This window comes from Dipodomys spectabilis, unplaced genomic scaffold (assembly GCF_019054845.1).
Source record: "Dipodomys spectabilis isolate Male_0828 unplaced genomic scaffold, ASM1905484v1 ptg000019l, whole genome shotgun sequence".
Lineage (NCBI taxonomy): Eukaryota > Metazoa > Chordata > Mammalia > Rodentia > Heteromyidae > Dipodomys > Dipodomys spectabilis.
The window spans coordinates 20,546,668-20,690,846 of NW_024870696.1; the positions used below are offsets into that span (position 1 = coordinate 20,546,668).

Sequence of the window (144,179 nt, forward strand, 5' to 3'; positions counted from 1 at the left end):
GACCCTATGTTAGGACACCAGTATCAACAGATCTGTAAAGCTTGCCTGTGTACATCCCTAGAAAAGAAGTTCCCATCTATACATGTGATTCACACTTGCATAGCTACATATACTTCCATGACATAAAACCTTTAGGACCAAAATAGGTCTTAAATATTTAATCTGAAGAGTAAAGGTGTGTTACCAATGGTAACACATTAATTATTTTTAAAAACATAACCCTAAATTTGTTTTTATTGACAATCTTAAGTTTACAGTGAACTTTTACTATTCACATGGATTGTAAATAGCATTGTGATACCCTTATTCAACTTTTCTTTGTGTGTGACCAGTCCCGGGGCTTGGACTCAAGATCTCGGTGTTGTCAAAGATGGCACACTATCGCTTGAGCAACAGCTTCACTTCTGTCTTTTGTTTATGTTGTTGTTTCTTTGCTAGTTAATTGGAGATAAGAGTCTCACAAACTTTCCTGTCTGGGCTGGTTTCAAAATGGGATCCATAGATCTTAGCCTCTTGAGTAGCTAGGATTACAGGCATGAGTCACTGGTACCCTGATACTCTTCTTCAACTTTTAAAGTATTTTTTTTTTGTAAAACCTTCCAATCATTGACTACTATTGTGGCTGACAACGATCAAGGGGATAACATATTCATAAAGTTGTTTGCATTTTTCCCAGCATGCATTGCTTGTGATAATGGATTACCTTGAGACAAGTCATACTGTTCTATTATGCAATGCTATGGTTGGTTTTTCTAAAATTGGTAAATTTAAGTTCCACAAATACAATGCCAAACATAGTAGATGCTATTAACATTACGCCACAAGACGGGCACTAATGTGAAGTGGTATAAATAATGATGGAATTTTCTATCTCATCCTATTATTCAAGTAAGCATATGTAATCATCTGGGCAAGTTCTGGGCAAAAACATAACAGCATGGCTCACGCTTTTATATGACTGGCTCTCGCAAGGTAATCCTCAAACTCATTCAGTGCTTTTACCATGATAGGAGATAAGGGAGAAATTATATCCAAATATCAGGAAGTTTTTCCTTCCTTCTAAATATAACATAGAGTTTTTACAATGTCCAAGGTGTGACGTGTTCTTACAACTGAGAAGCCCCAAGTGGAGTCTGACAGAGTGGCCTTGAACACCAGGCATCACAATCGCTGGAGTTCACATCCGCTCTGTTTCTGTTCAAGTGATCGCAACTTTTCTTTTTTCTTTGTGGAATGAGAAGAGAAATAGGATGGAGAAACTCAGATTTACCATGGAGCACTGAAGAGATGATCCTTAAAAACGAAGGGTTGCAGGCACTAGTAGCTCACGCCTGTAATCCTAACTACTCAGAAGGCTGAGATCTGAGGATCAAAGGTCAAAGCCAGCCCAGGTTGAAAAGGCCACAAGACTTTACCTCCAATTAATCAGGAAAAATGCTAGATTAGAGACGTGGCTCAAGTGGTAGACTACATGAAGTAGTGAATTCAACCCCTGGTACCAGGATTAAAAGAGAAAGGAGAGGAAAATGTCTCTCTTTTCAGCTCACTGAACGTAGTCATTAACTATTAGAATAACTTGTAAAGTGAATTCCAGGCACTTCTGCATTTCCTTGATTAACTTGGCAGTTCTTAAAAATTAAGTGCCACAGGTGTGCTTATTGTATTGTCCACCTGTTTAGACAAGCCACTATCACAGGGACAGGTGTGTGACATGAAATATCTGGTTATGCCAGTTCAAAAGCTGGCAGGGACCATGCTCTTTGGATACTGTCTATAGATAAGTATGTAGTATATAATTATTAGCTGACTCAGAAAGAATGTCCTTCAGGGTTTTTTCTTAATTATTATCTTTAAGTAATGCTATAAAGGACTTGGATTTTTAGAAGATTGAAGAGTACTGTTTTCTCTTAGGAAGCTGTCTCTTCATTCTGCCATTCTGCTTGCTCAAGTAGATCAAAGAAAGAGAAACTGGCTTTTTTACACTACCTTGGCATTCTTACGAGATAAATACGTTGAATTGAAAGATGTTATTACATAAGTGTACGCAGGATCAGTGTTATGGTGGCTTATCTAGAACAGTATGGATTTCAGCTCACTGCAGAATTATTAACAATGCCCTCATCTGCTAACAAGTGTCCCGGATTTGATGGCCAAGTATGTATGTGATCATCACAGTGCAGGTCTCTAGCGAGATCAGTCTGTAGTGCTCAGCACTCATCATGCCCTGGGCTCGACCAAGACTCAGGGAAACCACATGGAAAGGAGCTGCATTTTGGAATATTCAGAATCCTTTCTCATTCACTCAAAAACCATTCACTTGTGGTTATTGTACTATTTTAGTAATGGCCAACTTTAATAGGTTCAAATTATGTATTTTCATTTCCTTCCAAAAGAAAAACCGCATTGCATTTTTATCAAGCAGAAGCTTAATGGCAATAATACAAGAAACAATGAACACATAATAGTTTTTCATGAACAATCCAAACACTACAAAACATAGAATATACAACTTAATGAAAACACAAATTAATGACAAAGGGGGATACATGTCATATTAGCAATGCAAAAGACCAGCTTAAGCATAGTTTCTCTACATCAACAATTAATAAAAAGGAAAGTGCCCTTTTCCATAAAATGCACAAAAATACTTTGGAAATGTCTAGGGAAACATTAATCAAACCTTCCTGCTAATTCTATATTACAGCATGTATGAAGCATCTTCTTATGCTTAAACTTTACAACTGTTACCAGTCATTACACATTAATTGGATCTAGTCTTTCAAAAATAAAATGCTTTTACCTGTCTATTTCTGAAACAATCACTGATATGTGATGACCTCCACGGAGCTGCTGTGTATGACGGAGGTGATGAGCAGAACAACGTCACGGGTCTGAATTGGGCCAAGGGTCAAACAGGGAAACACAAGCCTGTGCCTGGCACAGTTATGTGTTGATTTTTGCAATGCTTTACTATTCCTAAAACAATTCTAATCGTACATTTTCTCATCCTAAGATAACTAAAGTTTTTCATCTTTAAGTTTGCTGACCACGGCTAGTGTTTATTCAGAGTTCCTCCAGTCCTGCCACTGACGGAAGACTTTCCCTGAACGATCTTTGTAAATTCAGAGCCCAACTTGGACAAAACAACAACAACTAAGCAATAAGGACTCAATATTATATGCCTCGTCTCTTCACCATGTTTAATGATTCCCATTTTTTAACTAAGTGAGTTTAGGGAAAACTACACAGTCCTAGGTATAGCTCCACGATGCAAATGAGAAAAGGTATTCAAACGGTCCACGCAGGGATCCAGCCAGTGTCTTCAAAGGCGTTATGCAAGTTCATCTTTTTAGCCAACATCTTCCAAAAAGTCATGCTTCATGGTGCAGCGCTAAAACTACTAGCAAGAGGAAATCATGATGATGTATCTTTCCTTCCGCCCTCCCAGAGATCACCTACACGGAGCGGCAGCCTTGGCTGTGAGCTTTCCGGGTCGCACCCGGCAATTGCCTACCAAGCTGATTAACATTCATGAAAGGCGGCAAACTTGAACAGGGAGAAGAACTGGACTGCAGTTCTGGGAAGAGTTCTTGGGTCACCCAGTGGTCCTTTGGCGTCATTCACTGCTGCTGCTGCTGCTGCTGCTGCTGCTGCCGCCACCATCCTCTCTCTTAGGAGAGGATGAACTGCCCCGGGCTGGCAGCAGGTCATAGTGGCAAGGGATGCGACTGTTCTTTGGCAGGTCGTATGGATCCTGGGTAAGGTGTCCATTATTGCTGAATATTCCTTGGACGACACTCACGGTAGGTTCTGGGAGAACCAGGGACATGTTAATATATCAGGAAGGAAAAAGATGGTCAAAAAAGATGGTACTCCTTGCAACTAGCAAACACATAATATATATCTTCATAAAGAATATACGGAAAAATAGTATTTTCCAAATACGATTGAGCCTGGTGTTGGTGGCCCACCCCTGTAATGCTGGGCACTGAGATTGAACGGCTCACAGTAGAGGCTATCCCAGGCAGAAAAGTCCGTGAGATCCCCTCTTCCTCCCACAGGAGCTGGGCATGGTGGCATGTGCTTGTCATCCTAGTTACAATGGAAGCCTAAAATAGGCAGACTGTGATCCAGCATGTAAATGCCCACCTGGACAAGTGGGACAACCCTATTTCAAAAATAATCAGCACAGAAAAAGGCTCAGCTGGGGTGTGGCACCTGCCTCTCCACCCAGAAGCCCTGAGTGCAGTCCTCACTACCACCGATATGTACATGGTACGTTCACAGTTATGAAAACAGTGGGTATTATAGTGTTGGACCAACTGATACATACACAAATAGTATTCTGAATGAAAGGATGACCACAAAGCTGGGGACCGGTGGCTCATGCCTGTAATCCTAACTACTCAGGAGGCTGAGATCTGAGGATTGAAGTTTGAAGCCAATCCAGACAGGAAAGTCTGTGAGACTCTTATCTCCAATAAACTAGTCAGAAAAGGCCAGAAGTGGTACTGTGGTTCAAGTAGTAGAGTGCTAGCTGTGAGCAAAAGAAACTCAAGGACTGGACTCAGGCTCTGAGTTCAAACCCCAAGACCAGGGAGAGAGAGAAAAAAAAAAGATGACCACATGGTAGGTATGAAGAAATCAAGGGAATAGGTGGAAATACAAAACATGAATCATTGTCTCAAAAATCCCTTGAGAATAATTTAGTTTAAATCCCTGATTCAGAGTTCAGAAGACTTTAAAGTGTAACTCAATTCATGTACATAGTACCGAGGCTGTCATTCTGCAGTGAGTTCTCATTCTCCTGTGATGGGCTTACCAGACAATTTAAAGGGAACTAGTTGCAAATTTAAAATAAAGAAATTAATGCCACCACAGTTTCCACATTAAAAATCTGTCTTAATTCCTTAAAAGTAAATGGTTTCATTATTTTCCATTATATGTCCTGAAGCAAATTATTGGCGTTAAATTGTCCACTTCATTTTTAGAGTTAAAAATCATAAGTACTATGAGAGAATCAGAGAGAGAGGAAACAGAATGACAGAGAAAGTAAAATATAGTCCAACTATCTAGCCAATTGCAAATGTGGTATGTTTTATCTTTTCCCAAAAGGAATTCACAAAGAGCATTCCAAATAACTATGATTTTAAATCAAATTCTTACTAATATGTAGCAGATTCACATTTGAGAATATTTTTGATTTATTAGACAATTTAAATGTTCCTATTCTACTGAAAGCACCATATTAATATAACATCCAACTAGGAAAGGAATTACCTGCATAGTCCACTGAAACCATTTTTTTTTGAGACAATGACTCATGTTTTGTATTTCCACATATTCCCTTGATTTCTTCATTCCTAACATGTGGTCATCCTTTTTTTTTTTTTTTTTTTTGGTTGGTGGTGGGGCTTGAACTCTGGGCCTAGGCTCTGTCCTTGAGCTCTTCAGCTCAAGGCAAGTGTTCTACCACTTGAGCCACAGCACCACTTCCAGTTTTCTGGTGGTTAATTGGAAATAAGAGTCTCACAGACTTTCCTGCCCAGGCTGGCTTTGAACTGCAATCCTCAAATCTCAGTCTTCTGAGTAACTAAGATTACAGGCATGAGCCACCTGCAGCCCCTCCCCCCCTTTTTTTTTAAACCAGTCCTGGGGCTTGAACTCAGCCTGGGCACTGTCCTTGATCTTTTACTCAAGGTTAGCGCTAACACGTGACCCAGAGCACCACTTCTCTTCTGGCCTTTCCTGCGTAGTTTATTGGAGATAAGAGTCTCATGGACTTTCCTGCCCAGGCTGGCTTCCAACTGTGCTCCCTCTTTAGATTTCAGCCTCCTGAGTAGCTAGGCTTACAGGAGTGAGCCACTGGTGCCTGGCACACCATTTGTTTTGGCTAACTTGATACGTGAGCTAATATGATACACATTTACTGTGGTTACAAAATAAAAGGTGGATGAACAGGTAGAAGATTTAGCCGATGGACTTTAAATTGGCTAAATGGTATTTTTCCCGAGAAATAAATTTCACATTGATTAATGTGATTCCTGTGAACACAGTTTGCATGTAAAATACCAGCCATTTAAAATGGTGTGGAAGCCAATCACGTGTGCCCAGTGCTACGACTGTGAGCACTCACCGATTTCATAAACATTCTTGTTGGCTGAGGTTGCATTATTGATCTCGGCATAGGGGGAATCTCTCCGCGCTGGCGACTTCATTTCCACGTAGCCACACTCGGAGGTTTTAGGAAGTAGCACTGGCGGGTCTTTGATGGTGGCGTATGGGTTTTCAGAACTGCTTAGGGAGCAGTTACTTGAATTATATTCAGAATTCTTTCCCAGATCTGTGAGGGAAGATGGGAGGAAAACACAAATGCTGTTTCTTGAGCGTTGTTTTTTGGTGTTGGCAAGTTGTCTTTTTCTTTATAGCTAGCTCCCTATACTTCAATCTGTTGAAACCAGTGGTACATATTTTCTGCTTCTTTTGGAGAGAAAATGCTATAAAATTACTCACAGATTACACTTACACCCATAAAGTCATTTTACCTCCACTTTAAGAGACGTCCCAATGAATACCATGGGCTGATTTGATTCTAATGCTCATATTCAAGTACAGTTAATCCCATTCTGTTTTCCAAATACAAAATGTCCTAGTGGAAGCTTTTGACTTTACAAAGGTTTCAATCTAGAAACCAGCAGTTGATGACCTTGAGATACAAGATGGTTTATACTGTGCTGTAAGATCTTACTCTATGCTTCCATATTAGGGAACCTACATCCAAACATGTCCAGAAGAGCAGCCCTTAGTAAACACATCATCATGCTGAGATCTTCTTATTTTCCTGGCTATTTTATATTTTATGTATTCCTCTCCCTATAACCCTTATTTCTTTTAAAGACAATATGAGTATTTCCACTGCAAACAAACTTTTTTTTTTAACCAAAACTTTTGTTCTAAAAAGATCTGCCTATGGTCACTCTCTTGATGTCAAACAGGTTTGTGTGTCATAGCAATTTACCATGTTGACAGTTTTAAATTATCTTTACACTGTGCTTTTGCTTTGTTTAGAAAAATAAGCCTGTGAGATAATTCTTAAAATTGTGATTCTGATATAAACATTTCATTCTCAACTATATACCCTACCTTTTAAGGATTTTCCCATGTAGCTTCTGTCAAGTCCAAAAGCACCTGTAATGAAGAAAGAAAAACAAAATCACCCTGTGAGAAGAGAAAGGAGGAGAAAACCCACCTAAAGTTCCAGGATCATGGTGGGTGACAATCTTGATCGTGGTGGGTGACAATCTTCCCACTATAACATTCATCAAAGGGGCTAACCAGCTACTGACCCCACTACCATAAACATGTGTAACACACACACACACACACACACACACACACACACACACACACACACACACACATATGATCATCACTTGCTCTTTCATAAGAGCTCCAGGAAAGGCTGATAAACTCAGGCACACCTAGGGAGTGTTAAATCCATGTATATGACTCAAAGTTGCAGAGGAGGAAAGCCATAGCCAAGGCTAGAACTGAGAATTGACCTACAAGGGCAGCTCTTAGGAGGCCCTGATGGTTTTTCCCACTAACTGGGATATTACCATCTCCACAGTAAGAATGTTTTCTGAAAACTGGAAACATCAAATACTCATTGTTGGGTAACATGCTACAGGCCAGTCCTAGATCTTGACTGTTGGTATGCAGTTTTTATCTTAACAATTTGATATTTCTAGATGTGGGGACATTGGGGTCTGAGCCTGCCTAGTGGCTGCATCGTAGCTTTCTTGTTTTAGAAGATCTGACCTTCAAAGGGGAAGGGCTGGCCAAAGGAAAATTACTCCTGCTCACACTAGGAAACATGAAGTATGCTGTCACGGAACACACGCAACCATTTGCTTAAACCAATGAATTCACAGGTATCAAAAAGAAAAGACTTCAGTCACAGATGCATGTATCCACAATGTTACTAAGAAGACCAGAGACCCTTCCTTACTTAGTCCATGTTACACCACCTGGTGTTGGTGCATTGTTAGCATTAAACTAGAATCAGGAATTCTATTGGGTCTCATCGCTTTTTAGTCATGCTGTTTCTGCCGTGCTGTTCAGCACTCTAAGCATCTCTCAAATGGGGGATACAAAACCTGTCTTCCGCCATCCAAGGTGGTTGTCATCGTTTAGGGAAGTATGGCTCAGGTAAAAGCTTTGTGAATCTCAAAGCACCAAATCAATGAATGGAGTTTTAATTTCTGTGGCAATTAAAGGGGCACACACTCAAGAAACAGCCCATTTGAAAGTCATTCAAGGGACCTTTGATGAAAAGGAATGTCATATTCTTTTCTAGGTCGATCAGCACCTAGTTAAAAGTCAGGAGTAATAATGACTTGTTATGAACAGTCCAAGTAAGTATGTGAGAATATTGAAGAAGTAATAGCCACCCCAATGATATACTTCTTCAAGTGATTGTTAAACTCGGGTTCAGATGCTGATGGCCCACTGGGAACACTGAATAAAGAGAAAGAGAAGGAAGAAGGCATGTCTAATACCAGCCATGGTGGAACAGAAAAGGGGAATATTATTTTCTCCTTGAGTGTATTGTCTTGGTCTGGGTTACTAGCAATCGAGCCTAGCTCCAAGTTGATGGAGGAGGCATAATGTTATATAAGGACGCAGGATAAAAGGGTTTGTAGCAAAGAAAGAGAAATTTTACCAAAGAGAAATTTAGTCTTTGCTCTCAGCTCCTGAGACATGATCCCTAACTCCCTGGAAATTCTGCCCACAGAAGTGTTGCTTGACTTGGATCTGAGGCAGAAGCTGTGGGAGATGGCGGACTCAATGATTTCGATGGTGGGTTGGGTCATATTCTGTCATCTTGTCCTCCAGTCATGCACCTGCGCCACCAATCCTGCCCAGACGATAGGCCCTAAACCTGGACACCATTTCTCTAACTGGCCTCCTGAGATGATGACCTAGCAGAGTAATTTTGTAACTTTAGAGTGAAGAGAGGAGCTAGAACGCAGCACTGCCGGGCAGAGAGCTGCTGGTCTAGCAATCCCTGCCGCACACACACGACTCAGAAAGCATTTGTTGCACAAATCAAGCATGCCCCATGGAGGTGCTAGGCAGAATCCCATCCTCTGGGCTTTTGGTGCCTATTCCCAGTAGGCCTCTGGGTTCATGCAGGGCACCGGCTGGCACCGGCCTCACACACCGAGCTCATTGAGGTAGCCGCCCTGCTTCCAGTCCGCAGGCAGCGTCCCGGCACAGTCCACCACGGGGCCTCTCTTCCCAGGGTTCACGCTTTTAAGATTCACAAACAGCTGGTTGTTCTTTGCCTAGGAGAAACAGAAACGGTAGACATGTTAAAAAGGCAGCACTGTGTGCCACGGTGCACTACCTGTCTGGTGAAAAGCAAGTCCGGGGCCATTGGAGAAACACACTCTCCAAAGCACTAAGCCAGCCTGGAGGTGAGAGGCCATGACTCCTGGAGGCAGAGAACCTGCCTTCTGCACGCCAGCCCTGTCTCCACACCGAAGCTCTGCCTTTCACACCCTCATACAAAAGAGTGCCTCTCTTGGGTCTCTGCACATGGAATTTCGAATCGGACACTGGATGAATTCTGGATCTAAGGTTTCCCATTAAAATATGCATGATATTGCCCGTGTCTCTAGAATCTGCGGTCTTCCTGACACACAAACTTCCCTGAATCTGCCTGAGGACAAGGGGAATGATGAATCTCCGGAGTGAGAAATGCTATTTAACCACTCAGCACTGTAATCAAAGTCTAGCTGCATTAATTTAATGACAAATGGATTAAATTAATTAGCTCATTTTTTTCTAGATTAAGTTCATGGAGAAGTGAAGAGTGATGAGACTTACAATGGAACTGGAAGCATTATTTGGGTACAATGGGAAGAGCGTGAGGTGTGTGGGTCCAGAGAATTGTGGGAAGAATTGAAGGGTACAGCTGGAGTTTCCAGCCTTCCTCGACTTGGCTTCCTCATCTGTAAAATGGGGTAGTAGTCACACCAGCAGGCGTGACATTGCTGCGAAGATGGAGCAAGTTCCTCTTGCAAGGTGACTAGGAATGCTTGGTGTGCAGTATTCACTTGTTACTATTTGGCCACTTGGGGCTTTGAAAAAGTAGCAGTTTTATATGATTCAACCCACACAAATGTCACTAAAGTAAAAGGACTAGGAAAGGGTACTGGAAAGGGTACTAGAAGAAAGCTAATCTGGAAAGACAAACTTGATGGTTTTATTCAGGATTGAGTCTGCTGTATGTCTTTAAGTTTTTTTTTAATTACTATCCAAGCCCCACAACTGGCAATAAAGTCAAAATTAAAAATGAATGTCACAATAGTTTATTTTACAATCTTAAGTTAAATTAGAAATATTTTTGGTGTGAGTGTGGTAGTATACTACTGTAATCCTAAATCCTTGAGAAGCAGAGATACGAAGGGCCACAGTTAGAGGCTAGCCCCAGGATCTGTTCAGGAAGACCTCATCTCAGTCTATATGCTGAGTGTGCTGGTGTGGACCTGTAACCCGGGCTTTGTGAAAAGTATAGATAGGAGGATCACTGTCCAAGGCCAAGTCCCTCAAGTCAAAAAAAAAAAGAAGAAGACCCTATCTGAAAAGTAAATATAAGCAAAAAAGCTGGGCGCATGGCTCACACGGTAGAACACAAGCAAGTATGAGACACTTCCCTCCAAATAAAAAGGTCAGGAGCACTTTCCCAAGGAGGTGTCATGGAAGCAACACCGACGGTGGATAGATATGGAGCCTGGCCTCTCGTGGCAGCTGCCTCACTCACCAGCTAGGAAGAGTCTGGGAGTCACCAGGGGTCCCCATTTCTGAGGATGTGGTTAGTGCACTGGAGGCGCTGAGACACGTCCAGAGGACCGCTAGCAGAATCGTGCGGACCACGCATGTGAATTACCTAGGGCAGTCTTCATTATGCTAGTTCCCCCCCCAGCCCCTCTCACCTTGGCGATGGTGAGCGTCTCCCTGTTGTTGAAGTGAGGGGAGGCGGCACGCTGGGTGAGCGTGTGGTAGCTGGGGTTGGTGAAGTAGTGGCTGTTACCATTCCCACCGCTGCCGTGTGGCAAGGTTTCTGCAAGAAGAAAAGGAGACAGGTCAGACACGGGCTGCTGCAAATCCACACAGCAGGAGGGAATCGAAAGCAGCAGTCAATACGGTATTTGGACTGCTTTCCTATGTCTCAGCCCCTCAGACTGTACTGCTGGCTCACGCCTGCATTTAGCTATTCAGGAAACAGATCTGAGAACTGTAGCTCAAAGTCACACGGAGCAGAAAAGTCTGTAAAATGCTTATCTCCAATTAACTGGCAAAAAACCCAGACGTGGTAGAGCATTAGCCTTGAGCAAAAACCAAAGGCAAGGAACAGCAAACAGGCGCTGAGTTCAAGCCCCAGTTTCACTCACATATGCACACACACACACACACACACACACACACACACACACACACACACACACAGAGTGCAGCCCATTCAGCAATGCTCCTGGAGATCGCAGCTAGGGCTGCCTGCCTGTCTTCTTGTCAAGTATGAACATATCTACAGACAACTGTGCTCAGCTTTGGGGCTTGTAAGAGCTCAGTGGCCTTATTAGAAGCTATTTCTGCTGTAACAGTCTCTTTTCCTTTTTTAAACAAAATATCTGGTTTCTCGACACAATTCTGTACTGAACATACATACCTATCAGCTGCTTGACGTATTTCCTGAGGATTATAGCATTGATAAACATGTAACTGAAATCCTCAAGCAACTGCTCTAAATTAATAAATATTTTAGGTTTTCAGGCCAAGCACAGTGGCTCAAGCCTGTAATCCTAGTCAGTTGGGAGGCAGAGATGGATCGTGGTTCAAGGCCTGCTTGGATGTTACAGTTCAAGAGACTCCATTTGAACCAATGACTGGACACAGTGATGGATGCCTGCCATTCCTGCAATACAGGGAGGCACGAGGCTCATAGTCCAACCCAGCCCAGTATGGGCATCAAGCAAAGCCTGCCTTGGCAATAACCAGTGAAAAGGGGACTGGTGGTATGACTCAATTGGTAGAGGACCTGCTAAAGCGTACACCTTCTAGTTAAGTGGTGACTCCATCTGATGGCTAAATGCGTCACAAAATTACTTTGCTTCTATGGGGACTTGTGACAGATTCTAAAGAGGTTTCTCACAGTCTTGGTTATGGCTCATACCACCACCAACAAAAACAACAACATTTCCTATAGCAGTTGCTTCACCAGTTACCGAGTTGTGTGAATGCTGGGAGAGGTGGGAAGATACCATAGGAAACATCCAGGAGCAGAGGCAGGAGACCTGCCCCACCTACCCGATCCTCTCCAAGACCTTGGTAAACTCATGGTCCTTGATCCTTCTCTATCCTCTCATCCACGACAGAAGCTGGGACTTGGTGCGTAGTAAAGCCTACCTGCTTTACATCTAAAGCAAGCCCAATTTTAAAAGCCTTAGAGAAAAATAAAATGACAGAGGAAGGCCAGGTGTGGTAGCTTCATTCTGGAATCCCAGCCACTTGAGAGGTAGTAGATCTCTGTTCAAAGACATTGCGGGCTAAAAGTGTGAAGTCTATATACAATATAACTTAACTAAAACCAAGAAGGCTTCGGGGCGGGGCTCATGTGGTAGTGACTATGAGGCCTTGAGTTCAAAACCCAGGATTTCCAAGGCAAAAGATAATGACTTGAAACCCATGGTCTCAAAGAACCAGCATGGAGAGGCCTGGCTTTCCAGGGTCTGTGACCCCTTCCACTCCCAGTCTTACCTGCCATACTGTAATCCGCATTGATGACCCTCATGGCCGGGGTGTAGCTCACGGCTGGCATGCTCGAGTCCTTTCCTTTCTGCTTCTGTCTATAAATAACGAACAAGGCCAGGAGGAAGATGACCACGAGGACGAGGATGATGATGCCCGCGATGGCCCCAATCTGGTAGGAGTCGGCAGGGAGGGCAGTACTGGTGCGGCTCAAGCTGTTCAGGTTCCCCACGATAATAACTCCGGCTGGAAAAGCAGGGAAGGAAGGAGCACCGAGTAGGGATGAGGGCGCATGGATAAACGGTTTATCTTTATTCCCCAAATCCTCCCACAGTGCCAACGCCTGGGGGTTTTCAGCTCATGAAATGTTCATTCGGAAACTTTTGGGAAAGAGAAACATGTTCTTCTTCATTTTCAGCCAGCAGCCTGGGAGTTCTTGAAGAAGGGCCGAGGTAGAGTCAGAAAGACCAGTTCAAAGAATCTTTGAACGCAAAGATTCAGAAGCCAGGTTCGGGAGCTGTTCCTATATTTCAAATTTAAACAATTTTAGATCATGACTTACCTAATTCCTCTTTTGGCTTCGTTTTCAAGTACCGAGCTTAGGCAGGAGTAAGACCTAGATGCCCAACTGGCTAAGTTAACCTCATATTTATCCTTAATATTGCTAAGAATGATTTTTTTTCCCAAGCGAGTGAGCACTAATTCCATTATAAATCAAGCCCAAGGACTAAATCCAATAAGGCTTTTATCTCAGGAGATATTGTTCTGGGAAATTATATTTTCTGAGACAGAAGTATTTCCCTAAATTGTACCTGATAATAGCATCCTTTAGCCTTCCTCACGGTGGTGGTTAATCCTTTTTTCTCTGTGGTACTAGGGTTTGAACTCAGAGTCTGGGCCTTTAGCTTTTTTACTCAAGGCTGGTGCTCTACCATGTGAGCCATACTTCCACTTCCAGCTTTGTGCCATTTAACTGGAGATCAGGGGCTTTTCTGCCAGGATAGCTAAGAACCTAAATTCTCAAATCTCAGCAATAGCTACTAGCATGGTGGTTCATCTTAATCATCAACCTGATTGGACTAAGAGACACCAGGAAAATTATTAAGCATGCCCTGGAGGTGTCTGTGGGGGGCATTTCCTTGCCTGTTAGGTCTTGAGAACTGTGACCAAATGCATGGACTAAGACCTGATGTATTGTTCATAATACCCTGGCATTGAGGGACAGTAGGGAAAGGCAGGATGTGGAGCAAGCTTGGAGGAAGCAGGGTCACTAGCGTATGCCCTGAAGGGGATATATCTTGTCCTGAACCGTTCCTGTCCTTCCGTCTCTCTGCTTCTGGCCGCCATGATGTTTTACCCAGGCACATGGGGCCAAACCATCATGGAATGCACTCTCTAAAAGCACGAGTTAAAATAAATCTTCTGTCCTTTAAGTTGTTTCTGTCAGGTCAGAACAATGAAAAAGGAACTGAAAGAGTCATTAAAGTCAACATGCAGCTCTATCGGCTGCTTCCTTATGATCCATCAAGCGAGGAAGGAAAAGAGAATTATGAACTGAGAACGGAGAAATGGGGCATCTGAAAAATGATCCAGATCTCCCGAACTTTCCCTTCAGTGCTGAGGCTGCAGTTTCATGATCCGTGCGTGAGTAAGGAGAATGGCTTCACACATAGCTGCTTTCGCATCAGATGCATGGTCTTACTATTTCATGAATCTGAACCATAGGAGGATACCTTCTTATGAAACACTGATCTGGAAGCCTGAGGATGGCGAGTTCAAGACCAGTCTTTGCTACAGGGTGAAACCCTGACTCAAAAATTACAAAACATAAAACAGGCTGACACAAGAATCTGCCTTGGAACTAGAGCAGGAGGCTGTGAGCTTGCAATGTATTTGTAATGATGACTAGATTATGGGTAGAGCACCTATCTGATGGTGAGTTCAATTAAATATAAAACATGCAGAAGTATGCAGAAGTCACTTTGTGAGAGAAATCAAACATTGCACATACACACTCTTATGTGGTCTGCAGTTTAGGATGAGCCTACCTACAAACTGCAAATGTTCTAAAGTCTAAATGTTCTAAAGGGGAATCTGGGGCCCAGTACTACTTTCTGAAGGGCCTATTCACCCCAGAGTCAGAATTCCCCAACTGAGACTATGTATATGACAAATATTTCTAGGTGATTATGTGAATCCTGCTTTAAACCATGGGCACACGTTTCTTAAAAAGTCATGTGATGCTGTGACTCAAATGGCAGAGCTCCAGCCTTGAGAGAAAAAGCAAAGTGACAGGTCCTGAGTTTAAGCCTCAATACTGACACAAACAGAACAAGAAGCACACAAGTTCTTAAAAAGTACAACGCATGGCTTTCGTACAACTCCTTGTCAATCTTTGTATCTCAGGTATTTGCCCATGAGAAATGAAAGCACAGACCAAACAAAGATTGATGCACTATTGCTCATAACAGCTTTCACAGTAATTACACCAAACTGGAAACAATGCAATGTCTACCAATAGGTTTGTGAGGCAACCAACTATGGTATATCTATTCAATGGAATACCATACAGCAACAAAAAGCTATTGATACATAAAACAACATGGTTGAGCTGGGCGTCGGTGGCTCACGCTTGTAATCCTAGTTACTCAGGAGGCTGAGATCTGAGGATGGAGGTTCAAAGCCAGCCTGGGCAGCAAAGTCTATGAGACTCTTATCTCCAATTAACCACTAGAAAACTGGAAGTAGTGCTGTGGCTCAAGAGGTAGAGTGCTAGCCTTGAGCTGAAGAGCTGAGGGACAGCGCCCAGGCCCAGAGTTCAAGCCCCACGACCAGAAGAAACAAAACAAAAAAATGGTTCAATTTATAACTATTTATGTTGAATAAACAAAATGAGACCTAAAAGGAATACAGTATGATTCCATTTAAATAAAATTCTGTCAAATGCAAATTAATCTGGAGTGGTAGAAAGCAAATCAGTTACTGTCAGGGGCCTAAACAGTAGTAGGGGCAGGAAGGGGCCTGAGGAAGACTTACATAGATGATGGCAGTAGATTGTGGCAGTAACTTCATGAATATGGATTCATGGTTGATTTTTAAAATCAAATTGTTTAACTAAAGTATATTGTATACTAACTATACCTCAGAAAAGCTGAAAATACCACTGGCCCCATAGAAAGCTCATGAGTTTAAGAACAAGAGAAACTTGGCATCAAAGGCTGTGACTGCCTATGGTGACCTTAAAGAAACCATTCAACTTCTCTAAGTCTTAGTTTCTTTATCTACATGAAATGAACACCCAGTTCTACCAGTTACGTGCAGAGTTGTAATGAGGGCTACTCCAGGCACGGGCTGTGAGTTACTTCCCGTGCACTGGAGCCCTCTCGGGAGGAGGCAGTGGTGGTTATATACCACGCTCCCTACCTTGATCACAGCGCGCCCCCTTCCAGCCAGGGCTGCAATAACAGGTCCCGGTGATGTGGTCACAGGTGGAATTGTTCAGACAGTCACATATCTGGCGGCAGCCATAGCCGTAAGTCCCAGCAGGGCACTCTGGGGAAGGAGATAAGGTCAACTTAGCGCCAGCCCTTGGGGAATCTGCCTTCTTCCGTGTACCCCTGAGCCTTTGGAGTGAGCCTTTCAGGAAATTCCTGTGCAGACAGACGCAGAGCCCAGGGAATCGCAGAGCTGGACAGCAATTTCCAAGTCATGACATGACTACGTCCAGTGTAGAGACTTGAGCCGCTCAACATCCTGGCTTTGATAGGGAACGGGTGATGCTTGTACGGTGTGTGGAATTCCCATGAACGAACAGGTTGTCACAAAGATGAATTTGAGGTGATTCCTTCGGGCAAAATTGGGGGCTGAAAGAAACTAGACTGACAAATATAACCTAGAGCTGCTTCCCTGAGAACATGGAGATTTTTCTGAAGGCTCAGGTGCCTCTCTAGCGGCATATCCTCTCTCAGATTAGCTAGGAGGAATCGAAGAGGGGGAGAGCAAATTGTGTTTATTCTCTAGGTGACCACTGTATTTACCACAGAATGATTCAAACTCTGGATTCACAGGATTCAGTCTTGGAGACTAAAATGGTAGGGTTCTCATGTAGTGTAATAAGAGCTGGGCATAAATTTTGAAGAACACAGCATAATTGTGTGAAATCTGACCATCTCCACGACAAAAGACTTGTGTTCTTCGTAAAGTGAGCAGCAGGGGGCACTGTGCTGTTATTATCAGAGTTCTCTGCAAAAACAGGCCTCTGTTTACAGTGAGCACTAGAAGTCTTCCAAGATACAAGGACATTTTAATCTGATGTCCAGAGTAATCACGGAAGCACTTAAAAAGGTTTTTATTTAATGAGACCTGAACAAGTTGCTTGGCATGCAAGTGAAAGCTCAGAGTCCATTATGGCTTCTGGGCCCATGTGTAACCAGGTATACACAGACACACAATACTTACACACACAGAAGGAAGGCAGTGTGTGTGACTGTGTGACTCTGTGTCTGTTGTTGACTGAATGAAACAGCAAGGTAAAACTCCCATCCCTGTCTGAAGCTGGTTCCTGGATCTCCTGCTGTATTTTCTAAAGATCTGCTAGAACTTGGCACAAAACACCGAGAGCTCCATGCCATTGGACTGGGCTTAAGGGGAAGGAAGCTTTATTGCCAAAGTCCTGCTCTGATCAACCCCTTTCCCAGTCACATCACTCCCGCAGCCATGCCATGTTGGGGACATTGTCCGTAAGTCTACCCTCTGGGGAGTGGAGAGCCGTGTTTCACTGTCTTCACTAGGAGGGCTTTAGGATAAGAGAGCGTGCCCCTCATAGTTCTCGGTACTTGCGTGTTCATCCTGAATTCTGGATGAATGTCATCCAGGAAACGAACGGTACACTCACTTGCACGCTTAGTTTAAGGCTAATGTTCTTACTACCTTGCAAGCAGATGTATGGTTTATGAGGCAGAAATGGAAAAACCAGATGGGTTGTTCCAGTCGATCATAGTCTCCCTGAGTCAGATTAATTCTTCTTTTTATTTGATGTTGTCTTGAATCTTAAGACTTAAATGATTGGCTGTTAGATGAAAGACTGTAAAAGTTGTGAAAAGAAGCAACATTTGCCTAGAATGTTCCCACTTGGGCTACCTGGGCTGGCCTTGGGTCCCTAGCCCTCCTCCCTGTCTCATGCCCTGCCTCTGATTGGAGGCCACGTCCACTCCGGTCACAAACACAGAGTGACGGCTGCTTTTAAGGTTCTGAGCACCTATGCTCCAAAAAGGAAGAGAGATAGAAAGAGCCACAGTGATTCTAATGGAAAACCTGCATTCCATCTTTGTTCTTGGAGTCACCCCTCTTCCCTCCAAAGGGCCGAGGAGTTACTCAGAGGAAACACCTGGAAGAAAGCCAGTTTATGAGGGTCCCAGGGAGGCAGATCTCTGGGAGAGGAAGTCAACCAGGGTGGTAAGTACCTAACCATCTGCTTCACAACTTAAAAGCAGTGATCCTTCTGCCTTCATAACTCAGGGGCGTAAGGAAAGTGAAGTCAGGCGGGTACTCACTCTGCTCACAGTGCCGTCCCATGAACCCCGTGCGGCAGGTGCACTGCCCGGAAATGTGGTCGCAGTCGGCTCCGTTTTGACACTGGCAAATCAAAGCACAGTCCTTGCCATAAAACCCCAGAGGACATCCTGCAGGGGAAGGGAGGACGGAGGAATCAGAGACAGAGCTCCTGCCTCCGGCATACTTGTGTTTAAAGTTAAAGGAAGCTGAGTTAATTGTGCATATCTCAGCCTGGCGTGGGGCCTCGCAGGAGCCCCCAGTAGAGCCTTGCAGGGAAGTATAACCCACACACAGGAGGCAGGAGACAGATCCCAGTTCATGTAACCATCACTGGTTCCCTTGGAGGCTAAGCTAGTGTCTTCCCATTAAGCCTTCCTTAAAGCCTGTGCACTGTGGGATTATTCCTTCCATTCATCATTCCAATTACTAGGCTTCTGGACTCAAGTTCCCTAGACTGAAACGATTAAAATTATCTGTATGCTTTCAAATCTTGGTTCTATAGCTACCCGTCTCCTCCCTCCCACCCCACTCCACCCCCAACCCCTTTACAGAAAGTTCCAGTGTTTTTCAAGGGTTATTCTTTTGACTGTATTTCCTGGTCAGTATTAAATAAGAATTAACTAACGTTGGACCCATCTTCCTGCCTCAGTCCATTGCCATATTTTAAGAGTATTTGTTACTATTCATAACTATAACGTATGCCTTCCTGTTTTATCTCCTTTATCACGTGGAAGCAAGAGAAGCAAAAAATAATTCCCAGTGATGCTTAGCTGTGATCCTCTGCCCATGATGTTAAAAGCTTCCTGAAGAAAAATTGGTTTGAAGCTAGATCGGATGAATCACGCCTCTAACTCCTAGCTACTCAGGAGGTTGAAATTTGAGGATCTGGGTTCAAAGCCAGCCAGAGCAGAAAAGTCTGTGAGATTCTTATCTCTAATGAACCCGAAAAAAGCTGGAAGTGGAGGTATGACTTAACTGGTAAAGTGTCAGCCTCGACTGGAAAAAGCTGAGTTCAAGCCCTCGTACCAGCAAAAAAGAAAAGAAAATGATCGTATGAGACTCAAACGGGCAGAAATACAGATCCTTAAGTTCCCCTCAACCAGACAACAGGTTGGGGGAGGCCCAGAGCTGCGTGTTTATCACCTGTGGGTGATCATGAACCTCACTAAGCGTGAGAAACATGGAACTCCATCTACTCCCAAGGGCACACAGCAAGTATGAACTCTACAAGGAATGTCCATCACGTATCCTAGCCTTTGTGCAGTTAGAATAAATGAAAGGCAAATGGATCCATGTAATTACCATCTAGTTAAAGGAGAAAAGAGAAGTTGCACAACAGCCTGTACAATTATGCTCCACCTAGGTGTCCTGAAGTGATCTAAAGACGGAGTGCATGGAGCCCCGTAGCTCTTTGCTATTTTGAGAAATGTAGATGTTTTGAGGCCATGGGGTAGATGAAATATTCCCTTCCAGCAACCCTGGTGAGCTCAGACCACACAGGCAAGATGAGGTTCTAGCTTCCCAAGCTGCAGAAGGCTCCTTGCTTACTCTGAGTACAGTAGAGTCCAGTCCAGCCAGGAGTGCATTTACATTCCCCATCGTAGGCGCTGCAGAAGGCTCCGTTGTGGCAGTTACAGGTGTGGATACAGTTCGGGCCCCAGTGAGCTGGTGGACAGGCTGAAACCACAGCAGGTATGGACAGGTGTGTGTTAGAGTCCAGTCAGCACTGAGCAGAGGGGCCCAACCACCCGAATGGGGCTCTTTGCAGGTGAGGACTTGGCGGTGTACATCAGGACTCAGAAAGCACAATAAATCCTCCGTCCAGGGCAGAGAGCCTGAATGTGCAGGGAAACCCACCAGGTGGAGTTGACTGCGAAGGGACCGTTACATATAGACTTCAGTGAGTCAGATGACCAAGCCACCTCTCAAGGTTGTAGATTCCGTGTGTTTAAGTTACGTGTGTTACATACACGTTCTACCCCTATGCTGTGCTGCCATTGCTCTTGGCACAGAGGAGGCAGCAGAGGACAAACCACCTCCCGATCACTGGAAATTTAGGAGAGTAGAAAATTTAGGGGAGCTAACCAAAGAAGCAATGGTGGCAAGAGGTATGGAAAAAGAAAGCGGGGTAAGGAAGACAGCACGATGGGGTAACTTTTAAGCATGTCCTCTCTGAAGAAGGCACCTTTGAGCAGAGATAAACGGGAAGCTGAATGCTGACAGCTCACTCCTGTCATCCTAACTACTCAAGGCTGAGAGAGGAGAGCAAGGTTCGAAGAATGCCAAGGCAGGAAAGTTCAGGAGACTCTTAATTCCAAAACTGGAAGTGGAGCTATGGCTCACGTGGTAGAACATCAGCCTTGAGCCAAAAGGCTAAGCAAGAGTGCAAGGCCCTGAGTTCAAGCCCCGTTCCCCACACACAACCAGAGGGAGCAAGGATTTGACTTAGGTGCCTTAGGCCATGTCGTTTGTGGCTTTGATTTCCAATCAACTGTAGCTCACAATTGTTGCCGCAGGCTTATTATCCTGCTCCCATCAGATTTAGTTGACTCACGGAAACTAGTAAGTGGAAGCAGCAGAGACAATCAAATGAAATCATGTGGCGTCTTTGCCAAACTGAAGCGCAATAAGAGAGTCAGATATGATTCTGTGGAATTAAAATGGGAGACTGTGGGGTAAAGTCATTTGATTTGCAAGAGGTACTTTTTATTCCTAGTAATACTTCAGAAATCAACAATTGATTTTTTTTCCTTTTGACAGTACTGAGCTTAGAACTCAAAGCTGTGGGCTTATAATCAGGTCCTCTTCCACTTGAGCCATGTCTCTAGCCTTATTTTTTAAGAACATGTTTACTTAAAAGGAGAACTATGTATAATTTCTATATGATTATTCCATAGAAAAGATGAAGCAATAATGATAATAAATGAATCTGAAGTAGTTTTAAGAATGAAAGAAGGATCTCTCATAAATGTGCTTTTTTTTTTTTTACCCAAGAGCAAGAGAAAAAAAAGTAACGCTTGACATTTGAGGTGTAGAAAGACCCTCATTTAACAGATGAGGAAATTTTGGTTCAGTGAAAGCTAAACAGTGACTCTTGTCACACAGATTCATAGAAAGAGAAATATTTGTTGTTGTTGTTGTTTTCCTATAAGAACAACTTCACTCTTAAGGGTACAGCAAGACTCAGAGAGAGGCCTGGGGAATTGTGACTTAGTGGTAGAGTATCTGCCTATGAAGTGCTAGGCCCTGGTTCAAATGACAGTACTTCCAAAATACAAACAAAACGTAACAACAGAAACAAGATCTAGGGTGAAAATGACTGACCTGCTCAGCCTATCTGTGGCCACACGTGGACCTCTTTACCAAATCAACCTGCTCATATACTTACCATGTATTTGTCAAACATGTATGCCCATAATGTATTGTTCTATGGTAAACCACTTTGCATTATTAGTCTTTAGACTTATATCAGTTATGATTAGAGAATGGAAATGAAGATCACTCCGATTTTATATTCCCAAGTGGTATATGAAGAGACAGTCTTCAAGAATTCGTGTTGTCAAAGACCTCTGCCTCTTTAAACACACGCTTTAATTTCTCACAGTCTCTGTTTCACTGAGGAGAGTGCCACGGAGCCCAGAAGGGAACCAGTGAAATTAGTGATCCCATTAGAGACAAAACAAATAAAAAGCAAAATAAATCAGCTTCCACAGCAGCGCTGATAGGAACAAGCAGATCATTGTCCCCATTCAGAGTGGTGTTCCTGTTTCCGTCCTTCTAGCACATTCCTCCTCAAACAGGGACAAGAACAACTTCCAAAATGAGGCGTATCTTTTTGCTCCTCTTTATGCTGATACTGGAGCTTGAACTCAGAGCCTGGGCACTGCCCTTTAGATTTTTTTTTTTTTTTTTGCTCAAGGCTGACACTCTATCACTTGAGCCAAAGCTCATTTCTGCCTTTTGCTGGTTAATTGTAGATAAGAGTTTCACAGACCTTTCTGCCCAGACAGGTTTTTAGTCTTAATCCTCAGATCTGTCTCCAGAGTAGTTAAGATTACAGGTGTAACCAACAGCACTTGGCAGAAAAATATTAAATTCAGAGAGAAACTGAAAAAATAGATATTTCTCATTGGTTAATACCTAAAGATGGACTTTAACTAGAGTACGCATTAAATAACAAATGGTCCATCATGTAAAATTAGTACATATTCATTTTCTGATTTGTCTTACGTGTGTGATACAATCAGTACAAACTGAGTATGTGCTAGAAAACTTACCATGAGTAAAACTAGATTAGTCCCATAAGTACCTTGGTCAAAAGTTGAATACTTTTAGAAGCTTCTTTCAAAGTATGAGCCATGGCTTACAGTCAACACCATCAACCAAATGGTGGCCTGGGTAATCTGAGTGTTGTCATGGTGACATGGGACCCTTATCTGAATGCAGTGGAGACAGGGAGCAGGAGGGAGCCAAGGGAGCCAGGGTGGCGCTTCACTTAGACAAGTCTGCGCAGGAGCTCAGCAGGTGCCTACGCTCACTTTCTCATTCCACCTCTCCATAGAAACACAAGGTAGGGACAGACTTCCTCCTCCTCTCCCTCCTCCTTCTCTCCCCTCTCCTCCCCGTCTCTTTTTCTACTTTCCCCCTTTCCTCCACCTTTCTCTCTCTTTCCCTCCTTCTTTTCACCTACATAGAGTCTTATTGGCCTCAAAGTGGCAATCTTCTTGACACTGCCTCTGGAGTATGAGCGTTAAAGACTGATGCCACCTTGCTCCCTGCCCCTGTCCTTCTCCCTCTTTTCCTTCTTTTCTTCCTTCCTTCTTTTTCCCTGCTTCTCTCCCTCCCACTCTTTTTTCCTTCCTTTCTTCTATTTTTTCAATACTGAGGATCAAATCCAGACTCTTGCACATGCTAGGCAAGCACTTTAGTACCAAGATGCATCTTCTATCCATCCATCTATCTATCTATCTATCTATCTATCTATCTATCTATCTATCTATCTATCTATCTATCTATCTATCTAGGTGTCTGGCTGGCTGGTTGGCTCTCTGTCTGCCCTTTTTTTTTTGTCTTTAAGAAACACACTTCTCTCTGAACACCTGTAATCCTAGCTACTCAGGAGGCTGAGATCTAAGGGTCATAGTTTGAAGCCAGCCTGGGCAGGAAAGTCTGCAGACTTTCATCTCCAATTCACCACCAAAAAATCCAGAAGTAGAGCTCTGGCTCAAGTAGTAAAGCATTAGCTTTGAGCCAAAATCTCAGAACAGTGCCCAGGCCCTGAGTTCAAGCTTCAGGACTGGCACAAAAAGAACAGAAAAGAAAAAAGACACATTTTTAAATATGCTTATTTTTGCTTTAAATCAGTGAATGGTGGCTTATTGAAAGTAAATGAGCAGAAATGGTTATTCCCAAGCTATCTTTGTGATGTAGAGATAGAACTTTAATGGAAAGACAGGATTTTAAAAACTAGAACACATCTGATCATTGGTCATGTGTTATGTGCACACTCATACTTCAGAAAAATGAACAAGAACTGGTGAACCATTGCTCTCCACGGGCACTCACGCTGTGAGCAGTCGCTGCCGATCCAACCCGGGTAGCACTGACAGGATCTGTCAATGGGGTTACAAGTGCCATTGTTGGTGCAGGTACAAATTCCTGCACAGTTTTTTCCAAATCTGCCGCTGGGACACACTGTGAATAAAATAGAGGTCAGATACTCACAACCCAATTCACAGAATCTTAGGACAGGAAATGACTTTAAGGGTCACCAGCCCAGCTGCTCAGTGGCCAGGGGCCATACTCGACAGCAACCCACCCTCTCCCAATCCGGAATGGGCTCATTTTTTTACAAACACACAGAGCCAAAGACCTCATTAGCACATCCCAAACCAAGAGACAACACGTTTCTAGAAATCTGACTTCAGGACTTCCCACTCAGGGAGTCCAAACTCCTTCTTCACATTGATTTTTCATGGGAGGCTGCTTCCAATTAAGGCTGAAGAGGATAACAGCGCAGACAATAAATAGCTTTCGCTGGCACGGGACACCAGCATATTTCAGAGCTCACGCAGCCTACCAGAAGCCATGAAACGTTGTGTCCTTTGGGATGTCTGAGAACAGAGATCGTGGCACTTCCTGCTCACCGCCTCTCCTTCCAAGAGGCTTGGGAGTCTTACCTTCATTGCAGAGGGCCCCTGTGAAGCCGGGCAGACAGTCACACAGGCCCGTGATGTGGTGGCATGGGCCGCTGCTGTGAACACACTGCGGGCACGTCTGGCTACAGCGATGTCCGTAAAACCCAGGGGAGCAAACTGAAAATAGAGTAGAAGCTCTCAGTTATCTTCCTGAGATGTACGCAGTACCTATTCCACACCAGCACCTTGCGAACGCTTCGGAAGAGAAAGAAAACTTCAACCACAACCACAACAACGAAATCAAAGCTAGAGAATTGTCCAAGTATAAAACACAACCCTAGGAAGAAAGGCAATCTTTAACAAGAACATAAAGCCGCTAAACTCAGAAACCCTCCAAGGCAAGTGAATGTCTTAATCCTTGATTTTCCTACTTCATTAGCTTAAGGTTGGGACACTAGCGGGCTCAATGAATTTTGTTGAATGGACCAAGAAATGAAGAGAATAAAATTCTGAAGGGGTGAAGAAAATAAAACTCTTAAAATTCCAACCTATTTGTTGACCCTTTATAACTTAAGAATCATTATTGGTAATATCATGATCTTTAGCCAAAACAGAAGATGTTTCTTCAACAAACAGTATAATGTCATGATTGTGATTAGAAATTGAGAAAGCAAGCTGCTAAATATTTATGTGCTTTCTATGACTTTATTAGAGTTCAAGTGTAGAACAGCCACATAGAGCTCTTCATGGAAAAGGAAAATTAAAAAAAATAGAATAGTGTGTGATAATACTAATAGGGTATTTCCTAAGGGAAATTAAAAAAATTAGAATAAATATGTGATAATAGTGATTGTCTTTCCTAGTAACCACTACTAAAATATTTGAGGAGTGTTACAGACCATTTCCTTACTCCAAGGTGACATTGACCCATATCCCCTGTCCCCATTTGTAACTCTGCAATTCTGTTCACCCACAGCACCGACTTTAGGACTGCTAGCAGAATGTATGATTTGCCTCAAGGTTTGGCTGATGTTGACTTCTGGTAATAGAACTAAAGCCCATGCCAAATTGCTGAATAAAATATTTACAGGTCAATGGATTTCTGGAACACTCTTTGCACACTCTGAGGAAGAATCAAGAGTATCTTAACGATCATGCCAATAGAGCAATGAAACCATTAGTGGGAAGAAATGGTTCAGTCCCCATCTGTTAGCTTAGTCCTGGAGGTTGAAAAGAATAAAGGCCTGAGGAAATGCTATTGAAGGCAATTCTGCAAAGAACAAATAATCTATTACACTGCCTCTGCCCTTGGCTGCAACAGTACATCACTATCAACGAGGGTGTGATGCGAGCGCCCTTATGCATACAGAGCCCATTCTGCATATAGAGCCCAAAGAAGGAAAGACTGAAACCATTCACTTGCGAGACACTTACTTCTCTGGCACGTGGTCCCTCGAAACCCTGGAGCGCATTCACAGATGCCATCGTCGGGGGAGCACGAAGCCCCGTTTTTACAGTAGCAGGGCAGAGAGCAGTTGGGACCCCAGCGCCCCTCAGCACACACGCTGTCACAGTGCACACCTGAAACAAGGTACGCAGGTTGAGAGAGCAGCAGATCGGGACTCCTGTGGATGCCAAATAAAAGATGAGGACCAAAGCACCCTGGGGCCTGACAACCGTGAGCAGGGACGGCAGGATGTTTGGAATCTACTTGTCTTCTATACAACATGCCCATGAAAATAATACCTGCAACTATTTTCTATGCAGTCCAGAAGAGGACATGCCATTGCTATGTGGAGTGGTATTCTTGAGCAGGAGGGAGCAATGGGGAAGCCTAAGGATTCTATCAAAGGCAAACTTTATCAAACATACTGTTGATTTCCTTCCGTCTTCCATTCTTTGTTTTCACAAAGAAATAAAGTCCACAACGATAAGGCACATTCCAAGTGATTAGATTGTTTTAGGTGAAGAGAACTCTACTTTAGAGCAAACAGATGAGTACAATCTTAGGATATTTTGATAACACAAGAAAGATAAATGCACCACCAAATTCATTCTTGTTTTTTCTTTTCGGTGCCAGTCTTAGGGCTTGAACTCAGGGGCTGGGCACTGTCCTTAAGATTTGTTGTTGTTTTTTTATTAATTTCTCAAGGCTAGTCCTCTACCACTTGAGCTAGAAGGTCTACTTCTGGCTTTTTGGTGACTAATTGGATATAGGAATGTCACAGACTTTCCTGTCTAGGCTGGCTTCAGACTGTGATCCTTAGATCTTAGCCTCCTGAATAGCTAGGATTACAGGTGTGAGCCACCTGTCTTGAATTGGGCAGCTATGGGTAGATTATATTATAGCCACCATTCTGTATGTGCTGTTGTCTAAGTCATTGATTATGAGCAAAGTGTATGTCTATATTTAACTTTGATTTTGGAACTAAACAAACTTCAGAGTCAGTTATGAATGGACAGCCAGATGCCTAAAGGAAACATTAAGAAACACCACTAACCTTACAAAAATCTATATAAAATCCAGACTTCATCTGAGGCACAGGGAGTATTCAAAATACAACAGAGACCTCTTTTTTCTAAGTCAGAATTCTTCACAAATGCTCCTCATGTGGCAAGACAATGAGTTATAATTAGGGGTGGCCTGGGCCCAAATGAAAACATGGAAAGAACAAGCCCTCCCCCTCCCCCTTCCCAGAACATTATCAGCTGCCAGGACTACCAAGCAGGGAGGACCATTTGTGGAGAAAAGTCATTGTGATCTGAACTCTTCCCCCAGAAGCACCCTGTGTTATCACAAAGATGGTACTAATTGGCACACAGAAATTTCTGCTGAATAAATCCTTCTCCTGTGGCTCCTGCCCTGTGTTCTTTCCTCTGAATGTAGGCTGTTAATAGGAGAATGAAAGTGCCAGGGTCTCATTGTGTCCGGCTTGAGTCAACAATAGGCCTTTACCACAGCTCAGACTGCTGTCTGAAGAAAAGATACTAGGTCTGTTTATAAACTTGATTGGGATTCAAATGTCCTCCCTGGAGCAAAATATGACATTTGGGTACACTGTAAGTTTTTTCTTATGTTTTCAAATATTCTATTATTTTTAAGTAGTTGTACAAAGGGGTCTCAATTCAAGATGTCCACTTTTGAATAAAATGAATTGTGTTCAAGACAATGCATAAGCCAGGCACCAGTGGCTCACACCTGTAATCCTAGCTATTCACAAGGCTGAGATCTGAAGATCGAGGTTGAAAGCCAACCCTGGCAGGTAAGTCCATGAGACACTTATCTCCCGTTAACCACCAGAAAACTGGAAGTGGCGCTGTGGCTCAAGTAGTAGAGCGCTAGCCTTGAGCTGAAGAGCTGAAGGACAGCACCCAGGCCCAGGGTTCAAGACCCATGACTGACCCCTCCCCCTCAAAAAAAACAAATGCCTTCCCTCAAGCTATCAGGTTACCAGGTTCCATGTTCACTTGTGTACCTTAAAGGTCCTGATTCACTTTCCTCATTCACTTGTACTACCCTCTCCTCTTAACCACCTCTCTCTGAGGATACATGCACCAGCTTCTTGGTGTATATTTTGTTAAATAAGTAGAAGCTACACTCTGGAATCCTCCCCTGCAGATACCATACTTTAGTTAATTTTTTTTGTATTAATTTTTTGTATATGGCCCCGTATATGTTTACATATCAGTTATATTCATCATGTTACCTTACTTTTCAGAATGGTTTTGGAAAGCTGGGATGGAATTGCAAGTTCTACCCTCTCCATGTAGCCACGGAATAACAAGTGATCTTTTTAACCAGACAACTGTACTGGCACATTTGCCAAACAAGCTAAGAAGGAATCGGCTTCAGAATGAAGCTGTCAACTTGGTTTTGTGACTGGCAAAGTAATGATCAGCACAGGTAACCTTCCACAGACTTCATTCTCTAATCAAATTCCGGTTCCTAACCGACTGGCAGCCAGGGCTGCTGTGGCTGTGGCTGAGACGGAGCTACCTGCTTCAGGGAGGTGCAGATGTCCCTGGGCACTTTGTCATTCTGTTGACTCTCAGGGACAGGTCTGAGAAGTGGAAGTTAAGCAGTTAGTCATGAATTTTTATGGTTTTGTGTGGGGGGGGGGGAGATGGGGCTTGAGAGGTCGTTTAGTTTGTCAGATACTTGCCAAACCACTACTTCACATTATACATAAATTTAGTCAAGATGGAATGAAGTACACTTCAGGTCAAAAATAAATGTTGCTTTTATCCATTCTAGGTTATTACAATTTATGCATTGCTTAGCATGCTTTTGATCACAGCCTGTTAAGAAAAATGACCACAGGTCAGATTTGCAAGGTAAATAAAGTGATCCTTTATTTTGTATCTGATTCCTCATCCTTTAAGAGACACACCCAGCTGGTTAGCATGACGATCAGTCAAAATCAACTTTATCAAGGCAACTGTCATATAAGTTCCACGAGGCCTATGAAATAGCAAGGAGATGAGTTTTACGATAGCCGAGTTCACAGATTTACCCATGTCTGCCCTTCCAAAAACCCACTGAGAATTCTACGGGTCACCTGTCAACCTCTGCCTCCAATCACGTAGTTCAGCAGAATCAAGCTTACTTTTAAATAACATTTTGTGAAAAATAACCTTTCTATTGAATGTTACCAACCTCCTCTTTAAAATTCAAGCCCAGTTCTTTTATTTTATCATCAGTGAAAGTGAGTTATCTCTTTGCATATATCGATGCCTAATCATCAATCAGAGATACGTCCAAGGAAAAGTGGGAGATTTCCTTCTTTTGGCTGGCCCCTTCTTTCTCTCTTAACCCCCCCCCCGGTCCCCAGACCCTCTGTGCCGCCCCCCTCAGCTTTCCTTCCATCTTAAGTTAGGGAAGGGCAAGACAAATCTATGATTGCTGAGGTCTACTTTGTTTGGAGGTTACCGATATTTTTACAGAGTGTATTTTAAAAGCCTAAGAAATAAATGTGTAATTGTGTGATTTTGAGACCGCGAGGCCGTGGAGAGAGTCCTGAGCGCGTGCTTCCTCCATATGAGGCTGCCACAGTCACCTCGCTGTAATGACAACTCTGCGGCCGAGCATACTGACCACCTGTGCGCCAGCTTAGAGCGCTCTCCCTCTCTCCATCTTTCTCTCAATTATTTCTATTGATCTCATCTCATTCTTTGCCAGCTTTGCTAGAGTTCAGCCAGACACCTTTTCATTTTTATATTTCTCAAAGAGCAGAAAGAAGAAAGAAAGAAAGGAAGAAAGAAAGAAAGGAAGGAAGGAAGGAAGGAAGGAAGGAAGGAAGGAAGGAAGGAAGGAAGGAAGAAGTAAGTCTATAAGTATTCAAGAAATACAGCTAAATTGAGTGTTCCAAGAAAGAAAATGCAGGGTATCAAAGACCCCAGCCTTCAACTCTGTCTTGGGATCATGATCAGGGCAGGAGGTGACCTGGGGCAGAGGGAAGGTGACCCCCCACCTGAACGAACAGGGGGTGCAAGGTCGAGCCCCAAGGCGTCCGTGGCCATCCTTCAGGGGCTGCAAGTGTTTGGTGCAGATAAAACTCAGGGCTGAGCACAAGCCGTGGAGGCCATGGGCAGCCAGCAGTGTGGCTGGTGATGGACAGCCCAGAAGGGACAGCGTGGAGTTCAGACCTCTCCCTGGTGTTAAAAGGAAACAGGTAAAGAATCCTGAAGAAGGGGCTTGACTCAGTTCGTGTGTTGTAGGAGGACAGAGATACATGAAGATCAGAGCCTAGAAGAAAGGAGTAAATCAAATGGATGTTTAGACTGCAGAGGCAAGCAATGATAAAAAATAATAATAATAACAGGACACTGAACTAAACTGATGATGGTCGTGATGCAGAGAAGATGAATAGAAGAAATGGCAGGGGAAGAATCTCCCATGCCCCTTGCCCCAGCCAAGCCCAAGTAATTAATTCTGGCAGAAGAGATGATAGAGATAGAGATATAGACAGAGGTAAAGATACAGGTAGAGGGGAAGAGAGAGGGAGAGGGAGATAGAGATGGGGATAAGGATGGAGGAAGAGGGAGGAAGGGAAGGAGGAAAAGAGGAAGAGGCTGGTTATGTTCCCATAGTGGGTATGTACCAGATATATTTGGTAAATGGCTCAATCAACACAGTTCTACATCAATAATGTTCTTCTCTGACGTCTTCGTGAACACTTGGAAGACCAACCTATATGAGGCGTGACCCTTCCAAGCAGAAGTAGAAATGTCTGCCTTCTTTCTGTTTGAGAAGACAGACTATAGGGTCAGTGTTTTTTTTCAGGTTAGCCCAGATTATAGAACACTAGAAGAATTATAAGATGGCCTAAATAACTTTCTTTGGAGTGTTTACTAATAAAAGGTTTAAAACCAGTTCCTGGAGGAGGTAACTTCCTAAAATATTTGGGGGAAGGGGGAGGGTGGATGGGAATGAGGCGGCTTTAGATCTGAGGCAATCTCTGATTCAGTGGAAACATTAATTTTTTTTCCCTGATAAATGTTCTAATGCTGATAAGGAGATCTGCGAGGGTTTCTGCCAGGACAGAGGACAAAGAGCTCTTTGATAGGCTTCACAAGTTGCTAGGCAATGGCTGAATGATCGTGATGAACTTCAGCTAAGCAGCTCTAAAGAAATGTCCATGCATTTAATGCCTGCTGCATTATGCCAAAGGACTCCATGTGTGCTCGGCATTCACTGGGCATGGGTAACTGCATGAACACAGTAAGTACGTCATCCAGTGTCACTATTTCCCCCTCTCAAAGACACAGCCCTCCCCCACCCCCAATCCTTGTCTTGCTTAATCGTTTTGATTCCTGTGCCACTAACTCTCGCCATGTTTGGAGTGTTAAACAGGAAAAAAGGAAATGAATTTGACTCAATGTCTTGATCTTCCATAACAAGCTATTAAATATATATTAGAACCAAGAAAGATTTGCTAATACTAATTGGGCTTGCTGGTTCTAGGAGGGAAGCATTAACTAGACGTGTCCTGTTTTTCTGGCCCATTGATCAATGGAGAGAAGGCCTAATATAGTGGAGCATAGGAAAGTTAGTCATGGTGAATCTATGTCCATCGATATCTTTGCAGTAGAATGTGAACTCTGCAGAATAAAGTGGCTGGTACCATATTTTATCTTTATATACCCAGCACCTTGGCTATGTGGTGACATAGGACTTAGAGATCTTCAACATATGGGTGTTAAATCAAACCTTTCCATCCTCATGCTATGGATTTTCAAGAATCTGCTACCGTACAGGTAAACCCAGTTGAGATGTGTCTACCAGTCATATTTATGAGGGATACTTCAGCAAGTTCTAAGACAAACGTGCTGGAAAGCTCCACCTGCCTTAACCCAGATCCGAATGGAAAAGCAGACAGAGTGGAAGATCTGAGGGCTTTGGTCTTTTGGTGGCCTTTTGAATTTTTATCATTTTTTAATGAGCACCTCTCTGCACTAACTCCAGACACTTGAGCCTTTGCTCTAATCTAACATCCCTGCAAATCCCCACACATAGATACCTACAGACACTCCCCCGCCCCTCAGCACCCAAAGGGGTCCGAGAGTGAGTTCTTAGAACTTGTAGTAGTTGGGAGCCTGCGTGTTAATTAAGCTTATAAAACTGAATAGGTCTGACTCAGCTTTGCCCTTCTGTCTCAGTACAAGGGAAGGTGGATCTTCCCTTACTGTGACAACCAAGGTGTCAACTGCCTTCCACGAGAGCCTTGGAGCAGATCGGTCCCCAGAGAGGCAGTTCGCTGGTCATTCTGGTCCCAGTTGGTGGCTGGGGAAAGCTGGACAGGACTGTCCTTGCAGGGAAGGCTGGGCCTGCTCAGCAATCCTGCTTCTCCTTCCTGGAATGAGTGCACACGCTGGAGTCTTCTTACCAATTTGCTACAGGGCTCTCCTTCTTCCATGATCCCATTCCTGGCTGGGCACTTCTATTCTCCACCCCCCTTCTCACCATTACACTACACTTGGAGTCTCTTTCCCAAGTGGTCTAGAGGGCAGTATTAGTCTCTTTTCCACCAGTTTAATTCTCTCTTCTTTAAAAAAAAATTTCCAGTACTAATGCATGCTTGAGCTCTCTCTTCTCATTTGCCACTGGTATAAAGCTACTGCCAAAGAGATGCTGTCCAGTGACACGTGCAGCCACCTGAGCCACAGAGAGGACAGGAAGTAGCATTGCTCACCTCTCTAGGCTTATGTTAATGATTTGACCCCAAAAATAGCTCCAAAATGAAAAGCAAAGCTTTCTTTACCTTTATTTATGAAGGTCCTAACAAGGAACCTATTCATAATAAATATACTGATTTAAAAAAATGATGAGTCGACCCAGGATCGACAATGAATAGTATCTTGTGTGAATAATACACAGAACTTGCTCTTTCCTTTTAGAAAAAAAACATTATAGAGACTCTTGGAAGTTTCTTTTCCTCTATACATGTTTGCTTTTACCAAGTAGGTTTGTGAACGTGGGGACAACTTCATAGCAGGCTTAGAGGTGAACAGGTGCTAACATGCTAAGAGTTTACACAGAAGACCCAGAGAAATGAAGTCTTTGGCCTAGGAACTGGCTTAGGAGCAGTAAAAGCCACAGTGAAACAGTGGGTGACAAGAGGCAGAAGAACCTCAAGGCAGCAAAGCTTCTTCCCTCTTGGAGAAGCAGACCAGTCGCAGATGGACAGAGGATTACGGCAAATCCACCCCATTCCCTCGGGAGCATGATAGGTCTAAGGCCAGATGGGATCATTTGTCTTACCCCATGACCCAGACTGTGGAATGCAAGCGCACATTTTCCATCTGGCTTCAGGCCAAATCATCTCTTGCTTTTCTCATTCACCGACTGGTTCTAAATAATCAAAGCTGGTAGACATTTGGGCAGTGACTGGCATAGTCAAGATCACTTCCCACCTTCTAGGTATTCATAAGGCAGGAGAAGACTGGCTAGAGTATGGCTCAGATGATGTAGACTGCCTATAAGGAAGGTTATGTATTTGCTGCAAGGTGAATGTAGAACTGTGTTCATTGATAAATTAGTACTGGTCAGTCTGAGAAATTCAAGAAGCCTGGTGCAGTCTAAAAATCTGGCTTACTCCCTGGTGTGATTCAGTTTTAACAGTTAGTAATCGGACTCTAGAGACAAAAAGAACGAGTGAAATTCCACACTGTAAAGTCAAAGTTTGTCAAATCAAGAAGGAACTATGGAGTCAGATGCTCTTGTGTCAGTGGGCAACTCCGATGGACGGAAAATGGGATCTGTTGTTTCAGCCTGCTCTGTTCCCAAGGCAGCTCTCAATCTAGAAACAAATACATGACAGCCCATCTCAGACTTATCCCACCTCCTTAGCCACGGGGAATTGCAAAGCAAAAAGGCAGATATGTTGACAGGGACAAGAAGAACTAGAGCCCTCATACATTGCTGGTGGGAATCCAGCGTGACCTTGCAAGAACAACCATATTTTTGCTCATAATTTACAGATTCTGAAGACAGAACTAAATGCCCAAGCAAGCCTGTACATCATGGGTGAGAAATCCTAAAGCCACATAAATAAGGAAGAATTCCCAACCTGGGTGAGAAACACGGTGAAATTCTATCTTTGTCGTTACACAAACATGTTTGTAAGAAAGGTAAAGTTTTAAAACTTGTACATCCAAGAAAGAATACTGAATACTTGGAATATTCACCATATAAACACTAGAGTTTAATATTTTTGCCTCACCCACTAGAGTCATGTCCTTAGGGTGTATTTCAATCCCCTCCCCCCCCTTCCCCCCCTCCCCCGCCCCATCCCACCAAATGCTCAATATATACCAAGCAGTCCTGCAGAGTTCATTGTAGCAGGTCCTATCTTACTGGCTTGCGTTCTGGCAATTACAGCTTCGTTAAAAACCTAGCGATTCCATTTCATGGGGACACGTGTCTGTTCACTGGAGCGCTTGCTGCCCTTTCTCTTTGACTGAAATGTCGACTGGTACAGATTTTTCTCAAGGAGCAAGGACCAACCCTTACGCTCTTGACTTCCCTCGGCTCTCACCTGACCACCCGGGGAGGCAGCGGCAGTGGCCCGTGGTGGGGTGGCAGCCATCTGCGTGGCTGCAGTCGCAGCGTTCGGCACAGTTCAGCCCATACGTGCCATCCTGCAAGGAAGATGGGGTCAGAGACCGCGCTGAGAGCCTGGGAAACCCCAGGACGGCAGACAAAAGGACCAACGCCAACCCTCCCCCCCCCCCCCACCGGAAAGCATGCACTAAAACCACCTCTCTTCATGCCTTATGTAGTCCACGACACGAGGGTTTGAAAACTCTAGTTTATGCCTCACATAATGGTTGGGACATATGAACGATGAAACCTATTTTGCCACTAGGTTGATTTGTATAAGTGTGATGCATAGAAATCCACCTTGTAGTTAAAGAAACCTGACCTAGTCATAAACTACAACTGATAAAAATATTTTCTTTGATTCCTACTGACTTTTTTTTTTATGACAGTGCAGTCTACCCTTAGGCAGGAAGGGAGGACTCTGTCTTACAGATGGAAGATGACCTTCAGGCCCCTCTTCAAATGTAGATAATGTGTTCATTGGTCTGAGGAGAACAACAAAGCTAGCTTCATTCTGTCCTGGGGGGATTGGAGGGTACAGCATAGCTCCAGACAGGAATCCTCTTTGCTTTGGGAAGTAGGTTATACTTCATCAGGAGGAGCCCCAGGGAAACCGAGCGCCCCTTCCACATTGTTATCCAGCCATCTGACAATGGCCCAGAGGCAGAGCATCTACGCCACTGAATGACCGGATCAAAGAGTGCAGAGCACAGGAGGGAAACCCGGCCGAAGTGCTGGGGAAAGCAGCAGGTTCCTAGAGAATGCATTTCCCGCCCGTGCCCTCCAGTAGGAGATTTCTAACGAGGCGCAGCTTCAAAGTAGGTCAAGGGAATGGAGTGCTGTATGGGGAAAACCTTAGGCCATTCTTGGGTTCTAGAGATACGTCCAGTAAACCGAGTTGCTTACCCGTCTGCGACTCCTCCACCTCCTCTTTCAGACCCCAGCCACTTCCCACCCTAAGGCCCGGGATCTCCATGATAACGGAGACGCAGAGTGCTAGACCAGTGCAGCCTTGCCATGAGCAAGCCACCACGCGATGAGCAGAGAAGAAACGAAACATGCGAGTGGGGGGTGAAGAGCCAGCACAGAGAGAATGGAAACATGGGGAGGATTCTGATCAAGCCACCCAAGCCCACCTCGGTTCTGACAGTGCGTGGCGCTTGGCTCACAGCCCGCCACCTTCAATCCAGAAACCCCGCACGAGCAAGCCAGTCCTAGACAGAGCAGGCGTACCTGGCAGGGCAGCTCGCACTTCCCGCCGCGCCACCCGGGGGCGCAGGTGCAGGTGCCGTCCAGGGTGTCACACGCACCTCCGTGGAGACACTGGCATGTCAGGTTACAGCCAAAGCCCCAGGTGCCACTGGGGCAGCGGATGGAGCAGTCCACCCCGTGCCAGCCTACAAGACAAGATTGCCAGAGCCCGTGAGCCAGCCCAGGTGCCCGGGGCCTCCTTTCCCTAACCCCAGCACCAGCACCTAGCAGTGCAGCAAGCACCAGCTCTGGGCAGGGACAGGCTCCATGAGAATTGAACGGAGGCCTCCCCGCAAGATGCCAAGGCTGGGGAGCTCCCCTGGGCTCCCGAGGAGGGGCCCGGAGCGGGAGGGGGGGCACCTATAATGGGGAGCCATGTCCCAACTTGGACATGCTGAGCTCTGTTCAGAGTGCGAAGCTGGGATGCTGACACGGCAGGGGAGGAAGGCTTGTGTCTGAAGGAACAGCCCTATCTTTGACACAGCCCCGCCCCCGCCCCCATTAGCTGTGAAGAACGTGAAGCCAAAGGCCTGGCTGCATCTACAGATGGACATGTTCTGGGCCTCACATAAATTCTGGCCTGGCTAAGTTTCTTGTCTCATATCCAGGCCGGTCAATTGAGGGGCACAGACAGAAGTCTGCTTGTGTACTCTCCCCCAAAGCAAGACTCACAGACTTCCAATTCACAAAATTTGAGATCACCTAGTGTGTCTCTTTCCTTACTGTTATCAGCACTGAAGTTTGGTACATCAGGAGCTACAGCCCCAGTGAAAGTTTGACTTCAGTAACAGGACCAATATCAAACAAAAGACGGCATTCGCCCAATCTTACCTGCCTTGCAAATACAAGACCCATCCACAGGAGAGCAGACAGCGTTGTTTTTACAGCCACAGCGAGAGGAACAGTTTATGCCATAGGTTCCCAAAGGACACGGGGTAGAACAGTCAACTCCCTGGAAGGACACAGAGAGCAAGCTTCAGGTTATTTTGTCATCTAGAATCAGCCCGTCATAAATATAAGGAAGTATATTTCGGCAATGCTAATTATACTTCTTCTCTTATTTTAACACTCTCTATATTTTTTTAAGTTGCTATAGTGTCACTACTATGCAAATTTTAGAGATTCAAGTACAATATTGGCTGGTCTATGTTTAGGGTAGAGTATTAAATGGAACCTCATAAATAGCCTACTGCTTTCAGTAGACTTGTCTTCACAGCAAAACGAAAATAAACAAATATAAACCTTGTACCCTTGCTCAGAAAGATAAAAATAAATTGCAGCTATAAAATCATTGTTGGTGAATATATAAACGTCAATAAGGATTGTGCACTAGGTGCCAGTGTTTCCTAGTGTTTCTTGCCTAATAAGCAGTATTATTAATGGATGAAACAAAGCATTGCTCAGCCAGAGGCATGATGGGTTGAATTTATCCAGTGGTGAGCATTGAGTTGCAAAGGTAACTGAAGGACATTTCATTTAATCATAAACAATTAGACATAGGGATTCTATAAAGAAGGCCAACACAAGGGCTCAGCTGTAGGACTGGGAATAGATTTGAAAACCCTGGGTCCTTACATTCTATGACTTTAGGATCTCCTCATTTATATTATATATTCCCAAATAACTATCCAAGTTTTTCATAGTTTGGTATTGGCTTCTTTAGAAAAGGAGGAAATGAATTAACACTAGCACATTTGCCTTTGAAATAAATATTCTTATAGCTAAAAACATCCTAAAACTGCAGGCCAGATTCTGTTCTGCTGGCATTCATGCATTTACTGGGTCTTGATTCTCAAGGAGACTTAAATCCCATGGGTAACTAACTATAGAATGAACACATAATGTGTGGTGTGTCTTTCACATTTCATGAAATTAAAACAGTAACTATTATCAGTAAGAACTCACCTACATGGAAAAGTAACTTCCTTGTTGCCTACAAAAACTCAGTAAAATAATTACTTAAATAACTACCGGAGTCTTTACTATCCATTTTCTTCATGGGCAGCAGGAAATGTTTCACTGTGTCTCCAACTCTTTCTGTCTGTCTGTCTCTCTGTCTGTCTCTCTCTCTCTTCTTAACCTGGCTCTTGAGCCATCTAACTGAAACCTGCCATTTCCCTTACCAATATAACTTCTCTCTAAACTCCTTGCTTTGCCACTTTAAAAAAACAGAAAAAACTATAGTACACCATACTTCCAACATAGTCTTATCTTAAAAATTAATAAAAGCCAAGTTTGGTGGCTCACACCTAAATTTTGAGTGACTCATGAGGCTGAGATTGGGAGGATCCTAGTTCAAGACCAGCCTCCGTAAAAAGTTGGTGAGATCCCATCTTTACCAACAGCTACAGGTGGAAGTGTTTGTCTATCATCCCAACTATGGTAGCAAGCACGAAGTTGGACATGGGCAAAAAGCAAGACCTTATTTCAGAAAGGCTAGCGGTATAGCTCAAGCAGTAGAGCGTCTTCCTGGGAAGTAAGAGGCTCAGATCAAACCCAGTACTGCCAACAAACGAAGACATATTTTTATAGTTTTATCAGCTTTCCAAGTTGTCATCTGAAAGTCGGTATTATTTATGTTTCTACTTGTACTTTTCTATTTTTCTCCTTATTAATGATGTGAACTATTAGCACATACTCTTACCTTGTAATAGATAATAGAAGTCATGGCACTTGTGCGCTCTACAGCGTACCCCTCTGCTTCTGCCCACACAGCCCAAGTCACTCACTTTGAATCCGGGTGCACAGGTGCACTGTCCCGTCCTGCTGTCACAGTCAGCTCCGTTCTGGCAGCTGCAGATCTGTTGGCACGCTTCTCCGTAGAACCCAGGAGAGCATGTCTCATTACAGTAAAGTCCAGACCAGCCTGGCCTGCAGGCACACTCGCCAGACATGGGGTGACAGCTGAGAGACACGGATGAAAGGGACGAGTCATTCTCGGGTAAACATGATACGCGAGGCCTGGGCAAATGTTGTTTTAGCCATGATCGCTAAAATATGTGGGTGATTCCACACACACATTTAAACTTCACTCTTAGGCTGGGCATGATTTCATTAGCTGGCGGAAACCTGATTGGTTCTGCAGACGTGTAAGATGTTAGCATCGTGCTCTAGCAAGAGGACTGTTACAACCAGGTCCTTTTGTCTGCGATTCTGTTTACATGTCCTTAAATCCAAAGCACTAATTCAATACACGGACCTCATGGGGGAATATGAAAAAACTCCATCTGATGACGTGTCTCGTCCGTTAAGAGTGGGAGGTCCAAGGAGCTCCGAAAGCAGTGTCCTTGTCAGTCTGCGGGTTCTCTGCACTTCCTCTACCTGGTCGCAGCGCAGCTGTTGCTACCTGGAACAGCAGCCGTATTGAAGAGCCAGGCGAGCAGCTGTCGCTCGCTAGCAAGTGGACACGTCAGCTGCGCTCCACTGCACGTGGAAGTCGGCCCACACAATAGGCCACTCAGTGGCACGCTGGCTCAACACACCCCACAGAGAAGCCTGAACCATCAAGCTGGCCCGGCTGACAACTGGAAGACTGTTTAAAGATGGTTTTCCTCCCCCCAGTGAGCTGAACACTCCCCTTAGCAGGGGCAATAACTCTGCTGTCAAACCCAGACATTTACGAACTGGCCTCTTATCGGAGGGCTATTCACAGACTTTACCTTTAAAAAGGGGGAAATGAGGGCAGTTTGTAACTCCTGAAGAACCTTAGAAAAGGCAGATAACTCTGCTTGCCCGATGACCAGTGAGTGCCTCAGACATACCCTCACTGCTTTAAAAGTCATTGTGACTTAAAGGGAAGCGCCCCTAACTGCTGAGAACCATGTGATCTTTGTGGTGGCTGTGAAGTGGAGGCAGAGACTGGCAGCTAGTGTGTTCAGGGCACTGGATAGTGCCAGCGCCTGCTAAACTTCCACAAGCACCCTTGAACGCAGTCCTCTCCAGCATCCCAGGACAGCAGATGTGATCCCATTCTACACATGAGGACGTAGAAGCCTAGAAAGGGTAAGACACACCCAGGCAAGGGCAAAATCAGACTTGAACCAGGTTTGTCTGTTTTTGTGTCAAAGAAAAAGGAAACCCGCTAGCAGCCTTTGAGAGAGACCTGATGTAAAAAGAATTTGTTAAAATACGAGACAACACTCATAAAAGCTCAACAGGATTGTGTAAAAAAAAAAAAAAGAGACAAATTTAAATTTACAATAATAAAGCCCTGCATTTGAAAACAAAAAAAAGCCATGAGATTTCAAATAACTGATCAGGCAACGTAGTTACCTCAACATACGATCAAATAAGTGAGATTTTTGGAAAAACATATTGTTTTATATTAACTAGAAAAAAAATAGTATTTGTGGTATAGACACATGTACTGTGCAAATAGATAATCCAGGTCCAGAGAATTTGAAATGACAGTGGCAGACGGAGACATTGATTCTCAATGCCCCCAGGAAGTGGGAGTGTGTGCACTGGTTCTCCAATTGATTGACACCAAAATCAGTATTCCACAATTTGTAATTAGATGTAGGAAGCCCTCAGAACACTTTGGAGGCATCTGATGGGTTTTCAAGCAAGCAACTGAATTGATAATGAGATTAACATCAAGGAGGTGATGGATGATCTCTCTCTCTCTATATATATACTTATGTACCAATCTATGAATAGATACTGGTGTGTAATGACTATATATTTATGCATATTATATATGTGTATATACATATATGTAGTGTGCATACACATTACACATACATTCACTTACATGCATATATGTATGCATATGTGTATATATATGTATATATCACAATGAAACTAACCAAATGCTACTTGAAAAAGGAGGGAAGAGGGAGGAAGATATGGAAATATAATAAAAGAGCCGATTTTGATCTGAGTATAGTTTGTGCATATTTGGAATTCTTCCAATAAAGTTCTAATAAAACTCTTTCATAGTACAAGTGTCTGATCATCCAAAAGTAAAGAAAATGCAACTCAAATAATATAATCAAACACACACACAGCAAATTCTATCTTTAGTTTTTCAAACAATAACTTGAATAAGAGACCAACTGCATGCTCTGCTGAACTTCTGTGCATTTGAGAGGGACATGCCAGGAGTTATCTTTCAGCAATATAAATGAAGTTGCATGTGTGCGGAAAGCAAATAAAAAAGTAACTAACGCTGGTAACATCTGAACTGTTGCATAATGCACTACATTTTTGTCAAATGCAGTTTTCCAATAGTCTGAAAACAGACGTGGAATTCTAAGTGATGTTTATCTGATTCTAGAGGAAGAGAAAAGAGTGTGGGAAGATATTTTCAGGAGCAGACAAGGTACAGTAGAGTGGGTGGGATTGTGGTTTCCTGTTCTTAAATTCCTCTAGAGACTTTTTTGCACGACAGGACGCGTGTAAGTCTTGAGTCCAAGGTATTGCATTTGTGTCAGCCATGGGAAGTCCTTTCACAAATCTTCTACAGGTTCACTTCCTCTCTATCGCCTGTTTCAGTCCCACAGATGTGTTGTCAAGGAAAAGATATGGCAGTGAGCATTGTTTTATGATATTTTCACATCCTAAACTTGGCTTCATGCCTTGCCTTCCATGCATTTTACGTAGCATGGAATGGCCCAGAATCCTTTTCTTAGGGAAAAGTCCCAACTGAGCTTAGCAAGTTACATTTTTACCAGCAGCTGTTAAGAGATAAAAGAACTTAATATCCACCCAAAATCATCTAACAATCGTAGCATTCCTCACACAGGCTGTCAGTCCCAAAGTGAACCTGGGCCAGCCCAGGAGACTCTACGTTAGCAAGGTCTCAGATGAGGACCAGCTTGTCAAACGCTCCTTCCAGCTCCTGGACACTGAGGTTGTAACTTCCAGTGGCAGCCAGCCCTCACCTGTGAGTGTGGTCCAGGTGGCAGGGACACCGCTTGTCACACTTGATGCCGTAGAGCCCCTCGGGACACAGGCGAGCCTCGCAGAGCTCTCCGGCAAAGCCTGCTTCACACAGGCACGCGCCGCTCACATGGTAGCACTTGCCCCCGTTGACACACCGGCAGGTCTCGGCACAGTGAACCCCGTAGGTGCCAACGGGACACTCATCCTGGCATCTGGCAAATAGGAAGCAGAGATCAGCAAAGGCCATGGAAAAACAAACAACCCATTCAAAGTGGCCTCATTAAGCGCAAATCGACGCGGCCTTTTGAACTACATATCGTGATTTCCCTATTCTGGGCAGAAAAAAACAATGAGATCAATTAGTCTGGCTCCAGGAATAGTAACAGTAGTATGCCTGGTGAATGCCAAGTAACCAAAATAAATAAATAACATAAGCTTGGGACAGGAAAGAAAGGCAGGGTCTATTAAAAGGGGCGGAACAAGAAGAGAAATCGCCCTAATAGTAGCACCAGCTCCCAACAGGTATGGTTTAAACAATGCCTTTCCCATTTCCTAAAGGGGGAAAAATGTGGTGAATTTGAAGCTAAAATTTAATTCTCTTAGCTAGCATGTTGACATTTCTTTTTCTTTTCAACCATGCCTCTGCTGTGTTCAAAGTTCATAGTAATGACTGCTCCTCATTTAGGGAGCGTGTGATTAGGTAGTAACGTCCTCTTGAGAAGGGGGAATTCGGAGCTTCTGCAAGTCCTCTTGAGAAGGGGGAATTCGGAGCTTCTGCAACGGCATGTCCTCCACGCCACGCAAGGCAAGCCCCTGCCAGTGGGTTGGAGGAAGCTTTTCCAACACACGTATTTTGGCAAGTGAGATGTTGTCTCTCTGTTGTGAAGAAAAACTGCCAAATGGCAAGGAGCAAGGTAGCAGGCCTCAAAATGTCACTTAATTATCCTAAAAAAAAAATCCTATGAATTAAGAAAAAATGAGGGGAGGGTGGGGAGGGATGAGTGCGAATGTGGACAAGGGTGGCATTGATCACGATGCATTGTATTCACAAACTGCTTTGCTGAATGGCAACTCCTAGGTACAACTACCTAAAGGGAATTTTAAAAATGGCATTAGAGCTTTGTCTTAGGGAAGGACACAATCTAAGTAAGACAAGATGGTAAGGCGGGAAGCTGGGTTGCTGGAGGGATTTGTGGTAGAAAAGAAAAATGGATCTATCACTCATTTGTGGAAAGTACAAGCAGTTCTAGTCAAGTTTCTTCTGGGGTGGGGGGGAGGGCGGTGTAAGGTGTTAGGACTCTGCACAACAGCAGGAGAACTTTTGGCCAAAGACAGGGTCTCATCTATCAGCATGCTCACCAGCATTGGAAACATTTTGACTGAGTGGCCACTTCCCACGTGGTCTTAAGTTACACCAGATCCAGATAAAAATGTAGATCCTGTACAGCACTGGTAGCTTAGGCCTGTAATCTTAGCTACTCAAAAGGCTGAGATATAAGGATCATAGTTTGAAGCCAGGGGCAGGAAAGTCACTGAAGTTCTTTTTTTTTTTTTTTTTGGGTCTGGTCCTGGGGCCTGAACTCTGGGCCTGGGTGCTGTCCCTCAGCTCTTCAGCTCAAGGCTAGTGCTCTACCACTTGAGCCACAGTGCCACTTCCGGCTTTTTTCTTTTTGCTTGTGTGGTGCTGAGGAATCGAACCCAGGGCCTCAGGCATGCAAGGCAAGCGCTCTACCACTGAGCCACCTTCCCAGCCTGTCACTGAAGTTCTTATCTTCAATTAACCACCAAAAGTCAGAAGCAAAGCTGTGGTTCAGCCTAGAGAGCAAGCCTTAGGCAAAAGAGCTAAGGGACAGAACCCAAGCCCTGAGTTCAAGCCCCAGTACTGGTGCGTGCACACGTGCGAACACACACAAACACACACACACACACACACACACACACACACACACACACACACACACACACAAAATGTAGGTCAGCATTGCACTTCTTCAGATCTCGATAATATAAACAGCAACAAGGTATGGTAACTACTTGAAGCATACTTGAAACAGGAAAGAAATTTGCTGGAAAGAAACAGTCTATCCACAAAGCTTTGCGTGTTTTTAATGACAGGGTGTGGTGACTTGTGGCTACGGCAGTTCTATATATACAGGGCAGATCTTGGCAATCTTCTAATCCCTTTCCAGTTAACCCTGGCTGTAATAGAGACTGAATGTAATGATAACAAAGAAAAGACATCCTCTAACGCTGGCCTCAGATTCTAGACAACTGCAGGTACATTTATCAATAGGCAAAGTCTTTAAAACATTCAGCCTTTAGGGAAGTTCTGGAGAAACTGAGCAAATAGTACTTTTGCTTGTTTTGTACTAGGTGTTTTGTTTGTTTTGTTTGGTTTGTTGCAGCCTGGGCTGGCTTCCAACTTTGATCCTCAGGTCTCAGTCTTTTGAATAGCCAGGAGTGCAGGTGTGAGCCATGAGTGCCTGGCTTTCAAATATCTGTTTGCGAGGGCTACATGAACCCATTCATTTTTAGACCCAGGGAGCTTTATGAAGGTCCTCAGTATTTATAACTGGAAACTTCAACAAGCCATGGCTTCTCCTTTATTCCCTAAATAAGTAGACAATAAGGAAAGCATGATTGCAGGGCAACCATTGCACCTTATCCTGTCTCTTGCTGAGGACCTGTGACATAACTGTCACCCTGTCGGTTTGGATTTCCTTGAAATCCAAGAAAAAGAAGACAACCAAGGTAACATAATATCACTTCCTCTTATACGGCTTTGAAAACAAATGAAATGTCAAGCTTTGGATTATCTGCATGATTTTTACTCAAGACAAAAACAAAAACAAAAACCAGCACTAAAAGTCGTTTCGAGTGGTTTTGACTGGAAGCCAGAGAAATTACAGGGGAACAGCATGAATATTTGATCATAGCTTGGCAGAGTCTTCCTTCTCTCTGGGAAGACAACAGGTATGATAGCAGGTTCTGGCCCAAATTTACCTTCCTAACCTATAATTAAACATGCTACTTGTTTCTAATGTAAGTACAAACCTCATTCATTAAAATTTTACTTTCTAAAGCAGCTACAGTATCAGCTTGATTCCTCTTGTTCATCTTCTACTTTTTCTTTTGGGGAATGTTGTAAGAGAAGATGGTTTCCATCAACCTAACCTTTGGACACCTAATCTGGACACCTTTTTAAAAGTATACTATTTTGTGGATAAAGTTGGGAGAAATACAGGAGAACAATCAAGATGCATGGTAGTCATCAACTGATACAATGAATTGAACCCCCCCGTACAACTACTTAAAGGTGATATTTTAATAACTTTATTTTAATTACACAAATGTATGGGATATAGTGTAATATATATTTTACTGTTAATTTAAAAGTGATATTTAGAGGAGTTACCATTTTATAAATCAGACAATGAGTACATTTCTTTTTGGACAATGTCATACCTTCTTTTGCTCTCTCCTGTTTTTCCCTCTTATCCCCACCCACAAGTTGTCTAGATCATCTTCATACAGTGTCGTTTTCAATATAGTGTCTACTGAGTACCACTGCTGAATTTGTTTACCCTTTGTCCCTCCATTTGAAGAAAGTAAGCGTAATCATGAAGTACGTCTTCTACTACTTCCCGTCACATATTTTGCCCTATTTTGCCACAGATTTTGTAATATCAGTTGCTTTGGTGGCCCCACACAGACAAGAAGAGCGGTCTCAGGAATTAGTAAAAGAGGAAATAGATTTCCTTAAGGAAGAGGTTAAAATGAAAGCTTCAAAGAAAGCAATAAACCCTGGCCATTATAGAAATATCGGAAATTTTGGAGTCCTGCTTGTTAAAAATTAGAACTGGGGGAAATGGCTAACCATTCATAGAGCTAAATTAATAAAACATTTCAATTCCAAGACAAGCAAACGTCTCAGTCTTGTTTCAGTGCCGTGGTGGTTATTATATGTCTCCTGATGGCTGCTCCCTCTCACCTGCTCTCCTGAGCACACCCCTCCCTGGGGTGAGTTGAGCCAAATCATGATTTAGTGTGAGAGAAGGATGTTCCTTGTTGAACCTGGGCTCCTTGGATCAGCTGCCTGCCTTTCCCACCTCTGAAACCGCTGCTCTGGGGGAAATGAACAGCAGGGTGAAGGAGTCAGCTTGTCCAGCATCCTGGACCCAAGAGAAGGTTCTCCATGGAACCAGCTCTGTGTCCCTCGCGCTAGTCTGCAATGTCTGCCTTTGCCGCCGTTGTCTTCACTATCAGCATCACATGGAGCTCACGATGGCAGGGCACATTCCTTGATTGGTTGGACCCCACTGGTAGATCTCCCACGCCGTGGGTGTGAATGTGTGTGAGTGTGTGTGTGTCCCCACAAGGCCAGCAGAGGCCCAGGGCCATTCTGTGTGAGCGCCATTAGCCCCAGGCCCACTTTCTTCACGTCTCCACAGAGCTCTGAGATGTGGAGCCCCCTCCCTTCACTCCTGCTCCACTTCTTGGCATCTCCACCACCACAGCATCCTCCAGACAGTTCCACAGCCCCAAACCTCCTATTTGTCATCTGTTTCCCAACCCTGGGCCACTGCGGGGTGCGTGTTTGTGTTCCCACATCCTGGTGCTGCTGGCTGGCCGCCCACCACAGCAAGCCGGTCACCCTGCCTTGCCAAGGCCGGGAAGGGGCAGGGAGCACCATGGCCTCCGGCCTCTGCCCCACAAACAGCCCCTCCGCCCATCAGTGTTTCTTTTCATGGTGACACATGTTCTTGGTGTTGTGGGTTGTGGGCATGCGTCTTAACCCTAGAACCCAGTGGGGGATAACAACGGAAACAGAGAATCATATATCATCACCATCACCAGTCTCTTCCTCCTCCTCCCCTTCCTCCTCCTCCTCATCTCAGAAAAAGAATGCTTACAAAAGCAATAATCCAAGAAGTCAAGCCCTCCCCAGCCTCCTGCCTTTCCCCTAGCTCTGTGCCTTCCTTGCTTTACCAAAATGTACCTGAAATGTAACTAGTAATCCTTGCCCTGTTATTCCAAAAAAGATGAGCCTGAGCATTCTGGCCTTGTGTGTTTGTTTTCTGTGTTGCTCTTCATTTGAAACAAATATCCACTATTTATATTAAATTATATTAAAAATTACATATATATTACATGTATATAAATAAATCAGGTGTATATTACATTTACATTTATATTAAAAGTTCTAGTGAAATTAAGCATCCCTTAAGAGTCAGCTTGGTCTTGTACATTTCTTACCTGTATCTATTTTACCGCAATTTAAAGGTCATGTGACAGCCCTACCAGTCCAAAACAAAACCCTGCTGGTGGTCACCCAAACATGCTGAGAAGCCCAATTAGAGAACGTAAACACCGTAAACTAATGGTACCAATAATCCACACATCAGAGAATTAAAGGAACAGATATAATCATATTAGTAAAAGATTCAAAGAAAGATCTTTAATTAAGTGGATAGATGCCTGGTGTAAGCCCAGCTGCTCAGTAGGCTAAGATCTGCAGATTGTGGTTCGAAGCCAGCCCAGGCTGGAAAGTCCGTGAAACTCTTATCTCCAGGGAACAATAAAAAAAAGCCAGAAGTGGAACTGTGGCTGAAGTGGTAGAGCACTCACCTTGAGCAAAAAAGCTCAGGAACGGTACCTAGGCCCTGACTTCAGGCCATACGACCAGCATATACATATAAAGATTAAATGGATGGTACTAACAAAAAAACCTTAATAAAAAATAAGATATATCAATGCCATTTCCAATAAAATTATGACCAAGGAATTCTTGTATCAACCTCTACTTGTCAAGATTGTTTCAGAGGTTCAGAATAATGTAATAATGTAAGAAAATGAAATAGTCATTATAAGTATTGAGAAATGACTTATCATTATTGGCAGATGATATGATTGTAAAACTAAATGATTCTAGTATTTACTAAAAATAAGCAGGAGGGCTGGGAAGGTGGCTCAGTGGCAGAGTGCTTGCCTTGCATGCATGAGGCCCTGGGTTCCATTCCTCAGCACCACATAAGCAGAAAAAGCTGGAAGTGGCGCTGTGGTAACCTTGAGCTGAAGAGCTCAGGGACAGCGCCCACGCCCAGATTTCAGGCCCCTCGACTGACCCTCCTCCCCCCCCCCCCAAACAAAAGCTGGAATGCTGTTGGAAATTATGGCAGAAAAGTAAATATTTGAAAGCATTTTTTTTCTTTATCACAAAACACCTAGCTAGAAGCTGAAAATAATTCTTTAATTGTACATTTCTTGGAAACAAACTTGATGAGAGTATAACAATGACCAAGTTGCAGGGAAAAACAAACCCTAGAGTATCATATTGAATGTAATAAAATTGAACCAGAATTTTGGAAACAAAAAAAATATGGAAAACTGTGAAAAGAATTTTAGTTCACAGTGATTGCTAAAAAGTAATTACAGGAGCCAAGCACTGGTAGCCCATGCCTGTAGTCCTAGCTACTCAGGAGCTGAGATCTGAGGATTACAGCTTAAAGCCAACCTGAGTGACAGTCTCCATCACCAATCAACCAGCAAAATTTGGACTGGAGGTGTGGCTAATGTGGCAGAGCACCAAGAAAGCTGAGTACAAATGTGAAGTACACAGTTCAAGCCTTGATACCAATACCCCTCCGAAAATGACAGTTAACTCTATATTGTTCATAGATATGATTTAACTGGATAATCATTGATACTTATATAGTTCATAGAAACCATTAAAAGATGATGATAGCTAGACACATACACTTCAGGACTATTCCTAGGCTGTTATGTACTAACTTACTTTTCTCACGGCCATGAAGGAAAGTTGGATTATTCTTTTTTTTTCTTTTTCTTTTTTTCCAGGGCTGAGGACCAAACCCAGGGCCTTGCACGCACCGGGCGGGCGCCATTCCGCTGGGCTAAACCCCAGCCCCTGAAAGTCTGATTATTAATTGAGTTGGCCCAATGAGGAAAGTTCTATGTGCACATTGGTCTAAACCTAGGTTCCCAAATCTTTGTTTATAATCATTTTACTCAATGCCCCTCAAATCTCTTACACAGTTTTATACTCACATTCAATGAATTTGGTTAGCTTGTCTTTTAGGACATACAAAAAAGTAGAAGAAATAGGATGAGCATGTAATATGTAACCTTCTAACAGAAAGCTACAAACCTTCTAACACAGAAAGCTGCAGAACCACATGTGCACACACAGCAATTTACCCAACATCCAGCAGAGATCGTCTTCTACCAACACAGTAAAGTATGATGACTGATAGATATTCTTCACACCATGCTGAATCACAAGAAGGCAACTGTGCTTTCTACAGGTACCGGAGTATACATTCCATTTGAAAGTTAATCTATCCACAAATACTTAAAATGTAGTTGAAATGATCAACATTTTCAGAATGATACATTCACCACAGGCTACGAATGTCTGACATTCTGTTGTCATCTTGTGATGTGTTCTCTAGCATCTTCAACTTACCTCTGCTGTCTGGGACTCAGTTTCTATACATCAAATGAATATAGAATCTTTCAGACACACCAAGACTTTGCAGATGCTTCTGCAGCTGTAGATGCGTGGTCCTGACCACGCCCCTGGGCCTTCCAAATGTCCCTTCCTGCCATTAAAAATGGTCAGAGAAATACAAGAGCATGCCTTACCGTTCCCCCGTGTATCCTGGACTGCAGTGACATTGGCCTGTGGCAGGATCGCATGTCCCTCCATTATGGCACTGACATTCTTGGGAACAGTTCTTTCCAAAGCGACCCTCAGGGCAAGGCTGACCACACACGGTGCCCTGCATTCAAAGAGACTTGGAAAATTAGATGGGCCCCTAGCCAGAGAAAGAGTGAAGGAAGGGGAGGAAAAGAGAGGAAACGGAAAGGACCAGAGTGTCTGGGAACAGGGCTGCAGGAACTGTAGATTAAGGGAAACTTAGAACATGTAGAGTGTTGATCATTTTAGAAGAAAAGTCACAACTTTTTAAACAGACTTATTTACTTGGTAGGCTCAAATCTTAGGAGACATTCAACATGGCAAATCAGCAGTCATAAGAAAAGTCCATATTAAAAACTGAAGCCTAAGCTACCATTACTGAGTATGGCAACCTAAGGAATTTATAAATCTTCCTAAGCATTCTTCCTTGTGTCTTACATGACAATAAGTCAACTATCCTTACTGAACATCCTTCACATGAATAGCAACATCTGGTGTAAAGGATATCTCCAAATGCTTCACCATGTTCCAGAAAAAAAAAAAAAAAACAGAGAGAGAGGGGAAATGGGAGAAAAGCTAGGGAGGGGGTAACAATGTTTGACAAGAAATGTACTCACTACCTTACCAATGTAACTGTAACCCCTCTGTATAGCACCTTGACAAGAAAATTAAACTATAAAAAATCAGCAAAAATTGTATCATTGGCTTCATTTCTTAAAGTGGAACATAAGTGAAATTTTGTATACCTGAATTATCAATCTCCATCTCTAATAAATAGGTCCTTAGGGGCTGGGAAGGTGGCTCAGTGGTAGAGTGCTTGCCTTGCATGCCTGAGGCCCTGGGTTCGATTTCTCAGCACCACATAAGCAAAAAGAAAAAAGCCGGAAGTGGCGCTGTGGCTCAAGTGGTAGAGCGCTAGCCTTGAGCTGAAGAGCTGAGGGACAGCACCCAGGCCCAGAGTTCAGGCCCCACGACCAGACCCAAAAAAGAAAAAAAGAAAAAAAAAAAAGAAATAGTTCCCTAGGAATCAATCTAGGTATTTATTTCAGAAAAATTAAAGAGATTCAATAAATAAAGAGATTTGAACCTCATAAAGAGGTTCGATAGGCATTTCTGTGCTCAATCAATAGGAAACCTTATTTCCTGAGGAGAACCTCAAGAGAATAACTTGGACATTTCTCAAGAAGTTGCCCATCTTGTCTGGTGAAGTCATGCTATTTATTCTGATCCTATGTAGATTAGAATAAGATACTGAATCAATAAATCAATGAAATATGCTACTATTTTTTTTTACTTCACTTAGTTACATAACTTGCAATTGTAGCTTCTGACTTATTGGAGTTATAGTAATAGAGATGTTTATTGGAGGTATTTATTGGAGTTACAATTAGAGAAAACAACATATCGCACATAATATAATTTTTTTTCTGTTTTTTACTGTCAGAATGTGTTGCTTTGTTGCTGTTCTCTTGAAAGACTAAAAGGCAGACTGTGAGCACTCTGAAATTGGAGGCTAGCGAACAGCAGATGGTTTTGTAAATGTTTATTCTGGATACCATAGGAAATACATTTCCTCTAACTACTGGCTACTCACAGAGGCAGTTGGTGAGCTAATTAAGTCTCCTCTGGTGGTTTCTAGCTATCTGCAAACAGGGAAAGTTCTTCCACAGACTCCTGGAGCTGAAAAAAGCCTTTGAAAGATGGTCCACATTAGTGCTCAATGGAAAACCATCAATGTGCCGGGCCTAGTGCTAAGCACTGAGAATGAAAAATAAAATAAAAATCCCTGGTTAGTTTACAAGGCAATGAGTGGGAGAGCAGAGAGCAGAAAAGCTCTAGTCTCACCATTCCAACACAGTGTAGTATATACTACGTGTTAGGGAAAATACAACTAAAGGAACAACTAGCCAGGGGTCAGTGTGTGGTGAGCACATCTGATGCAAGTTCTGTCTCCCAGGGCCGTTATAAACCCAGCGATAGTGTCGAGACACTGTGTATGAATAAGACTTAATGTGAACAAGTGGCTTCAAGGGGAATGCTTTCTATTCATTAAAGGATGTGTGTGTGTGCACATGTGTGAGCAGGTGTGTGTATATTAAAAGAACACGTGCTTGACCTTTGAAAAAGCACCGAAAATGACAGCATGAATAGTATGTTGTGTATAAGCTGAAAGCCAGATACACACAGAAGGAAAAGGCGGCATGAAGTATTCATGCAGAGAGATCTGTGAAGACCCAGAGCCAGGAGGAAGAGGTGGAGAACGGGCTCCCGCCGTGTGTGGAGGGGTGCATCGTCTGCCTGCTGGACTCTTTGACCCATGTCACAACCACCCCAGGAAACAGCTTCAGCCTCACCATGAAGCATCTTCACGGACATTTACTCTGAAGTCCTAAGGCACTGACAGTTCCTCACCCAGAGTACAGAGCTCTCTGGACACTGACACGCTAGTAAAACTACTTCTCGTGAAGAGGACCCATCAAGGACCAGGACTGGCAAATGTTGACAGTATAAGAACTAGGAAGAGGTAGTTAAGAAGTACTAGAATTCACTCAGATAATTAAAAACAAAACAGAAGACCTGGCATAATGGTATACTCCCACAATCCCAGCTATACAAGAAGCATAGGTAGGAAGATCTCAGACTGAGATCTTCCCAGGATAAAAAGTGCAAGATTCTGTCAAAGGAAATGTCTAAAGCTAATAAGAGCTGAGAAGCATGGCTTCAGTGGTCAAGTAGCTATCTAGCAAGTACAAATCTCTGAGTTCAAACCTCAGTACCACCCAAAAAAAATGGCAGAGGGAGTAAGGAAGTAGAAGAGAAACAAGAGAAATAGAAAGCCTTTACAAGGGACATGACAAGATTAGATTTAGTAATTTTAACTTTGCTGAACTGCTGGACCTCATCCAGTGCTTCTTCCACAGCTCCCTTTCATCCTCAAGAACGAAACAAGTCTGCTTCTTCCTTTACCTTTAGAGTCGTCCATGCTTTGATTCTCGCATCAGACTCTCACCAAGTCACCATTTCTGATCTTCGTTTGGGTTCTTATATAGTCATTGTACCCTTGACCTCTTGAACACTCTCTTACTTCCCAAGCGTCCTGGAAACTGGAAACTGACTCCAGTTCTCCTTACAGTGGGGAAAGGAGGAAGATCAGACACACGCCTGGGAAATGTTACGATGAAGTAGTGTTCAGAAGAATGGAGGATCAGAGGACATGGAGGTGAAGGAAAGTGGGTTGGCTGTTCGTAGGTCAAAGCCTTGGAAAAGTGAAGCCAGAAGAAAACAGAAGAATCCTGGGCAGATCTGATTACTAAGCTGTCACTTGAACTTCTGCAGGAACTCCAATACCCCATGGAGAGAGAAGATGATGATGAACTAAGCTTCTCTTAAGTAGATTGAAGTGAAGAGGTTCCCACCTCTTCCTTTATACATACAGATGCACAAAGCAAGCCAGAAAGATAAGAACCAACGTTATTTTCTGATTTTAGAGAAGTCCATTTAGTAATGCTTTAGCATGGTGTGTTTTATGTTGCACTAAGACTATGAAATCCTAGTTTATGTGTGGGAAGGACAGTGAGTTATAGTTTCTTATATTAAGATCCAGTGGGTTCTGAGACATTTTGTAATATTTGCTATACTCCGTTTTCCTTAAAGCATCTCCACGCTTACATGACTGGATAACTTTATTTCACGTAACACTTGTGTGTGGAGAATAATGTTCTCAAAGCACAACAGCAATCCACAGATGCAATGATGCAAATGATTCTCAAATACACCCAGTGTCTATCAACTCTACCGGTCATCTGGGAAACCAGATAATTTGCTTCTTTCTTTTGTCCTCAAAAGAAAGGCAGGGTGCATGGGCCAGTACACATGAGGGTCCTCACTGCAATTAATGCACCAGGAGAAGATCACGTTCTGTCTTCTCTCCACTGAAGGATGCTAGATTTCAAGGGCTTAGTACTTGCAGTTTGGGAATCTCTGACCACTCCAGCTACTTCACCTGAAGTGTCTTGGAATGTATGACTCTGGGCGGGGCCAGCGGGGGGGGGGGGGGGTTAGGGCGGGAGGGGGGAAACTTACCATCCAGCCAGAAGGGCAAGAGCATTCTCCGGTGACATGGTGACACACTCCCCCATTTTGGCAAGGACATCTCTGCTCACACTGTGGCCCATGCTTCCCAGGGGGACAAAGATCCTCACAGCTAAGGGATTAAGAAGGATGACAAAGGATACCATCATTTACTCCGTCATATGATTCTTAGGTTCATACACAACAGCACCAGGAACCCTATATTACACTTTTCCTTACCCAGTAACTATTCATTTAATTAACACGAAAAGCACACATCATATTGCCTAGAAGTGTCTTTGAGGGGCCATGCAGTCCTGTTGTTGATGAACCATTTGTCCTATCTGAGAGCATCAAAGAAGAATGGTCATGTATCCACTGACAAAAGGAACTTTCTATGTGTGTTACTTTGCTTTGTGTGTGTGCTCTAGCCTCCAAGATAGAAATTTGCACATATTTATCATCAATTATCAGACTTCTCATCTCCAAATAACTCTATTTCCTCTAAGCCTTATCTCCCCCCTCCCCCAACCCGCTGTCCTGGGGCTTGAACTCAGGGCCTGGGTACTGTCTCTAGGCCTCTTTGTGCTCTACCACTCTACCACTTGAGCTATAACACCACTTCTGGCTTCTGAGTCCCACGGACTTTCCTGCCTGGGCTGGCTGTGAACTACAGTCCTTAGATCTCAGCCGTTTGAGTAGCTAGGCTGACGTGTGAACCACCTATGGCCCAGCAAAGCCTGGTCTTTTTGCTCTCCTGGGAAATTGCACCACACTTCCCTCCAAGTCCTATTCAATTGGGGCCTTGATGGAAAACCCATCAAAACAATATTAACAATTAAACAGTTTGAGATGATCATCTATTCTTCTAAAATTAGGGCTTTCTAGGCTAATGCAGTTTTCCCCTTAGCTCTACTTCATAGGCATTAACACGGCAGGCAGGATGTATTTACCTAATCAGCTACATTTCCCCCCAAGTATTAGTTCTGTGATTTACAAGTATAATTTTCTCAGTAAGGGAACTAGATTTTTCTCTCTTTAACTTTTTTTCCCCCTGCAAATTCTGCCTTTTATAATGTCTGCTAATAGAAGCAAACCCGCCAATGCCCTTCCTGCAAAGTAAAGTAGTGTGGATGAAGTCGTGGCTCTGATGATACCTGTACATCTTTATTCACAAAGCAACTTAAGTGTCCACAATCTCGATAGGCTGTTTTCATGGACAGTGGGTGGCATCTTCCTGTCTGGCTCTTTCCTGAGGTCCTGAACACACCCAATTTTCTCCACTTAATAATAATGGTTGAACCCAAGCCGGCCTGCTCACCAGCCACAGCACGATGCGATGTGACTGTGCAGGAACTCAAGTGTGCCCCGACCCGCCCCCCCCATCGGGCCCCGACCCCCGGGCGGCCGGGCCGCTGCCCTGCGCCCTGGGCGCACGGCGGTGCCCAAGCGCGCGGGCCGAGCGCGGCGCTCACTCACAAGGCTCCGGCGAAGCCCGGCGGGCAGCGGCACGCCCCGGTGGCGTGGTCGCAGGTGGCCCCGTTCTGGCACTGGCAGCGCTGCCGGCAGTCGTCGCCGTAGGAGCCCGGCTCGCAGCGCTCCTCGCAGCGCCAGCCGCGGAAGCCCGCCGCGCAGTGGCACGCGCCCGTGATGGGGTTGCAGCGCGCGCCGTTCCGGCACTGGCACCGGCTGCTGCAGTGCGGGCCCCAGTGGTCGCCGTCGCAGGCTGGGGACAGAGACAGAGGTCAGGGTCATAGGCTGGGGATGGAGATCGAGGCCAGGGTCGCAGGCTGGGCGTGGAGACATTGATACGGGGGGCATCGGAGTTGGGGTGTGGATCCCGGCGGGGTTCAGAGCCAGCTTCCCTCCACAGGGCGAGGTTGGCCGGCACCTCAAAACTATCCCTTAGCGCCACACCTGTGTTCTACCACCAACCCACGAGGACACCAAATGGGCTGGGCCTGCTCCCCCCCCCCCGCACCCCCGGGCCTCCTCTTCACCCCTTTACCTAAACCCCACCACTCCAGCTCCCTAAGCCCAGGCTGGAGGTGGGAGAGCCTGCCGAAGGGTGGGGGCCGGCCAGGGGAGGACGCTGGGGAGGAGGGGAGGCGGCATCAGGCATCAGGAAGGACCCACAGGGAGTTCTGTGCTCAGGGAACCGTGTGAATCACAGCCTGTGGACCAGGGTTTGGAAGGGAAGGGTTTTAAGAAAGGGAGGGAGGGGAAGATTTCTTTCTCTCCCAGAAAGGATGGGAAAGAGCAGGAAGAGGCTGCTGGTGAGAGGTAGTAGGGGTGAAGCTACAGTTCAGTCAGTAACAGAGGCCGGAATCCAGCCGTGACAGGGACTCAGGAGCGGGGCAGGTCAGGCTGCTACAGACTAGGTTCTTCTAGGGGGAAAACTGGGTCTGCATTCAAGAGATCAAGCAAAACGTGTGTGACCGAGTCACTCTGATTACTTCCAGAAGAAAAGACTGGGGGAAACAGACTAACATCTTCAAATTTACTGACCTATTTTTTAAAAAGTAGGACAATCCTAAGCTGAAAAAGGAAAACAAGAAGAAAGAGAATAGACACACACAGCCAGCTAAGACAAGAACAGATGAAAGGTGAAATTCAAGCCCGACTTGCAGGGAAAAGGAGGGATGGATGCAAAAACCAGTGAATTAGGAAGAAAATCCTAAAAATTCTCAAAGGCTGACAATAGATCTCAAAAGATATTTCCTGGCCAACAGTACATTTATTTATTTATTAGATGCCATAAAACCACTAGGGAAAATACACCCTACTTAGAGCTCTTGGGATAAATTGCATTTATGCCTTTTTTAAAAAGTTGTTTCATTAAACTTTTTGTAAATTCAGCAGATTTCAAATAGCTACTGTAAAAAAAAAAACTTTAGGTACATAGCAAGCATCTTATTTCAAGTGGTGGCATACATCTATAATCCCACTGACTTGGGTGGCAGAAATGGAGGGATACAGTCTGAGGCCGAGGATAAGAGCATGAGATCCTGTTTGAAGAACAAATTAAAACTTAAAAGGACTCAGGTTATGGCTTAAATGGTAGAATCACACAAAGCTCAGGTGCCCAATCCTGGATACCAACATGTAGGATCCATCTCCCAATGTTAGAATCTACCTCTACTTTCAAAATACCAAAAGGTTTAAATGAATAATTCTATATTTAATCAGTATGGCTTTGCTCTCATTAGTATTTTAATAAACACACTTTAACAGAATTAAAAGCAATGAGAGAGAATTATTGAACTTAAAGCAGATCTAGAAAGCAATCACCTAAGAACCCACAATCTTCTTTCATAAAAATAAGATTAGATGGTGATTGCAAAATGAGAATTAAGCTTAATTGTTATTCCTGTTGGTTGTTTCTTTTATTGTCTATGGATAGTTTGACACAGAATTATTTTTTTGAGGATTGTAACTCTTGTGATCTAGAGTGTTAAGAAGTTATAGTCTACATACTGCAACCTTAAAACTTTTACTTCTTTTCTATCAGTTTGTTCACTTCTGCTCATCTCCGCTGAACTTTCTCAAAGTTTCCATTCTTTTTCTCAAGGCTAGCTCTCTACCATTTAAGCCACAGGGCCATTTCCAGCTTTATTGGAGATAGGAGTCTTGTATACTTTCCTGACCTAGCTGGTTTGTAAAATAATCCTTAGATCTCAGCCTCTTGAGTAGCTAGGATTATAGGCATGAACCACCAGTGTCAGGATCAGAATCTGTTTTATAAAACCTGTTTTATAAAAACAGAAGAGTAGTAGAAAGAAGCTGGGTGCTGGTAGCTCATGCCTGTAATCCTAGCTACTCCCGAAGCTGAGACCTGAAGATCACGGTTTGAAACCAGTCTCTGAGACTCGTATGTCTAATTAACCACAAAAAGCTGGAAGTGGAGCTGTGGCTCAAGTGGAAGAATGCTAAGCTTTAGCAGAAAAGCTCAGGGACAGTGCCCAAGCCTTGATTTCAAGTCCCATAACTGACAAAAAAAACCCAAAAAACCCACAAAACTCAAAACAACCAAAAAACAGAGGAGAGGTAGAAAGAACCAGAGACATGGAAATAACAGAGCCGGTCCCTTCTTTTTTTATGAGCCTTTTCTAAACCCTACCAACAGCTTCTAGAAAAGCAAGCAGAGACCAAATCTATCATTTTGGGATTAGACAAAAACAGAGCAGGGAAGGAAGAGGAGCTGGGGGGGGGAGGGGGGGAAGGGGAGGAAGAGAAGGAGGAAGACCTTAAAATCTTAAACGATCCCATTATGCTCAGAATGTGTCTATAACAAACACTGATAATTATCAGCAAAAAGAGAAGGGTTTCAGGATTCTAAAGAAATGATATTCTGCTGACATGGTTCATTTCCGGGCTGTATCTCACCACTGTGGTATGCTTTGAAGTGACAGCTCCCGGCTTTGGGCTGTTCTTTCCTATGGAAGGCCACTGATACATGGATCTCACAATGCAAATACTGTGTCTGAACATGAGTGCTCTGGGAAAACATCATGGACATAGACAAGTTTCTAGATAAATATGTGGGAAGTCAGATAAGTAAGGACCCCGAGCCTGGGTGTCAGACATTACAGGGACTGCTTTGCCTTCTTTTGCTTGTCACAGCTGGCTACTTCAAGATACTCATTCTTAAAAGCATCCAAGTTACATGGTCTGCAGCACAAAAGCCAGCTTTCTTCCCTGAGTCCTGCAAGTTCTAGGGTACAATGACTTTGTCTAGACAAGACTCAGAAGTTGTTTGTTGTGTTTAGTGCAGAATTTGACTGGTTTGCCTCCATTGAAGCACCATGTTTGAGCAGAGAGTTTGGGGAGGCTTTAAATGAAAATGGGTGGCATCTTATTCTTAACACTTTAATCTCAAAGGGAAAGAGTTCCACTGTCTCAGAGAAAATGAGGGGTTGGTTACTCCCACTGACAGCTTGAAAAATAATGTCATTAACATAGGAATAGTTTTAGCATCCTAATAGGAAAACATTAAGAAGTAGAGTAACAAAATTGTATTTCAGATTAAGTTGGAAGGAATCTGAACACTGGTAGTGACTGGTTTCGGCTACTCATGTGCTAACCACTGGGAATCGACTCCTAGGTGCTACATGATCTCATTTGTGCAGATGTTACAGGAGACAGCCCAATGAGGCTCTCAGACAGGCACGGACAGCTTGCTCTAAGAAGCTCTCATAATCATTTGGAAATAAAAGGAATTTAAAACTACCATGAACATCACCAGTAGATAAGCCATGCTTCCAGCCCCAGTATAAACTAGTAAAGAATTTCTTTCAGAATCAGGAGCTCGTATTTGGAACCCTTGTGGCTGGAACATCCAATAACCCCAGGAAAGATGGGCTGCCTTCTTGGGTTCCATACTGTAATTCGTTCAGTTGAATGTCAGACTTGGAGTTCAAAGATGAACAACAGAGAACACACTTCCTGGAGGATTTGGCTTAGTGATGACTGACAACACAATGGTAGGTATGAAATGCTGTGGAGTAAGCAGTAAGGTAAGGGTATGGACTAGGTACAATGAGAAAACCATGAAGATAGTTAACCATGGATGTGCGGGGGCAGGGCCTATGGGAAGTATTACATTTGCAAGAATGATACAACAGTGACCTAAAAGTCCATGAACTGCATCTTGGGCTTTGTTGTCTTCTTTAGCTGTGTGCATGGAAAAAAGGGAGCAGATAAAAGGTATAGACTCAGAACAAGATAGTAGGACTCTACTATCACTACTTCTAGCTCCCTCCATCTGTCCTCTCCAATCTTCCAAATGAAGCTGAAGAACTTCTGTCCTTCAGGCACATTGTGTGTGTGTGTGTGTGTGTGTGTGTGTGTGTGTGTGTGTGTGTGTGTGTGTGTGTGTGTGTGTGTGTGTGTGTGTGTGTATGCCAATACTGAGGCTTGAACTCAGGTCCTTGGCACTATCTCTTAGCTTTTCCTCTTGAGGCAGGTGCTCTACCCCTTGAACCACAGCTTCATTTCTGGTTCTTGTTGTTTAATGGCGATAAGAATCTCATGGACTCTCCTGCCTGAGCTGGCTTTGAACCACTATCCTCAGCTCTCAGCTGTCTGAGTAGCTAAGATTATGGACATGAACCATTGGCACTCAGCCTTCAGGGCCAGTTTTGAGACCCGACATTATCTTTGTAAATAATACTATCTACTTCGCTTGCCTCTCACTTTGCATTTAGATCACAGTTTTTATATGTTTGCCTGTTTCAGATCATGCAAATGAAATTATCACAGACACTGGCACACATTGATACTCTTTTTTGATTGCAGCTATAGTCAATAAACACATTATGACAGTCATTTACTTGACAATAGTGGTTGGACATATTCTGATTTCAACATTGTTAAACTGTGAAAATTTGTGTCCTGTCATCCACAAATAGGATGTTCATGGTGTTGAGACTAATATAATGACACCGTATCCCTTCTAATTTTGTGGAAAGCAGTGCTCTTATGCAGTTTGACAGGAGACAAAATTGCTAGTCTTTGTAGAGTTTGCTCTGGCTATGTGTATCAAGAGCCTTTTACCTGGAATTCTCTTTTTGAAGATTTTTTTTCCAAAAGAAATGAGCTTACAAAGCTTATGTTTGTAAAGATCAAAGCATTTCATAATTCCTAAGTGCTTACCTCCTCAATAATACTTAGCTGTGCTCACCATTATGTTCTAAGCATTTGCGATGGATTAACTCTGAGTGAGCCTATGGAGAAGCAACTGAGATCCACGCTATACAAGTAGTGAAGAATTTAGCGCAGCCCTCCTGTCCCCCAAGTGGGCGTCCTTCACTATCATACTGCACACTCTGAAAGGATGTTTGTCTCAGCATACTTCATGATCACAAAAACCCGGAAGCAACCTAATTTTCCAGTAATAATGGGACTAGTTGTGGAAAAAGATATACTTTGACATCAGAACTTTGTACAATTAAAGTTATATAGTGAAAATATTTAATGAATAGAAGGAATCCCTGCAACATAACACTTTTAAAAGTAAATTAAACAACAAATCTATACCACATGATCCAACTTTAGCAATGAAAGGAGCCAGAGGAAATTGCCATTAGTTTAGGTTCAAAGTGGCCAAATGTCTTCAAATTCTCAGATCTCAGTCTCTTGAGTAGCTAGGATTATAAGCATTCGCTACTGGCGTCTGGCTTTATTTTTAAATTTTCTTTTGATGCTTTCAATTTTTTTTAACTTCACTTCGTTAAAGTCATGCATAATAAAGTCATAAATAGGGCAGACTTGCTGGACTGTTTCTGACAAGTCCTGAGTATGACGCTTGCATTATCAGGGATATGGTGAAGCTCTTTTACTGACAGAAGTCTTGCAGCCACACAATGAAATAAGTATAATGAGTCCAGTATTCCCATGTGCAACACACATTCACAACTCTCTTGCCTTCAACGAGAGGAGCACAATGAGAGACAAACAGAAAAGCTGACGTGTGGAAGGTGCTTGGGAGAAGGGAGGAGGGACACAAGAACGCATCTCTCATCCTCCTTCAGCAGAGGGTGGGTGACATCATTTTGTTCTTAGGTGATGTTTACCATCGAGTTCACCTCCTTACAACATTCCTCAACCACTAGCTGGCTCATCAAGGAGGAATTATTTAACATTAAACAGACCTATGCCCTGGCTAAAACTCACAGATAAGAAATCTTGGCCATGACTTTGACCTTGGTTGTACCTAATTTTCTTTATTTTGTGCCAATACTGGGGCTGGAGTTCAGGGGCTGGGCACTGTCCCTTAGTAGTTTTGCTCAAGGCTGGTACTCTTCCACTTGAGCCAAAGCTCCATTTTCAGTTTTTTATAGACTTCCCTGCCTGGACTGGCTTCACACAGAATACCTTAGATCTCACCATTCTGAGTAGCTACGACGGCAGATGTGAAGCATTGGGGCCAGTTTAATTTACTCTTTAGAAAAGAGAATAGTGGGACAGACAAAGGACACAAAATTATGTGTGCCAAACACAGATCCAGTGGCAGCAGCAGTTTTACTTGTGGTGTGCACATTGAGGATACCTCCACCCACTTCCAACTCCCCCCCAGTCCCACACCCCCCGCAAAACAAACCACAAGAATGCCCCAGGTCAGTAAACTCCAGAGGGACATGAAGCTGAAATAACACACCTGGCATTGGTTTCTGCTATTTGTTTGACTTGCATGAATCATGCAAGCCAAAATGGACAGCCTGGTTCTCACAATCCCAAAATAAAGTTACTCAGCAACTCTAGAAAGTAAGCCTGTAATAAACTCAAGCCTGTAATGGAATCCAGAACTGCCTTACATCTATTCAGAATGGCCAATTAGTAAAACAGAACTAGGAAAATGGAAAGGATGAATGATGTTGGGCGAGTGATCAGGGAGACTAACAGGTAGACTGTCATGCATATTGATCACAAACTGACATATTGAATTGAAACCTTACTTAAAGATATGTCAAAAACTAGACATGGGTATTTTCCGCTTGTGGATAAGTTTATGTCCAGCAGTATAGGCTTCAAGATAAATGGAGAAATAGAAAACAATTGCAAACTTTACTCATCGTAGCATAAAGAGAGTGTCTAAACTGGCATGTTGAATTGAAATCTCTTTGTACAACTACTTAAAAATAATTCTAAAAATTTTAAGGGAAAGATTGTCATAAATCTGGAGAAACTCACTGGTCTCATAGATTTCATGCAATCCTATGGACTTGATTCTGTCTGTTTATCTGTGTTAGTGGTTCACCAAGTTAAGACCACAGAAGCAACTTAAAACATTCTGTGAGGGCTGGGAAGGTGGCTCAGTGGTAGAGCACTAGCCTTGCATGCTCCAGGCCCTGGGTTCGATTCCTCAGCACCACATAAGAAAAAAGCCAGAAGTGGCGCTGTGGCTCAAGTGGTAGCATGCTAGCCTTGAGCTGAAGAGCTGAGGGACAGCGCCCAGGCCCAGAGTTCAGGCCCCATGACCGGACCTCCCCCCCCCAAAAAAAACAAAACATTCTGTGAATTCTAAGATCCTCTTGTAAGGCAACTGCCCCGAACTATAAAGCAACAGGAATGAAAGTTCTGTGTAGGTGTATTTGATATGGACAACTCTAGATAAACCAAATCAAGATTTTAAAAATTGGTTTAATCCCTCTGGGTTCTAAGAACTAATTGTGAAATTATATAGGGACCAACAACCTTGGAGATACACATTTACAAGATGTTAATGGGAAGGAAAATAACAGACTAGCTCCTAAGACTCAAGGTTGACATGGTAGAAAAGATGCCAGTTTTAGTACATAAGCAACCTAATTAGAATTGTGTGTAGCATCAAAGATTATCATGGCCCTTAACATATAAATGTCAAGTATCTACTAGGACGTATCAAAGTCTCTCTCTGCCTTGAAAAACTCTGAAGATGTTCTCCATTGAATTTAACCACCAGAGAACCCATGACAACAAAAGAAATTAACAGGGAAGGAAATTCATCTTCTAACATATAAACAATGCACCAAAATATCACTTTTTTAGTAAACTTGTCTACAAAAATGAGTGTTTTTTTTAGCTGAGACTAAGATAATTTTCTGTTGTCTCAAAGGCTAGAAAAACATGGTTCTCTCTGAAACAAACACCCTTTCTTCCTATGCCCGGTCCCGTGTGTCTCCAGCTTTTCATCTCTCTGTGATTTCATTCTTCAGGCTTCGGGCTAAGAAGGCTGTGGTGTGTCCTTCCCTTTGTTAATGAAGAAGAAAAGATGAAGATCTTTTCAACACATCAAGCACTCTCAAAATAAAACAGCTTTGCAAAGCTTCCCCATCCATGAAGAAGAACAATAAAAATGTTATTTTCCACATCCCCTGAAAGTACTAAAACCTCACGTCCTTCACATGTCAAAAACCCACCGAGAGCTGACGGAGGGCCACCCAGCGCCGCTTAGCTCCTTGCCACCAGTGGCTGGGAAATGACCATTTCTCAGTGAATGGCCGTTTCTCCAGTGCATTTTCAAAGCCTGAACTGTACATTTTATAACTCTCTCATGGGCTTATCTCCAATTAGGAGTCTGAGAAAAAAGATGTAAAATGTTTATTCTTTAATACACCTTAATACCAACATGGTGGTCTCTCAGAGAGAGCATATGATGACCCTGTTCACAACTCAGGGAAATCTAAAGAATGGAAATTGTATTGCATAAGCTAGGTGTAGGTGGTTCATGTCTGTAATCCTAACTACACAGGAGGCTGAGATCTGAGGATCGCATCAAAAGTCAGCCCCACGTAGGAAAGCCAGTGAGACTCTATCTCCAATAAATTAAGAAAAAGTCAGAAGTAGTGGAAGAGCACTAGCCTTGAGAAAAAGAAGCTCAGGGACAGTGTTCAAGCTCAGGCCCAGAGTTCAAGCCCCAGGCCCAGGAAAAAAAAAAAAAAAGGAAGGAAAAGAATTGAGTTGTATAGCTAACCGCTCTACCAGTAGGTCAGTTGATTGGTTATGCTGCCTTAAATATCTGCTAAAAGTTTAATGGTCAAAGGTTGTTAACCCCAATATTTTCACTCAACACTACATGTAGGGACATATATTAAGACCATGACCATAGTTACCTGTAGAGAAGGAATAAGGAAATAACCTGGAGGTGGGTTTCAGGAGGAGACTTTAGTTTTCTGTGCAGTGTTTCTCTCTCTGTCTCTCTCTGTCTCTGTCTCTCTCTCTCTCTATGTCTCTCTCTGTCTCTGTCTCTGTCTCTCTCTCTCTCTCTCTCTGTACCGTTCATTGTTTAGTAAACATGGCATAATGATACAATGCAATAGAATTCTCAGTCAGAAAACCTGGCCTCTGTTATAGTATTATTTATAGTCTCTTGTCATCAGAGAAGCTTTTCTCAAGAAAATTATATTAAAAAATCACCCAGTTGGCAGTGAGGGCTCTGTGTTCTTACTGTTTTAGGCAAAACATTTTTGCTGTCTGGCCTTTCACATCTCATACCCAATATGCAGATAAGAATTTGCTGATGATACTGGGCTGGATACTTAATCTTCAATACTCTTTCCCCTCCTTTTTCTCTTTTGCCCAATGTTGTGATGGAAAGAAAATGTGCTGGACATGAACCTCTCTGTTCTTCAATAGCTCTGCCACCCTCTAGCACCGAACATGTGTATTTTTTTTTTTTTTGTCGGTCGTGGGGCTTGAACTCTGGGCCTGGGCGCTGTCCCTCAGCTCTTCAGCTCAAGGCGAGCGCTCTACCACTTGAGCTACAGCGCCACTTCCGGTTTTCTGGTGGTTTATTAGAGATAGGAGTCTCAGGGTCTCTCCTGCCTGGGCTGGCTTTGAACCGCGATCCTCAGATCTCAGCCTCCTGAGTAGCTAGGATTACAGGCATGAGCCACCGGCGCCCGGCTTCGAACATGTGTATTCTTACATGATAAGTCTGACTTTAGGCCAGTCTCTTTCAACAGATGAAGAAATTCTAGTTACTCCGGAGGCAGAGATTGGGAGGATCACAGTTTGAGGCCAACCCAGGAAAAAGCTAGTGAGATTTACCCCATCTCAATTAATAAGCTCTGTGGAGGGGTTAATAGGATTATGGAGGTGCAGACCAGCTCCAAGAAAGATGTGAGACCCCACCCTAAAAATAACCAAAGCAAAAGGAACTGGGTTGTGGCTCAGCCTCATGACTAGAAAGCTTGAGGCCCCAAGTTCAGAAACCAATACCACTTTTATCTCCAATGAACCACAAGAAAAAAAGCTGGAAATGGAGCTGGAGCTCAAGTGGCTCCAGCCTTGAGCAAAAGAAGCTCAGGGGTAGCACCCAAGCTACGAGTTCAAGCCCTAGAACGGCACAATAAAGTAAAAAAGTAAAATAAAATAATGTAGGACACTTCATTTCAGCCAACTGACAACATTACCCTTGATGACAAGATTGATGTACTCTACTAGAGTCGGGTAGCAGTCTAGCTTGTAGAACGAGGAAATCAGAGTCTAATTCATCACTATCTTCTCTGAACAGAGCCACCAGAAACTATCTCTTAGGTATTCCATGAAAGAAATTATGAAGATTTATGGTGAAATATATTTCTGCTGCTTCTATGAACATTTTAAAAACGCTAGTCTAAGTTATAGCTTGCTATTTATTTGATAAAAGGAGAGTCTAAAAAGGTTAATGGAATTCTACTCATTGCTATGTGATTTGAATTCATTTGTAGGCTGAATTTCTTTGTCTAGTTTCCTGCTATTCATACTCCATTTGCGTACAAATGAACAGCTCAAATCAATATCATCGTGCAAAATGTCCACCTTGAGAAACACTATGAAAACATTTAGATGACAAAATTACTAAGCATTTTCCATTCGTATACATGCAGCCTTCCAGCCATGAGCCACGCGATCACACCACTGTGTGTCGCGTATTCCTGATAGCGACATTCCATTCCATTACTGTTTTCTGTCTTCTGGTGGGGGGCGGGGGAGGCTGGCAGATCTATCTGTCAAGTTCATGAAGCACACCTTGCCTGGACTCTGCAGTTGTATTGCAGCTTCTAGTTTACAGCGCAGACATCTTGTGCTGTGTTCTCAAAGATGCCTGTGTCTGCCTTGCTCATATCAAGATAAATCCTGAAGCCACAAGAGCCTGTTCTACTAATGTCAGTGGATGAAAGGCCTCAACGCATGGCCTTTCCCTAGAAGACCTCTGGCCATCTCCTCCTCAACTCCTACGAATGTCTTGCTTGTTTGTTACCAATGTTCAGCTCCTCTGTTGAGCTGGGAGCACTTTAAAAGAAGAGAGAGAGCCTTATTCACTTCTCACCTCTCATTTTATACCCATCCCTGCTCCTGCACATCCATTCCTTTCTTTTTCTAGCCATAAATATTTGAACATTGCCGCATACCCTGGCCCAGGCTAAGTACCAATGACAGCTAGATCACAGTGAAGGTAACATTTTTTTTCCAGACTTGGGGCTTGAACTCTAGGCCTGGGTGTTGCCCCTCAGCTCTTCAGCTCAAGGCTCTACCACTTGAGCCACAGCGCCACTTTGATTTTCTGGTGGTTTATTGGAGATAAGAGTCTCACAGACTTTTCTGCCCAGGCTGGCTTTGAACCATGATCCTCAGATCTCAGCCTCCTGAGTAGCTAGGAATACAGGCATGAGCCACCAGAGCCTGGCTTGAATATAACATTTTAAAAATGAGGTTTACCTCCTTAAGGGGAAGACAGACTTAAACAATAGCCAAACTCCACTACCATAAAAAAAAACAAGTGAACAGACCAAATATGTTTTTAAAGAGTGCCATTTTTACGAAGTTTAAAAAGGAGTTAAATGCCATTGTCTCACACCCTGTAAGCCTAGCTACTTAAGAGGCTGATAATAGAAGGATCCAAATTCAAGGAAAGAAAAGTCTGCATGTTTCCGTCTCTACGGACGGCAGGATGATGCCTGTGATCCTGGGAAGGAGCGGAAAAGTTACATTGGCAGACCTTGGGCAGGACACCTATTCTAACCAGCGAAAAGCAGGACTGGAGGCGCAGTTCAGGCTGTAAAACATGCCAGCACTAATAAGTGCAAGGACACGATTTCAAACCCCTATATCAGCGAAATTAATTAATTAATTAATTAAAATGGAGATGGAAAACAGGGGACAGAGGACACTTTGAATAGGGAGGTCAGGGAAAGGCTCACTGTGGCAGAAAAAGGAAGTCAGAGGTGAGGAGATGCAATATCCTGAAATGAGAAAACGGGGCATCGAGGAGCCAGAGCAGACCCGGCGGCTTGGCACGCCATGGACTTTATCCTGATTATTCGGGGAAGCACTGGGGAATTTGGGCACCCGGAGCATGGTGCTCTGAAGGCCGTTTTCACTAGCTCACTCTGGTCTTGGTATGGAGAACTGACTCTAGTGGGGTGGAGACAGAAGCAGAGAAGCCAGCGGGACCTGGAGAGGCTGTGGCTTGTGTGGAAGTGCAAGAAATGTACAGCAGGAGAGGCATGCACAAAGGCTGGACTGATTGGGGTTTCTGGAGATAAACCAGCAAGATCTGCTGATAGATGGATGCAGTGTGAAATTAAAAAGAAATCAATAAATGATGTCGATGGGAGTTAAGCAGCATGCCAGCCCAGCCCCATCTTTCCAGCCCCTGCACCGGACTCACTAACATGACTGATGTCACGGCTGTAGTCGTCTCCCTATGCCAGAAGCAAGAGGAGCCAGACATGCAATCATCTGGTATTGACTCTGTGATCAGAGGTTGGAAACAATGGGAGAAAAGAAACAGCACTTCACCAGGGCTTTTTGTCTGGAGAGGCTTCAGCTAACGAAGTCTGTCCACCTGAGAGAGGGAAGGAAGGGGTGACATTGTCCAAAAAGAGATACACTCATTACATGACATATAAATGCAACCCCCTTGCAGATCACCTTTGAAATAACAATGATACTTTTTTTAAAGAAACCTGTAACCTACCTGTCACCAGTGGCTCAGGTGGCTGAGATCTGAGGGCCATGGTTTGAAGCCTGACTGAGCAGCAAAGTCTACGGGATTCATCTCCAATGAAAAGCTTGGAAATGGAGCTGTGGCGCAAGTGCCAGCTCTGAGTGAAAATGCAATGGGACCGTGCCCAGTTCAAGTACCAGCATCCACACAGGAGAGGAGAGGAGAGGAGGGGAGAGGAGGGAAGGGGAATGAAGGGGAGGGGAGGGGAAGGGAGGAAAAGAGAGAAAGAAAGGAAGGGAGCGAGGAAGGAAGGAAGAAGGGAAGGAGAGAAGGAAGGAAGAAGAAGTAGAAGGAAAAGAAGAAAAGAGAAAAACAGAGAGAAGAGAAAGAGGTGGGGGAGGGAATATCCTATCACCTGTGGGACAAGATCCAATGTCCACAGAATGCTGTCCTAGCTGCAGTCAGGGCTAAGGAAGAGTGGCAGGAAGGGCCTGGTGGGCTTGGCTCAGCCATGCCAGCAACTTGAGCATCCATTGCTTAGCATGGTGACATTGTGTATGTTTCACAAACACATATACCACACGCTTCATTTTTATTTTCTTTCTTTCTTTCTTTCTTGTCAGTCATGGGGCTTGAACTCTGGGCCTGGGCGCTGTTCCTCAGCTCTTTAGCTCAAGGCGAGCGCTCTACCACTTGAGCCACAGCGCTACTTCCCATTTTCTGGTGGTTTATTGGAGATAAGAATCTCATGAACCGCAATCCTCAGATCTTGGCCTCCTCAGTAGGTAGGATTATAGCCATTGGCTCCTGGATTTATTTTTATTTTACCCTTAAGGGAAGTGGGCACAGAAATATCAGAAAGAGATCAGCTGGGACAGGGGCAAGTCCTTCTGGGACCAGGCTGTGTGCTTCATCTCCCTTAGTAACCAAGAGAAGTCTAGATTTCAGAATCTTCCAAAAGGTGAAACGAGCACTTTCTCTGTGGCTCTTTTCAGTAATTTGAACAGCCCATCCGTGAAGCTGCTGGGGGCGATTGTGATGAGCCACGGTGAGCCCAGATTTCCCCGTTTATCATTGTGGTGTATGCCCCTAAGCCAGTGAACCCCAGCAGTAGCCTTCTCTCCCTGCTCCATCAAGCTGATGTCTAAAGTCACTCTGACAGTGAATCGGGCATGTTACCCACCGGCTGCGGGGAGTGGCTCCCAGGTCTTCTCTCTTCCCAAGACATCGATCCCATTTATGGTGTCTGGGCGCTAGATCTATACAGCAGCCCTTGCTCGGGATGTCTGCTTTTTGTGCCTTTGTTGTGTCTTTCAAATGGATTCCCCAATTCCAATGCCCTACAGGCAGAGTCTTCTCATTCCACTCCGCTCTGTGTGCTTGCTTTATACAAAAGCCTTCCTCCCAGTGTCCTTAAATTAAGTGCTGGGGAGAGTTTGGCCTCCAAGACATATGTTCACTACTTATATGCACCAGAAATGCTGTGAGTGACTAAATAAAACCCCTACTCAGCTTTTTCAAGACCAGAATTAATTCCCAGTTTGCTTTCTATTTGGACTCATATTAAAGAGAAAGAGAAGGGGGTGGGTTGGTGGAGAAAAAGAGAGAGACAGAGAGAGAGAAAGACAGAGACAGAGAGAGACAGAGAGAGGCTGAATTGTACACAGTTGAAAACTAATTTCTGACTGTTGCTGAAACTCTTGCAATTTAAAGCCACAGGTGAAACACATTTCTCAACAAATGCTTAGAAAATTACAAACAAGATTCTATAGGTTAAGAAAACAGATGCGAATTAATAGTCATTGAAGAAAGAGTTTAAATGGTTTCCAACACAAAGAAAGAAAGATCTCAGGAATTACACTAAAATACATCCTATAAGGTCAGCTGCTTGAAACAGATCTGATACAATCTGGAACCAAAGAGGAAAGATCAGTTGGATGTCATTATGAGCTCACCATCTTGAACATCCTCCAGGCCTGATTTTTGTATTTGTCCAGTGCTAATCTTATCCTGGCTCTGGTTACTGTCCCTAAACCTCCTCTCTAACTTCAGAAGATGGAACACATCATTTGTGGTTCAAGTCCCCAGGTCTGAATGAATGGGGTGTGAGTCTGGCTGGTCAATTTTCTTCATCCCGTTTCCTCATCTTTACACGAAGAATGATGATTCTAACCATGCTGTGGTGTGTTGTGGGCATTAAATGGTGCTTGTCCAACACCAAGTGCTCCCTCAGGATCAACTGTTCCTGTCTTGTCATCAGCCATTCTACCTCCTGTTAGTCCTGACAGACTGTCCTGCGAATTTACCCCGGGGAAGTCATCGAGGACAAAGCCCCCTGGCCGCATCCCCACTGCCAAGCAGCGCCTCTAGCACCCAGAAGCTTCTGCACATGCACTTCCGCTCCTCCCTCCTCCTTCGTCCTCAGTGCAGTAAGAAGGTGGTCTTGCTCATGCCTCCCTGGGTGCCCGGATCTCATGTTCCCTCCCAACTGTCTTCTCCTCTGCCTTATCCTTCACATACACAGCCTCCAGTCTCAGCGGAGGCCTCGGCCTCTTCCTCCTCCCTCCCACCATCCCCCAGTCCCTGAGTTATCTCCATCTTAGACGTAAGTGAAAGCAAATACATAAATGGGACCTGGAGGCATGGTTCCAATGTAGAGCTCTTGCCTTCAGCAGAAAAAGCCAAGTGACAGCACAAGGTCCCGAGTTTCAAGCCTTAGAGTCAGGGCACACACACACACACACACACACACACACACACTCGCACGCACGCATGCATTCACATACACACATACACACAAACTATTTCAACATTGGGTGCTAGTGGCTCACATCTGTAATTCTAGCTACTCAGGAGACTGAGCTCTGAGGATCAAGGTTTGAAGCCAGCCAGGGCAGAAAAGTCCATAAACTCTTATCTCTAATGAATTAGCTGTAGCTCAAGAGGTAGAGTATCAGCCTTAAGCAAAGAGGTAAGGGAGAGCATCAAGGTTCTTGGTTCAAGTCCCAGTACTGATACATGCACAAAAATAAAACAAAATAATTTTTAAAAATATTCTTTCTTGACCCTACACATTTACCTACCACTCCCTCTCTCTTGTTCTGGGGCTTGAACTCAGGGCCTGGACCCTGTCCCTGGGTTTTTGTGCTAAAGGCTAGTACTTTTCTACTTGAGCCACAGCACTACTTCTGGCTTTTTTTTTCCTTTGGTGGTTAATTGGAGACATGAGTCTCATGGACTTTCCTGTCCTTCAGACCTGGATCCTCAGATCTCAGCCTCCTGAGTAGCTAGGATCACAGGCATGAGCCATCTAGTGTCCCGCAACTCTTCTTCTTTTTTAATTGCTCCTTCTCCTTGGTTTCCCACTACCTTACCCAACTTCTTCCAGCTTTCCTCAGTCCATCTCTTCTACAGCAGCGATTCTCTTCCTCATACTTTCTGTCTACTTTTCTCCCGAAGTATGAGCTCTGTGAGATCAACAGCAATCCCTCATTTATTTCTCTGTACCCAGCATCCAGTGTAAACAGTAATCATTCAGGGAAAGCTCACAAAATGAACACACAGATGCCCTTCTCCAAACCATAGTTCCTCAATCTAATTAAAGGGAACAAACATTTTCTGTGCTCCAACTGCATGCCACATGTAGGAAGAGTAAAAGAGATGAATAACACATGGCCCGTGCCCTGCAGGAGTTATTTACCATCCAGTGAGAGTGATGAGGGATCCAGATGGATGTGCCTACAGATTTGTTGGGAGGACAGAGAAGGAGGGAAAAGAAAGGAGAAAGGGGAAGGAAGACAGGTGAAACAGATGAATGCCATTCACTTATCTAGGCAAGGGTACACATTAGGATGCCGATAAAAGTAATACATGTGTGTCCTTCTTCAAGAAATCATTTTAATCAAATTTAAAAGGGAGCAATATGGCTGACTCTAGTCATATAAATCATGATTTCATTACAGAGAAACAAACTTTACAGTTCTACTCTAGCACACTTGAAATATGAATATATATATATATATGCACACAGAAAATGCATTCAGACTTGGGACTACAGACTGCATTTCATCAATGGAAGCCTGTGGCTGGCAGAGTAAGCTGTCATATCAAGTCTCAAAGGGAAGCCTTTGTAAAACCGTGCATTTGAACGTATTTTTCCATCTCTTGTCTTCCTTGCATTTTAGAAAGAGAGGGCTGTGCGCAATAGCTATTAATTCACTTGGGCTACAGCTACACTTGGGCTTTTTTTTTCTTAGTTGTAATGGCTTTTTTTTTTTTTTTGGCCAGTCATGGGGCCTGAACTCTGGGCCTGGGCGCTGTCCCTCAGCTCTTCAGCTCAAGGCTATGGTTCTACCACTTGAGCCACAGCACCACTTCTGGTTTTCTGAGTGGTTTATTGGTGATAAGTGTCTCACGGACTTTTCCTGCCTGGGCTGGCTTTGAATGGCAATCCTCAGATCTCAGCCTCCTGAGTAGCTAGGATTACAGGCGTGAACCACTGGCTCCCAGCTTATAATTGCTTTTTAAAAAATTAATTGGAGATAAAAGTCTCATGGACTTTCCTACCTGCACTGGCTTTGGACTGCAATCCTCAAATCTCAGCCTCCTGAGTAGCTAAGATTATAGGTGTGAGCACCACACTCAGATCTAAGAGTTTCCTTTTTAATGCCACTTTCTATTTTCCTCTTTTCATTTTGATTTTCTTTTTTATTCAAGTTGATAGAAGTTAACTTTAGTATCTAGTAAACAGAATAGTCTGCAGAAATGCAGCTGAATTTGAAAAAGTAATATAACTATCAATTGATATGTCGCTATTGTGATTTGCATTTCCTGGTGTTGAAAGAGCAGCTTATTTATAAATTGATAGCTATGTTATTTTCAGTGGAAGTGTGAAACTATTTGTTGACATGTAAGAATTCAAATGTGTGTAGAATGTGTGCATATGAAAGATGAGTAACCAAATGGCTAGACTGGAACAGTTGCTAATTTATTGTTTCCTAGCTCTAAATTTATCTTGCCTTGACAGTTCTATAAAAAGAGCTGTGAGCCCTTTGAATACTTTTCCTTTACCAGCTTGATAAGAAAAGTTAAGCATTTCCAGTAGAGGGCACTGCAAAAACATTGCAGAAGGAAGCCATTTTCCATCCGGGTCCTTGTGTGCTAGCTCAACTGACTCCTGCAGTGCCTGCCCATGGCTTCTGCAACATAAGTACAAGTCCCTGCTCCTGTAGCCTCAGAACCCACTCAGGGCTCAGTTTCAGTAGAACTCAGCAGCCAAAAACTTTCCCCTATTCCGTTGTAGAGTGTATTTGGTGAGACGCTTTCTTCACAAAAAGCTTTCTTACAAGCCTGAGCTCTAGGGGAGCCTCTCTGCCCCAGTGAGTTGTAGGCTTGCCCTTTCCCACAAGATACAGATGATACACCTCTGGGATTTCCTCTTGGGTATCTTCAGCCCTACAGGTAGTGGCTATTTCTTATATGTGACATTTCTATATTCTTTTATAGCTCAATCTGCCTCTTACTAATCCACACACCCCCAGATACACACTATTTCCATCTCTTGTAATAGTTCATCATTCTTTTTATTAAACTTCCTCCTTTTCAACTGAGTATATGTGCCACAAGCAATGAACATACCCATTACCCAGCTCTGTACTTCTAAATAATCATTCTCCATAACAAGGAACCAGGGTTCCTTAGGGGGAAAGTCTCATTCAGCAATTTCAGGAAAATGAAATACATGAGCCTAGAATATCTTAGAACCAAAAAAGAAAAGAAGGGCTCAATATCAGAAGACTGGCCAAAAGGACACAAGGGACACAATCTGACCACCAAAATAGATGGTGTGATATTGTCATATAACCCAAAACACCAAGTAAATACACGTGAGTCCAAATTGGTATCAACTGCTGAGTAAACAGAGAAAGAAGAAACAATTTTAATTCCTTACAAGATGATTTCAAATGACATCACTAGCTACTCCCCACTTAAAGATGACATCAGTAGACACTCCCACTTAAGGATGACATCATCAGTAGACACTCCCACTTAAAGATGATATCATCAGTAGACACTCCCCACTTAAAGATCCAGTTGTGGTGGTTTGGTTTGGTTTGTGATTTGCAGTGTTGGGGATTGAACTGTGGGCATTGCTTAGGTTAGCTGAGCACTGGAAGAGAAAGACTCTCAGCAATGCCAGCTCTTCCTCCCTGCAAACAAAGCTGGATTTAGTGGTTTCCACACTACAGCACAGGAAAAGAGAAAAGTAACTTTATAGCAAGCTCTGCTTTAGTGAGCTGACAATATCATGAGGGGTGTCATGTGAATATTTAATACAGTGACTGAGTATACCCCAACTCTGTAAGTATACTTATATGAGGAAAACACCAGACTCACACACAGCTTGGGCTGGGAATATTCTACTGGAAAGCCAAGTAGGATGAGGACCTGAGTTCAAACTCTGGTACCACCAAAAACTAACCATAAAGCTAAAACATGCATCATAGCAAATAAATGAAATGTTGTCTAATGATCATTTTCAGAATTCTATAATCTTCATTCACAAGCCAGCAAATACTGAAGTACAGCAGCAGTTTACTTTCTGGAAGGTCTCTATCAGTTCTAGAACATCTGAAACCTATATTTCTACTCCGTTTGGAATAGAAATACTTTATCTCGATCTCATAGCTGTAGTTTTTACAAAACAAAGTACATGTGAAATTCTTCCACAGTCTTCTTGTCCTGGAATTAGTAATAAGCTTCGATTTACAAATGAAGAATGCGACCACTTTTTCCTTTCCCACTCATTTACAATGTTATTTTTCTTCCAAATGTCTAGGCACAACTGGGATTTAAGCTGGAAAAGTTAATGAAAGCAATATCGCATTGAAGGTCAGTGGGCCAGAAAAAGATGGACACAGGCCAAATCCCACATCCCAAGCATTCTGCCTCAATCGCCTGTGAACACATTGCCGACTAGCCCTCTGCTTGCCTGCACAAGCGAAACCAAACCCTCCAAGACAGTTAGCACTAGCACTGAGAAGCCTGTCAGGAGCAGAAAGACAGACACAGACACACACACACACACACACACACACACACACCCTGCCTAAGGTACAAGAAAAAAGCTTTCATACCACATGTTTGGGGCACAGAAAACACAAAGGCTTTCTCTGGAAGTGCTGTTTCAGGAAAAGCCAAGCAATTCCAAGGTTTTCTGATATTTTTCTTTTAAGTAGTCCTAACAAGATCAAGAGTAATCTCCCCAGTTGCAAAGTAAGCAAGTAAAATTGGTAAAAGCAACTTCTCCAGACAGCTTTAGGTCCTTTTGGGCCAATCTCAGAAAAGCATTTGATAGCAACGGAGACAATCTTTGCTGCCATGGGAGTGTTCTGAAGCTATGATTTCCGTTTTCTTATGAAGGTAATGTTTTGTGCATGACAGCAGAGCTACACTTCAGCTTCCACTGTCATTTTTCAAGGGAAATAAAGATGAAGGGAACAGGAAGTGGACACAATTATGCACTCAGGGAGGAGTTAGCTGCAGGACTTAAATGTTAACTGTGAAACTGGTCCAAAGAAATGGGATTGCATAATATTCCATCATTTAATCTTTATGATAATGGATGTGGGATTTTAGGTATGGCCTCCTTACAGTCGAGCTAAACATCCTTTCTGAATTGTCATGCTAGCACACTGAAGGAAAATTTTATACTATTTATGATCTCATGTAACAAGCATCAAAATGTTCGCGAATTTTCATTTCTTACAAATTGATCTTCCTCTATCTCAGCAAGTGCCCATTATCTCCAGCTCAGAATTCAGAGATAAGTAGTGCTGCTAGTCCCATATAAACTAACAACTTTATTGGTATTAAAACCCACGGGTGGTCAATTTTAATCACCAAGAAGTTATCTTAGATCTCAATCGGGATTGTATAGAAGGTGGCATACGATTCTTACAGAAGCTTGATTCTGATGAGATCGAGTCGTCTCTCCAGTTCCAAAGTGAGTAAGTGAAGTTGGTAAAAGCAGCTTCTCAAGACAGCTTTGGGGAAAGGTTTTGATATGCACAGAAGCCTTGAAAGCCCTTTCCTCCCAAGTGCGTGCTTTGATACTGGGCTAAGGATAGTTCTACAATAAGTGCATGTGCAGGCTGAACAGGAACTGTCACATGAATGATTCCTTTTGGAATTCCACGCCATGATCCTCTTGGGATAAGGAAGGAAGCCATGGTCTGGGGGAATCTGCAGACAAGGGGACTCATACAGCACAGAACACCCAAGACAGACAGCAGCAGGTGGGAACTCACCACTGGAGCAGTTGGTTCCACCCCAGCCAGGCTCACAGTGACAGGTGTTGGGAGCAATGCAGTGGCCATGGACACATTTATCCGCACAGTGAGCTGTCAGAGAGAAAAACATCAGTCAAATCCAGAGAGTTGGCACGAGAAACAGAAGGCAAGAAAACCAACAACACAGCTGTTGCGCATCCGAGGCTCAACTATCACTTAAAAACAACATGCACGCTTCATCGTCTTCTCCAAGCCCTTCCTCAGCCCTCTTACAGCCTGCTGAATAACCAAACAACTCCCGCCCTTATTTTCAGATCTCCAAATAAAGTCTCCCATTTCTGCCGTTGAGATCGACTTCATACTACATTAGAAAAGAAGGTTCCAGGAAAACTGCCTAAACTGCTTTTTAATAAAACTGTCAGGGAGGACCAAATGGGTGCAGCGGATATGAAGAAACACATCACAAAGCAAGACGTCAAGATCCCAGAGGGACAGCATAGATCGAGAGGCAATTCCCTTATGGAATAGGGTCACCAAAAATGATAGTCACTTTTGTTGGTGAACACATAACTCACAGCTGTGACACAACAGATTCAATACACTTGTTCTATTGAGGAGAATTGAGAAATGTCACCCAGATCTTTGGGAAATATATTCCCGTCCTGTTTTATTGGTGAATCTCCAAGCTGAGATCCATCCCAAAGCTGAGATCTATAGGATCTCAGTTCACAGCTAGTCTAAACAGAAAAGTAGCACACACACAAAAAAAAGTGGTAAGACTGGTAGAATGGCTTCAGTGGTGGGACATTAGCTGTGAGCAGCAAGCTGAACAAGGAGTTCAAGCCCCATTATGTACAAATGTACAAATTAGACGTGGTGGCTGATGAAAATTCCAAATTTCTGTTTATTCAGTAGTGCCACTCTCTCCATTTAATTCTATAAAAATATGATAGAGTTGATATATAGCATTGAAAGCATTCCTTTGTTTTTTTAATATATTGGGGATATACATAAGATATATATCTTATATATATAAGATATATATCCCCAATATATTAAATATATATATATACCAAATAAAATAATGCTACCCCTTGAGAACCTGAAAAATCCAAGACATTGGATGGGATGGGAGCACATTGGGTTTTGTATCTGCCAAGGAGCCTGTCTGCAAGAGGAGGAGGTTGGCATGTTTGGTAGACAGGTCTCAGTGCTGCTTTCCCGTTCTTCTCTCACCTTTCATCTGTTCTTTCCTTAACTTCTTTCTTGCTTTCTAACATTCATCCCGTCTCTCCCTGCAAACTGCTTCTAGGACATGCAGTTACCATAGAGGCTGGAGATTAAATTTTGATTTTAGTTGTAGCTATGTTGGATCTTAACTCCAATGATTTCTGCTAGACCACTTGAATTGACTATTAAGACACAGATGACTCAACAACATCTCTGCTCCAACATGAAGAAAAATTTTATTTGAAAAGTTGAATAAGAAATGCATAGGCTACCCCTATTTCCAGAGAGCAAATAATCAAAATTGCGAGCTACTCAGGAGGCTGAGGTCTGAAAGATGATAGTCAGAGGCCCAGCCCAGGAACAAAAATCTGCAAGACTCTTATTTGCAACATAGCTAGCAAAAAGCTGGTCTGGAAACATGCACGACTCAACTGGTAAAGCACCAGTCAAGTGAGAAAACTGAGCTAGCGTTAGGTCCTGCCAAAAGTAATAATCATCATCAGATCTGCATATGCTTGTTCTTAATCTTTTATTATTTTGGCACTTCTTTTGTCAGCTCTGGAAAAATAATAAATTCCCTTGGGCAGAATCAAAGGAGATGTAGCTTGAAATGCTTCCAGATTGTTGAATAATAAAACAAACGTGTTCATGTTTCATTCATGGCAATGTAAACTTTTAGCTTATACCAAAGGAATCTTGACAAGTCTGGACAATTACAACAAATAATACATGAAAATCCTCTGATAGTAATTTAAAAATCAGAATTATTTTTGGGAGACCCTTGTAGTAACAACTGTCTCGTGTCTAAAACAAATTGCGGATCAGTCATTAGCGGAACCCATTCATTTGTCTGAAGGGTAATTAAGAAGGAGAAATCTGCTTTCCTGGTGATGTCTTTTTCTTAATTAAAACTCAAGCCTATGCAATCACCTTTGAGCTTTGCAAAACTCCTACTGTCAAATAAGAACATAAATGACGGGAAGCACTGTTTGCTGGTAGAAGCTGCACATGGGAAGGACACAGGGCTCTGCCTCTGTAGCAGAGAAGCTACACACCACGCTGGACCCCTTGCTCAAGAGCAGCCCTGTTTCTGCTTTCCATCCATGCCACTGTGACTAACAGACAACATGTGGAAACCGAGGCAGGGTTAAAGATACGACTGAGTCGTGTGTAAAATGCCCGAGGGAACTAGAAAAGAAGGAAGAGAAGAGTCTACCTCAGCAAATGTTCAGATGCTCAAATAGTTAAAAGGTTCACATGTTTGATCCCAAGCCCACGTGCAGAAAACCATTCTACCTGTGGCTCTCCGGCGCACAGAGACAGAGAGCCATGTTATTCCTTTCTGTGTCCTTTCTTCCTATTTGCAAAAGAGTCAGTAAAACTAAGATTACCCCAGCCAAGATGGTCTATCCCATAGGAGCCATCTTTCCCACTTCTCGTTAAAAAAAATAATTATGTATTTTAGTCAAACTCGCCTTTCTTTGAGGCAAGATATAAGCTGAATCAACCCCCACTCACTACCCTGCTGTAGGTCCATGAGGCTGCCCAGCGGAAGCAAGACATCTTCCCTGCTAGGAGCAGGAGACAAGAGATGAATGAGATGGACAGGGCTTGTCTTTGAAGTGAAGGCTGTGGGAAGCCTGTCTGCCTCCTGGACAGGTGAGCACTGGCATGCCGACCCCAGGGTCCTCTGTAATTTAGACTCCTGTTTCAGTCTTAGTTCCTAAATCCACTTAAATCCTATTAGCAATACCATGGGCATCACTGCTTTCACATACAAATGCACGGCTTTCATACTGAGAGCCATCAACGATAGCCAAGTATATTTTTTTCCTTCTGCCACATATTGCACTTTGGATTTACACCTAGGGATGGAGAAAATGTGAAAGAAGAACAAGCAAAGATCCCTTTAAAACTTGATTATATTCCTCAACAAAATCGTTCTGAAGGGAATGATATAATAATGTGGATATGTTTCTAGGATCAAAGTATTTCTCAAAAGTAACTGTCCCATAGAAACAAGCTTTCCAACAACCTAGTTTGAAAAGCACAGGTCCCTTCCTTTCCATCTGCGTCACTAGTGCCTGGAGTGAACTTGCAAAGTGCATTAGACAACTCTGAGGAAAGAGAAGAGAGAACCAACCATGGAAGCCTGGACTCTGAACTCTTCCCAGGGTGAAAGGTTGGTGGCTATACATCACCTCCTTCCAGACCTCTTTTTCATGAGCATAATAAATCCCTAGTATATACACATTTGTTTCAGAGGCCTATTTTTTTTGTTGTTACTCAAAACATGATTCCTAACCAGAACATGTATCCTTTGGTAAGTCTTTTAGGTGAGTCCACTTTAAAAATGTAGTAAGTATCTACATTAGCAGAACGGATCGAAGGCCTTTCTCTAAGAGAAAGAGATGTAAAGACTCACAATTTCTACAGGGCCTTTGAAGGAAAGGTGTTCCAACCTAAGTCTAAGGGGAACAGGTAAAAGAGGTGCAGAGAATAAAAATATCGACACTAATTATACATCGTATTCCCTCATGGAAACACCATTTGACTTGAATTACAATGCAATATATTCATACTCTACTTACTATATACTTATTGTGATATTGTAATATATGTGTATTTACATTGTATATATATACATATATATATACACACATATGTATATATGAATGTATATATGATACTCATATGTATCATATATGAATATATACATGTGTATATGTGTATAAATACTTACATATGTTTAAAACACATCATTACCTCAAAAAAATGTAAAAAGGCATTTAGTATGCCTGAAAGAAATGTCTGCCAATTAGGATCAGAAAGAAGTTTCTTGCTAGATGGTGGTGATTCATGTCTATAATCTTGGCTACATGGGAAGCTGAGAGCAGACAGATGTAGGTTTGGGGCCAACATGGGCAGAAAAGCTCTTGAGACTTTATTTCCAAACTACCCAGCAAAAACATGGCTAGAGGTGCAGTTCAAGAGGCTGTGCATGAGACCCTGGCAGACATCAAAAGTCAACACATCTTAGGGTTCCTTGTGCATAAAGCTCTAGAAAATACACTGCAATCCCAGCTAACAGAAAGAGCATACTCCTAGCTGCCTGAGGAGAGGGAGGGAGGTGGAGAGAAGGAATCTCCACGAAAAGGGGCAGAAATGTTGGTTCTCGATGAACATGTTCGTTGCCCTGAGGGAAGCGAAGGACTGGGAAGCTTACCAATGTGCATACCTACACGTGACAGTTTACTTCATGTCAGTTTTAATTGCAGTAGAGCTATTTAAAAAAGATAATTACAGCATGGGGAGAATCTGCATAGAGGAGCGAAGAACTTTTTATGTACCAAAACTGGGGGATGGGAGCACAGAATAGAATTAAACCTGCACGAACATTAAAATATTATACAGACTTCACCCTTCCTTCCTTCCTTCCTTCCTTCCTTCCTTCCTTCCTTCCTCCCTTCCTTCCTTCCTTCCCTCCTTCCATCTTCTCTCCCTCTTTCCTTCATCTATCTTTTCCTTCTTTCCTTCCTTCTTTTCCTTCCCTTGGTTCCTTCCCTCCTACCCTCTCTCCCTCATTCCTTTCCTCCTTCCCTTCCTCCTTCCATTCTTGCTTTTTTTCATTTCCCCTTTCCTTCCTTCTCTCCCTTTCTCATTCTTTTTCTCCTTCCCTTCCTTCTTTTCTCGCATTCTTCCTTCCTTCTTCAGCACTGAGGATATAACCCACAGTCTTGCTATATACATTGGGCTCCAGGCCCAGCCCTGCAACTTCAGTAATTGTACATGGCCCTGGGTGACTGAGCTCCTCTCATGCCAATGTACACATTGGCATTAGATGTTCTCAGTAAACATTTGGGGCTGGGGGAGATAATGCTAAAAAATCTATCACAATGTGATAGTCTAACAATCTTTTTCTCTACAAAGTAAGTGACATAAAGAAAGAAAGAAAGCTGTATAGACCACTGTCATAGATCCCAGGCAAGGGATTGAAATAGCATCTGTGGAGCACATAATCCTATTCATTTGTTTGAAAATGGAAGGAGTTTGAGTTTAATTCTCCATTTATGCAGGCATTATCTAGTTTGGCCAGGACTCTCACATTGTCTCTTCAAGCTGAAGCAGATTTAAGTAACGTAAGTAGCAGCCGCCTCATGAGCCACAGTTTCAAAATGGAGGTGGGGACAAAAAAAAGTGCTCAAATAAATTTCAGTTTGCAAAGCAGAAATTCCTCCGTCTGATTACCCAACCTCGCACTAATTCAACTGGAAGAGGATTTTAAAAAATCATCCAAATACAATTGGGAGAAGGGAAGAGGGGAAGGTGCCTTCTTTGGAGACACGTGGCTGCCTGCCAGCCCGGTCACACCCATGTGGATGAGGAAAGCGGATGATTACAGGGGTGCCACGCCAGGCTCTTCTGTGTTTACGGTGGATTTCTCTCCATCCAACTACTCTTGGTGGAGCCAGAGAGTTCTCTGCAAGGTGATCTTTCCCTTGGCGAGCCCCGAACCACAGGCCTTTTCTGGCTTGCTTTATCTCATCTTGCTGACATGAGTTTCTGAATACTCCTCCCTGTTTTCCAGTGATGAAGGGCGGGGGGGGGGGGCACTTGGGGGTGCTAGTCACATGCAGGTGACTCCTTTCCCACTCAGTGGCCTTGCCCTGCTAAGTGGTGGCCGATGCACAGGTCCTCTCCTTCTCTGGGGCCATATACTCTTTCTGCTGTCTTTTCCTGTCTACCCCAACTTGAGAAAGAGTTAATAGCCAAGACCTTTGCTCTTCAATATGAAAGACTGGAGTTACATGTATTCATTAAACAGTAACATTTCTTTAAAAGGGGGGGAGGGGGTGGGGCAGGAAAGCAGGTATAGGACCTTTGCTTCTAGAATTCTCACCAAACAAACATAAAAGGAATGCAAACTCAAATACCTTTCAGGGCCAGATGGGGATGGAAAAATCAGAGGAATAGTGTGGGTCAAGAAGAAGCCGGAAGAGCTAGGAGAGCACTTGCTCATCTAAAGTCACTGCTCTCCTGTTTGCTCCCCCGTGGGAATGTCAAGCCAGTGTTACCCATGACATGATTCTTCCGTGGAAAAGGAAATCCAAAGGTTAATGTCAACACAAAAGATTGCATGGCCCTAACAAAATCTGAATATACATCATAAGCCAGGTACGATGGCACATGCCTGTAGCTCTAGCTACTCAGGAGGCTGAAGCTGGAGGATCACTCTGGCTGAACTTTGGAGTTCTAAGGCAGCCTGCGCAACATAGGGAGCCCCTATCGCAAAAGAAAAAGGAAGAGAAAGAAGAGAGAGAGGGAGAGGGAGAGAGAGAGAGAGAGAGAGAGAATGGAAGGAAGGAAGGAAGGAAGGAAGGAAGGAAGGAAGGAAGGAAGGAAGGAAGGAAGGAAGGAAAGAAGGAAGGAAGGAAGGAAGAAGGGAGGGAGGGGAGGGAGGGAGGGAAGAAGGATCTAAGAGACATGCTGTATATCAGAGAATATTCCAGACGCTGATGGGCAGCACCTCTGACAAATGACTTTATCATGATTATCATTGTCCATGTCTTTAAAAGGTCTTAAAAAAAAACACACCCAAAAAGGGCCTGCTTTGCGTCCACATTTTAAACTTGACTGTCATGTTTTCGTCCTACTTTTTGACCTTGCAAATCCATCATTCATACAGCTATTCCAATTTCACATGAAGAACTACTTCCCATGCACATCTGTGGATAGTTTAACTGTGGTGGACAATGTTGGCATGAAACACCTCTGCAGGTAACGTATGGAGCGGTCTTGCTGGTGCGCCCCCCAGCAGTGAGGCAGGTAAATTGTGCATCTGTAACACCCCTCCAAGGCCCTTCCCTTGCCTTAGTGGTTAAAACAGACAAATATCCTTAGAAGAAATTAAAGATCCAAAGAGTCTCTGAGGAATTATAATTATGCACTCCCAACTTTCTAGAAAAGTGAATCCCTTAAAGCAATGTTCTCCAAATTAAGTAGGGCTGAGGGAGAGAAACTTCATCATGTTCTTGGGGAAGTAAAGGTGAAGAGAAAAGGAGGAAGAATCCCACGATCAAGTAAGTTTATCGCAGGCAACCCTACAGCCTCTAACAGGCCGCAGGAATCTTCAAGAAAGAGGACTTGCATGCCAGAGGCGTGCAAATGCACAGAAATCCAGGCCCCAACTTCTGGAAGACTTCTCCAAGGATCATGCTCGCGAGGTGCACCTCTGCGGTGGCTCATTTCCTTCTGTGTCCTTCAATCCTATGCTAAGTATAATAAATTACCTTATTGTTTTTAAACAGACACAGCTGAATTCGGCACCCTGTCTGAAGCCTTCGCTAATCCAGGGCTCAGCTTAACCGAATTGCTTTTCTATGTAGAAATGCTCTTGGAGCAAGAGCTCTTTTTCTGTAAGTTTTTTCTAGATTTGTGTCCCCTGAGAAAAGATAACAGGCCTGGAACTCAGGACGTTCTTACAGCTGAAGGAAATAATAGAGGTCATAGCAGCACGGATTTGATGGGAGCTTGGCCCTCTGTCCCTCTGACATCTCTGTGTGTGGCCCAGATGGATGCTGGGTTTCCCACTGGATTTTCTGTGAAAATGCTGGTAGCTGCTGTTGCAGACTGAAAACATACAAGTTCTGTCCACCTGGCCACGTCAATGTGGCATGGTTGTTCACTTAGACCAAATTGCGGGGGGGGGGTTCCCCCATTATTTTTAAATTACGTTGACCTCAAAAAGATGTGAACCATCATACAATAAAGATTGCTTCTCCACTCTGAGTTTTACATTAGCTGTTATCTCTCCCTGCAAAGACACTGCATAAGTTATTAGGTCTGTAAAAATCCTACCTGACCCTCAATGCTTGCTTGCAATTTCAGGACCGATAAAGCAGGGGTTTTTTTTTTGGCATTGTTTCCCTTCTCCTAGTTGCCCGGGGAGTCTGCAGTCACGCTTTCTTATGCAAAACCAGGCAGCAGGCATGATTTCCACCTGATTAAACTGAAGCTATCTTGGTTCATAGTGGATTTGTTTTTTAGACTAAATGCATACTTTCTATTCATAAATTTCTAAGTAGTAAAGAGGCAATAAACAACCAGTAAAACAACAAACATTTCCTGCATTATTTATTAGGTCCTGCTGTCACTTCTAGCAGAATCCAGTACCTAACTCTGGAAGACAGAAGTGTAAGTTGCAATAGATGTGTGGGAAAGTGGGAATGTGTGCTGGTGCACCATGAACAAAAGGCTTTCCCCGTGTTTGCTGGTAGGTGCCTCTGAACCAAGTCGGACTCCATAGCAACCAAGTCCAGACAGGGTTCCTATGGAAACACGAAAAATTCCCCAACCTCGGGCAAGAAGGGCATGGTAGGCTGGTGTGCTGAGGGACATACCAGTTGGTTCTTGTCTCTGGTTAGCCTACCACGATTGTCTCACTTTACCGCCCCTCAAAAAGTTCGGCTCAAGTGGTTTTGTGGAAATATCTGACAAGATCACAGCTATGTTATTAAACAAACACAAGAGACTCAAACAAACCCAGAACAGAGGTTGTAGTGCCCTGACCTTCCTCCCCTTCAGATCTTGCTTTGCTACCCAAATCTATCAGAGAAGCCTGCTCACCCTCTGCCACAGGTTGAATCTTTAAGGCCCTGAACAAGATGTGAGTCCAGGGCCTTTCAGCAGGAAACACTCATCCCTTATCAGGGATGGAATAGGCCCTTACATCTTGTCCAGAAAGAGGAGGGCAGTCATTGATGCTGTCAGCGTAGCTCGTCCCCAAAGCCTTACCTAGTTTTCCAACATGCCCATTCTCATCCTGTGGCCAATCACTGCTGCAGAATGTGGCTGCTGAGAACTCCTTTTCCATACCCATAGACAAAACTGCAGGCAATGTGATCCTGAGTTAGTCTTACAAATATTCCAGCACATGAGGAGTAAGTGAAAACAGGCAGGTCACACCCATGGAAGAAGAGTTGTGGAAAACAGAACTCTCAGTTGCATGGCAGAGCTATATGTGACAGAAGGCAAACAGGAGTGAGCAAGTTGGGAGCCACAGCTGCTATCTTCAGGATTCAAGAGGTCCACCACGAACGCTGCAAGCCAGAGGTCTATTTCAGGCAGCGAGCCTTCCACTGCCAGTCTGGGGCATCACTCTGCTCATCCTCTCTCAGCCCAGACATGGCTTCAGGAACCTTCCATACACACATTCCAGGCTACTGTCTACTGTTTCAAGAGATGGTACCCTCTCTTCATACTGGAAGGTTTTTGTTAGTCTGGTCTAATACAACTTAAAATTCCAATTGTGTGTGTGTGTGTGTGTGTGTGTGTGAGAGAGAGAGAGAGAGAGAGAGAGAAATAGGGAAGAACAAAAGAAGCAATAGAAAAAGAGGTATGAGTAATGTAGCAAATGGCCTAACATGGTTCTCCAAAGTGCTACCTGTGTGGCATATACATCTCTTGGAAAGGGAAGAGTAAGTGAACTACAGGTGTTTGTAAGCCCCTGTCGCCCCCCATATGGGGTTTAAAACCCATTGTTAGCCAGGCATGGGACAACTCACACCTATAATTCTACTCAGGAGGCTGATACTTGAGGATCACAATCTGAAGCCAGCCCGGAAAGAAGAGTCTGTGAGACTCTGATCGTCAATTAACTAGCAAAAAGTCCAAAGGGGAGGTGTGGTTCAAATGATAGAGCACTTAGTCTTGACTGAAAAAGCCCCAGTACCAACAGAAGAGAAACAATTGTTTTCTAAAGCACGGTATTCAAATAAGGGCAGAATTCATCTGCAGGACTTCTCTTTCATAGAAATACCAACCACAGTTTCAGCTACTAATTCACCTATGGCCAGCTCGGTTTTAACTAAGTTTGGCCAAGTTAAAAATCAGCTGTGAATTTTTATTCCCTGCTCTGGTAATCAATTGTCACACTCCCTCTGCTAACAACAGGAAATCATATACAGTTCAGTGCATGGGAGTGAAGGCTTCTTATTTACGGTTCCAGAGTTCTGTTAAGCAGTGCCAAGGACAGGCAGGGCACATCCATGGGAACCAATCACACACCATCATAGCCTCCATGGAAACCAATCACACACCGTCATACTCCATGGGAACCAATCACACACCGTCGTAGCCCGCCTGCAAGGAAGGGAGTAGGTCACCGAGCTTACGCCTTTCCCTCTAAGCCACAAGCTCCAAGTGAACGTTTGACATCCAGCTAACAAGAAAACAGAGTAGCAGCCTTAAGTCTAATCCAGAGGGAACAATCGTCTGAATAGTTCTTTCCTTCCCAGTAGCATCCATCAGAGGAAGACAAGGCAACTGGACCAAAGAGAATGGGAACCGGCCTGGGGAAGGGACCCCTGGACATTTTCTTTGTCCATTCATGACCCTGCTTACCACAACCAGCTTTCTTTGCCATCAGCCAAGATGGAGCCAAGACCATCCCTGAGAGAATATATAGCTGGCCTTGTCTCTAGGTTTCCTGGCCCCTCCCAGAGAGGGATAGCTGCCAACTTCCCACTCTGTGCATCCAAGTGCCATGTAACTTAATCTATAGACAGCCTCCATGGTGCTAAGAGGAAAGCGCCCCCACCTCCCACCAGTGTATTTTCCTGCAGTGAGACTGTGGTAGATACTGGTTCAGTTCCTTGAGGTGGCTTCACTTGCTGTAACACGCAGTACCATACCACAGGGATTGTGATTCCCCACCCATTCCCACGGGTCAGCGTATCACTTTGGTTAAAAGAATTCCTACGCAGCCACGAGATCAAAGCTCATTCTTCCCCACGGTGCTCCCAGATAGGGGCAGTTGAGAAGAGACATTTCCCTGGCTCCAAGTCAGCCTGGGAGCTATGAAGAGTTGAGGTCTTAGGAAAGGAGGGAATGGTTGTCCATGATGTTGAGAGTAAGGGACTGAAGGGCCTTGATCTCCTGCTGCCTTGGCCAAATCTGCTTCAAGCTGTCTGCTAGAGCAGTCACCAAGAGTCTATTTCTCGTTCCTCTTCTACCATCACTGGTTGCGTCTAATCTGTCTTCCTATAGTTTTCTAAAGGATCTATAGTTTCATTTTGTCTCTTATCCTGCTCCTGACCTTTATACAAAATCGAAATGGCTAATAAATATGAGGTTTTAAAAAATATATCAGTATTGCTAGTAATTAAGGAAATGCAAAAGAAAACAAGGTGTTCTTGTTGTGCCAAATAGCTTAAAAGCAAAAGCAACACCTAGTGTTAGAAGTGGGCACAGGGAAGTGGGCACAATTATACAGCACCAGTTGACATAAAAGTTACTGTAAGTGATCTGCACAGAACGCATTACTATTTGGTTAGGACGGTTCTAGTCTCCCGATATTTCTTACCATTTCCCTTGCACAGTAACATACTATAACGATGCATTTGCTGCTTGATGAAGCCATGCAAAACGTTCTGATCAATGAGGTATGAGAGGAAATGGTCACTTCTAAGAACATTCCTTAGGTGACCGCTGCCTCTGTTTTCTACCACTTGAGCCACAGTGCCTCTTCTGGTTTTCTGGTGGTTAATTGGAGATAAGAGTCTCACAACCTTTCCTGCCCAGGCTGGCTTTGAACCACAATCCTCAGATCTCAGCCTCCTGAGTAGCTAGGATTACAATTGTGAGCCACCAGTGCCTGGAGTATACTGGGTTTGAACTCAAAGTCACAGGATTGCTAACTAGGCATTCTACCACATGAGCCACACCCAGCCCTTTTGCTCTTTTTAATTTTCAGAGTCTCTCATTTTTGACCAAGCCAACCTCACACTGTGGATTTCTAGATCCACATTCCCAGTGATGGGGATTGAAGGCATGAGCCACCACACCCAACTTGTTATTAGATAACTCCTTGCCAGGAATAGCCTGAAGCCACTACCTCCTATCTTCTGCTTTAAGTAACTGGGATTAAAGCTAGGACTTCCTCCAAATTCTTTACAGTATACTTCTAAAGTCGTATAACCATAATGCGGTTAAGAAGCTCTTTTATATAACTTCAATCGCTTTATATATCACTTTCATAATAACAATTTTTTAAGGGAATTCTTGATGGGAAGTGGAGCTGTGGCTCAAGTAGTAGGGCAGTAGGCTTGAATTCAAAAGCTCAGGAACAGTGACCAGGCCCTGAGTTCAAGCCTCAGGACTGGCACAAAAAAAGAAAATACATTGGGTTGGGTGGATAAGACTTATATAACTTTTAGTTCATTAATTTTTCTGCTTTCTTTTATACATGAAGTATCTAATTCTCCATTTAGAATATACACCAGCACCATTCCTACCACTTACTAACTTCAATCAGATTGAAAGAGTTATTTAAGGACTAAAGACTTAGTTTCAGCTGGGCGCCGGTGGCTCACACCTGTAATCCTAGCTACTCAGGAGGCTGAGATCTGAGGATCGTGCTTCAAAGCCAGCCCGGGCAGGAAAGTCCGTGAGACTCTTATCTCCAATAAACTACTAGAAAACTGGAAGTGGTGCTGTGGCTCAAAGGGGTAGAGCGCTTGCCTTGAGCTGAAGAGTGCAGGGACAGTGCCCAAGCCCAGAGTTCAAGCCCCACGACCGACCAAAAAAAAAAAAAAGACTTAGTTTCCTCATAGAAATGTTTAAAAATTTTAAAAAGATAATGCATGCCTGGCATATAGCAAGCATTCTACGAAAGTTAAGTGTTACTTTCAGTATACTTAAAAAAATACTCCAGGCAAACTCTTTGAGGACAGGAAACACGTCTACCCAGAAATGTTATTATTTCATTGTTACAACCCAAACCCATTGGTTCTTCGCACTGCAGACACACATAGCTGCATGCTAAATTCAATCGAATGGAACCCTTTGTGTTGAATCCGATTTTCCCTGGGAGGAAGCAAAAGAGATCCTCATTATGAATGAACACTGAATTCTTCAACACAGAAAAGTAGACTCAAGACATATATTCTTCCCGACTGCTTGGTGGGAAGTCCAGTGCCTCAGGAGTGTCCCCTCAGTTCAGAGAAGACCACAGTGCTCATCCCCCTGCGGCTCAGCCGGGCCACGAGTGCCCCACCCTAGGCCTTCCCCCCATCTTGGCCTTCTGTGCCCACTAGCAGCCAACTTGCTAGGAGTGTCTAAGGCCTAGAGATGAGGCCTAGAAAAGATAATACCTGAGCGTATGTATCCTGGACAATGTCCTGATTAAGAGCTAGTTTTCCCATCTGTGATGGATTCCATCTCTAAGACTGGGCTGAGCTGGGAGAGAACTCAAAGTCAGTGCTAACAGGTGAGAGAGGTTCAGCCAGCCGGGAGAGGCGGCCAGTGATCCCAGATCCAGCCCTGGGGTGGCCTCTGTGATGTCATCTGCAGTGGGGAGCCTTGGAAAGACGAAAGCTTTCTTTTAAAGAAACTTTTCAAATACAGGTATTTGCATGAAAGCATCCCTCTACCCTTCTAGATAAACTAACAAAAGCCCAATTCAAAAGAGGACCTGTTCCTCCTACCACTCCTTTTAATGACTAGAAACAGTTAACAATCCTGGTTTTTTTGTGTTTTTTTTTTAATGATCATGAAAACACAACTCAGAAAGAATCCCATGTTCTGTCTTCCCTCTCTTAACTCCACAAAGGTGTCATACAGTGCCAGCGGCCCTAACACAGGAGACAGACCACCACCCACCAGGCACCCCAAGGACAAAGAAGTGAGCAGGGAAGAGATCAAGCTGGCTTCTGCAGATTCAGTAGAGATAGAGACACCCCAGATAAGAAATGCAAACTAGCCTGAATGAGAACAAATAGCCCCTAGGCCAGTGAGAGTAGATAGTAAGCTGATTAAATACATTAACATATCTAAAGGGGAAGAAGAACACATTTCACTCTCTAAAGGCAGCAGATCCCTTAAGATTGTTTAGGAAAAGGGGAATGTTTGGAGCAAATGCTAAAGGTGTCTACCATGAGACCCTGCCTCCTCTCTAGTGGAAGATAAAGGTTTACTTAATTCTTTATTTACCAGATTTTGACAAGCTAGTAAACTTGCCCAAGTATTTTAATAAGATCACAGGGAGTGGGCTGCCTGTGGCGGACTGGTGTTTTGACAATTATGCTTGTAAGGTTGAACCACAGAGCAAATCCCAAAATAATGTCACCTAAAGCAATAGAAGGTTTCCAGCCTGCCTCAGCCAGGCCTCCCAACTCCAATCTTGAGGTGGCATTCAGCTTTGCTTCCTCCTGAAAATTTCCCATCAGCCTGGACCCCAAAGTTCAGCTGATGATTATGCTCTAAGATGTTTGACTGTAAACATGTCATTTTTCCCCCATTCAGCTGCATTGTTAATCAAAAACATGCAAATTAGAAAAAAAAATTGGCACAAGGTGTAAGTTCAACGGTGTTCTTATTTTCTGCTAGTGTGTGAATAAATTGGAAACACTCCAAAGGTATAGAAATACATATACCTCTGGCGCAGCAGCTCTCTAGGAATTTCATCTTACCTAATTAAGGATCTGATGGGTTATAGAGTAGTTCCTAATAGAGATGAAACAGAAATACATAGAAATCTGGGGATAGTCAACATTTGGGATTGATTAAGGAAATATCTCTGATCCAATATTATACCGACCTTTGCAATATGTCACAGAAGAACATGTACTGTCTGGAGAGACCACTCACAGGGTACTTTTATTTTCTAGTTTTGTTGTTGTTGTTTAGTCAAATAACTGTATTTTTGTTTTCTTTCCCATTGATCACTATAGTAGTCCTGGGTTTGCATCAGAGCTAAGAGCCAGCCCACTGTCATGAAGAATAGAATCTAAAGGTCGGAAGAAAGTTGAAACATCCAAGTTCTTTCTCCATGTGACAAGAAATGGCACAGGTAGGTTATTGTAGCTTGAGGCACCTCTCCAGAGGCAGAGAACCTAGTACTAGAAGCTTATTTCTGTGCAGCATTCCTGCTAATTCCAGATTATAGCAAAAGCCCCTCTCCACACTCTCAATGTCAACTGTCCCCCTCCAGCTATGTTTCAACTGAAATAATGGAGCAAAATCATTTCTCATGATCTTTTGTGACTTATGCACAACAGTAAGAAACTGCAACTACAAGGGCTGGGAAGGTGGCTCAGTGGTAGAGCGCTTGCCTTGCATGCATGAGGCCCTGGGTTCGATTCCTCAGCACCACATAAGCAAAAAGAAAAAAGCTGGAAGTGGCTCTGTGGCTCAAGTGGTAGAGCGCTAGCCTTGAGCTGAAGAGCCGAGGGACAGCATTCAGGCAGAGTTCAGGCCCCACGACTGGACCCTCCTCCTCCCCAAAAAAAGAAACTGCAGCCACAAAATACATCCTATGAAACATCAAGCTCCTCTCCAAACAATGAACTGCAGACATGGGGAGCAGAGAAGAGGGATGGTGACAATAAAAGCAAAGTTCTACTATGTAATTTGGACTTCCTGTCTTTTCTTCCACTCAGAGCCCTGGTATTTGCTTGTTGTGCTGGCTAGACTGGGGCTCCACTACTTAAGCCATACCTCCAACCCAGATTTTTGCCAGTTATTTTATTTTTTTAATTGGGAAAATTGTATTTTTTTCATTTTTTATTTATCTTTAGTTGTAGAGGATTTCAATTCCACCTGTCAATTTGTGACTACAATGCATCTGATCAATGTCACCTCCTTCATCATCCCCCCCATGTCTCCCAACCCCACCCATCCCAAGTTACCTAGCTCGTCTTCACATATGTACATTGAATATACGGACTCCGTTCACCCACACTTCTTCTCTCCATTGGTCTGCCCCCTTCCCTTGGCCTCCTCTTCTCATACAAAATACAATCGAGCTCCCTGGAATTCATTTTGTTAAACTGTAAGTTCATTGTTCCAAGGTGATACAGCATTGGAATCGACCCCTTGCCTACATTAGACAATACACTTGTGTACATAGGCATATGATCCTGTGGTTATTCTGGGGATGGAGTCTGCAGGGCTTTTCTGCCTAGGTGGGCTTTGAGCGTTGCTCTGCTTGATCTCAGCCTCCTCAGTAGCTACGGTTATGGGTGTGAGATACTAATGTCTGCCTGATGGTCATTTCCCAATTGTGACCGCTCCTCATTTCACACACTTCATTCTGTGACTCTGGACGGATCTCCAAGGAGACATTTGTTGAAGAACTGCAGTTAATACGGCCATACAGACCTTACATCATCACCTACCACAGCTGATTTCCCTCAAGCCCAGTGGAGATTTTGCTAGGAAAGGGGACAAAGCTGCTGCTTCTCTCATGAACACCCGTCAAAGGGAAAGGACTTGGAGAGGCCGCCTGTCCCCAGCCTACCAGCTCAGCGGCCACGAACAGGAGCAAACCAGCACTGTGACGCACAGGGGTGCCCCAAAGCGGTGAGGGCCTTACTTACGGACACACATGTCTCTGCTTTCATAAAAGCCCGGGCAGCACTGGGATTTGCGCCGGTACATGGTTTTCTCCCCATGGCGGTAGGCTGTCCGATAACTGATTCTACATAGAGGAAACAAATCACATTGTTAGTTCTGCTGATCAGCAACTGGATCGGACATAATTTCTAGTTTATGGAAGAAAGAGCCGGATGGATACTAGTCCACGTAACTAAAAGTATCACAGCCACCGAATCAAACGCAAGTTTGTTCTTTTCTGTTAGTGGCACCATTCTAGGCACTGAGAACACAGCAGTATGCTAAATAAGTTAGTTTTCTCTTGCAAGGAACTTAGTTGGCTAGGAAAGACAGATCTGGTTGCATTTGTTGACATGTAAAGCCACCAGACTGACTCGCAAATATAATCCTAGCTACTCAGGAGAATGAAACTGGGATGACCAAGATTTGAGGTCAGCCAGGGCTAAAACTTCTCCAGACTTCAATTCAACCAAGAGCTGGGTACAGTGGCATGCATCTGTCCTTCCAGCTATTTGGAAAACTGAAATAAGGAGGCTCATGGTCTCAGAATAGCCCTGGCAAAAGAGCTTGCAAGATTCCTATCTCAACAAAAAAGCTGGGCATGGTGGCATGCATCTGGCATCCTGCTATAGCAGAAAGTTGCGAATTGGGGCTAGCATGGGTCCATGCTAGTCTGGGAAAAGAGTAAGACTCAGTCTCAAAATTAACTAGGTTCGACACATGCTGGCAATCTGGCTTACGGCTAGGACAGCAGCTATCCCTCAACTACTGTGGGCTAATGCATGAATGCATTTTCTCAGGTGACTGATACCTCTGAATGCTAGACCCCATTGCCAGGCAGCCACCCTCGGCCAGGTCTGAGCTTCTGTTACCTGTGCCTCGTGCATTTAAACCAGTTTAAGATGTCAGTGCAGCTGGTGTAGTAGATCTGATCGAAGGGATGTGGGTAGGACTCTTGCACAGTCACAGAGTAGCTGGAAAGAAATGGAAGAAAATGGAATCAGTATTTCTCCTTTTACATTAATGATAGAATCTGGAATGAAAAGCAACTGAAGACTAAATTAATTTCATTTATAGCTCCATATCGTGTGTGTGTGTGTGTGTGTGTGTGTGTGTGTGTGTATACTGGAGAAACACAGACCTTGCATCCAACAGGCTTGCTACATCCTCAGCTCTGCACTGATGTACATAGAATTATGCTTTTACAGGTCTTTGAAACACACACACACACACACACACACACAGATCCATATTAATAAGATAGTTAAAGAGTTCATGCTAAATATTTCAAAGGAAATTTCTTTCACTCTTCATTATCAACCCTAATGTTCCCAAGTGTCACTATAATTTTTTCTTTATTTAAGCTTCTTTCCCTCATCCTAGGGCTCCAGGGATAATAAAGACCTTTTACAGAAAGCTGCTACTCTGCATGCACATAATCAGGTTACCGAGTAAAGAGACAATTGGAGTATTTATAACAGAGTACATTTTTGCTACTCTGAAAACTCAGAATGAACACATTTCTCTTGTGGGACTTTGGAATCATTTGCTTTCATGTGCTTGTCCTACTTCTTGGGCTGTAGAAGAATACACACTGCATAGAAATAAAAGAAAAAAAACTGTAGGAAGTTTTTTAAACTCAGTTCTAAACATAACGGCCAGTCACTTGAAATATTCATAGCAATGGTTTGCCACTACTTAAACATTCTATTTTCTATTACAGTTCCCCAATAGCTTCTTGTTAGAGAAAAGACATGCAACTCTGTGGGCCTGGGTAGGTGAGAGGAAAATGTCCATGAAATATGAAAAACGGTCAACGCTGTACTCCATAACTTTCAACAGTCTAATGCATACTCAGGAGCTTAATATCTGCCTACAGGAAACCCCAGAGAATCTTCTTCCCTACACAATTATTCTATTTGCTTTCAATCTCTAAATGAGTTCTACTAAAATCCTCACATTAACAGACAAAATGGGTCATAAATATAACTCATTTGCAGCAAATCAATAGCCCAAGTTAATTCAATGGGAATAATGCCTAGAAACAGTATGGAAGAAATGAGGAGGGTGAAACTAGCATGAAGAATTGAGGTAGACATAATGGAGAATCTGGTGCTCGCCCCACAAACACTAGGTTCTTTTCTGTTGCTGGTCCCTCATAGTTATTGTAGTCAGGGTTTTGATGGGTGATACAGGAGACAATCCCACTTTTCATATCTTTTGTGTTTTGTTTGTATCGTTGATAGATTGTCATTTGATATCATCCCATACATGTGCGGCAGAAGACACAGGCCCAACTGAGATCACTGAGTTAGGAGAAGATAAGGTGGTAATTTTGGTCAAATGCTAAAAATCGGAGTGGATGTCAGCAAAGAGCCTCACTTCCCTGAGTCTTGATTATTTCATTTTAAAATGTGAGGGTGAGAGATGATGTTGAAGAAGGCTTTCTATTTGACATTTTAAATGACTACCTTTTATGACCCAATGGATGACCCCAGATGCTCCTTGAAAATACATGTTCAAACAAGGGTAGAGCAGACAGCTGCTTGTATTCTGCCAGATAACCTGTCTTGAGCTATATAGGGCTAAAGTGTTAATGTTCTTGGAATGTCATGTTGCATGAACTTCAGAACTTCAGTGGTGACCTGAGGTTCAGACTGGGGCAAAGGCCAAGACTCCTTACCAATATGTTTTTTTCTTGCTGACCAGCTGCTTTTACATAACCAGATCTTGAGGTCTTCAGTATTCTGTCCCTGTTACATTTCTAGTGGAGAAGAGTGATCATCTGCTAATTGTGGGAGAGCTACACAGGTCAGGTCCTAGATGACCTCTAAGCTCTATGGGAATGAAAAGAACCCACACTAAACTAATACTAGTTAGGTAAAACACACATGCTACAAGGCTCCACATGTGAAGTAAATTAGTTAGAAGCAGACCTGATGTGAGAATCTCAGGAAATTGCAAAAGCTGTGTTATGATCTTCAGGTCTATTGATCAATGGATCCTGGACAATTTTATTTGCAGTGGGTTGGGGAATGGATTCCATAACCCAATGAAAAACTGTTTTCACTCATTTCTAGCAACTAGGAAGATGCCTTTCATAAGAGGAAATGTTAGAGTACATTAAATTTCCTCTTCCTGCCACTTACCGCTCACCAATAATGCACACTTGCAGGATGCTGTATGGGTAAAAATAAAGTCATCAAAATAGTATTCTAATTAAACAAGAATTTGGAGCAAATACTATGCAGTTCTAGCCCTCAATGAGCCTTCTACCTGAGAAAGGTCAAGGCATAAATGGTTAATATAACATGCTATGACTCTGGAGTTTGTGGCCCACTGGTCAAGTACAAGTACTTGCCTAGCAAGTGTATAGCCCTGGTTCCATCCCCAGCACCGCGCCCCCCCCAAACACTGAAAACAAAGATAAAGCTCTAGGTGTGGGGATAGTCGAGTATAAAATCCACTATGTTGAGCAGTTCTCCTCAATGTTGACTTTCTCATTACAATTTTCACAATAAAGCCCCCTTCAGCACTGACTGAATATACAGTGCTTTCCACATTCATCAAAAACTGATCCTTTCAGTTTGGTGTGTGAGAGAAAGGTGCTAAGTCTTTTCAACTCAAATTTCTTTTCTTTTCAGTTAATTTTTATACTTTTTTCCCCTTTCCATATAGTCTTTCTCTCCTTTTCCTTTTTTTAAGAGCATTGTTAATCATGTTAATAAATTTGGAAAACAAATACCAATAGCAGTTTGTTTATCTTTGCAGCTTCTAGAGGGTCTCGTTTCTTTGAAGATTTTTTGTTTTGCTTTGCTTTGTTTATTTTTTGTGCTATGAATGTGCCATGCATATGCTTCTGAAATGTTGTGGGGGTTTTGGCCGTACTGGGGTTTGAACTCAGGGCCTTACTCGTGTTAAACAGGAGCTCTCCCGAGTAAGCTACACCTCCAACTGCTTCTGAAACATACCAGCATATCATTATCATTTTTCCTATGGTAGTAAATGTCTTCAAATTATGACTGCCAGATACTTTGTAAGTGATTACACCTAATTTGCCAATAAGCACCCATCCTCAGAAAATCTGGTTGCCATTTTTTAAGAGGCCCGTTTGATGGAAGGAAGCTATGTGTTTGTATCGTGAAAGAAAACTTTTCAAACAAGGCTGCCTCTTCTGAGCTCCATAAACTGCAGCTTTGGCAGGTGTCTAGCGGCTCCTTAAACTTCAGTAGCTCCACCGATAATAGTCCATGGTCATTGGCAACTGCTCTAGACGTCATAAGGTGGGAAGAAGGCACCTCTCCGCTGCCTGGTCTACTTCCGTTTCCATCACCAGTGAGCAGCATTGAACTTCCAGTGCCAGGCTGTCTGGAGTCATCAAGAGTCCCAGCACCTCCAGACACTCTTATGCCTCTGATCCCCCACCCAGATATGCTACAGGTCTCTCAGAACCTCCAACATAAAACGTAAAGGCATTTAATCCCAGTTCTGCACAACTTTCGCCATTGGGATGCAAAACCCCATATTTTCTGCTTGTTTGTTTAATCCTCTCAAACACACTAAAAACATATCATCATCATGATTTTATCCTCTTAAGTGTTATCAGGGAGAAAACCCACCAAGATTTAATTTAAGGTCAAAGAACCGGAGGTGGTGGGAGGGGAGCCATCAGCACTTGGCCACACTCCAGAGTGGTTAATTACATTTTATCTGCCTAAATTATCTTGTTACTTTAATCAGCTATGGTAATAATCGTCATTTCTTATCTTGGCTCGCTTCAGGACTGCTGATTCAATTACTACCACTTCTACATCAGTAAGTGAGGGTTGAGCGAAGAGCAGCTTCTATTCTTTTGTGAGGTCTTGAGAGGAATCCCTGCTATCTGGGAAAGCTTAACCTTTCAGAATAGATAAAAGGAGTGGGGAGAAGGAACCAGTGACTCCCAGCATTATACATCTTCCTAAAAGATTCTCTGCAGAGATGGTTTCATTACTAAGGCCTCATTCGTTTGTAATGATTTAATTTGATGCTTTTTCATTTAATTTTATGTACAATTGTTTTTGGAATCATGCTTGCTGCATTAAAACAAGGCATGACTTTATTGAAAAGAAATGTCTGGATATCAGCAGGGATGTAGCTAGAAGGGCTGGAGATGCTGTAACAGTTACAAAGATGATTAGTGTGTGATCTTCCATGACTTTCATATGAAATGTCCCCAAAAGGCTCATCTGTCAAAGACTTGGTCCCAAGATGGTGGCACGATTCTAATGGGATCATGAGGGCGCTCATTTCATCAATAGGTTGATCCTTTGAAGAATACATAGCTGAACAGACCATTCGGTGGTGGGAGCTCGCTGAAGAAGGTATTTCACTGGGGAAGGGCTTTGAAAGGTGCATCTTAGCTCTAGACTCTCAATTGCCCTGTACCTCCCAGCGGCCATGAGGTGAGCAGCCTGTCTCTGCCAAGGCCTCCTGCTGCGAGGGACTGAGACCTCCGAAGCCACAAGCCAACACTAACTCCGAAAGGTTCATTTTCTTTCTTTCTTTTTGCCAGAACTGGGGCTTTAACTTAGGACCTGGGCACTGTCCCTGAGCTGCTGTTTTGCTCAAGGCTAGCACTCTACCCCTTGAGCTTTTTCTGTGTATGTGGTACTGAGGAATCAAACCCAGGGCTTCTAGCACGCTAGGTAAGCCCTCCACCACTAGGCCACATTCGCAGCCCCTGAAAGGTTCATTTTCTTTGGGTAATGTTCTCTCAGTGATGAAAATAACTGACCACACCTGGTCCCACTCCTCAAATCTTATTTTATACAATTAACACCACAAATTATGCAGAAATAAATATATAATTTTAAACATCTATTTCATCTATAGCTTAAAGTTTTGTAATGAAGAAGAAGTTTGTAATGAACGAAGAAGTTTTGTAACTGAAGGAGGAGGAAGAGGAAGAGGAGGAAGAAGAAAAAGAGAAGGAGAAGGAGGAGGACAAGGACAAGAAGAAGAAAAAGGAGAAGAAAGAGGAAGAGGAGGAGGAGGAGGAGAAAAAGAGGAGAAGGAGAAATGAGGAAAAAACAACAATATAGCACTCGGGATGAAAAAGCTTGGTGCGTACTAGCTAGCACAAGGGAACAAAGGTAATCAGAATGTGCTCTCTGAGGTTTGTTAATCATGGTACTGAAGGTAATATAAAAATGAGACCAGAGACTGCCATTTACACTGTTATTTTACTCATTCACTCATTCATTCATTGTGTTGGTCCTAGGGCTTGCACTCAGTGTCTGGGCACTATCCCTGAGCTTTTTTGCTCAAGGCTAGCACTCTACCATTTGAGTCACAACTGCACTTCTGGCTTTTTGCTGGTAAACTGGAGATAAGAGTCTCACAGAGCTGTAATCCTAGATTACACCTGTAATCCTAGATAGTCAAAAGGCTGAGATCTAAGGATTACAGTTCAAAGTCAGCCTGGGCAAGAAAGTCCATGAGACTCTTACCTCTAATAAACTACTCAGAAAAAGTCTGAAACAGCACTGGGGCTCAAGTGGTAGAGTGCTAGCTTTGAGTACAAAGAAGCTCAGGGACAGTGTTCAGGCCCTGAGTTCAAGCCCCAGGATTGACAAAACAAAAACAAAAACCAAACCTCACAGACTTTGCTGACCAAGCTGGCTTGGAACTGAGATATTCAGATCTCCGCCTCCTGACTAATTAGGATGACTGGTATGGGCTACTGGTGCCCAGCTATGCTGTTATCTTTCAACAAAGCTAGTTTCTGAGGAGGGTAAGGAGAACCTCAGAGCAGGGTGATGGCACCGGACTCTTCTGTTACTCGCTGTGTGGTTTGGGATTATTTTCGTGTTCCCGAAGGGGCTGTAGGAGCCCTGAGGGTGAGTATTCTTTAGTCCTTCCACGGTAGTTCCTACCACAAGTTGGCTAGATGTGGGCACCACAGCATCTGCTTTCCCAGGGTCTCTGCCACCTTCCCCTCTTCCAGTTCTGCCGCTGCTCTTCCCTGCAGTCCTCGGTCGGCACCCCCCTGGCACCGGCCCCTTCCATCCCTACAAATCTCCCACTGCCACCCACGGGTGCCCTCAGTTTGCTTCTTTCCTTCAAAACTTAAAGCCGATAGTCCAGCCCATACATTTCAGCATGGTAGCACATCACCACGCTGCCTCCTGCCCTGTTCTGACTCCCAGACGCAAATCCAGACTCAAAATCACTGCAAATAGATTCAGAGTAGGAACAAGACCGTGGACACTTCATTCTAATTGAGGTGGACTTTTTAGTGTTTTCCCTTGGACCTTCTTATTGGACCTGTTTCAGAATTAGATATATCTCATTTTTACATGATTTGTGTGTATGCATATATCAACATATATTCCCTATATGGAATCTATATTCTATAATGTATATGTAATATGATTAATAATATACTATTATATATAGTCTATAAGAAGTTGCATAACGCCACTCAATATTCCCAAAGATGTTGACAGAAAAGCCACTTTGCCATCTCTTCTCCGTGTCTAATGTTCCTAGGTTGATGCTGATCATTGGTAAGGCAACACGCAGGTGGCCCCTCCTCCGGCCTCTTTCAAGACTGTTACCTTTCCCAGTGGCTGCACACATTGGGGTCTTCAAGATTCAAAGGCAATGCCTTCCCAATCCAGTAGCACAACAATAAGCAGATAATGCCCAGGCATGACTCCATTTTTCCTTTTTGAAGCACAATCTGAAACAAATCAAAAGAGGCGCATTAAATCGCTCATCTGAATTCTTTGCTGTAGAGCAAGTACTCAGTCCCAAGCCTCACTTGGGCAGAAATATGCGAAACAATCCATGCATGGATGTAGCCAGGGCCGCCAGATTTCCTGATCCATGAGAGAAAGGTGTTTCTCGTGTTGTTCGGGATGCTGGCTGTTTTGTAAATGACTACAATGTGCAGATCATCACTGACACCACAAAAGCCCTTCTCAGCCATGCCAGCTGACATGAAAGCAATCGCCCAGAACCACACACAGTAACACAGGCCTCCAGATCCCTTACCAGGCATCTTTCCTTCTGGAGGAAGAAAGCCTGTAGAGGAATTTAGCCTCACTGGTCCCAGAGAACGAATGAGGAAACAGAAGCTCCTTTGAGTCTGGAGAGGAGCAGCTGAGACTCACACTGAGAGTTCGGTCAACATGTTCCAAATGCCTACCTGATCCCGAACAAATAACCAACTGTACAAATCATCAGCGAGTCCTTCTCCCTGCCCGCTGAGATGCCGAGAATGTAGTAATCATGACACAAATTTATTAAATATAAGGTTCTACTCTATCTGGCGAATAGGAACAAAATACACTATCTTAGCATACATTCTTTAACAGATAAATAATGGGTCAGGCATGGTGGTATATACCTGTAATCCAAGCTACATACATGGAAGATAGAGTTAGAAGATTGTGGTTCAATGCTATCCCTGAAAGAAAAAAGAAAAGAAAATGAAAAATCTAGTGACACACTGTTCCAACAAATAAGAAAGGCATACATGGTGAGTCATGTCTGTAATCCCAGCTACATGGAAGGGGGAGATAGAAGGTCACTTTTGGAGGCTATTCCTGAGGAAAAACAATGCAAGACCTTTTCTGAAAATAACTAACATGTAATTTAAGTGTTATAACTGTTGGGCAGCAAATACAACAAAGGTCCTCAACTCAAACTCCAGTATTAAATATATTTTGTTTAAAAGGGTGTACATAAAAAGTGTAAAGTATAAAGCTGTTGAATGGTCTGTGTCTGCGACAGTGAAGCATGAGGCTATTAGGGAAAAACAAATATCAATTTATCTGGGAGCCTGGAGAATGGGTAAGCTGGTCAGCAGACCTTCCAGAAGGATATTCCAAGTTCCAGGCACAGAGCTCGAGGGCAGGGAGGGAGAAGCAGGTGCATCAACAGAACTCCAATTAATTCACCTAACAGAAAGACAACAGCTAACTAAAGAGACTTGGGCATGTCACAACAGGCTATGTCCACCACTGCAACACATGAGCTTTCACTCGAAGATGAAGAGAACTAAAGTGTACACAGTGATTCTGGAAGAGAACTCTGGCTACACAGGGCAGACTGTGAGAGACACCAGTAAGATATCCCCAAGAGGGGTGAACCAGAATACACACCTGGCTGGCAGGAGGAGAGGGACTCTGGGGAACTCAGGAGGTAGCAGGGCTTGACGCTAAAGGAGGAGTTGTGAGGGGAAAGACTTCCGCTCTAACCCAGTGGGGCACAATCAGCCTCTCCGTGTGATGGGAGTTGAGAAGCCTTCCTTCTCTCAAAGAAAAGCCCAGGTTAGGTTCCTGTGAGGTATTCAAGTGAAGCCACCTGTAAGCATTTATTAAACGTCTTCTGTATGCCTGCCATTGTGCGGGGCATGTAATTTAACTGTTGGAATGCCAGGCACCTCAGAGGTGCACTTAACTTGTTCATTTCCTGGCACTTAGTAAGAAGGAAGAGCTTTATTGTCATACTGTGATATCACATAGTTATAAAAATGGACATGGAATTAGACATATCTGACCCACTGACCAATTACAAGGAAAGTAAATATCCCCAATCTGCCTCTTGTAAATGGGCCAGGAGATGAGACTTAAAGCAGTGACGTTCTGGGTGACAGCTGACATTTTCAGAAGCTGTACCAGGTTCTCACACCACCAAGTGAATGAGGTTTTAGTATTGAAGATCTAAGTGTTCTGAATAGTGACTTTATGGTTTGAAAAGTTAGATTATTCTAAAACAAACAGCTGGGTGCCGATGGCTCACGCCTATAATCCTAGCTACTCAGGAGACTGAGATTTGAGGATCACGGTTCAAAGCCAGCCCGGGCAGGGAAGTCCTTGAGACTCTTATCTCCATTAAACCGGAGGTGGCACTGTGGCTCAAGCCATAGAGGGCTCAACTTGAGCTGAAGAGCACAGGGACAGCACCCAAGCCCAGAGTTCAAGCCCCACGACCAACAAAAAAAAAAAATAAAAAATAAACAGTAACAGCAAAAAAACTAAATTTAGAATATAGTTTATCTTTTAAATTCAGAAGATGTACAAAACAAAAGAAGTACTAAATTATTCTGTTTCATGACTAGTTTGAAAGACAAGTATTTTAAGTACAATGTGATGTTATTTGTCTCTGATTCCAGAAAGGCTATAACAGAAGAAAACTATTTGGGATAAGGTATTAGACAATTTTCAGTTTAATTTTTAAAAAAACTAATATAAGGCATTAGGAGAAGTAGTAAAATCTTCTAAAAAGGTCTGATTAATCACTAAAGAACCCCACATTTAAAACAAAAATAGGTAGCCAAAATATGACTTAGAGAGTAAACAAGATAGGTATCTCTTACAGGCTCACATTTATGAAGCGTCAATTGGAAATTTAATACTATATAACTCAACAAAGTGGTTCCATCTAACAGGAATGAATAGAAGCTGAGAATGAGGATAATGACCACAATGATGGTGATGATGAGGATGGTGAAGATGGTAAGGCTGACCATAAAGGTGATCATAGCAACTCTGACAATGTCTATGACAATTATGATGGTGACAATGATAATAATACAGTGCTGCTGCTGATAAGCCATAGGAGTTCATATTTCCTAACTAATTGCTGTGCGCCACACACATACTGAACCCCTCATACAAACTATCTCATCTTCACAGCAACTTGCTCAAGAAATAGTTTTTATTGTCCCCATTCTATAACTAAGGACATAATTTACCCTCAGCCTTTAGAAAAAGAAAAGTCTTGAATGCATTGGGCTGTAACAACTAAGCAGAGCAAATACCTCTCAGCCTCATAGCTTTTCTTTGTCAGGATACATGTCAATGAAGTGTGAAATATCTACATTAACTTTCATTTTTTTTCCCTCAAAGACAAAAGTAGCTGGTAAGCAGTAATCTACCACTCACTCAAAATCAATAACCCCAAATTGGGAGTTTATTTCCTGACTCACCATCTCAGATCAAACTACCCATTTTCCAATTAGAAATGTTTAGTCTGTGAAGTTAGAAATTGCCACAAGTGAATCAAACTGCCAAGAAAAAGAAATAAGCTGTGGGTTCACTTTTGATGTCAAAAGTAAGACGCTGGTTTTTCCTGTTCTTTGCAGCTGATAGATGGACCCGTGAAGCAGAGTGTCAGGACAGAAGGTAGGACTGGGCCTCTGGCCCAGAGCTTTTCACCTTCAGCCTTCGGAAACACCAAACTGCGCTGCAGAGCCACATGTAAATGCGTGGAAGGGAAAATACCAGTACAGTAAAAGACACGGGTGTGTACTTTTGTAAACTTCATCTTTTCAGCACAAACCAGTTTTCCAAATAAAACTAGAAAGAGCTGAGTTCTAGAACAATCTTTATTAAACAATAAATGTCAAAAGCTTCCTTCTCAAGCATGGTGCAGGGAGCATGGTAATTCATATAAGCTGGTTCAGACTGGGAAAGTTATGCAGTTGCATACATACAGTCAGGAAATAAGATATCTCAAAAATAAACTACCAAACTATAAGTAATTTTAGAAACACTATTTTGGAAACATAGATTGTCCTTTTGTTCTATCTTGTTGGGTAAAAGTCCCAATATACAATCCAACTGAGCAGTACGCATGTTTTCTCCATATTTTCTTTATATTTGTCTAAAGGTTTTGGAGAGTAAATGTGGATACCATTTTTTTTCTTTATGCCTTTTCTGAGAGGGGAAGAGTTCAATACATTGTTTCTTCATTTGTCTCTTCTATGCTCAATAATCTAACACTCTAATTCTCTAATTTTTTGGTTTCCAAATAAAAGCAAAATACATTAAAAACATTATTTCAATCAAAGAAGGGAAACATAATGATGATTTGCTTTATTGTAATAGACATTTTGAATATATTTACTGCTCTAAATTGGGTGTTAAGCTAACCTCATCCACTCAAGTCTTCATCTTCAAATAACTTTCCTATGATTCCGTTTATTAAAATTTTAAATGGAAAATAAATGTTATTTGCATGAACCCCCTGGTGCCAAACTTGATTGCATCCCAGATCATTCACTTAATTATTATGGGAAAAAATCAAAACAGAAAATCAGTATAACTGATTAGCATTGCTAAAGTGCTCCTATTAGAAAGAGGAAGCAGCCTACCGAGTTAACTCTTTCTGCCTTAAACTCTGCTTGGAAGGCAGGCTTGGCTAATTCTTCCACAAAAGGCTCGATAAATAATCAGGTTGAATAAAATCCTTATTATGAATGAGTCTTGGCTCTAATAATAGGCAGAAGTTTCTTTATCCATGTGCTAAGGAGAAATAAATGCTGGGTTGTTGACTAATTTATTTTTGCAACAACAGAGGGATAAATGATTTTAAACAATTCTTTGGGCTCTAACGTTTATTACCTTTCTAGGATCTAATGGTTACATGGAAATAACTGAAGTGCTTGTTACCAGTTTTCTTCCTCAAGCTTATTGTGTATCTTCTAAGGTCTTCTCACAATCCCCTAAATTAAAACTAATTTATTGCTTAAGAACAGTCATTTTTCTTCTTAACTCTGGTTTAGAAAAGCTACCTGTGCCAGGCGCCGCTAACTCACTCCTGTAATCCTAGCTACTCAGGAGGCTGAGATCTAAGGATCGCAGTTCAAAGCCAGCCCGGGCAGGAAAGGCCATGAGACTTATCTCCAATGAACCACCAGAAAACCGGAAGTGGCACTGTGGCTCAAGTGGTAGAGTGCTTGCCTTGAGCTGAAGAGCTGAGAGACAGCACCCAGGCCCAGAGTTCAAGCCCCACAACCAACAAAGAAAAAAAAGAAAAGCTGCCTGTTTTTATTTGGTCACCCTGCCAGAGTTTTCTACAACCTACCTATGCCTTCTTTCTGCATAGTCTTCTTCCTCCTAGGGTTTCAAGTCTGTGAGCAAAGTAGAGTGAGCCCAGCTTCAATGCATTAACATTGTCAAATGATCACCACCTGCTAGTTGCCTAGTGACCAGCCTCAGAGGAGGACTATCAGTGGAACTAAGACTGTGCTAGCAGAAGGAATCTTTAAGGACGATGGGTATTTCTATCTTCATCATCTAAAATATGTGAATCAGCTTGTGTTAATGAACATGAAAGGGGGACAGTTCTGTTTTGGCTCATGGGTTTCAATCCATGATGAATTGATCTTGTTACCTGGAGCCTGTGGCAGCACAGTACCTCATGGCAAGAACACAGGACAGAGAGACAGCCATGAATATGAGAAAGGAAGTCCCATGCTCTGCAACCCCCTTTATGAGCCTAAAACCTCTGATTAGACCCCACCCCTTAAAGGCTCTGTCACCTCTTTTAATAGTGACATTCTGGGCACGAGTCTTTGGGAAACATTTAACATCTAAACAAAAGCACAAGCCTAGCATAATCCATTATCCAAGCCTGACTATTCATTCCAAACATTCTATCGGCTTCTCATGTTCTGTGTGAAGAAACTCAGGTCATTTTGCTAACATCAGATTTGACAATAAAATATATTCTAAAGCAAATTAATATTTGTTAGTGGCAGCCAAAAATATTCCTAAGGAGGTTCTAAGGATACCAGTATAATTTTTTTTAAAAAAAGCACTGCCACATCCCATTTTATAAACTTATAATCATCCTATAAACAATTCCCTCCAAATTCCTGTACATCAGCATGCAGTGAGTGTTAAACAGTGTTCCTAGCATTTCTCAGGCTCTTCACATTGAGCAAAAACTAGGGGTGATACCAAGCTCTGAGGGAGATGGTACAAACAGCCACAGCAAACAACCATGAACTTGCCAGTACAGCATGATGCGCAAGGTGACAGAGAGCAAAAAAGTGGCTCACACCTATAATCCAAGCTTCTCGGGGGCTGAGATCTGAGCATCATTATTCAAAGGCAGCCCAGGCAGTAAAGTCCATGAGAATCCTATCTCCAATTAACATCCAAAAAACCAGAAGTGGAGCTGTGGCTCAAGTGGTAGAATGTCAGCCTTGAGAAAAACAGGTAAAGGACAGAGTTCAAGCTCTTTACTGGCAGAGAGAGGGGATTGTGTGGGATCATAGAAAGAATCTAATCTCATCTCCTGAATAAGTTAACCCCAGTTATTCTGTAGGTGGTCTAAACACAAGAAAGATCTATACACAAGAAAATATAGACGCTACTGTGACATTAAGGTATGATGTCTTCCCTTGTTTAAAATCTCCTAGGGAGAAAATTGGTAAACAAAGTGTGCTTATTTGTCAAATGACTTAATTTAGAAATATCTTGCCAGGAATTTAAAAGGGAATAGAAACCAACACAAGCTGTGTAGCCTCATGATAGGGGTCAGACTTGAACCAATAGTTCATAAAGAAAAGGAGCAAGAAACCCTTGCGTGGCACCTCATACATATAATCTCTCTGACTCCATAGTGAAAGGTCTCTATTCCCCAGATATGAGGACTGCTGAGATTAAATGGCTTGTTAGAAGTCAAAAGATTAGAACAGAGCAGAGATTTGAGCAAGTGCCGCAGATGACCTGTGTCCTCTCCTGGAATCACACCTGAATACAAGGAAGCCTTGGCTCCAAGAAAACTCCAGGAAGATCAAGAGGCAAAGAGAGAGGTGTGAGCTAAGGCCCTAGGGTGGAGAATGAGACATTTTGTAAGACTGTGAGGAGAGAAGTGCTTGCTGATGAAAGGCCTTGGGCAGTAAGGAGTTCAAATTACCGTCTGCTGTTTCAGTAAAACTCACTTGAAGTCTTTGAGCTCGAGCACAAGTTGAAGAAATGTAACAGAGGATGTGCAAATCCTGGCCAAGATGCTAGATCCTCTAGAAGGAAGTCTGGATGGAGCGTGCTACACTCAGGTATGAGCTGGAACAACCTACCAAGGATAGTACCCCAAAGAACATGAAGCAGATGAGCAACCACTGAAAGAGTTAGCAGAACTGAGACAAAAATAAAATTAGGGCTGATATCAGCGAGACCTGTACTGAGCAAATGCCATTAAATAATAGGGGTTAAACTCAGGGCTTTTGCTCTATCATTGAAGCCACCACACCTCCACTTCTGGCTTAATTGGAGATAAGAGACTCATGGACTTTCTTGTCCAGGCTGGCTCTGAACCTCAGTCCTCAGATCTCAGCCTCCTGAGTAGCTAGGTATAAGCCATTAGTGCCCAGCACCAGTTCTGTTTTCTAGATTTAGTCTGTCTCCTACTAGGCAAGGAAAATAAGTGTTTTTACAAGAAAAAGTAAACTTGGAACAGTATTTCTCATGAATAAAATTATATTTACTTCCCCAAACCTCTTACTATTTCCGATACCTCAACCCTATCCCCCCTTCTCAGCCGGAAGAATCCTAATTTTCTTGGCCTACAGATAAAAAGAGAAAAACTCCTTTATGAAGTTTACTCTTTTTCTTCCTCACCTGTGCTCTAATAACTACCAATATATCCTGTTTGTGATTGTGGTGTCTAATATGGGCGCCAATGTTCCCTGCCTGAACAACTCTTCTCACACTGAATGAACTTGGGATAACCAAAGAGAAATTGTAGAATGGACAGAGCAGAACTTCCACATCCAGGTCAGAAAAGACCTTCTGGCTTCACCTACTTCTTGGATCTCAATTCCATAGGAGTTATTAGGGCCCTGAAGCAGCCCCCAGGAGAGACAGACAGTGAGCGCCATCTTGGAAGTGAGAGCTCCAGCCCTTGTCAGGCCTTCACATCATTATAGCTTCTGTTCACATTCTGACCCAAACATCATGAGACTGAACCAGAGTGAAGAGCTAAGTTGCCCCCAAATTCCTGGCCCTCAGAAAAGGTGAGTTAACAGTGTTTGTTGTTTGAAGCACTAGGTTTTGAAGTCTATTATGCAGAAATGGAAAACCAATGGGACTACACCAAAGTATTTCTACATCAACTACTTTGTTATACTTCCAAATAAAAATGCCCACCTGACAATGCCCACCATTTTGTTGATGTTCTTAATAGGAGTTATACACAAAAGGAGCCATCTGCAATGATTCTGAAATCTTCCCCAAGTATTCCAACTCCTGGCAGCAGCCTATCCTCTTCTAATTACAGTCTGTTATTTTATGCCTAGAGGAATGACCTCACCAGAGCTTCTGTTTTAAGGCGCATCTGCTGTTTTGTTCTGTTTCCACCCTGCCCCAGATTTTCCTGCCATTTACCCTTGACCACTTAGTGTATCTGTCCAGAAAAACTGACCTTCCTCAAGGCAGACTGGAGAACTCCTTCACCTTTCCTGGGCTGCAGATCAATCATACACCATTAAAGAATGGGTTCCAAAGTCTTCGCTGAGTTACTTTTTTATCTAAATGTTGTTGTTGTTGTTTTTCAAATAAATGTCCCTTCCATTTTCCTGCATTTGAACTAGTTTTTTATGGTTATTCCTGATTTGACAGTCTATAAACTTAAACTGTAAGAAATCTTAACATCCCACTTTCAGTGATGGGCAATTCATTGGGACAAGAGATAATTCAGCAAAGAAATGGCAGAGTGAAATCAAGAAACAGAAGACAAACACAAAGCTAGAGGAGAGATATAGTAAAGATGAGAGCAACAATAAATTAAATAGGCTTGAAACACAATAGAAACAATCAGACAAGAGCTAATTGTTCAAATAGATAAACAAAATGAACAGACCTTTAACTAAACTAAGGGGGGGAAAAGCATTCAAAAACATAAAATCAGACAAAAAAAAAGAGTTGTTAAACGTATACCACAGAAATACTAAATATCCGTGAAAACCGTGGAAAGCTTACATGAACAAATTTGATAATCTGAAGGAAATGGAGAAATTCCTAGACACAAAGGTTTTACCAAATTGAACTATGAAGAAATGGAAAATCTGAACAGACCTATAATGTACAATAAGATTCAATCACTAATAAAAAGTCTCACCAAAGAAGCCTAGGACCAGGGAACTCCACTGCTATCTGAAATCTGATATAACATTTGAAAGCCTAATAATAATCTTTACTTATTCCAAAAAAGATAAAAGTGAGAAAATTGCTTCAAACTCATTTTATGAGGCAAGAATCACTTTACACCAAAACCAGAGAAGGCCCTAACAAAAAAATAAAAAAATAAAGCTATAGGTTAATATTCCTGAAGAATGCAGATGCAAAAATTCACAAAAAAAAATTATACCAAGCCACATTAAAAAGACTATTCACTCTTGTTTCAAAGACTTATGCCTGTAATTTTGCTGCTTAGGAGGTTGAGATCTGAAGATCATGGTTCAAAGCCACTATGGGAAGACACATCCATCAAACTCTTATTTCCAATTAACCATCAAAAAAGCTGAATGTAGAGCTGTGGCTCAAAAGGTAAAGCACCAACTTTGAATAAAAAATCTCAAGGATGATAATCAGCTCTCTGAGTTCAATTCCCAGTACCAGCACAAAAAAGTTTTTTAAAAAAGATTCTTCACTACAGTCAGAAGGGATTTATTCCAGTGATACAAGGATTCAAATCAATATGCATGATACACATGCTAAGAGAAAATATATCAAATCAACAGAATGGAAAAACTATATGAATATCTTAAAGATATAGAAAACTTATTTGACAAAATTAAACATCCCTTTATGATAAAAAAAAAAAAAACTATGAACAAATTAGGCTTAGAAGGAATTCCTCTCAATTTAACAAAAAATCATATGTAAAAAGCCAACAACTGACATCATACTGAAATATTAAAGAGTTTCTCACTTAAGATCTAGAATAAGACAATTATATCCACTTTTACCACTTTTATTCAACTTAGTACTAGAGTCCTAGTCAAAGAAATCAGGCAGGAGAAAATTTTTTAAATGGCATCCAAATGAAAAAATGGGAAGTCAGATCATCACAGTTTGTGGTTGCTATGATTTTATTGAGAGAGATCCAAAGATTCCCTAAAAAAACTATTGTACCAATTTTAGCAAATCTGTTGGATCCAAAATCAACATATAAAAGCATAGTGTTGCTGCTGGGGTTTCTTGGGGTGTGTGTGTATGTGTGGGTTTTTTTTTGTTTGTTTGTTTGTTTTGGCCAGTTCTGGGGCTTGAACTCTGGGCCTGGATACTGTCCGAGCTCTTTTGCTAAAGGCTAGCATTCTACTACTTGAGCCACCAGTTCCAGTTTTTCTGTGATTATGTGGAGATTAGAGTCTCATGGACTTTCCTGCCCAGGGCTGTGAACAAAGAGCCTCAGATCTCAGCCTCCTGAATAGTCAGGATTATAGGTGTGAGCCACTGGTTCCCAGTGCTACTGTTTTATGTATATATGACAATAGCAAGTTATTTAAAATGGAAGTCAAGAAATCAATCACAGTTAAACATAATAAATAAAAATTTAACAAAAGAGTTGAAAGACTTCTATGAAAATTATAAAATTATAAAAAGTATATAAATATGTTTTATATATTAAAATTATAAGACTTCTAATAAGATTATAAGACTTCTATAAAAATTATAAGGCATTGGTAAGAGAAATGAAGAGGACAGAAAACTGGAAAGACATCCCATGTTCATGGACTGGAAAAATCTACATTGATAAAATGTCCATGATAGAGCTAGAGATGTAGCTCAAGTTTTAAAGTATTTCCTTAACATACACAATGCCCTAGGTTCAACTCATATAGATCTAAAGATGACAGATAGATGGATGGATGGGTAGATAGATAGAAAGATAGATAGATAGATAGATAAAATGTCCATAATAGCCAAATCCATTTACATATTCAATGCAAGCTCTATGAAAGTACTAATGACATTCTTTATGAGGGTAGAAAAAATAACTCTAAAATGTATATGGAACTACAAAAGAATGAAAAAAAAAAGATCCAAAGTCATAATGAGGAAAAAGAACAAAGCAAAGTCATGACATTTTCTGACATATTAAAAATACAAAGGGAATAAAAACAGCATAGTGTAACATAAAAACAGAAATATGGACTAGAGAGATAAAATAGATAGCCTAGAATTAATATCTATAACCAAGTAATCTTCAAGGAAAATGTCTCTTCTCCAAAAGACAAACTGTCTTTCCAATAAGTGGTGTTTGGAAATTTGTGTATCTATGTAGAGGATGATGCTACATCTCTATGTCTCACCGGTTGTAATTACCAGTTAACATAGATTAATGATTTCAATTTAATACCTGAAATGTTGAAATTTCTAGAGGAAGACATACAGAAAATGCTTTGGGACACTGGCATAGGCAAGAATTTTCTTGGACAAGATCCCAAAGCACAGAAATCCAAAGCAACAAATAAGCTAACATCGAACAATCAGCTTATGAAACTTGATGTAATTGAAGACTGAAATTGAGAAAAATGGACTAGAAAATGCTTCTTGTTTCTTCAACTTAAAAAAAAAATAGATACACCTTTCAGATTTGACCAATCCCATTGTACAACAGAAGCAGAAAAAAGCAAACTATTGGCAACAAAATGACAAAAGAAGGAAAATTCTCTTTAGGGAGGAAATATCAAACTATAATAAGGAATTTTTAGAAGAGCAAATATAATCTTTGTATGAACCGCAGGCTGCTCAAGCCTCATCAGAACCCTGGGCGTCTCCTTCTCCGTGAGGAAGATTGGGGACAATGACAGGAGTTTAAGACCATGAAAGGTCTCTCTGAGCAACAAACAGCCTTCCCAAAGTGCAGTGGCCGGGAAACCAGCAGGCGATCTTCTCCCCAACCCCCCATCCTCTAGCTCACTAAGCCAAGCTTCAGATACTGACATTTTCATAATTAGGGCTCAGTTGACCAATCTATGTGCCTTCCAGTATGGACACACACACACACATGCACACACACACACACACACACACACACACAGAGCAGTTATTTCAAAGGGTCTATTATTAAGGTTTTTAAGTATCCATTTTACTCCCCAAACTTTCTAGAGCATTCTGCATGTGCTGGACTGCAGGGAGAGCAGAACATTACAGTCCCAGGGTCCCATTCAAATCTTCTCACTTTATGGATGAAATTGCTAACAACCCATGTTACGATGTTTGTTTAGGGTCACAGAGCTGGTCTGTGAGTGGTGCAGTAACTCAAACCCAGAACCTGGTCTCTTAACATCCAATCTAGTGACCTTCCCAACAGGGAAAGCAGTCAGAGTCTCTACAAACCAACCCCTTTGTGTACTGTAGGAGCAAATGCTTCCTAAAATGCAAATCCATCCAATATCAATTTCTTCAAGTGACTAAGCTACCTACTGATAAAAACAGAATATGAATTAGAAAGTAGAGAACATCTTTCCACCATTGTTCTGTGCATATGTCTCCCAAAGAAGAAAACCCCCCAACAGTGGTGCTAGTGAGTCTACTGCCAGCCTTCCCTGCAGACGCTGCGTCAAACTGCTCATCCAAACCAGAATGTGCCGGCACCACAGGCATGTCCTGCAGCAGGCCCTGCCAAAAGGGAATCTGAACACTTTCATCCTTGTGGTTTTAAGCCCATATGGTCAAAAACTTTGAAGATTCCAAGGAAGAAAAATGAAAGGAAACGGCTAAGGAACACAGTAGGGGAACGACATAATTATTCAAAGCTGTTTTTGGTTAGGACACTTGGAAGAAAATGCTTGGGCAGCTTCTTCTCCCACCTCTGCTTCCTCCAGGAGTGTACACACACACACACACACACACACACACACACACACACACAAGCCACAACCCAAACCTCAACTTCATGGCTCTTAAAATAGGGCTTTGTTTTAGTAGATAAAATTCCCTATGCTGAATTAGCACCGGCCACTTCCTGTGGTATCAGACAGATCTTGTATTCAAGAAGTGACCCTGTCTGACCCTGAGACACTGTTGGAGAACAATCTCATATTGATAAAAAAAAAAAAATTAAAAGCCTTTCTCTGGACTATTTCCTCTTTTCCATGGTGCATAGTTCTCTCTCCTGCTTGCCCTGGGGCCCCTGATTTGGCCTCCTCTATTTGTAATGACACCCAGGACCTAGATGATGTAGGGAGAGGAAGATAGTGGTAGGGTGAATTCTGGTCTGGCTCTGTTTAGAACTAATCTCTGGCAGGCCACGCCTTCTCCTTGCTTTACTTCCCTTCCAGCCACAAAAGCCAAGAACAGCGTGATTGGCAAGCAAACGACAGGAGAGTTATAATTTTCCTTGCCATTCTTACTGACCTCCTGAATGCTCACGAAACATTGACTTTTTGTGAGCATAGCCTTTGTGTAGACACTGGTCTAATACTCTAATTTTACAGGAGATCATGATGTGGTACAGAGTAATTAATATAGGCATTCACAAGGTCACAAAATTATTTCCTAAATTGCTTTTGCTTCTGCTAATATTGGGTCAAAATTCAAGATCTTGTCAACTTGTCCAATAACATGAATTGCTTTACTCAAAGATAATAAAGACTCAATAACTTTTCCTCCCTCCACTTTGGCTGATGTCACTCTAAAGAGTACAGATATAAAATATTGACATTTAAAAAATAGCTGACTGGCTGGGCCCCGGTGGCTCACATCTGTAATCCTAGCTGCTCAGGAGGCTGAGCTATGAGGATTGTGGCTCAAAGTCAGCCCAGGCAGGGAAATCCGTGAGACTCTTATCTCCAATTAAGTACCAAAAAAGCCAGAAGTAGATTTGTGGCTCAAGTGGTAGAGCACTAGCTTTGAGCAAAAGAAGCTAATACAGAGAGAGAAAGAGCGAGAGAGAGAGAGAGTCAGACTTCAATCAAGCAACTTGTAAATAGTGCTCTTTTTTATTCTTAAAATGAATAGCTCATGGGAATTCAGATCTTCTTAATCTGTGATCAAAGGTACAGCTAAGATCCAGGCCTGGAGGTGATTTGGCTAACAGGTAAGGAGAGCACTGACGGAAAGACATGCTTCAGCATCTGCCAAGCAATGATACCATTTCGGCTCCCAGTAGCACCCTTGGTACCTAGGACAGCGCCTGGCAGAAAGGAGAGCAAATGAATGAAGCAATGAATCAATGAGTGAACAGAACGGTCAGAGAAGAGGCCCACAAGTGGACTTGACCAAAGAAGTTAGGAAAAGACAAAATGAAAAATAAAAGGATGTGTGACAACCTTCAGATGTTTATTTGCCCAATTTACTACGTACAAACCTGCAGGCATGTTCTGATAACTCTAATCTTTAGAAAACAAAGCTGTGGCTTTGTCTAAGGGCAACGTGAACCAAGGCAGCTCAAGATGCTGGAACTAAAACTGAGCGCTGTGAATTCGGCAGGGCCACGGGCTTTGCAACCTCTGCCATTTCCCTTGATCTCTTTTCTTCCGTCCCTATCAAATATCAAATATCCTTTCCTTTTGGCTGAGTTTCCCTCATTGCTTTTTTTTTTTTTTTAATTTCCAAATCTCTAATAGCAACACCTCCACTTTATTGTACATCTTGGAAACTATAGGTCATCAAAAGCATGCTCCTGGCATGCCAAAGGCTCCATAAACTCTAGTACTGTCATTTGTTCAAGGTTTTCAACTTCCTAATTGCTTCATATAAAAAGGAAGAATAAAATCTAATGGATTTGAGCTACATACAAAGACAATCTTCATTGAAGAATCTATGGAGGATGGAAATAGTTTCCTTCCTGGAATATATTCTCCTATCCTGCTAATTAGCCAAGGCCTATGACTCATTGTGGTGATTCCCTGGGATCGACCCTAAGCCTCTCTAATTGTTTGAAATTCAAACCATCACATAAGCTCCCTGTCTCCTTGTAATAATGTATTTTCACATTCCAGACCTAGCTAATAATGGATTCTGGCATGAGTAAAAAGATTCTTTAGGGTTTTTTTTTTCCCCTTGTATTAGGAGGAACTGCAAAGAAATCTCTACTGGATGCTGCGTTCCTCATCCTTCACCCCGTACTCTTCTACTGCATGTGCTGCTGGCCATCTTTTGCATTTCATCTCCTCAATTAGATTCTAAGGACCATGGAAATAAAGCCATGGCTTTGTCTCGTCTGCCATTCCTTCCCCCCTCCTTATCTGTAAGACAGTAATCCATGATGCTTAATGAGTTAGAGACTAAAACTAGGGGTCTTGAGGTCACAAAACATGCTCATCACATTGGGAAGTGAGCTGGGAGGCTGAGAAGAGTGAAGGGCTCACATCCTGTGAGTCACAGACAATTTGTAGGATGAGGAGAAAGATGATAAACTGGCAGACCCCATGACAGACAGGGCCAGATGCTCTATGAGGAGCTTGGGGTCACAGTTGCTCTGCAGTGGCCCAGAATCTATTTTATTTTCAAGGCCTCTCCATAAATGTAAAGAAATGTCTTCCTCCACAATGAAACTGATGAGAAAACATGAGTTGCATCAACCTAGAAGATCTCCCAATGCACAGGACAAAGAAAAGCTTCACTTTTCCAGCAACTGGATAACCTTGAGGAAAAGTACCTTTGCCCAAATCATCTTTCTTCCCTCTGTACCTAGGAGATTTCAGTTTAGACTCAAGCTGATCATAAAGATAATTTCTTAAAACAGTTTTCAATATGGCAAGATTGGGATCTGCCAGTTGCTGATTTTATATTCTGCAAGAAACATCAATGGGGAAAATATGGTATAAATGGATAAATATAGCAAAAGTGAATTGCAAACATGAGGTTTAAGTTGAGGGAACAAATAGAGCAAGCCATTAAGGTCATTACTGCCTTCATGCATGCTCGTGCATCTATATTTATAAAGGTAAAATACAAACAACTGTTTCTTTGGGTTAATTTGATCACATGGTTAAAGTTATGCTTTACTAATATAAGAACTGCAATGCAATTTTAAGTGTTTTCTGGGTCATTTGCTTCATGGATCAGGTTAAAAGAAAATTAACAATTCAGCCAACTAGAAATTTTATCTGAAATATCCTGATTACTCCGAATTTACATTAAGAGACAGGTCAATAATGTCACAAAATTGGTGTGTGCCTACACTTAGATAAACACAAAGAAAAGTCATCATTATGACATAAATATGGGTTCAAACTCTAAACTACTGAACATAGCCATATCCCAAGACCCCACAATTACATAGACTCTGCCCTTACCACCAGTAAGCTCAAGAAAAAGTACTTAGTCATGTATTCTTATGACAGAGAATATATAGCTTTACCTGTTTCCAGTCATTAAATTCTGAGGTTAATTTTTTTAACAGATAAAACAGGCTCATGTTTATCATGTAAAAGGACAGAAGAGGAATCCTAATGAAGACATTTGACATAGACTGTCACAATCAAACACAGACCTTTCTAGATGTAATTAATTTTTTCAAGATAATTTATCTCATTAAGGTATGGTAATGTATTGTGGCTTCAAGTTATCTGAAACCTTTCTAAGGTTGAAAGCTAATGTTAATTTTCTTGCAATAAGCAGTGTAATTTGAACCTGATGGAATCAGGAGCAAAAAAACAGAAAGTGTTCATTTGTACTTAAGGTTCTTATAGGAACTTGGTTGTGCCCAGGAATCTACATAGGACTTGGTATTAAGGTCCAAAGGGAAGCCCAGAAAGAGGACCCAACATTTCCCTTGTAGTGTTTTCTTTTTTGTCGTGTGTGTGTGTGTGTGTGTGTGTGTGTGTGTGTGTGTGTGTGTGTGCACCAGTCCTGGGGCTTGAACTCAGGCCTGGGCACAATCCCTTAGCTCAAGTGGTACTTTAGCCACAACTCTACTTCTGGCTTTTTGCTGGTTAACTGTAGATAAGAGTCTCATGAGCTTTTCTGCCCAGGCTGGCTTCAAACTGTGATCCTCAAATCTCAGCCTCCTGAGTAGCTAGGATTGAGGGGTAAGGCACCGGTGTCTAGCTTCCGGTGGTGCTCTTGTCTGATAAGGACTTCAGAAGAAATCTCCTGCACAAAAATCTGCTTTTGACGTTGTGATGTCCAGTTCAACCGTCAGCGCCATGGGAGGTTGAATGAGGCGCTGGGTTATTCTCCGAAATAGAAATGAAAAAGTAGAGACAGTGTTCTTCCGGCTTAATCACCACATCTGTTATTAGGCACTCCATCGTGATTGACTGCAGTGTATGCTGGACACAGGGCCAAAAACTTTCCCCACATAAGCCGCCTCCCCCTCCCTGCCCGAACAGCCTCGGCCTGTTCCAGCCACGGTTTCCATGGCACCCACAAGCCCTGGGCCAGCGCAGGGCACGTGGTCCTGGGGTCAGTGCCCGCTCTGACGTCTGTCCCTCTCTGGCTTCTCTGCCTCCCTGGGTCTCACCCATGGGTGGCTGAAGCCCCTAATGAAGACAGGCACTCACAGGGCCAGGAGCCAGGTGAGCCAGGAAAGGCTGGGCCATGCTTTAGTCACAATGTCTGCTATTTGCAGTTGAGAGTTCGAATGGGGAGTGCAGATTAAAAGCCTTTCCTAGGGGGCTGGGAAGGTGGCTCAGTGGTAGAGCGCTTGCCTTGCATGCATGAGGCCCTGGGTTCGATTCCTCAGCACCACATAAGCAAAAAGAAAAAAGCCGGAAGTGGCGCTGTGGCTCTAGTGGTAGAGCGCTAGCCTTGAGCCTAGCTCCTGAGAAATGACTTTAAGACAGTGGTACATCATCAAGAAAACGGGTTTCTTTGGATATGCAACGCAACCTTTTGGATTTCTTAGGCTCTAGGAATAGAAGAGATTACTTCCAAGACCAACCACCAAGTGAGATTTCAGAACTTTAGCTTTGCTTGCACGTTACAGACATGTGTCTCTCACGTTCCTTATTCTCAGTAGAATTAGTCAGTGATTCCTTCGAGCCTGTAATGTGGTCACACAGGAGACATACAAGTTGAACTGCATTTCATCTGCCATGCCTCCTTTTCCTATAATTCATCATCATTCGACTTCTTTTGTAGCACTAGGATTTGAACTCAAGGCCCATGCTTTCTTAGCGTTCTCAGCATGGTCACTCAGCTGGTGCTCTACCAATTGAGCCCTGGCTCCAGGCCAACTTTTTGCTGATTGTTTTGAAGATGGTGTTTAAGCATTGGTGAGGCTGTGGAGAAATGGGACCCGTTGTGCACTGCTGGCGGGAATGTAAAATGGAGCAGCCACTGTGAACAACAACGTGATCGCTCCTCTAAGCAGTAAGCAAACATGAATCGCCATACAATGCAAAAGTCTCACTTCCTGGCGTTCATTCCCAGAGAATTGAAAGCAGAGACTTGAACAGATTTTTGTGCACCAATGTTTACAACTATTGGCAGTGCTAAAAGGTAGAAGCTGGGTGCGGTGACTCAAGCCTAGAATCCTGGCTCCTTGGGTCAAGGAGATCAAGGGATCTTGGTTTGAAGCCAGCCTGAGCATAAAAATGCTTGAGACTCTGTTTCAACCAGTGGCTTGTGGTGGCATGTTGCAACAAAGGGGAAAAAGAAGACATAAAGAAGACCCAAAAGATAACTAAAATGAAAAGGGACTGGCAGCATGACTTGAGTGGTAGAGCACCTGCTTAGCAAGCATGAAGTCCTGAGTGGCAAAACAAAAAAGGATAGAAATAATACAAGTGAATAAACAGATGAGCAGAGTGTGATAGTTATTGTCAGTGTGGGATGTTATTTGGCCTCTACAAAGGAAGAAACTCTTGATAGATGGGACAGCATGGATAAAGATGGAAGTTCTCATTTACGACCCGCCACAAGAGGACAGAGACTGTGTGACTCAACTTCAGATGTCAGATTGTGAGAGACGGATGTAGAGCAGCGGTGGTCAGGGTCCAGGAAGAAGGAAATGGGAGCTGCCATTTAATGGGCACAGAGTTTCAATGTAGGAATAATGAATAGTTCTGGAGATGAAAATGCCACAGAACCATACGCTTAAAATTGGTGACATGTATGCCATGCGTATTGTACCACAGTACAATATAAAATAAAATAAAATAAAAAAGTATCTAAAAGCAAGCCACATTTTAAGAAGTAACCAATGTCTTCCCCAAAGATAGAGCCTTCTTGCTCTTTTCTTATCACCATGGATCTGTATAACTGGGACAGGCTTTGGATAGCTAGATAGCACACACGCACACACACACGCACACACACACACACACACACACACACACACACACACACACACACACACACACACCTACAGTAGGAGAGGAAACAGCACAGAGAAATCCAGCGGGTCCTATCATTCCCTCTCCTCTCGCCCTTCTCTACTCCCGGAGAGCTCTGTCGTCCCTGGCAGTCTCTCCAGACCCAGCCAGAGGATCCCAAAGTGAGCAATGTAACTCTCTCTTAGCTTTAAGCAAATGAAAACCCGCACGAGTGTCCAATGTTCTGAAATCAGGTTAGAATTCCAGCTCTCCTCTACTGCCTGCGGGAATCCTAACTTGGGCTTACTTGATGGTTGTACTTGGAAGGTCGTAGGAATCCAGGCACATGTGTGCTCCTTGCTTTCTTAGAAAAGTTCTAAGGAATTTGAGGTTTTAAAGGAATGTGTTGTCCTCTAGTTCTTAACTTTACAATTTGGGTTTTCTGGGTCTGCATCAAGCAAGTCTATTTCTTCTCCCCTGGGGATGTCTGATGAAGTTAGGATTATACAAAGCAGTGATTGGCTTTATCTGAAAGTTGGTGCCAGTCCCGGGTGTGCCTGGCAGGTATACCCACGCCAGTTGCTATGTATAATACCTATGGGGGGGGGGGGGCAGAGCTTAAAAGATCAAGTCACCCTGCACTCTCTCCAGAGCCAGGCACAGCTGGAGGAGGGATTCGGAGCAACTGCTCCAGCAGGAGACAGCAAGTCTTGTGTTTCCTGCAGGGTCTGTTCAGGTCACTGCATATGGCATGGATTAGAGGTCTGCTCCCTGTTGCCCAAGGGGAATGGACTGAGATTTGCCTACAGCACCCCCAGAATAGCGGTTCTGTGTTACCTCCTGACACTCACACTTGGGGGTCTCTCAGGAAATAGAAACAAGTGTTAAGTAGTACCCAAAAAAACAGTAAATAAGAGCCAGCAATTTCTTTGTTAAAAAAAAAGGGGGAGGAGTTTAGTCAAGGGAGCTAAGCCACAGTCAGGACAGATGTCACATACATTTACTCATGTGTAGAATCAAGACAACACTAATTAATAATAAGATGCAATTGTAAAAAGGGGGACTATTTAAAGGGCCACAGGGTAGAAAGGAAAGAAGAAGGTGGTCAGGGTGAGGAACATAAAAGAAACAGATAGATATTATATATATGTAATATATAAATATACAGCTATATATTTACTTATAATATATATGTAATTCCATTTTATATATCGTATATAAAATGTTATCTATATATAGCCTAATGCTTTTATATATAGCATTATATATACATATATATGTATGTATTGCAGAATAAGACCCACAAAAATTGTTTTTAAAGAAAGGGGAAATGGAGAGGAGAAAGGCCAGTTAAGAATGAGCGACGTAAGTAGGGTGCCTTTGGGTACATCCAAGTAAACTTTAAAAAAAAATCATGTATAAGCAAAGATGGTAGATAGAGGCTGGTTTGGGAACGGGGAGAGCGGATGGAGGGAGGCAGGTCTTCAGAGGTGTCTGATCGCGGCACACTGTATACACATATACACATGCTGAAGCGAACCCCTGAACCGTTAACCAATGCTGATTTTTAAAATGAGAGAAAAATGTTGCAATTTTTTTTTGGGGGGGGGGGTCCGGTCGTGGGGTCTGAACTCTGGGCCTGGGCGCTGTCCCTCAGCTCAAGGCTAGCACTCTACCACTTGAGCCACAGCGCCACTTCCAGCTTTTTTCTTTTTGCTTATGTGGTGCTGAGGAATCGAACCCAGGGCCTCGTGCATGCAAGGCAAGCGCTCTACCACTGAGCCACCTTCCCAGCCCCTGCTGAACTTTTTAAGAGTAAAAACAATTCAGTTTTACACATCTTTGCCAAGATTGTCGTGGTGGAGTAACAGAGTTCATATCCCTCAGGGACAAGAAGTGTCAATTTGGTCTGATCTTAGCTAAATCTTGAGACTGGGTGAAGGGTGTAGTTTAACAGGATGGGCGCCACAGACGCATTTGGGATGTAGGAGGCAGCGCAGAGAGAGTGCTCACAATCAACCCAGCCTCTCTGGGACATGGAGGAGCGGAGGGGGCGGCTCTGAGTTTCCTGTCGGCCAGTTGCTGTCTATCTCTGACCAGCCAAGCAGCTGCTGCGGGCAAAGCTGGGCTGTGCTCCAGGAGCTCAGGAGGGAGGGGGGCTCTCAGCTGTACCCCCACAACAACTCAGCCCAACCCTGCGCCAGGGGCTCCCTGGCTGAGTTCATGGGTCAGCGGTACCACGTTGATCTTCTGGTCTGGCAGGGCTAGGACTCAAGGCCAACTCTTTGGGCTAGAGGGGGACAGTTCTTTCCACTCTAGGTTGATCCCCATTTGAGCTCTTAGGGGAGCCAGGGGTCTTTCCCACTCTGAGAGCATTTTTCCTGTTTCATTCACTATGCCAAGACAACACAAAACAAGTATTATCACCTGCAGATTTGCTTCTTCGTCTATGCTCTTCATTGCACGAGGATTGGAAAACAAAAACATTACTCAAATTGAAGCAATTCTACAGTGGACAGCTACGCTCATGCAGAATGCTGGAATTGTCCAGCTTGGGTCATCCCTTCAGCCTCTGCAACTCAGCAAATAGGACCTAAGATAAAACCTATGCCAGGAGCCAGTGGCTTAACACAACGATCATCCTAGCTATTCAGCTAGAAGAGACTGAAACAGGAGGATCATGATTTGAAGCCAGCCTTTCCAGGAAAAACAATGAGCCACTCATCAATCACCAAAAGCCAGAAGTGGAGCTGTGGCTCAAGTGGTAGAGAGCCAGCCTTGAGCAAAAATGCTAAGGGCCAGTGCCCAAGCCCTGAGTTCAAGCCTCAGTATTGACACAAAAGACAAACAAGAGACTGTAACACCCAGTGCTAATTGGCTGCAAGCATCTTTCGTTCTCCAACGACGGGCCCTAACAAATGGATGGCAGGGGCCATTTTCCCAGGCTTCTCCTTCTGGGTCACAATGGCTAGAGTCAGGTGGTAAGGTGCAAGTCATCTCCCCATGAACGCAGCGACTCCGGCAAGCATGTGTGCACGCGTCTGCGGGGTTTTGCTCTCCCTGCATCTCCGGATGCGGTCAGTGCCTAGACCGCCCTGGGAAGACCTTGTGTTTTACAGCTTGGATCTGAGTGACAAACTGGTTCTTTACTCCGTAATACTTTGTTCAGGGAAACCACCTGGCAGGTGCGGGTGCCAGCCCGCTCGGCAGTGGCACATTTAACAACAAAGGAAACTGAAAGCGCAGGGTGAGCCACTAACCCAGAAAAACACCGCCGGCTCCCGCAGCGGGGCCTGCGGGTGAGTCCACACGTCATCGTGGTCCTAATTGAATGGCCTCCTTTCTGCAGTACAATCTGGCCAAGAAAGGAACATTGCTCTTCCAAATTCTCTTCCAGGGGATACTCTGAAGTCAGGCAAACTAGAAACCCTCTTTGAATGGAGAGAGCTACAGTCTCTTCTAAAGTAGTCTAGACAGATCAGAGACCTTTACTACATGTTCACAAATGCTTGACATTCTAAAAGCCGGCTTACCTAGGAGATGGTTCCAGGAGGTCTTTGGGCTTTGTAACAATTCAACCCCCTCAAGCAAAGACAATTGTGCTAGCAGGGGACAACAGGACTAGAGGGTTCACCCTAGGACAATCACGATCATAAACATTAAACTGCCCAGCAGTGCTGGCTAGAGTGGCTGTCTGAAAACCCCCTGGCACTGTACAAACAAAACTTCAAAGGATCATGTATGTACTGACTGGAAAGAAAGACAAGGGTTGTTTGTTCCAACCTAAGCTTGACAAATCTCCATATACAAACTTCTGTTTTGGGTTGGCTGATTATTTTTGGTGGCAGAAGAAAAGCATTTGTGATCCAGGTTGGTCTGCCAAATAAAAGGAGCTCATCGGCTGCAATCATAGGGGGAGCTCCTAGCTCTGGCTTCCTGGCCTGGGCAGGTGTAGGCCACACCTACATTCTACCTGTGGCCAGGTGGCTGGCTTGCCAGGCCAGCTGCCCCTCCCCCGCCTCACCACTCCTGGTGTAGTCTGGCTACACCCACAGAAAGAATAGCTACAAGGCAACTTGTTCACAAACTAAGAGTCCAGGGTCCAAACTCTCCAGGCTCTTGATGTATCTCAAACTCATCCAAAGTGGTTCTCACGTTAGTCTCTATGATTCTTCCTCCGCACCTCTTCCTCTTCTAGGGGAAAGGTGGGTCTGAATCTTCAAGCCATGATGCAATCGTTCAGCTTTCCCACTGCCTCGTTCCAGATAAGTCAAGATTGTCCATTTAAGTGAGAATAGGGCTGAGAGTTCAGTTTTTCTGCCAGGCACTGGTGGCTCAAGCCTGTCATCCTAGCAACTCAGGAGGTTAGGGAGGATCTCAGTTCGAAGCCAGCCCAGGCAAGTAAGTCCATGAGACTTGTGCCTCTAATTAAGCACCAAAAGAGCTAGAAGTGGAGCTGTGGTTCCAAGTAGTAGAGCACTAGCCTTGAGAGAAAAAGCTCAGCCACAGTGCCCAGGCTCTGAGTTCAATCCCCAGGACTGAGACAAAAAAGTATCAGTTTTTCATGTTATTTCACAGTTCTGTTTAATCCAAGATTACTGGATTAAAGAACTGTGTCCTCACAGTTCTTAGTAATGTCGAAATGAGATCCACACCACTTTTGGTTTTGTTTCTAAGTTCTGGTCTGTGGTTTCCAGCGAAGGTTCTACTCTGCGAGTCGTCAGTCTTCAGACAGAAGGCCCTCTTCCCCTTGCATCTTCTCAACTCTGTGACCCCCACTTCACCTATCATCTATCACCTCCTCCCAGACCCTATCTCCAAGGACGTCCAGGGCTCCATGAATGTGGCAGTGGGCAGGGAACAATTGAGTCTACGGCGCTGTGCTTGAGCATTGGGCCGCAGGAAGGGAAATACAAAAGATGCTCTCTGTCAGTGAACTTGGTTTCTAGGATCATGTGGGCTACAGAGAGGAGGGCCTACAACATCACAAAAGCTCCAAGCATCCTTTGCGACGCTGTCCACAAAGTCTCTACTCAGAGGCGGCTGAATACTCATCCTTGAGGGAGGAAGCGCAGAGAGCTGAGAAGGTCTGGTGATGAGTGACAACCTAGAGAGGGGGCTTGAACTCAGGGTCTGGGCGCTCTCCCTGAGATCTTTTGCTCCAGGCTAGGGTTCCACCACTTGAGCCACAGCTCTGCGTCCAGCTTTTGAATGGTTCACTGGAGATCAGAGTCTACAGACTTTCCTGCCCAGGCTGGCTTCGAACGGCAAGCCCCAGATCTCAGCCTCCTGAGTAGCTAGAATTAAAGATGTGAGCCACCCATGCTCATTGAAACTTCACTGTCCAGCCATCATGACTAAGATCATTAATACTATTTAGCTCTAGAACATTCTTGTCACCCAAAAGAGGAAACCAAATGCCCATCAGAGCCCTTCACTTGCTTCCTTCCCCTAAGCTCCTGAGAACCACTCACCTACTTGCTGTGTGTGTAGACTTAACAGTTCTGATATCTGATACAAAATAAATAATATGCTTTAGGGACCCTCATCTCTACCTCTTAACAATATAGCTTCAAAGTTCATCCATGCTGTAGCATGTTTTATGCCTCATTCCTCTTCAGGGCTACATAATATTCCAATGTAAGTGTATGTCATGTTTTGTTTATCCACGCACTGGCTGATGGGCATGTGGATTCTTTCTGCTCCTCCACCAGGAAAACAGTTTTGGTAATTCTGAATAGTGCTCCTATGAATATGTATGACACGAGATTTGGTTTGAATTTAAAACACTTGCTTTAAATTCTGCTGTTATCTTAAAAGGACCAATTAATTTACTAGCAGCAGCTAATTCTATAATCAAGATAAATATATTTTTCAGCAAAATGCAATCTTCATTTTAGAACATCTTTGCTCACGGGTATGTGTAATTGTGGTTACTTCCAGCATATCTTATTGTCTTGTAGTATGCCATTGATATCAGAGACTATATTTGTAAATTCTGTGCTTAATTAATAAGATTTTTAACCCTTCAATGATTCATTTATAAGAAGCCTAAACAGACCTAATCCCTCGATATGTTAATTCTTCTTTCTTACCATAACATTATCTGGTGTTAAATCATGGTAAGTGGTGTTTGCTTGAAAAGCGTCACTATGCTAAATGCAACACATATACTACTTAATTGTTTTTCCAAAGTCACAAAGTTTTAAAGAGTAGAGATGAATCCCTGCCCAGATTATTACATTCACACAATAAAGGACAGAACCAGAAGCAGACCAACATCATCCAAGCCTCGTGTCTCCATTCACAATGTTAACCACATGCTTGCGTAGAACAACACTTAACTGTTAAGTCCAATGCCAAAAATAAAATCTACCGAATAGATACTCACACCTCTTACATGTAGGATGGGCCCGTTTCAAAGCCAAAGACCCAAACTCTCCTTTGGAAAATAAATTGCCCCTATTTTCTGTATGTGGATTTATCAGCTCCATGTATCAGACCGCACCCTCTCTAAGCAATGACTGCCTTGTACCATCAGCCATGCAGCGATGCTGACACATGACAGGAATGGCAGTGCAGGCTGCTCCAGGGTATGAAGCATAGTTTGTCTTCCGGGATGGCGCCACCTTCACAGATCAAACCTGTGGGGCTCACTGAGGAACTAAGCAGTAAGAGCAAGGAGGCAGGCAGCTTGCAGCTCACCTCCCTGTACCGCAGTGAGAAACACGGCAGGGAGCAGAGGAGTGAGCAGGGGCATTCCAGCACCAGGGCTTGGGAGAGCTGCCATCTGGAGATGCACAGACACATTCAACATCCAGAGTTCATCGCTGCCTTTTCCTGTCAGATTGTAAGAAGAAAGGGAGTGGAGAGTGAGAGTGAGACTGGGGTTAGCTGCTTGGCCGGTTTGGAGAGGTCGGCTTTGTTTCACACCTCTACTACCTCTCTTGACCTCTCAGGTACACAGGACCTGCTACCTAGAGAAGAAAAAGCATTCCCGTCACCATCATGCCAATCTGTGAAAAACCACTACCTGTCATGCCAATCTGTGAAAAACCACTACCTGTCACCATCATTCCAATCCATGACAAACCACTACCTGTCACCATCATGCCAATCCATGACAAACCACTACCTGTCACCATCATGCCAATCCATGAAAAACCACTACCTGCACCATCATGCCAATCCATGAAAAACCACTACCTGTCACCATCATGCCAATCCATGGAAAACCATTACCTGTCACCATCATGCCAATCCATGGAAAACCTGTCACCATCATTCCAATCCATGACAAACCACTACCTGTCACCATCATGCCAATCCATGACAAACCACTACCTGTCACCATCATGCCAATCCATGAAAAACCACTACCTGTCACCATCATGCCAATCCATGAAAAACCACTACCTGTCACCATCATTCCAATCCATGACAAACCACTACCTGTCATCATCATGCCAATCCATGAAAAACCACTACCTGTCACCATCATTCCAATCCATGACAAACCACTACCTGTCATCATCATGCCAATCCATGAAAAACCATTACTTGTCACCATCATGCCAATCCATGACAAACCACTACCTGCACCATCATGCCAATCTGTGAAAAACCACTACCTGTCACCATCATGCCAATCCATGGAAAACCTGTCACCATCATGCCAATCTATGAAAAACCACTACCTGTCTTCATCATGCCAATCCATGAAAAACAATTACATATCATCATCATGCCAATCCATGACAAACCATTACCTGTCACCATCATGCCAATCCATGAAAAACCACTACCTGTCACCATCATGCCAATCCATGAAAAACCACTACCTGTCACCATCATGCCAATCCATGAAAAACCACTACCTGTCACCATCATGCCAATCCATGAAAAACCACTACCTGTCATCATGCCAATCCATGACAAACCACTACCTGTCACCATCATGCCAATCCATGAAAAACAATTACATATCATCATCATGCCAATCCATGAAAAACCACTACCTGTCATCATGCCAATCTATGACAAACCACTACCTGTCACCATCATGCCAATCCATGACAAACCACTACCTGTCACCATCATGCCAATCCATGAAAAACCACTACCTGTCACCATCATGCCAATCCATGAAAAACCACTACCTGTCATCATGCCAATCCATGACAAACCACTACCTGTCACCATCATGCCAATCCATGAAAAACAATTACATATCATCATCATGCCAATCCATGAAAAACCACTACCTGTCATCATGCCAATCTATGACAAACCACTACCTGTCACCATCATGCCAATCCATGACAAACCACTACCTGTCACCATCATGCCAATCCATGAAAAACCACTACCTGTCATCATGCCAATCTATGACAAACCACTACCTGTCACCATCATGCCAATCCATGACAAACCACTACCTGTCACCATCATGCCAATCCATGAAAAACCACTACCTGTCACCATCATGCCAATCCATGAAAAACCACTACCTGTCACCATCATGCCAATCCATGACAAACCACTACCTGTCACCATCATGCCAATCCATGAAAACCCACTACCTGCCATCATCATGCCAATCCATGAAAAACCACTACCTGTCATCATGCCAATCTATGACAAACCACTACCTGCACCATCATGCCAATCTATGACAAACCACTACCTGTCACCATCATGCCAATCCATGAAGAACCACTACCTGCCATCATCATGCCAATCCATGAAAAACCACTACCTGCCATCATCATGCCAATCCATGACAAACCACTACCTGTCATCATCATGCCAATCTATGAAAAACCACTACCTGTCACCATCATGCCAATCCATGGAAAACCACTACCTGTCATCGTGCTTTAGGATGCTAGATTTTTCCAGCTATGGAAGTAAGAAGGAACTAATAGATATCCAAAGCTCTCTACCCTTCTAGTCTCAACAGAATCTCAATTATGAGCCACAAATCAAAACTGAACAGCTCAGTGTTTCTTCACAGCTGAACATACCTTACAACCAGTAGCTGATTCGATACAACAATGGCAGCATCCGGAATATCCCTGTGGGCAGAACTTTTATTCCGACAGAAAACCAAGTCCCAAGAACAAGGCAAAGAGGGAGGAGCAAGGAGAAAGGAGGAAGAAGGAAGAAGGAGGAAGGAGAAGGAGGAGAGGAAGAGGAGGAGGAAGAGGGAGAGGAGGAGGAGGAAGAAGAGGAAGAAGGACGAGGGGGAATAGGGGAGGGGGAAGGAGAAGGGGAAGGGAAAGAAGAATGAAGAAGAAAGGAGATGAAGACAAAGAAAGGAGTAGATGGGAGGAGTGGGGGAATGGCATGGGAGAACAAGGAAGAGGGGAGGAGGAGGGGAGCAAAGAGAAGGAAGAAGTAGAAGACAAAGAAGGAGGAAGAAGAGGACAGCCAACACACAGCATTCCTATTGTTTTGTTGTTCCTGTTGTTTTTTGAGTGACCAGAAGTACAGAAGTCCACTCCCTGTGTAGCACTTCCTGCGGAGCACTGAGTGCTAAGTTTCTCTAAATAACACAAACCCAGCCATAGGCGCAGGCCTAATGACAATGAACTGAAAATTCATTAACTAATCAGGCTAGTGTCTAGTACAATTCTTTTGCCACCTGTAAAGTCTCCTCTTCCCTTTTTCCACTTCAGTGGCATCTCTATTACAGGCAAAACCAAATACTCACTTAGTAATAGATAAACAAACAAGGGGCAGAGGGGAGAGGAGGAAGATAATGACATAAAAAAAACCCACTTGCTTCTACAAGCCACTTGCATCTCCTTCTTTAATGGATCTACAATGATAATCTATCATCACGGGACACCGACAGACTTAATTAAAAGGAGCTCTAAGTGATCTCCAGCAAATCATACATTGCCCTCTCCTGGGCAATGCTCCTATCCAGAAACCTCTTATGGCAGAGACAAAAGGATTCCTGCAGGCCCAGGAGTGTAAGCTACCTGGACACCCTTGGAAATGGGCTTTCTGGAACTTATCACATGCACACCTGCAGGCACGCACGTGTGTGTATGCACACACACACACAGCTTCTTCACTATGCTCCTCCCAAATTTATATTCTGTGTGTAATTTTTTAAAACTTAAGGAGGATAAAGAAACAAAAAAAAATAGGCACAAGAACTACAGACTAGGATTCATTTGAAAGAAACCCTAAGGCAAAGCCTGAATGAAGGGGATGCTGCTTTTCATAAAGGGAGAAACAGGTTTTTGACACAGCAGTTCTGTTTGAAAGTCTCCGACCTTTGCACAGGCTGTGACCTTGAGTTTGGATCTTCCTGGGACACAACTGGGAAGCCTAGGGTTGGACCCCTGCAGGCAGTTAGTAGTGCTCTTCTCCAGGAGGAGAGTCTCTCTGAGAACCAGAGGTGAAGGGTGGAGCTTGAATCGCATGGGGAGGGAACTGTCCCAGCCTATCAATACCCTCCCAAATGATTTCGTTGTATTTCAAGCTAAAAACATTCTCAGCTTCAAGACTGCCATATAAGTCTATCTCTGTAAAGGAATTATTAATACTCTATCCACACAATCATCAACCCGAGCATAGGATCTTTCTAGGACCACAAGCTCCAATGTAGAGACTCTTTCAGACTGAACACCTGTTCAATCTGAAAGCAGCTTCGAAGCGAGCCTTTGCCTATCATGAACAAAGAAAGATCCTATCGGCCTTTGCAATAATAAAATTCTTCAGTCCAGTCAGTCAGTAGAACCTTGTGGAAAACAATTCCTCCTTGGGCAAAAAGGCCTATTGGGGTTCTGATAGACTTGTGTTTCCCTACTCACATTCGCTGCTCCAAACCCAGATTAATGGGATGTCCCCAGAATTACTTTTTCCCTTCCCAAATTCCACATTGGACACATTGCGGCAAGTCGTTTTGCTACGGAAGGCCTTGACCTCCTTTCTTTGTCTCTGATTCAAGTGTGTCTGTTTCCTTGGGGCTCCAAGCAGCGCCGGACGGGCCAGCCAGAGCTCAGCGGACCATCGGCCAACCTGCACACAATGGGCCCCTTTCTCCGGCTGTCACATGAGCAGTGCTGTGTTACAGCCATTGTCCCCCATCGGAGGGAAGAGAGGCCCAGCTTCTCACAGGCCTTATTCTCTGTGACCCTTCTGGCCAAGTCACTAAAATGTTAAAAAGAAAAAAAAAAGTGTGTGGGGGGGGACACCATTTGAATGGGCACTGTAACCCTAAACAAGGACCCGTGAACCCTGTACCTCAGTAGACCTTGCTAAGCGTACACATCCCTGGCCAACCACACCCCCAGCAAATCAAACTCTAGAGGCACCAGTATCTGCAGGTCATTCTCAGCCTTAGAGGTCTGAGACCAAAGGCTGAGCAGATGAGATGCCACAAGCATCTCTAATGTCACTCGCCAGAGACCTGATGTACTTCTGTTTAAAGGATGAACTAGAGGAGAGGGAAGTAAAGGTTTTACACTACAAATGTGTCAAACCTTGGTTGTTGCATCTTGGCAGAAGGCAAGTGGAAGAGGAGGGAACCAAGGAACACGGGAAAGGGACAGGGAAATGTTCTAAATGTCAATGGCTGTTCAGAACACCCATCGAGATCGTTGTATTCATAAATGGATGTGTTGAATGGTAACTCCTTTGTATACCTACTAAAAGATAATAAAAACTTAATTTTTTAAAAGAGAAGGAAATTGGAATTAAGGAAGGGGATCATCAGTGAGCCAGTGAAGGTAGGGGAGCGGCGGGGGTGTAGAAGGAGGTACCATAGCAACCTGCTAGAGGCTGAGATCTCCGGGGAAGGAGATCTCAGGAGAAAGGCTAGGAGAAAGTTTCACAAGATGAACTTTGTAAAAGGAAGTGTGTTGAGCAAGGGATGTACTCAGCAGTAGAGCGTTTGCCTTTGCTTGACTTGACTTGGTTTTGATCTGACTTGTTTGATTTGACTCGGTTTCACTTGGGTTTGATCACCAGCATGGAGAGAGAAAAAGAGAGAGAGAGAAGAAGGGAGGGAGAGAGGAAGGAAGGAAGGAAGGAAGGAAGGAAGGAAGGAAGGAAGGAAGGAAGGAAGGAAGGAAGGAAGGAAGGAGGGAGGGAGGGAGGGAGGGAGGGAGGGAGGAAGGGAGGAAGGAAGGAAGGAAGGAAGGAAGGAAGGAAGGAAGGAAGGAAGGAAGGAAGGAAGGAGGGAAGGAGGGAGGGAGGGAGGGAGGGAGGAAGGGAGGAAGGAAGGAAGGAAGGAAGGAAGGAAGGAAGGAAGGAAGGAGGAAGGAAGGAAGGAAGGAAGGAAGGAAGGAAGGGACGGCGGGCAAGCTTAATATTGTTTTAAGTCTTAAGATGTGAATTTTTTCCATAGTCCTAAATTAAAAGTAAGCTTCCAAAGCCACATGGCTGGTGGCTTTTCCATCATGGCTGGCTTCACATTAAAAGTGCTATGGTTGGCAAAGCAATCTTTAAACTGCTTAAGGGTAAATATAAATTCGGGGAAAAAAACACCAAAAAACAAAACGGTGAAGCCCCATCCTCATCTGTAACCCTAAGAATTCCCATAGTAACTGAAGGGATTAAGTTTTCCATCTTATACCTTAAAGAATGGGGCTGGGAACTAGCCAAATTTTGCCTGAATCTCAATCCCAACCACATGTGACTTCTATTCTAAAGCAACTGCGGGGTCATGTGAAGCGTTTCTTTATGGCATATGCAGAGTGGGTGGGATCCAGTCCTAGAATTCCATAAGTGGCAGTCATTAAACTCATTAAAATCTGGAAGTTTTAGAAGGCAAGCACTTCTTGGTACACAGACCATTTATCACTTTGTCATTATACCCTAGCTACCTGATTAATATGTGGTGGAGAAAGAGCTACAACTCAAACCAATTACTCTTTTAAAGAACCAAAATCCTATCTTATCATCAAATCCTCATCCAATAATATATGTGTACATATAGACATCTATATGTAATTACACGTGTAGATATTTTTAAATGATAGAGGTATTTAAAATATCTATCACAGGAATCATCTCCTGTGGCTAGGTTTTAGAACAAGCTAAATCTGTCCAACTCATTTGAGCCAGACAAGATATTAACGACAAGGTCGCTGGTTGGCCTTACAAAGGACCTCCTTGCTTCCAAAGAGAAGATGCTTTTAACAGATGTTAATATCTGGCGCATGTACCTGTCAAGATGAGACTTTCCATACTGAAATACCATTTTCTTTGTCTTAAAGGGATATAATTTACTGCCCTCTGGGTAGGAAATTGAGGTAATTAGAATACTTCATTTAGTTTCTTTATCTGGGACAATAAATCACTAGAAATGAAGCAGAAGAGGAAATTGACAGAGATGAGTAGTGACAATAAAGGATATGTTATTACTTCAAACTCACAAGTGGCTAATGGCAGAAGGTATGCACCACCAATTAAAACCCACACTGCAATTTGCAGTCCCACCAATAATGCCCTATAGAATAAAACAGCATTGTTCTACATCTTATTTTTCCTCATAGTGTGATATATCTATGTTATTAAGTTCCCTAAGTTATCCTCTATAATAATGTTTATGCCCACGTACCAGTACTAGGTCTTGAACTCAAAGCCTGGGCACTGTCCCTTAGCTTTGTTGCTCAAGGCTGACACTCCGCCACTTGAGCCATACTTTCTGATCCAGCTTTTTGGTAGCTAATTGGAGAGAAGAGTCTCTAAGATTTTCCTGCACAGGCTGGTTTCGAACCTACATCCTCAGATCTCAGCCTCCTGTGTAGCTAAGATTACAGGAATATGCCACCTCACAACAATGTTTTAAAGGAGTAAGAATTACCATAATGAAGTGGAAAAAAAGAGAGAGAGATAAGAGAAACCTAAAATGTGGGAAAAATCAGCTACAGAGAATGGTAAATGGATGAATGATCAAGAGACATAAAAATGTGAAAAAGTTCAGACAGAAAATAATAAATGGTTCAGGCTTATAGCAAAATAAAAATAAGTTCTTTTTGGAAATAGAATTGAAAGAGAAGGCAAATCAACAAAACTTGCTGAATCTTACATTAGCTCTTAAAATGAGGCTCTTAAAAAAAAATGTTACCAGGACAAACGATTTTGAAGCTGATAAATTGTGGCACAGCACCAGAGCTACCTGGGGAAGTTATGAACAGACTTCTTACTCCTCACCCAAGACCATCTACATCTGAATCAAGGTTGGTAGTGGCCAGGATTTATATTAGGTTAGCCATATGATACTGCCATTTGCTTAGGGGAAACAGTAATGACTTCATATTTTATTCTGATGATTTGTATAAATGCCCTGTCTTGTGCAAAGGTAAATTCTTTTCAATTATCACTGTCATTGAGGAACTTGGAAAGATGAAAATCTGGATTATTTCTTTCTGAAACAAACCTTAAAAGAACAACAACGGAAGAATGTATCAAAAAGAGCTACTGATAAAATAAGGTGACACCATTAAAATTTTAGAACAAGAAGGAATACCAAAATTATTTAGCTCTTCTTCTACCTTCCAACCAAAGCTTATGCATCAACAAGCAGACGCCTACATGGAGAGGCAGTCTATTTGAGCTTATACCAAATATCTCATTTAATTTCTGTGGCCTGTGCTTTTGTACACACTGAAACAAGTGTTACAATCACTGTAGTTAAAATGGGTTTGAGACTGACTTTATTTATAAAGTCTCAATCACAAGAAGGAAGCGCCCAAAACATACTTGAAATGAGCAGGACATGGCCAGAAAACAAATACTTATGATAGCTATATTTAAAATGCAGTCAGCAACCTTAAATAATACAAAACCCAGAAAAGCGCTTGAAATGCAATCGAGGCTTAATAAATTATTGAATGATAATTGAAATAATGAATTCATTGAATGAATGACTGACATCCAAAAACTAGGTTAAAGCACATTAATGCAAAGTGTTTCCAAGGGACTGATTGAGAATTAAATGCAGATGGCTTACCTCCTCACTTGTTCCCGGCACTCTTTGGTGTTCAGCCATGACCCAACCTTTGGAAAACCTAGTCCTCCTAAGAGCACCTTCTGCCCAAAGAGAGGGCCCCAAGGGAAAGCAGCACAAATGTCATACTTGAGCTCTACTGAGCAAGCCATTACATTGTATTGCATAGTGAAGCTCCCAAGTACAGCCTTCAAAGCCCCTCCAAATGGGATTAAAGACTAGCTCCCACTGATGGCTAATACAAGCGTTAACTCAGATATAACAACAGTTGATGCGAGTCCAATAACAAGATAGTAGTAATGGCTAATGCTACTCATTAGGGTGTGTGTGTGACTCATGAGGACTTCATATGGAATAGCATTCCAAATACCTCAAAAGACCTTTAATAATACAACACTCAGAAGAGTGCTTGAAATGCAAGAGATGCTTAATAAATTATGGAATGATAATTGGTGCTTACGGGTGATAACAACGGAATCAGTGCTTTTCACAACTCTCTGGAGTAAGAACTAGTACCGTGGTGAGATCAGAGGCAGACAGAGGTTAACTAACACAAAACCACACAGTAGCCCCATGCTGAGAGGTGAACTCCGATGCCCACCTGGGAGTTCACCCACAGGATGCTTTGACATGACGGAGAAAGATGCACCGTGCCCTGTGCCATGAACCCTGGAGAGCTCCGGGTAGGATGATGCCATGGCTGAAAACTGGCAGTTGGTCCATATAAGGAACAACGCACTTTTACCAAGATCCAGGACACACGCAAGCACGATGCTGCCGGCCTGTCACAGCAGCCTCACAACGGCCCCAGAACAGTAGCGCCTTGCTAATTTATGTTTCTAAAACTTCCAGACTTTGAATGTCCCCTTAACAATGTGACTGATGGTGTGCGATCATCTTTAAGCAGTGAAAATGTCCCAGGATTTCATTTACTCAATAATGTCTTGTAAACAGTACTTCCCGGGAGCAGAATAAAGACACACTATTTTCCTGAATGAACGGTGCAGAGTCCTAGATAGCAGACCCAAGCGGCTTAAAGGAAAAAGACGACGGCGGCGGAGGCGCTCTGAAATAAGTTTCCGTGGCTTGCAGAACTGCCTCCTCCAACACTCTCCAAGATCCAAGCCCCGGCCACGACCTCCCGGTCCGTCCACAGCCCTCGCACCCCTAGGAAAGAAGGACGAGAGCCGGGAACGCATGGGAGCCCCCCACCAGCCCCGGGAGCTGACCGCACAGTCAGGATGCCAAGCACTAAAGACAGTAAAGCGGAGAAACCGAGTCAAGTTCCCAGAGAAACGGGCCGGATCTGAAAAGCAAGAAACAGCCCTGGGATCTCCCCCCCAGCCCCTCCACGCAGCCAATTCAGATCAACAGAGAAGAAATGCAAGCCGAGGCAGGAAAATAAACAAAACCATCTGCCTGGAGTAGGAAGAGCCCGCCGGAATTCTCCGTGCGCCCCCCAAACATCCAAACCCACTGCACAGGACAACAACGACCCCCCTCCCGCCGCCACCGAGCCCTGCGCCCGCCCAGCGCGGCGGCACCGGGGTGCCCGGCCGGCCGAGGGACAGCCCCCCCCTCCCCGCCCCAAAGTGCGCCAAGTCCCGTGGCCACCGGAGCTGAGTTTGCCCAACTCTTACCCAGGTCCTGCGATCCCGAGACGCATCCAACTCCAGCCGAGGTGTCAGACCCGTGGCCAGCGGCCTCCCAGGGCCCCGGGAGGAAGCCCCTTGGGCTTGGGGTGGGGAGGTGTGGAGACGCGGGGCGCAGACGCTCGGTTTTGCGCACGCGGGAAGGAAGGACTTGCTGCACACTTGCACGCGCGTGTGCCTGCCTGGCGGGAGATGCCGGAGGAGGCCGGGGAAACCGGAGCTCGGGCAGTTGCTGCAGCTGCTCGGCCCGGGCCGCGGCGCGGGGAGGGGGTGCGGGGCGGGGGCGGGGTGCGGGGCGGGGACGGGGTGCGGGGTGCCGCCGGGCGCGGGCACGCTCTCCACCACCCCCACCCCCAGCACCCGCCGGATTCCCCGGGTGCGACTCTGCGTCCAGATCACAGATCGCCCCCCGCCTGCGGCCCGATCACAAAGTTGGGGATCCCCGCCGGGGCGCCGCCAAGCGGTGGCCTGACCCAGGCTTAGCGTGGACTCCGCGCCCAAGCGCCCGATGGGTGCGAGACCCCCGCGCAGGTTCCGGGGACAGGGCCGGCGCCGGGGCGGCCAACGGAGAGGACTGGGGTCCCCAGTCCCGGGGGACAGCGCGGTGGGGGGGGGGGCGGAGGCGGGCGCGGGAGGCGGGCGCCCCGCGGGGCCGAGGGGCTGGAAGAAGGCTGAGGAGCGAGCGCCCCCGAGGCGGGGCCGCAGAAGGCTCGGGGACGCCCCGTCCCGGGCCTGGGAGGATGTCCTGGGGAATGGCTCCCTCTGCCGACCGCCCCGAGGACGGGCGGCTCTGCGGGGCGCAGGCCGGGGTCCCGCCGTGGTCCTCGGCGCCCACCGCGCGGCTCCCGGGCGCACGGCCACCCGGATCTCCCGCCCCCGACCCCCGACGGAAACGACCGCGGGCCGCTGCCCGAGGCTCCCGGCTCGGGACCAGGGTCGTCCGCGCCTTCCTCGCGTGGGCAGCCGACGTCTTCCTGGGGAAAAGTTTCCGCGCGCCTCCGCAGTCGGCGCCGCCCCGCGCGGGCCGCGCGCCCCGCTCCGGCGCGCCCGCCGCCTGCGCCGCCCCCCGAGGCGGTGTGCGCCCGCAGGGCGGTCCTCCAGGCCGGGCAGGGCTCTGCGAACAGCGCCTCGGTGTGTATTCACGGAGTGCCCCTGCCACACGCAGCCCAGCGCGGCTGGCGGGGGGGGGGGGGGGGGGGGGACGGCCAGGCAGGGTGGCCCATCTCTGTCCTTGCCCAGAAGTGGGCACCTGATCGATCAGAGCTAGGCCCAGACCTGGCCGGGAACCTGAACTTGGATCCTAGCAGTAAACACACACACACACACACACACATCCACAACCATCTGATTGTTCCACGAGGCTGTTTCCTAAGTACCTTGGGGCATTGGTCAGACCACTGATTCTGGACGCTATCTTGTTTTTTGTTGTGTGAAAATGTCACTCTACTTCCTGCAAATATTATCGTCAGCTTTATTGAGACGTAACTCAAATTCAGTATATGATTGCAGTCATCTCTTAAGCGCTCTGTGAGATGAGGTTTGGGTTTTTCTCGTGCAGAGAATAGGGCTTGAACTCGGAACTCACACTCACACCTGACCACGGGTCAGGTTGTAAGTACAATACTTAACAATGTCATCCAATACTCTGTTCTCCTCCTTTCCCCACTCACAAGTTCTATACTTCATTTTTTACATAATGTACATTGAGTACAATAATTGCATTTGCTCACCCTTTGAATTAAAGCCTACTTGGTCAGCGGGTATTGTACTTTTTATATACTGCTACATTTAATTTGCTAAAATTTTGTTCAGAATGTTGGCCTATCTGCAGGAGGAATAATGGTCTGTATTTTTATTTTCTTGTATATGTGCATCAATAAATATCACAATGAAACCCATTTGTACAATTTATTTCAGCTAAGAAAAGAAGACAAATTTAAAATAAAGAAAAACACCTGTACATCAGATTTTCTTTCCTTAAACATAGCAAAACAACGAGATAAGTAATTTTATAGAACAATTCATTTTTTCTTTTTTTAGTATATATTTTTATTGTAAAGATACTGTTCAGAGGGGCTGTGAAGGTGGCTCAGTGGTAGAGCGCTTGCCTTGCAAGCCTGAGGCCCTGGGTTCGATTCCTCAGCACCATATAAGCAAAAAAGAAAAAAGCCGGAAAGTGGCACTGTGGCTCAAGTGGTGGAGTGCTAGCCTTGAGCTGAAGAGCTGAGGGACAGCGCCCAGGCCCAGAGTTCAGGCCCCACAACCGGACCCCCCCCCCCCAAAAAAAAAGATACTGTTCAGAGGGGTTACAGTTACATGAGTAAGGTAATGAGTCCATTTCCTATCAAGCATTGTTACCCACTCCTTTGTTTGTCCCCTACCATCCCTTTCCTCTCCATCTCTCCAGTTTCTTCCTCCTCCTCCCCCAAGTTGTAAAGTTCATTTTCAACACAGTGTCTTGTACATCTCATTGTTACAATGGGTCAACCTGTATCCTTGTTTCAGCATTTTGTTATTTTCTTTCCCCTCCCCATATTAGAAAATGTATGTACAAGATGCAGGGCACCAAATATAGTGAAATACAGAACAAAATACAGTGAAAACAGGGGTTATACCATGGGGGAAAGAACACACAAAAGAAACCAAAAAAATCACATATATACATTATAAATACATTAAAAACAACAACAACAAAGAAAAACCTCTTTGTGTCCCTGTCTTGGGATTCATTTCACTTAGCATCATCTTATATGGTCATATGTACATAGCTTTTGACCTTTTCTACTTGTCTGGTAAGATTATCCTAGATGTATACTAGCTATTGCAAATAAGGGAAACCATGGGACCCAAAGAACAATTCATTTGACTCAATGTAATTCTACTTTTCTATGCCACTCACATGTAAAAATTGTTTGAGATGTTGATGTAACTAATTCCTTCCCTGATGTGTTAGCTCAAAGTGATATTTGAAATTTTAACAGTTACAACTCCCTTGGGCAAATAGTTATTAAACATGCAGACAGAGGGAGTCGTCAAAAACATATTCTAGCAGACTTTTTAACTCTAGTTATGTTTGATCACACCCTGTAGCATGGTCATTCATTCAACCATTTAGAAAGACTTAGGAAGATCAATTAACAGCCATGATCACAAACCTAGTAAGAGGCAGAGGTGGAGCTGTTCCCTGGTCTGACTTCAAGCTTACTGCCTCACCCACTTCCCCTGCCTTTGAACTACACTGATTGATTCTGGTCCTCTGTTTACCAAGTATGGTTCTTCAAAGTTCACCAAAGCATTATATTTAAAAACATTTCCCCCAAAGACTTGAATCTGTGAAATTTAGGGGTTTTCTTTGGGGGGTAGGTTTTGTTTTTTGTGGTTTTTTTTTTTGTTGTTGTTAGTCATGGGCCTGAACTCTGGGCCTGGGTGCCATCCCTCAGCTCTTCAGCTCAAGGCTAGCACTCTACCACTTGAGCCACAGCACCACTTCTGGCTTTTTTCTGCTTATGTGGTGCTGAGGAATCGAACTCAGGGCCTCATGCATGCAAGGCAAGCACTCTACCACTGTGCCACCTTCCCAGCCCCCCCTTTTTTTGTTGATCATGGGCCTGAACTCTGGGCCTGGGTGCTGTAAATTTAGTTTTTTGTAGATTCCCTACTCAGGAGCCTTAGATCCTCTTGGGTAACATAGCTTCATGTCTTCCCACAAGTGCAGTTGAGTTTGGGAGAAGTTGTGTGACAAATGGGTGGAGATTGGAAAAGTGGAGTTCTTGAGCCATGAGGTCCCTCAAACATCTTCACTTCACCTTCTTCCTCTGCATAAGCTTTTGGTTATGTCCCCTTCCCCAGTGTTTTTTAAAGATATTGGAAGAAAGAAGAGAGGAGAGAATAATGGATAAGGAAATCACAGTCACATCACTTGACCTTGTGCTAGGAATGAGAGAAAATTTTCTTTTTAATGTCAATAGAGGTGTGAGGGCCCTGGTTTTCTTCCCTATTCTTTTCTCTTTTACCTGGTCCAGTGCCGGGGGTTGAATTCATAGCTTGGTGCTTCCTAAGCAGTTGCTCTACAACTTGAGCAGTCAGCCAGTCCCTTAGTGCATTGATTATTTTTGAGATACTATGGTGTCTCCCTTTATGCCCAGGCAAGTCTAACTTCTATGTGGGCTTTCCCTGGCACTGGGATAATTGCATGCATGCGATGTCTGTGCCCAGACATTGGTTAAGATGAAGACTAGGAGACGTGAGCTTTTATGCCCAGACCTCAAATCCTTCCCTCCCAAGTAGCTAGGATTACAAGTTTGAATCACACACCATGCAGAATTCTGGTATTTTTATTTTTCTTCAAGCAACAATAGGATTCTAAAACCCAGCTGCTTATTTCACCTAGCTCAGTGTTTCTTTTTAAATTAATCTACAATAAGTACATTTGTCAGGATGAAAGTCTTATCTATCTATCTATCTATCTATATGATTAGAATAAGTTTTAAGGAACAATTTTTACTATTTATTGTGTACTGTGGTGTCTTGTATACCCGTGTATTTTAAGTTTTACTGTGCTTGTTAATCAGCCAAGGATTTTCTTAAATCTGCAGGTGTGACTGAGTATCAGGGGATTTGTAGTTGGCAAAGTGGCACTCCATTGCTTCAGTTCTTGGGACTGAGCCTTGAGCAGCAAACCTCTGGTTTGTTTCATTAAAGTGCTAAATTACTTTTATGAGTTGAATGAATGTGGACTGGCAGTTTGTAAAAGCCTGGCTGATGAGCTTCCTGGTATGCCTATCTGGGATATTTTTGCAAAAGTTGACTGCCAGTGTAGTTGGAAATGTTCAACAAGAAACAGCTCCCTCTCCTCGCCCCCAGAAGCCAAGACCAAAAGAAGATAGAGGCAAGAGACATTGCTGTGTTAAATGGTAACATCTGACATAAAGATAAATCTATTACGATTTGGGATACAGAAACCTAAGCATTCTGCATCATGGGGGTGCTCATGATTGTCGTGTAATGTTTACAGAAGATGATTGAAGGTGACTTGACAATGATATCATATATATAAAAGTTCCTGTGGTATCCTCTCCTTTGATCTGCAATACAAATACTTCCTGTGTCCGGCAGGGTTCTTGTTTTCATGTAACAGAGGGCAACTCTGTCTGGCCTCATAAAAACAAAACCAGGGGAGGTTTTGGAAGGATGCTGCCGAGTGGACAGCTGTGGAACCAAAGTTAGCACTGAGAAAGAACCCCTTTAGGATGGGGAAGGAGGAATCAAAGTCATGGCCTTGGAGAGGCAGGATCCTGGTCAGTCTGCCCCTGGGGAGATGAATGAACTTGAACCATTTCTTCCACCACACTCTCAAGATCAAAGTCACAGCAGAAAGCAACCATTTGTCTGAACTTGGGGTTCATATTCCCTCCTTGCTAAAGAGGAATGCAAAGGGAAAATGCGAAGATTGTAGGACTTCAGATTTCCACTGTGGGGCAGATGTCTGCTATAACAATCTCCTTATGAGCATAAAATAGAGTGGGGGTGAAAGGCAGCAAGTGAATAAGGGGGTGCTGGAGAGAGGAAATGGATGTTAAGCTATAGATAAGCTGTATTGCACAAAGCCCTGGACTGTGAGTATTGGACTGGGAACAAGCCAGGGTTCTTACTGTGGGCATAACAAGGCGGTGAATAGGAGTTTCCAGTTCTTTGGGAACCATGGCTGTTGTATAAGTGCCAAGAAGAATAAATGGACCATACTCTAAAGAGTGGATCCAAATGCAACCCTGTGAGACAGACTCAAAACCTAGATCTGAGCACACCAGCAGGCACTAACAACTTTCTACCCCAGCCTCCAGGTCTTCCATCCCTCCCACCAAGACAAGTTCATTAATGATGTACAGAAGCGATGGAACAATCACAGAGAAGAGGAGCACTAGCAAGAGAAGGAAGCTGGCATCTCCTGCCCTGGTTGACTTCCACTCATGGAGAGCAGCAAATTTCTTTCTACACGTTTGCACGAGGAGGAAAGGGATCGGAAATGGACAAGAGACGCTCATATTCTCCTTATTTGGTGAAGCAAGAGCCTGAGCCTTCATAGGGCCACCACTGGAGGTATCTGGCCTTAAGCAATCTTGTTCCGATTGCTACATCTAAGTGGCTGGCCAGGAGAGGAGCAACAGGGGAAGGGCAGGAGCTAAAAGGGCAGGAACAAATGTATGATAACTGTATCCAAGGCCCAGGCAACTGGGCTCCTGAAGAAATTTCTAGAAAGCCCACCCAGTCCTGCCACTCTGCTGACTCCAGACATCTCAGAGGATGAAATTGACCAACCAGGGCTGACCATAGCAGTAGCCAGTTAGGGGTCCCAGTCTTTGCGCTATCCTTCCTCCGGGATCCCAGCACTCTGCAAGAAATAAAACATACGGGTCCAGTAGATGAAAGAAGAGAAGCAAGTGAAGGTGGAAAAAGACAAGAAGGGGAAAACAGAGAGGAAAGGAAGGAGGAGGAAAGAATAGAAGAGGAGGGGGAGGGGAGGAAGGAGGAAGGAAAAGGGAAGAGGAGGGAAGAGGGGGAGGAAGAGAGGGGAAGAGGAGAGGGAGGAGAATGAGGAGGAAGGAAGAGGAGGAAGAAAAAAGCAAGCACTCACAATTTCTCAGGACAGGGCCATTTGCACCATTGGTCAAAGCTGGACCAGGATAAGAGGAAGATGGAAATGGATGCAAGTCAAGCCACCCTTGGGTCCACTGGCTTCGCTGTGAAAGCAGCCATGCTTTAGGGGCCTCTCCAGATGCTAGGAAGGTACAGAAAACAACTCTGCATCAAAGCATGCCTGGAAATCAATGTAGAGAAGTAGAAGGACTTCAGGTCAGCTCTCCAAAAACTGGCTCATGCAAAGGGAACTGACTTCCCATCGTTTAAGCAATGAAAGCAATTCACTAAGAAGCCCCTGGAGTCCGCATGACTCCAGGGAAGCGGAAGGTCTAGGATAGGGTGGTGCACGGGGCATGGAAGGTTCACTGCTTGGAACTGGCCCACCTCACCGTCAGCAGCTCCAGCCTGGGTGCTGACCCGTCCAGTCACTGCCTTCAGCATGGGAGATTGTCTTCTCCACTCGCTTGACGGAGTCCTCCTTGGCCTGAGAGCCAAGTTCAAAGTCCATGGTGGGTATGGCAGATTGAGGGAGCCTCATTCACAGAGAGCAGGTCCAGGTGCAAAGTAAGCATTTGTTCTGTTTTGTTTCTCTCCTGCAAGGAAGGCTCTGCTTCTCATCAAGTCTCATGAGCCAAAGGGCTGACTGGAAGCCCTGTACAAATTATGTCTCTATTCGCAAAATCCTTTCCTCTCTCCAGTGTCTACAGACCAGTCAGGGCTAAGGATTAGCAAAGATGACCTGGTTTGCAGTCACCTGGTGCTTCTCTGCTGAGATCTTGTGCACAAACCGAACAACTGTATGCACAGCCCTGCTAATCATGGGAACATTTTTCAAACCCAAATGAGCTGCAGCCGGAGATAGCAGATACATGCTACAGGTTGACTTCCAGCTTATGGGGAAATACAGCAGACAGAAGAGCAGCTAGCTGTTGAAGACCAAAGGAGAAATGCTGGTGGTTCCAAACAAGGAGCCAGTCAGGGTAGTGCACACCTGCAATCATCCTGAGGCGACCCCATGTCTGTGTCTTGCGGGGAATTTGGGAGCATTGGTACTGA

At 43.6% G+C, this 144,179-nt stretch overlaps 1 protein-coding gene across 1 annotated transcript; it reads right to left on the bottom strand.

Annotated features, from left to right (window-relative positions):
- Window positions 1-3,616: 3,616 nt before the first annotated feature.
- Megf10 (multiple EGF like domains 10) lies at window positions 3,617-93,837 on the bottom strand. Its single transcript, XM_042674451.1, has 23 exons — window positions 93,736-93,837; window positions 92,848-92,948; window positions 76,259-76,351; window positions 55,016-55,262; window positions 53,549-53,669; window positions 49,411-49,547; window positions 41,745-41,957; window positions 38,589-38,763; window positions 36,691-36,811; window positions 35,842-36,005; window positions 34,544-34,646; window positions 25,941-26,087; window positions 24,549-24,683; window positions 23,935-24,063; window positions 19,918-20,046; window positions 18,369-18,497; window positions 16,240-16,368; window positions 12,826-13,062; window positions 11,004-11,131; window positions 9,227-9,350; window positions 7,144-7,188; window positions 6,137-6,343; window positions 3,617-3,810 (listed from the first exon to the last, which is right to left on the bottom strand). Exons 2-23 carry the CDS (start codon window positions 92,906-92,908, stop codon window positions 3,617-3,619), a joined length of 3,168 nt encoding a protein of 1,055 aa, XP_042530385.1. The 5' UTR covers window positions 92,909-92,948; window positions 93,736-93,837.
- Window positions 93,838-144,179: the final 50,342 nt, after the last annotated feature.

What these genes read in the sequence shown, in the direction of transcription:
- Megf10 (XM_042674451.1), bottom strand. Translation starts at nt 92,908, where the DNA reads ATGTACCGGCGCAAATCCCAGTGCTGCCCGGGCTTTTATGAAAGCAGA. An exon ending in AGTGCGAGCTGCCCTGCCAG is followed by an intron (nt 34,647 to 35,841) that starts GTACGCCTGCTC and finishes TCTTCCTTGCAG; the next exon opens with GATGGCACGTATGGGCTGAA. An exon ending in AGGGGCCCTCTGCAATGAAG is followed by an intron (nt 24,064 to 24,548) that starts GTAAGACTCCCA and finishes TTTTATTCACAG; the next exon opens with TGTGTCCCAGCGGCAGATTT.